General features: G+C 44.2%; 4 protein-coding genes across 5 annotated transcripts in view; 2 read left to right on the forward strand and 2 right to left on the reverse strand.

The window, feature by feature from the left end:
* guca1d (guanylate cyclase activator 1d) overlaps positions 1-4492 on the forward strand; it is a 16998-nt gene extending 12506 nt beyond the window's left edge. The window contains exons 3-4 of the mRNA XM_056284284.1: positions 2262-2349; positions 4365-4492. Of these exons, the coding sequence (XP_056140259.1) occupies positions 2262-2349; positions 4365-4492 (216 nt within the window). The remainder of the gene's footprint in view (positions 1-2261; positions 2350-4364) is intronic.
* A 5766-nt stretch (positions 4493-10258) lies between these two features.
* On the reverse strand, positions 10259-29745 carry alg8 (ALG8 alpha-1,3-glucosyltransferase). Its single transcript, XM_056284918.1, has 13 exons — positions 29657-29745; positions 29227-29305; positions 28388-28581; positions 27943-28052; positions 27323-27390; positions 26836-26962; positions 26223-26326; positions 25617-25737; positions 25266-25405; positions 20830-20969; positions 19124-19221; positions 13516-13588; positions 10259-12725 (listed from the first exon to the last, which is right to left on the reverse strand). Exons 1-13 carry the CDS (start codon positions 29743-29745, stop codon positions 12503-12505), a joined length of 1566 nt encoding a protein of 521 aa, XP_056140893.1. The 3' UTR covers positions 10259-12502.
* Positions 29746-34799: 5054 nt separating this feature from the next.
* On the forward strand, positions 34800-45271 carry ccdc90b (coiled-coil domain containing 90B). Of its 2 annotated transcripts, none has more exons than XM_056284733.1 (9): positions 34800-35244; positions 35690-35809; positions 35952-36055; positions 36185-36334; positions 36817-36858; positions 40056-40127; positions 42308-42361; positions 42769-42883; positions 43886-45271. In XM_056284733.1, the coding sequence occupies exons 1-9, from the start codon at positions 35157-35159 to the stop codon at positions 43939-43941; spliced, it is 801 nt and encodes a 266-aa protein (XP_056140708.1). In that variant the 5' UTR covers positions 34800-35156; the 3' UTR covers positions 43942-45271. The 2 variants fall into 2 exon arrangements, with proteins under 2 accessions (XP_056140708.1, XP_056140710.1); XM_056284735.1 differs by having other exon boundaries at positions 36185-36286.
* An 8-nt stretch (positions 45272-45279) lies between these two features.
* Positions 45280-81071, reverse strand: pcf11 (PCF11 cleavage and polyadenylation factor subunit). The gene is made up of 17 exons (XM_056284731.1): positions 80709-81071; positions 78376-78501; positions 77782-77964; positions 77173-77367; positions 74571-75583; positions 71085-71259; positions 70484-70913; positions 69731-69880; positions 67873-69233; positions 63989-64055; positions 62654-62788; positions 58441-58555; positions 54319-54502; positions 53634-53780; positions 48532-48624; positions 46694-46729; positions 45280-46282 (listed from the first exon to the last, which is right to left on the reverse strand). The coding sequence occupies exons 1-17, from the start codon at positions 80949-80951 to the stop codon at positions 46073-46075; spliced, it is 4863 nt and encodes a 1620-aa protein (XP_056140706.1). The 5' UTR covers positions 80952-81071; the 3' UTR covers positions 45280-46072.
* Between the last annotated feature and the right edge of the window lie 34842 nt (positions 81072-115913).

Raw genomic sequence — 115913 nt, forward strand, 5'->3', positions numbered from 1 at the left:
TTGTGGCTGCAGTAGCATCTGCCTGACCGCAGCGGCTGAAACAGTCCGTCATTGAGGTGATGAGGATCCATAATGATCCTTTCAGCCCTGGTCCTGCACCGCCTGGTGTATAATAAGTCCTGCAGGAGGTGGGGGGTGAATGCGGACCCAGTGGTACGCTCAGTCTATCATATCACTCTCTGCAGGGATTTTTGATCTTGGGAGGTTTAGTTCCCCTACCAGGTGGTGAGGCACCCTGCCAGGATGCTCTCAATGGCACCAGAACATTTCTAACCCAGTTAGAAATAATACCAACAATGTAAAAGATTAATCATCTCTTTGACGTTATATGGATTTTATTTCATTTTATCATTCAAACTCAAAAGAAAGTGTTTTGATCAAACATCTTTGCAATGCTGATTCAACCCTGTGAAATTCACGGCTAGAATAGCTTTGATACCTTCCTTAGACTGACCATTAGAAAAATCAGAAGTAGACCTGAAATTAGAGCCACTGTAATCCTGTAGACCAGCTCATCCAATAAGCGGACGAGAATGACCATGCAATGACCCAACTGGTGGGATGACTTTGACATTGATGACCTCATTCTCAAAACTGCTGAGGAATGACGTCTTCATTAGATTTGTTCAGATTCAGACAACTTTATTTATCCCAGAAGGTCAATTCTTTGATAAAAATTGATTTAGATCCATTTTATCAAAGGGCTCAGGTTAGTAAGTTATGCCTACATATAATATTGAAACTGTCTCTTTTCTTTTTAAGTATTGTCAAGTTAAGATAAACTTTACCTTTCTCTGAGGGGAGATTGGGTCATTGCAGTAGCAAAGCATGAAAAATGTAGGTTGGAGAACAAAGAAAAACATTCAAAGGCAATGCATGCATGAGAGTAGATATAGACACGTTAAGATAAAACTGAATATAGAGGACTGAGTGTCCAATATATGGATTGTCCAAGATTAAGGGTGCCATGCTACAAGTGATAATATTAAGAAAAGTCCAGTCTGGTGAAGTCTGGATAGATCCTTTAATCCTTGGAGAGAAACCATTGTAAAAAGCATTGATACGGAGGTGTCTACTGGCTCAGAGCAAGATTACCTTAAACAGATCCAAGTCAGTGAGCAATATATACAATTTTGAATGAAATCATTTATATTAACATGATGACGACACACAAGACCCCATACATATATATTATGGATAAACTCTAAAACTGCGGCTTGATGCTTGTATCAGTTGAACGTGGCCACCACCGCAGGATTCTCTATCTCTATCTCAGATTTATAATACTACCCAGGTCTCTATGACTGTTTGCTGTAAAGGCACACAACAACTTCTTGATGCACTTAGTGAAGCAGCCACGACTCGGCTAAAAGACAGGATACAATGAGCCACCATAACAGAGAGGCAACTCTTTCCTAAAACTTTCCTGGATTCATGGGAACTTCAGCCATCAGTTCTTCCTTGGTCTTTCAGACACTTGTGGCACAAACTCTGATTTTATTCAGTGTCAGCAACAACAGTAAGAGGAGGGAGGGGTCCCACATATATACTTACACAGACACCAGCCATACCAACATGTACCCTGGCTCTGTAAAATGACAGAAGGTAAACCGGTGTGGGCTTGGCTAGTACTTGGATAGGAGACCTCCTGGGAAAACTGAGTTGCTGCTGGAATTGGTACTGGTGGGCCAGTAGGGGGCATTCTTCCCCCTGGTCCTAATAAGAAATTTAAAAATAACAACAATAATAATAATCCCGATGCCCCAGTGCAGTGATGGGGACACTGTGCTGTAGGAGATGCCGTCCTAAACCGAGGTCCTGACTCACTGTGGCCATTAAAGATCCCATGGCACTTACCATAAAGAGTAGGGGGTTCCCCAGTGTCCTGGCAAAATTCCCAACCTGGCTCTCTCCATCTGACCACCAAATCATCTCCCCATGTAATTGAGTCAATGATTCCTCCCTCTCCACCTCAAGCTGATGTGTGGTGAGCGTTCTGGCACAAAATGGCTGCAGTGCATCACCCAGGTGGGTGCTACACATTGGTGGTGGTTGAAGTGAGTTTCCCCCCTTCAATTTGAAGCACTTTGGGTGTCTGGTTAAAGTGCTATATAAATGTAATCTATTATTATTATTATTATTATTATTATTATTACTACTACTACGGTGCAAATGCCCTTCCCCTGTGTAACAGATTATTTGTTAGCATTGATTGGTATGTTACACCTGAAACTACATCATCTTTGTCTATATCTTCCTAGGCCATCCAGGATATTACACGGAACCGTGATATCGATCCAGAGGAGATCGTTGCGCTCATATTTGAGAGAATTGACGTGAAAGGAGAGGGTAAGGGACACACTGTCTTTTTTGTTTCCATTGTAATGAATCCTACTGGGCTATCATTAACGCTGGTCAATGGCATCAAGACAGCAAATGCTACTAATTAACACTGCTACTGATTTACAACAAATATAACACAAAGATTCAAATATGTTGATATGACTGATTATAGTCACAGCTGTATTTCAAAAGCACTTTTCCTCAGTGATTCCATTTAGATATACATAACATTTATTCATTTGGCTGACGCTTTTATCCAAAGGGATTTACAAGAGAGTCTGCAATTGGTAGATTTGGTCATTTGAGTGTTAGCAACTGGCATCATAGAGCGCCCCACAGTAAATACATCACAGCCAAGAGTGCGTGAAGGGCTGGGTGCATTAGTGTGAGTGCACCTTAGATCACCAATTGGAGAATGTGAGAATCAAAGTACAATACAGATTTACATTGCCAGACATCAGTATAACAGGCAAATTAACATCATAAGCACATAAAACATTAAGTACAGGTAGGAGGGCACAATAGCTGGAACTGTTAATGAAGATGTTTAAGTAAGAACACAACATTAATTGATGCCAATAGCGGTGTTTGATGATTCACATTAACTGCAAAAGCCACCAGAGACCATTTAAGAATTAAGGTTGACTGCTGGGATAGGCTCCACCATCCCCACAACCCTGAGAGCAGGATAAGCAGTTCGGTTAATGGATGGATGGATGGATGGTTGGTAGGTAGGTACATATAAGGCAACATAGCAAGGCACAGTTGTGCAAAAGAGAGAGAAGGGAAAGGAATGTCATACACAGTGATGGCTTGTGGTGATATTGGGTGGGTGGGCTACCCATCTATAGTTCACACTGCAGCAACAGCAATATAACATCTGAGATACCAAGTTATAGCAACAACACTATATATCTTGTTATAGCAAGTGCTTCACAACAACAAATACAACAAATAAATGTTTCAAATCCACAAGTTATAGCAACAACACTATATATCTTGTTATAGCAAGTGCTTCACAACAACAAATACAACAAATAAATGTTTCAAATCCACAATCCCTTGTTGGGTCCAAGCTGGGTCTCCCACAAAAAGCAAGCATTGGAAACAAAACAGTGAATCCTTAGCTACGCTTGCCGTTAGCCAGTCCTTTAGTTGAAACCAAGTAACACAAAACTTACGATTTTGTCGTTTGTTCTTTTATGTTATTTGAACATCGTTTGGATGATGTGTCCCCAGTCTCTTCACTTCCAATTTTTCCTCCAAAGACATTGAAGAAAATGGATGAGAAAGTAAATAATCCATCGCGTTCATGCTAACGCCCGCGGCCTCCATTGCCACAGTCGCTCACTTTTCTCCCCTCCCACTCTCACACAAGTAGCCCTTCACTGCATTTACTGTCTGTGCTGTCATTGGTCAAAAGTCAGTGCCTTGTGGGCTGATTGAATTTAGCCCAAATGATCAGCAAATCAAGGGGGCGTGCCAAGACACCTGTCACTCATGTAACACGAAGATGAATGAAAGCTGATGCAAGTGTGTTTGGGCTGTAAATAAAATTAACACATTTAGATCAATCAATCAACAAATCAAGTTGCATCTTATATAGCACTTTTCCAGCTGCAACAACCATTAGATGCATTTTTGTGTTTTTGTTATGACTATTTAGTGCTGTTGCTGCTCTTAGGTTACACCAAAAATAATCTGTTCTAAGGTTTTTTAGCAATAATTTTCTCATCTTTATTGTAAAAGACAGGGAGGGCTTAGCCCTGTTAGCCCATTTATACCAGCCATACCTGGACACCACCTGCTTTTGTCTTCTTGTAAATTGACAGTAACTTCACAATATTTCATAGGTGCACACAAATAGCAAGTCCAATGAACTTGAGTTCCACCTGCACTACCAAGAAGTTAGATTGTGTCATCGGCAGGCTACGACAGGATAGGTGTCTTAATTGAACTCGGGCCTTTTAAGTTCCATTCTTGATTCTGATCCCTTTGGCTTTTAACCTTTCATCCTTAAGGTGAGATGACCCTGGAGGAGTTTATCGAGGGCGCCAAGGACCACGAAGACGTCATGGAGATGCTGAAGAACTTGATGGACCTGACACCTGTTTTGGTCATCATTGTGGAGGGAAGACGGGCGAGCTAAGAGCCTAAAGCCTATAGAGCCTCTTGTGCCAGGGGACAGAACAAAAAACTCACACTAGACTTCCCCCTGATCCTCCCCTCCAACTAAACAAAAGACTTGCATGTGCTGCTAAGAAGATATAAGAAAAAATATCCCCTGAGGAAACCTGATTTGTCCCATATAATGTGGCAGGGTCTGACAGAGGAAAATCTTGCTGTTACAGGTTCTTTGACAAGGTGGATGGGAAGATTCAGGTTTGAAAGTGAGCATCAAACTTTATTCCATGCTTTGATTTTGGACCCTTCCTATCTGGCACCTTCTAATGTCCAACCACGCAAAGATGGACTGTAATCCCTCCTCTGTCTTCCAACATTTCCAACACACATTGGATGAAAAGAAACCATCAAGAGAAAGTCATTTCTTATGAAGATATGAAAGTAATTATATCACTATCACTTTCACTGTCTATATAGTAAGAGTCATCATTTTGAAAAGATATCTATGGACCATCAGGGCACCTGACAGTCCCAGCTTATTTGCTAACATTAATACTAGACACCTCTAAATGTCTGTCCTTTATTCATATTCTTGAACTGTATATTCTTTCCATCAGCTGAGAATAGAATCAGCTAAACACACAACAGGCTAACAAAATCACAAAATATATCCGATTTACCATTGATCTGAAAGCCCTTTGTTTGCATGGAATTGTATGAGCACAATTCACCAGGCCCAGATTTGACATTATGGACTAAACACAGAAAACATTTAAATCTGGCTCTCTGCCAGTTGAAATTGGATATTTTTTTTCTTCTTTGCATAAAAAAAGATGGCGTACAACCTTAAAACCTGCGCTCATGAACACTGGGTTTGTGTTCAATGGGTCTCTAAATGAAACAAGAGGTGTCTTAGAGGGCAACATGACTACTCCAGAAGCCTCTGCTGACTACAAGGAACAATTTTATCAACTAAATGAAACAAATATGTTGCTTGTTTGCACTTCCAAATATTCTAACAGCATACTACCTATCACTTTTTGGAATAAACTATATGTATTTTGTATATTAGGTTGCTACTTTGGGAGCAAGGTAGGCCCGTAGTGACAACTGTAGTCATACTAGCCTTCCGTGCAAAGCAACTAAGCTGTCTCACAGCCGCTGATCCTCCTAAGGCTCTAAAAGGTTCAAGGGACTGAGCTGTAATTGATCAGATTTGCAGCATCACTACAGCAACATGAAGGCTTTTTTAGGAAAGGCTCAGCCCAGCCCCCCAATCCGCTGTCCTGAGGACAGCGACAGAAAGTAAAGACACTGCTACTTCAGTTACATTTCACTCAAGGTGCAGTAAGAGCATTTGTCTTGAAAATAATTTACAGATTACTTGAGGTACATGACCACCTCATGATAAAAGTAATCGAGTCAGGACTTGGTTTAACTACTTCGAGAGAAATACAGTAGAGTTAGTTACTTTCTGTTTCGTGTTTCAGCACAGATCAGAGCAGCACAATGGCAGGTCGTTATATAACCTTGCCACAATACCAAATCCTCAAACAGGATCTGGCCATTTTGGCAGGCCACCAGTCCTACGAGGAGAGACAGAGGTGTTGTCAGAACGGTCCAACCCCTGTTCTCCCATACATAGAGATCTGAACGGGATACACCAAATGACTGGCAGAGTTCAGGTTTTTATGGAGCTTCTAATTTTAGTGGCTCTATTAAAACTAATCTACAACCACGGTTGGTGATGGTCAATTTTTGGTTTTGGCTCCACAGAACCCATTCAACTAAGAAATCGTGTGAATTTTTATCTTTAAATAGCTCTAAAATAAAGATGGAAAAGTAGGTTACATGAATTACAATGAAACTTTTGAAATGGCCTTAAATTACACACCATCCTTTAAAAAGTACCCACATTTCTTTAAAAACAAAAAAAAGTAATTTTGCAAAGTTTAGGGTCTTTTTTGTTTTGTTTTGTTTTGTTTTGTTTTGCATTTTCCACTTTTTATGTGACAGTGATAGTAGAGAGAGACAGGAAAGGCAGGAGAGAGAGCGGGGATGACGTGCAGCAGAGGGCCTGGGCTGGATTCAGACCCAGGCTGTTGTGGTAAGGACTCGGCCTTGATATGTGATACACGCTCTACCAGGTGAGCCACCAGGGGGCCCCCAGGGTCATATTTTTAAAACAGTGGATCCTCTCACTTTGGAACCAAATCATTGCTAACAACTTCTGTAATGAATATCTCAATAACCAGACCTCAGGCATGACTCCAGTCAAGTAGAGCAAAATTATTTAATGACAATGAATACTAAATTTGGATGTTGTCACTTAGCAGACTCTTATATCTGAAGCGACTTACAAAAGTCAGCAATTAGCAAGCTACAGGCTTTAGTATTACAGTCAATATATTTAAATCATTATATTTTGCAGTGTTTGTAGAATCTTACACTGACAACAAAATTCAACAGTCAGTGAGATATAGTGTGTATCAGTACAGAGGTGAATATTAATTCCAGCAGATGTACCCAGGTCACTCTAAATAGAGATGAGAGTTTACAAAGGAGAAAGGTACTTGCCTACAAAGACAAACATAACTTCTTTCATCCATCCACAGGTGTGGATGAAGATACTCTTCAACCATATCAACTTCATACCATCATGTGCTTCAATATCACCCCCACTGATGTTTATTACATAAGGTGGAATAAATTGATCCCCATGGAGTGACGTTAATATTACCGGATAATCTAATTCCTTAGAAAGAAGAAAAAAAACTTTCTGCCCTACCCTTACTTCTTTTCGCTGTTTGGTTGCGATCCTAGTGCTCACGAAATTACTTTCTTTCCCCTTGACATTTCAGCTACACAACTTAAGAAAGTTCACTAACATACCTCAAACTGTCTCTGATAATTAATTGTATAGCCCCCTTAATGAGGGAACTTGACATTTATGTTACTGTCCCTCATTTGCTTTTGTCAGGCACTATTCACATAATGGAGGAAAGAATGATGTCATGTTTACTATCTTAATAAAAAAAAAAACTTCTTAGTATCTCAGTTCTAAAGATCACTACATTATTTTACCCAAATGTACAAAGGTCACTACAGCAAGGAATCAAAAATGATTCTCAACAGCAGACAGAACTGTCCAGAACTATGCAAAAAAGACGTCCGACACGGTAAATGCAAAATCTAAGACATATCGAGTCTTGTCTGACACTGATGTCAGTGAGGGTGGTCAATGCAAACAGTATAATTTTTGAAATTTTGTTTGTTTTGTTTTTTTAATTTTGAGATACTTTATTGAGCTGCATGGTAGCAGAGTGGTTAGCACAGTCACCTAACAGCAAGAAGGTCCTGGGTTCGAACTCCAGGGTTGTCCAGCCTTGGGGGTCATCCCAGGTTGTTCTGTGTGGAGTTTGCATGTTCTCCCCGTGTCCGCGTCGGTTTCCTCCGGGTGCTCCATTTTCCTCCCGGTGCTCCAAATTCCTCCCACAGTTGAAAGACATGTAGATCAGGTGAATTGGCCATACTAAATTGTCCCTAGGTGTGAGTGTGTTGGCCCTGTGATAGTCTGGCAGCCTGTCCAGGGTGTCTCCCCACCTGCCGCCCAATGACTGCTAGGATAGGCTATAGCATCCAGCGATCCCAATTGGGATAAGCAGCTTGGATAATGGACGGATGGATACTTTATTGATCCCTGTAGGGAAATTCCTCTCTGCATTTAACCCATCCTAGCTGTGTAGCTAGGAGCAGTGGGCAGCCGCTGTGCAGCGCCCGGGGACCAACTCCAGTTTGTCTTGCCATGCCTCAGTCAGGGGCACAGACAGGAGTACTAACCCTAACATGCATGTCTTTTTTGATGGTGGTGAAAAACCAGAGCACCCAGAGAAAACCCACCGCAGACATGGGGAGAACATGCAAACTCCACACAGGGGACGACCTGTGATGACCACCAAGGTTGGACAACCCCGGTGTTCGAACCCAGGACCTTCTTGCTGTGAGGCAACAGCGCTAACCACTGGGCCACCATGCCACCCAAATAATAATAATTATAATCACAATATTAATAGTAATATTTCCCACACCTCACCATAGTTTTTGTTTCCCATGAGCTATGAGCTTACACATTAGTTTGCTGCTGGCGGTGCATGTTGCCTTCAGTGATGAATGCTAACCATTAATGTTTTCTGGTCATCTAAAGCACCATTGAAGAAAAAAATGTTCACACTGACAGGTAAAAAAAAAATGACATGGGGGAAATCAAATTCTGCATCTTGAGTGACCCTTTGATTTATCTGATTCATATCACATCAGGATGATAAACTTGACCTGGATGTCAAGTGGTACTCAAAGAAATTTGATTCCTAGAGTTAATAAAAATGTATAAAAAGGAGCTCAGAGATCAGAGAACACTTGAAAATCTGTGTTTTTTATTAATGCAAAATAAAGGTTTATTTGGGGGGTTTTTTACCATGCTAAAAAAAAAAGATTCAAGAACCCAAGATTTATAAGCAAGCATAGATGTTTAAAATGTATGTTGACCTCTTTGGAACAATTTTTTCAGCATTTCTAAAGAACGTGAATTTTGGAGATATGAGGCTGACATTCAACAAAAACCATAACCAAGAAGTAAGGACTTTAAGAAACAATACCACAAAACAGTGCCCATCTATCTCTGGTGCAGTTCTTTTTCAAAGTATGAAATGTTGACTAAAGACAACCAATATGACTGCTGTCACTTATCCTGTAGGGATACAATGTAAATGGGATCTTTGGAATGATTCAGGTGTTTTAAATCTTTTTGTTTTTATACGGGGAAAGTTGGCAAGTATTGTTTAAGATCAATAAAACTGAATGTATGGAGATATGCTTATAAGTATAGCGTATGTTGAATGCTAAGTGATTTACTAGAAATGAAGAGATAAACCACTGCTAAACTACAATGCAAATTAGTTTTGTCTCTGCTGTTTCATCTTCAAGTTAGGACCAATTTTGACTACTCCTATTGTGCAATACAGCGCTCCTTGGACAGAAGACAAATGTGAAAGTGTATCCTGTAAAGCTTGAGGATGATTTATCTAGCCTACCCTTTGTGTTGCCTTATCAATAAAATTTTTAACAATCAGTCTTCTTTCAGCCTTTATTCACCCAAACGATGTTCTGTACTGTGACTGAGAGACTTGAGTTGCTGGCTGTACAAGAAGCTTCCTTGTACAATGAAAATCTTAAAAGTTTTCCAAATAGTGATATTATTCAATTTTTTTATTTTATTTTATTACTTTATTGATCCCCATGGGAAAAGTCTTCCACTGCATTTAACCCATCCCAGCTGTGTAGCTAGGAGCAGTAGGCAGCCACCGTGCAGCGCCCGGGGACCAACTCCAGTTCGTCTTGCCATGCCTCAGTCAGGGGCTCAGACAGGAGTACTAACCCTAACATGCATGTCTTTTTGATGGTGGGGGAAACCGGAGCACCTGGAGAAAACCCACACAGACACAGGGAGAACATGCAAACTCCACACGGAAAGGACCTGGGTTAAGATCAGTAATACCAACTATAAATAATAATGATAATTAACAATACCTCTAATAACAGTAAAAGTATATGCATGCTACCTGTGGTGCAATCTGGGTTGTATGATATTTTTTGTTGAAGATGTTGGTGGGTTTCCTTTGGTTTTGAGTTGAGTATTTATTGCAGGTTGAATCCCACTATAGATTTTTTTTTTTGGGGACACTCAAGGATAGAAGTATCTAAAGCACAAACTCCTTGAACTTGGTTATAATTATTGTTTTATTTCAAAAGATAGAAAATACAGTGTAAATGTCAACCATCATAGTCCTGAATTGTACTTTGGTCCATTTTTTGTTTTGTTTTGTTTTTTTCATGTAAAACATCATCTTTTATCATTACCTTTTATCTCCATATGGAATTCATATCTGTACTTCAGATACTCTAAATAGTAAATTACCTGAAAGGGACACTATATGACTTATCATTTCTCATGTGGAGGGTTTGGGGTTTGGGCTTTATGGGGCAAAAAAGCAAATAAAAATTCAACCAAGTACTACTTGAATACAAAATCAAAGCATGTAATGTGTCACTATCAAAAGTCACTTGTCGGGGCATCCGGGTAGTGTAGCGGTCTATTCCGTTGCCTACCAACATGGGGGATCGCCAGTTCGAATTCCTGTGTTATCTCCGGCTTGGTCAGGCGTCCTTACAGACACAATTGACCGTGTCTGCGGGTGGGAAGCTGGATGTGGGTGTGTGTCCTGGTCACTGCACTAGCGCCTCCTCTGGTCGGTCGGGACGCCTGTTCGAGGGGGGGGGGGGGGACTGGGGTGAATAGCGTGACCCTCACACGCGCTATGTCCCCCTGGCGAAACTCCTCACTGTCAGGTGAAAAGAAGTGGCTAGCGACTCCACATGTACTGGAGAAGACAGGTGGTAGTCTGCAGCCCTCCCCAGATTGGCAGTGGGGTGAAGCAGCAACCGGGATGGCTCGGAAGAGTGGGGTAATAGGCCGGAAACAATTGGGGAGAGAAAGGGGGGGGGAAATCCTCCCCCCAAAAAAAGAGTCACTTGTTGCGCCCATCCTTTGCTTATAAAATAATTTCCTTTCTGAGAAAAGAGCCATCTGCAGTTAAGTGTTTTTACACTATTATTACTTTGAAATCAAATCAGAAACGGAAATACATTATAATATATTGTGAGATGTACAACTGTAAGATGCAACTTCACCAATTTGTCCAAGAAAGTATTTTGGATGCTGTAAGTATTCTAGCATAAAGTGTAACAGGTAATTTGAGCTCCATAAAGAGATCAAAGACTCGTTTCAGATGTGCTGATCAATCACTATACAGAAACATCTACCCATAAGTTGTCCATAATAAAATGTGTTGCTATGGCTAAACATGTCATGAACCTGGAAGCTCATTGGCTGATCTTTCTAGTTTTCTCCTGATTTTTGTCACATATATTTGCAAATTAAAACAAGACTTTTTTTTAGACAGTATACATACTTTGGTAAGGATTGCATTAACCAATGAGAGGACATAATTTCTGTTTAACAGAAGTCTATCTATGAAAAAAAAGAAAAACAAAATCAACAAATGGTCAACTTGATTTGGGGTCTTTTTTACCTACCTCCTTTCCTAACTTTTCTCATTTGCAGTTTGATTTGTGACCCAAAACATACTTTTTTTGTAAGAAGTTTCTTGTTGTTCCTTTGTGTCAGTCCAAATACTAATACCATTAATTATCAGCTCCCCTTTCCAATGATGACTAACATACAGAAGTGCTGGCATTACACTAAGCAACAGATGGGATTCTGCTTGCCTCTGCCTTCTGATCAAACGAAGGTGGAGCAAAACGGTTGTTATATCCTGTATATGTCTTGAGATTGATGTTATTTGAAATTGACATTTTGTTCTGCCATAATAAGTAGCCAAAGGGTGGACAGTTGTTCGCTGAAAAAAAAAAATATCACATTGCCCACTGAGGCAAATTTGTAATTTGTGACAATGGGCTATACAAATAAAACTGACTTGACTTGACATCGCTCAGTAAGGAACCAAAGGGGTCAGTGTAGTTTAGTGGTAGACTGCCTTGCAATTTCACATCAAATTTGTTCTTTGTTCACAACTGTAGATGAGCAGGATGATCTCAAGGTGAGTGAAGTCATTCTCTATCCAGAAACCCTGGGTTTCGATCCCCATTACCCCCATAAATGTCAAAGTCGAAGTGTGCCTGAGGTTACTGACCCAGGCACTCATAAGCAGACCCCGCATCCCAATTAGAATCCAAAAAGAGAAGAGGACTAACGTTTTGGGGATCCAACTCAAGATTTTATCCAAAATGACTTTCGGTGGGAGAGCAAGTACCAGTCTAGTGTCTTGCTCAAGAACACTAGAGCAGGGGCACGTGGGTGTTCAGTGACTGACTGATTATTTCAGAGGTCTAACCTGTGTTGACATGGTTAGCAGTCGTTCTCTCTGGGCAACTAGATGGAGATATGCTGCTGTCTCTCTCAGAGCTGCTTTACTTTGGTCGGCATCAGCAAAGAGATGCACAGACGGATGAAGGAATAGGAGATACCCAGCGCACAGTATACTGATGTGGCCAGCAGGGGGAGGAAGGGAAGGGTCTGCTGCCATGGCGATAGGGGGTAGACAATCTCACAGAGGATCTCTATGACAACCAGGCCACAGAGGTACACAGCTTCCAGGGGGCAGAGAAGGGGAACCTGTCCACTGTGGGGCAGAAATGGAGTGAAGATTTTATTCATAGCCAGGATGGAAAGCACATTTCTATACATGGACACAGTTTATCTCACTATTTTACCTTAAAGTAAAAGTATTTTTTAATGTATTGTTTTATTCTCAATGTATTCATGCCCAATTTTACTTTATCTTTGGTAACTGACGTTTCTCACACAAAGGGATTAGTAAAATTCACCTTATCTCAAGTAATTAAGTTGTGTTATGAGATGAAAATCAAATTGTAAATACTATAATCATTTTCATTAACATATAAAAAGACAATGATCAGACTAAAATTTTAATTTTGAGGGCATCTATTGTTGCAATGTACAGATGCTTAATTACTTGCTCACCTTATCTCAAGTAATTAAGTTGTGTTATGAGATGAAAATCAAATTGTAAATACTATAATCATTTTCATTAACATATAAAAAGACAATGATCAGACTAAAATTTTAATTTTGAGGGCATCTATTGTTGCAATGTACAGATGCTTTGAGGCCTGGAATTAAACCAGCTACTTCATTCACATCAAAGTGAAATAAGTCCAAGTTGAGGAATTTTTCTTTAACAACCCCCATCAAAAAAGTGTTAACATTTGAAAAATGTTTGCATACAGTTCATATGTGTTGTGATTGTGTTGGCCTCAACTGGTCTTGCAGGCAAGCCAAGATTTTTGTGAACCTTTCAATGTTCATATCACTTCAGTCTGATGAATGGCCTCATCTGGGACTGTTAATAGATTGAAAATGATTGTGCTGATCAGTGAGGGTTTTCCTACCTGAACAGTTTCCTCAGAGCGGTGAAAGAGTAAATGGTAAACAAAAGCATCAGGAGGACTTTGATGGGTAGCTCTGGAAGAAACAAGACAACCAGGGGTTATATGTTACGGTTACATTTTAAGCATCTGCATAATTCTCTCAACCAGAGCATGTTACAGTGAGCAGAATGAGCTTCACATCCTAAAATCCCAGACATTATACGAAACAAGACAGTATGGAGGTCAAGGGTCAGAGCTCCAGCTCTCAGTAAATGGTACAAAAAATTCCACGTCATCAGTAAATAAATATAAGCTAGTAAAGGTATGCCTTTTTTTTAAGTAGGGATTTGATGTTTTTATTTTCTTTTAAAAGACAGGACATACTCCTACAATTGCGACACATTTTTATTTGTAAAGGACGTGGCTACGGAAACATTACTGGGTTATCTGTAACTGTGTTTTTCTAATTTTAAAACAAGATACCAAAAATTCTGTGCAGCAAGTTCTTTGAAGCTGTTATTTCTGCCAAGTAGTTCATTTTAAAAATGTGTTAAAAGTGCTGACCAAAGTGCTGAAAAAAAAACTTAATGGAGTGAAAAAAGACAAACATCTATGAATAAAATTTACAAAAATTAGTACTAAGCAAACAGGCAGGTAAATGAGACTCAAAGACTAAAATGTAAACCTGAATTTGTAGGCAATTCCACAGTGGAGGCAGTTCTAATAGTAAGAGGGAGGCTCCTCCATTGACTCAATGGTTACCAGTTTAGCAGCCCCTTCAAATGAAAGTCATGAGTTCAACTCAACTACAAAGACACCAGCTGTCTGTCCTGCTGATGTTACCTTGAGCAAAGCAGTGAATTCCATGCCTACATACATGAGTTTCTTTTATGTGTCTTCCTCCCCATAGCTAAACAGGGCATGTGGGTGAAGCAGAGCAAGGAGTAAAATGTCTTGCTCTGCTTGCATGCTCAATAATCCAAGTCAGAAAATCAAAGAAAGTTGAATCACTTCACCTGAACACAACGTTTATTGAGAGAAACATTTCTTCACTCATCTAAGTGACATCTTCAGTCTAAACTGACTGCAGGTATCCTCACCCTTATAAACAAAACAGTTGCATAACGACAGAAAACAACAATCAGCTAGTCCATTAACTAGTCAAGTCAAGTAGGTTTTTATTTGTCCCAGAGGGGCAATTGTTGTGTAGCAGGAGACTAACTATAGTTACAATGGCCACGTGTATTATTCACAGAGGATTTGTGAATGTTTACAATCACAACACTGTAAGATGGCGACAGATGTACTCTTATGCCCCCCCCTTCTTATGTGAAGAGTGAATGACCATCCCTGAACGTGGGGGGCTCTGTTGCAGATGCGGCAGGCAGGATTGCAACTATTCCCCAATCCTCTGTGAATAGTACACATGGCCATTGTAACTCGTTAATGGTCACGCCTATTTGCATATGAAAATGATCATTGGTTTCGGTTGTTATACAACTGTATTGTTTATAAGGGTGGGGATTACTGCTGTCAGTTGAGACTGAAGAGGTCACTTAGATGAGTGATGAAAAGTTTCTCTCAATAAACGTTGTGTCCAAACGAACTGATTCAACTTTCTTTGAGCAAGGCGCAGTTCTGATTTCATTAAAGCAATGAGTGCCATTTTAGAAGAGTGGGAAGTTACCGCTCCAGTCTCTTCCAATTCACTCTAGTTCCACTCAGCCCAGAATGCCCTGCTGCTCATAACTACTGGTCGGTCAAATTTCAAACAGAGAAAGATGACATTTGAACTATTTTACTAGAGTCATCGACAAAACTTACAAATGTAAAACAAAAATTAAGAAAATAATTGATGAGTAGGAGTCAGTTGTTAGCAGCAAGGATTCCTTATGGAGTTATAAATGCCACATTACCAGGAAACATGCTGATGTTCTACAAAAACATTTTAAGATCTGTGCAGCAAATAGCCTACAGTTTATATTGAGACAATTTCACATGGAAAACAGACTATGGGCTACAAATGAAACTTAACTGTTTCAGTTATAGCACCTCACCCAGAAAAGGGAAACCGGGGCCCCCTCCTGGAGCAAGACCTGGGAGGAGCGCTCACCGGCAAGCGTCTGGTGGCTGGGCCTTGGCCCATGGGGCCCGGTCGGGCCCAGCCTTAAAAAACAACACGGAGCCACCACCCCGTGGACCCACTACATACAGGGATGAGCATTTGGGTAGGGTGCAATGCAGGCCAGGCAGCAGGCAAAGGCAGGAACTGGGCTGTGCCAACTTCCAGCATCGCAGATTGATCCTCAGGACGTGGAATGTCACCTCTCTGGCAGGGAAGGAGTTTGAGCTGGTGCGGGAGGTGGAGTGGTACCAACTAGATATAGTTAGGCTCACCTCCACATCCACATGGGCTCTGGTACCAAACTCTTGGAGAGCGGCTGGACTCATTACTTTTTCGGAGTTGGCCAAGGTGACAGGTGCCGGGCAGGTGTGGGGATACTCACAAGTCCCCGGTTAAGCACCGCCATGTTGGAGTTCTCCCCGGGGGAATGAGAGGGTCACCTCTATACGACTGTGAGTCGCTGGAAGGAAAGCTCTGACTGTTGTGTGTGCTTATGCACCAAATAGCAGTTTGGAGTATCCCGCCTTCTTGGAGTCTCTGGGTGGTGTCCTGGATAGGGCTCCGCCTCAGGACTCTATAATTCTGCTGGGGGACTTCAACACTCACGTGGGCAACGATGGAGAAACCTGGAGGGGCGTGACTGGGACGGCCTCCCCGATCTGAACCTGAGCGATGCCTTGTTATTGGACTTCTGTGCGAGTCATGGATTGGCCATAACAAATACCATGTTCGAACATAAGGTAGCTCATAAGTGAACTTGGTACCAGAACAACTTGGGCCAAAGATCGATGATAGACTTTGTGGTCGTATTATCAGATCTGCGGCCGTATGTTTTAGGCACTTGGGTGAAAAGAGGAGCAGAGCTGTCAACTGATCACCACCTGGTGGTGAGTTGGCTCAGATGGCAGGGAAGGATGCCGGACAGACCTGACAAACCTAAACGTGTAGTGAGGGTGAACTGGGAATGTCTGACAGAGGCCCCTGTTCATGAGGTCTTCAACTCCAAGCTCCGGAAGAAGTTCTCATGTATCCCGAGGGAGGCTGGGGACATGGAGTCTGAATGAGCCATGTTCAAAGCCTCTATTGCAGATGCGGCAGGCAGGAGCTGTAGTCATTAGGTCACTGGTGCCTGTCGAGGTGGCAACCCAAAAACCCACTGGTGGACACCTGTGCTGAGTGAAGCCATCAGGGTGAAGAAGGAGGCCTTTTGGACTTGGTTGGCCTAGGGGTCTCCTGAAGCAGCAGACAGGTACCGGCGAGCCAGAAGGGTTGCCGCGTTGGTGGTCGCGGAAGCAAAAACTCGGATGTGGGAGGAGTTCAGCAAGGCTATGGAGGAGGACTTTCAGTTGGCTTCAAGGAAGTTCTGGCAAACCATCCGGTGACTCAGGGAGGGGAAGTAGGGCTTGATTCAGGCTGTGTTCAGCCGGGGAGGGGAACTGTTGACCCAGGCCTGGGGATGTTGTCGAGCGGTGGAAAGAACACATTGAGGAGCTCCTGAACCTGGCTAAATCGTCCTCAGTGGAGGAGGAAGAGTCTGAAGACTCAGGGGAAGCCCCACCCATATCCCTGGCAGAGGTCACTGAGGTAGTTAAAAAGCTCCTTGGTGGCAAGGCGCCGGGTGTGGATGAGATTCGCCTTGAGATGCTGAAGGCTCTGGACATTGTTGGGCTGTCTTGGTTGACACGCCTCTTCAGTGTCGCGTGGAGGTCGGGGACAGTACCTATGGAGTGGCAGATTGGGGTGGTGGTTCCCATATTTAAAAAGGGGGACCGGAGGGTATACTCCAATTACCGGGGCATCACATTGCTCAGCCTCCCTGGGAAAGTCTACTCTAGAGTGCTGGAAAGGAGGCTCCGACCAATTGTCTAACCTCGGATCCAGGAGGAACAATAGGGATTCCATCCTGGCCCTGGAACAACCAACCAACTCTTTACCCTTGCATACATGCTGAGGGGGGCATGGGAGTTTGACCAGCCAGTCTACATGTTTTTTGTGGACTTGGAGAAGGCTTATGACCGTGTAGCCTGGGGCACCCTGTGGGGGGGTACTGCGGGAGTATGGGGTACCGGGGCAGTTGCTAGAAGCCATCCGGCCCTTGTATAACCAAAGTGAGAGCTGTGTCCGCATTCTTGGCACAAAGTCAAACACATTTTCAGTGGGTGTCGGACTCCGCCAAGGTTGTCCCTTGTCTTCGATTCTGTTTGTGATATTCATGGGCAGGATCCCAAGGTGCAGTCAAGGTGAGGAGTGTGTCCGTTTTGGGAATCTCAGAATTGCATCTCTGCTCTTCGCAGATGATGTGGTTTTGTTGGTTTCATCAGAATGCAACCTCCACCACACACTGGGGCGGTTTGCAGCTGACTGTGAAATGGCTGGGATGAGAGTCAGCACCTCCAAGTCTGAAGCCATGGTTCTCTACTGGAAAATGGTGGATTGCTCCCTCCAGGTTGGGGATGAGTTGTTGTCCCAAGTGAAGGAGTTCAAGTTACTCGGGGTCTTGTTCCCGAGTGAGGGTAGGATGGAGCGGGAGATTGACAGGCGGCTTGGTGAAGCATCAGCAGTAATGCGGACATTGTACTGGACCATTGTGGTGAAGAGGGAGCTGAGCCGGAAGGCAAAGCTCTCAATTTACCAGTCAAACTTCATTCCAACCCTCACCTATAGTCATGAGCTTTGAGTAGCGACTGAAATGGTGAGATCGCAGATACAAGCGGCTGAAATGAGTTTCCTCCGTAGAGTTTCTGGGATCAGCCTTAAAAATAGGGTGAGGAGCTCAGACATCCACAGGGAGCTCGGAGTAGAGCCGCTGCTCCTTCGTATCAAAAGGAGCCAGCTGAGGTGGTTCGGGCATCTGATTAGAATGCCTCCTGGGCGGCTTCCTTTGGAGTTTTACCAGGCACATCCAACTGGGGGGAGACCCCGGGGTAGACCCAGAACTCACTGGAGGGACTACATGTCCAATCTGGCCTGGGAACACCTTGGGATCCCCCAGGAGGAGCTGGAGGGTGTTTTTGGGGAGAGAGACGTCTGGAGTACCCTATTTAGCTTGCTGCCACCGTAACCCTACCTCGGGGAAGTGGCTGAAGATGACTGAATGAATGAATGTTTCAGTTATTCTCTTTTAACGTGAATATCACAACAATGTTTCTGCAACTGAATACATTTATATGTTAATTCTTATCAATACCTCACCTTGCTTAAGTCGGCTTTGAATCTGCAAATAGAACCTTGTCCATACCGCTTATAAAATAGCCTATGTCACTGACAAATACCATTAGAAATAAAACATTATTATTGCTTTATCTACATCAGTGTTGCTGATGTTAAGACTAGTTACAATTTTGTCCAGAACCTGAGCGGAAACTGGGAAGTCGGCGAACTTTTTTTTCCACCAAGCACAGCAGTACTGGGGTGGGGCAGGGATGAGCAGAATTGAGCATCTGAGTAAAGGGCCTGCACCATCTCCTGTTGAGTTTTGTGCTGTTCAGTTGCTAAGGGTCCTACCTGCTGGGGTGAAGAGAAGTGGAAATAGGGAGTAATGCCCCGTAGTGGCCAGCACCAAGAAGATCCCTGCATCGTCTCTGCTTTCAACTGCCAGTATGCTACAGTGAGACGAGACAGTTTTTAAAAAAGCTGAAAAATCACAGAAATCACTTCGCATTAGCATGAGAAAGAATCCATCCATGACATTTGCCTGACATGACAAAAGCCCAACTTTTGTCAGGAAGAGAAAGTTCACATTTTCACGTTTTTATTCCAGAATAAATAAATAAATGAAATAGGATAACAAAGCTGCTTTTACAGTCAATTTCTCCTTCTATGCAATAGGATGCGGGGGTTTTTAGGAGTTTTTCACATATAACTCTTTAAAAAGTCCAGTTGGGAGTCCACAATGTAGTTATTGTCCTACATCCATGTCATTCCACACTGTCCAGTACCAGGCACACATTTTGGTTAAAGTCTGACCAAAAACAAGGAAATAAATACATGAGCCCAATGCATTATGGGTTACCAGCAGACAGTTTTGCTGGTTTTCAGCTTGCTCACTAACTACAGAGAACAAATTTGGTACAAAAATAAAGATCATTTGTTTGTCATTGGGTTTAAAGGGCAAAGTGAAAACAAATCAATAGCAATGTTCCATTTTGCCTCGTCGCTCGGTTTTGACCTTCGAGTTCACAGCTCTCAAAAGCAATTGAAACATCCCGCTCCGAAGCCACAGTGCATTGCACCATGTCATCATTTCCTTCACGTGGTTTAATGAAATTGCTTTTAAACCAATAATGGTCCCCACTACGGCCAAATTGGAAGCGGACCAAGACAGGATTTTTGGACTAGTTTGGTGTGCACCAGAGTTCACATGAAGCATTCCATCCATTCCATTATCCAAGCCACTTATAAGAATTTGGGTCACAGGATGCTGGAGCCTATCCCAGCAGTCATTGGGTGGCAGGCGGGGAGACACCCTGGACAGGCCGCCAGTCCATCACAGGGCTGACACATTCACACCTTGGGACAATTTAGTACAGCCGATTCACCTGACCTACATGTCTTTGGACTGTGGGAGGAAACTGGAAAACCTGGAGGAAACCTACGCAGACACAGGGAGAACATGCAGAGGACAACCTGGGATGACCCCCCAAGGTTGGACAACCCCAGGGTTTGAGCCCAGGATCTTTGTACTGAGGTACCCACGCTAACCACTGCACCACCACGCAAAAGTATTTACAGCAGTCAAAAAAATTCTATACTAAACAAAAAGCTCATGAAGTCCAAACTCAACAATCTAGGTGTGCAAGCAACATTAATCAAATCTGCTTTCCTAACTTTGCGTTTCGACCGTAATTACTTTATTTGATCACATTATCATCTTTTTCCTTTCAATTAATGCTGTTTATTAATGCCTTTAGTCTTATTATTTTGGTTGAATGTAAACTGCTGCTTTAACTCTTTAAGAGAAGTTTGAGTCTGTTTACCTGTTTAAGAGTTTAAAACTGTTTACTGCACAACTGAAATCATTTCTTGTTTTTACTGTTGTGATTGAAACTATATAAAACTACATCTATGTCAAATGTAACAGCTAAATCAACGACTTCTTGTGCCACAGGTAGTGGCATGGCTATCACTACCATCACTGTGAGGAGGGGATGAAGAAAAGACAGATAGGATGAAGAGAAAAGGAATAACATGGATGTACATTAGTGACTGACCTGAGTGGCAGGATTGCTATGAGAATGGCTTTCTCATGAACATGCCAGCCGAACATGAAGGAGCCCAGTGCACAGACAACCAGGCAGCGCAGAAAGACCCTGGCTTCACGGGGCCTATGCCAGATGCTCCACACTGCTGGCTGGAGTTAAACACAGGTGGCAGAGTCATTTTTGTGTTTGTGTGTGTGTGTGTGTGTGTGTGTGTGTGTGTGTGTGTGTGTGTGTGTGTGTGTGTGTGTGTGTTCTTCTTTCACTTTCTCAGTACACTCTCCTCACTTGTCAGCACATTTCCACTTCTATCCTTGATCACCCTTACCTGCTGCACATCCTTCCCAGCTCGGTCCCTCTGTCTAGCCAACCAGTGCAAGTCATTTTCTCCTTCCTTAGTGCCGTACAATAATAAAACAAAATAATTTCTATTCTATTGTTATATATTTAATGTCTCTACTGAAATGGCCTGTGTGAACAATTAAAAAAATATTATAAATATGCATACTATTATAACTATTTACTTACTTACTTATTTATTAATTGAACCCTTTGGGCTTATAATCATTAATAATTAGGGATCGTAACATTTCGAGCTTCAAATTTATTTGTCATATATGAAAAATGTGTGTGTGTGTGTGTGTGTGTGTGTGTGTGTGTGTGTGTGTGTGTGTGTGTGTGTGCGCACGCATGTGTGTGTGTTGGGGGAGATAAGAAATATTAGAAAGGTTAAAAAAACACGTCTTTTTTTAGTTATGAAATGAATTTGTTAAATTCTTTTCAAAAGAGAAGGCTAAAACAAATCAAACAATACTGATGAGGGCAAATAGTAAACACAGAACTTTTGAAAAATTACATTTAGAAACTACAAGAGGCTTTTCATAAAAATGTATGGTACCTTAAACCCATTATTAAAAAAATGTCTAAAATTAAAATAGGTACATTGCACATACAGTATGTGGTGAACAAATTTATATTATCAACTATCAAATCCAAGTTTATGAATGTTTGTTTTTAAAGAGTACATTTTTTCCCCCTTTCTTTCTCCCCAATTGTATCCGGCCAATTACCCCACTCTTCCAAGCCGTCCCAGTCGCTGCTCCACCCCCTCTGCCGATCCGGGGAGGGCTACAGACTACCACATGCCTCCTCCAATACATGTGAAGTCGCCAGCCGCTTCTTTTCACCTGACAGTGAGGAGTTTCACCAGGGGGACGTAGCGCGCAGGAGTATTATGCTATTCCCCCCAGTTCATCCTCCCCTCGAACAGGCGCCCCGACCAACCAGAGGAGGCACTAGTGTAGCAACCAGGACACATACCCACAGCCAGCTCCCCACTTGCAGACAAGGCCAATTGTGTCTGTAGGGACGCCCCACCAAGCCGGAGGAAATATGGGGATTTGAACCAGCGATCCCCATGTTGGCAGGCAACAGAATAGACCACTAAGCAACCTGGATGCCCCAAAGAGTACATTTTTAATAAAATGTATTCATTAGAGGTAGGCTGTTCCAGAGTCTAGGTCTCCTAATTATAAAAGCCTGATAGTTTTTTATTTTAAATCTACATTACTATTCAATTAAATCGTGTTGGCTCAGACTGGGATGTCATGGTGGCATGAGCCAGGTTCCACCTGTTCTACTCAGAACATTTCAAGTTACCTCACAATATTTAACAATTATTTACTCAACCACTTCCACATCACCAAAAGTGTCTATCTGGGTTAGTCTGTGTGTTGCAAGTGTTAGAAAGCCTATATACTTGTGTTACAAGTTTGCCTGCCCACTGCCTTATAGGTTTAGCTTGCTTCATTATAATAGCAATTTACTCTGTCCCGTCTAAGTGAACTCACCAGAGCTGTTATTTACAGACTTAACACACCGGCTGCCGTATTATGATCCTGTGATGTGAAGTCTAGTTCAGTTTTCGTATGTGTGGTTGATGTTAAGACGGCAATATTTTCCTCTCCTGTTTTCGCTATCCACCTATACAACCTCTGTTTATTGCTGTGCGTAAATGCTCAAAGGCCACAGCCTAAATTAAAGCAGCATAACTGGGAAAGTCCATCTCCATGTTCTCTAATCAGGACACACATCTGTACCTTGAGCCAACTCTAAACACCTGATTCCCTGGTGACCCCATCTCCTTTTTAGCAAGTTTAAGCTATGTTTTTCTGTGCCACAAATCTTTAGTAATTTATTTGTTTAAATAGTTCTTATATATTAAATTGGTGTGACTAGTTTGGCGTAATGCCATCTTTGGTACTTTCTACATGAATGTAACCTCCATAAATTTAGCTGCCCTACTAATTAAGTTATTGTACACTCTAGCATATTCCCCCAGCCCCCCAGTAGAGGGCGCTAGCAGTGTATAGTAAGGGACAGACTAAGCTACGTCCAGAATGTCCCAGATTGCTTACAGAGCGAGACTGATTCTAGAATGCTACTGAGGCAATTAAATTCACCTAAATTCTATAATTGAAGTCTACAAACGTAGCCACTAAAGTTCAGGTTTTTTTGGGGGGGGGGTTAGTATTAATGAGGGTTTTGTTGAGGATTGCCTTTGAGGATTTTGTGTTCTTTTACCTGGATTCTCCGGTGAGTGTTAACAGTAGCTAGCTATGCTGCATTAGCCATTAGCCAATTTAGCTCAGCCGAGTCAGCTGCCTTTGATCTAACTTAGCCACTCTAGTATTTTCGTTGTTGTCTTGTTGTTCAAATAATAACGAGAGTCTAAGATAGTTCATTATAAAAAAAACAATCAAAGGATTGTTAGACATACAGCCTGCTATTTCATTGAAAGGGGTATTTAAAGTGATGAATGTATTGATTCTGCTACCTACACAGACCTAAGTGATTATGTCTCGTAGCCCATATGCGGTTTCAGTAGCTTAATTTTCTTTTCTTTTCTTTTTGTTGTTGATTTGTTTCCTAATTCTATGTTATAGGAATGTGAGAGATACGGTATAGAGTCAAATTCCAACTCTGATGCTTTTGAGTAGTAGACATTTAGCTACTGATTTCCCCTGCCGTATGCAGGTTGGGTTTTTTTCTTCTATGCATGATTCTGACAGAGAGCAACGTGGACAGCACGTGGAGGAAGAAATCCGCCGTCATTCCAGCCAATGCACTTTGCCACTTCTTCAGTGATGAAAATGTTAAACACAGGCAAAGATAAACACAGGTGGACAGTCAGATAAGATTTTTCTGGGAGATCTCCAAATTCAAAATTGTACTACCCAGGTAGAATTTTCTGCATTTTTTGGGGACTTTCAACAAAAGAGCTGTAATTTTCATTTTCATTTAAAGAGACATTACAAACAAAAACAAGAGGGTTTAATACTGAACTGAAAAAAACTGAGTTTATTATTTCTCTATTCTATATTGAATTGCACTTGTGACATTTTTCCATTTTGTTGTAAAATACAAGCCGGTTTATTCATTTTCTAAAATATCTGTGTCCATGGTGTTTTTTTCCTTCAACACCTCCTTTGTCGAACCCAGATTAGATCAGTGGGTCATATATTTTGTTAATTGGCCAAGGTGCTCTATATTCACACTCCTATAGTCTTACATGAATTTAATCTTAACTACAGCCTGTGCAGTTGTGATTATTTGTATAGACGCAATGCTCTCTTGTTTTACAAATAAAGACTGCCACTTGGTGCAGTTTGACAAACTAAATCAATCACAAACTAACATGTCAATGATGTCATTTTGGTATGTTAAAGATAGAACAAGTAGGATTTGTCGGTTGCGCTTTGTAAACACAACATTAAAAGTTGGCCCTTCCTCCCCAGCTCAACGACACCAGAAGGACACACCCCCTGACCGCAGTTGCCAAAACACATCCCAGTGTACAGGCCAACTTTGTGTCACTCTTCATTCCCATCCTCTCCTTCAGTGCTCACCAGCAGGTGAAAGCCAACCCCAGATTCACTCGTTTTGGAACACGCTTTGTCCGCTTGGCGTTTTGCCTCATTATATTTGCATCTTTTCGGCACTGTGTCCCCCATTGTCATAGCTTCCTCTTGAATGCTTGCTTATGATCTCGATATGGCACCTGGTTTCTACATTTTTATAGAGCCCCGCTGACCAAAGGTTAATGTCCACAAACGTCCCGTACACAGCAAACTAAGAAAATACAGGCAGAGGACAGGGTCTCTGCAGATACAGACACCACCACACACATCTAGTAGGTCATAAGGGATGACTCAGAGAGATTTTTGTATGAGTCTATACATTGATTTTTAGGAAAATCCTACTCGTTCTATCTTTAAGCAAAATACTTTATAACCAAGAGTCTCCTGACTTACAGTATTAACAAAAAAAAGAAGAATTTCTCCCAGGACTGTGATGAAAAACTCAAAAACAGAGACTAAACCAAAGAATCAAACATTCCGAAAGAAAGCAAAAAAGAAAAGCAGAGCAGTTTCTCTGTACTGTCTCACCAGGATGGTGAGCAGTGTGCAGACGAGTGTGATTGATGGTGAGATGGAGGGGAGGACAGCATGCTGGAACTCCTGTACCAGCCCCCCAGTCATGGACGCCTTGGGAAGCTTGGCCACGTCCAGCAGCTTCAGACGAACACCTGAGGATTGTACATGTACAAGTATATCCATGATCAGCAATAGATAGTATAGAAGAATATTTAGGCTTAATATTAGTTGTGAGAGACAAAAGATTGTGGACATCATCCACAGTGCACATGATTGAAATATTTGCAGGTTTAAACCCAAAAATATATGCTACAGGTAGTCTTGATGAGTGTGACTTCAGATTAAATATAAACGGAGCCTCACCGATCACTGACAGGGCCTTGTCCACGATGTTGTAGAGGGCCCAGAAGTTTGGGGCCCAGTAGGCGTGGCACAGGCCCCTCTTAAAGGGGAAGAGCCTGGACAGAACCTGTGCCAGCTGACCCTGGAACAAGACCACAAACACAGTCCATTCATAAACACAATACAGGATATTCATCTTGGAGAGTTTTTATAGACAATATTTACAAACCACAGCTTATTCTTTCAACAGGATAGAAAAACAGAGTTGGTTTTGGAAGCTAAAAGATCTTAAAATTACTCAAAACTTAAAAAGTAACCCATTAAATGGTTTAACTTCCCAACAAAGTAGGTTGTCAGTGGTGGATATGGCATTTTGGAATGAAATCTCTTCAAATGAGAGTCAATGAAGTTTCTTTAAAAACAATCAAACAAATATACAGTAACACACAAACAGTCACCAGCTCCAGCCTCAAATCCCATAATGTGTTATGTTCAGTATGCCATCTGGTGCTATGTAAAGTGATTGGTGATCAACTTGTTTTATTCAAAAGTATCTTTTAAAGAAAAAAAAGTGTTACATAATTTCTGACAGTAACAATAAAAAAGAGGAGCAGTGGAAAATCATACCATAGCAATGAACGGGCCAAAGGACACAGCACACACAGCAATAACAATGATTCCAAGAGCGATGAGGTGGACAGGACTAAAACTCCTCCACCTCACAGATCCATCTGAAAAAACACAAAAACTTTTGTATGACTATTTGATTTCTTTAAGCAGCTTTAAAATACAATTTCCAGTATTTGTAGTAGTAGATTGTTACTCCATTCAGCTATCACTGAAGCAGTCAATGCATGTTGAGTGTGTGTGTGCATGTGTATGTATATGTGTGCGTTAGCAGCATGTACCGTAGTTGATCTATGCCTTGTGAATATCAAAAATATCAAACTGATGGCTACCAGACCGCATTTTGTTTATTTGTGTCTGTGCACAGATGTGCATTCTGTACACAGGGCAGTACTTGTGCTGTCTATGTAAAGCGAAACTGGGTAAAAGTGACAGCATGTAATCAAACTTTACTTGAGTGTCACACTCATTTCAAGTCACATCGGACAGTATCATGACCTAAATCCCAACAACATTAACGGCAAAGTATCTTTGAGTGTAAGTGTGTGTGTTTGCTTTATCTATGTGTGTTTGTGTAGCTTCTAGTTTGCCCCTGTCACACGTGTTTACCCACTACCATTGTCCTGAGTGAAACAGTAACTCCTTAGGAGGTATATGCCATATGCAGGAGCAATGTACAGGTAGATGTGCTTCAGGTTCAGCAAAATGGCAAATAGCAGCGCCCCCTCCAGGTGCCTGGACTGGATAATACAAACACAAGGCTGTACTGTAAACTGAACTGTAAACATTTTTACTCACCAATACTAACATAAGTGTACAGCTAATAGAGGATGTTGTCTTTGTCTGCTGATCATGTCAAGTAAGCACTAATAACTGGAGTATTGCAATTAGAACCATGAATAAGTAGGCCATAACGGGGAAAAAATAATTTGAAATTTTATATTTAATAAATATTTAATATTCATATTCATATCATAAGTGAGGGCACATACACAGAAAAATTGAAAACATAATTTCACACATGGTCATATATAAAGGAGGTTTTTTGGCATTCTTGCTACCCTTGGTAGAGGGTGGCAGAGTGGTATGTTGGCACTTACCTGTAAAAGTCTTGCCAGTGACAGGAGGAGAATGCCAAACAAAAATCCATTGTACTGGAAATGAATATCTAGGACAAACTATCAAGGTTCTGACAATTTATAATGAGATTGAGAAAAAACAAAACTTTTTTCTCTGACCTACACAGGGAGTCAGTTTAAAAAACAAAAACAAAACAGGACTCTGCTGAATACTATTTCCATGTTTTGTTTATGTCTATTTAAAGCAGGGTTTCTCAAACTGTTTAGGTCACAAGCTAAGCCTTGCCGGAGAATTCAAGCTTACCTTCAAGCATATTATTGCATCTGTCCTGTAGATATGAAAAGGAAAATTGTTGCAACCTCACTTATGTTCAAAGCCATGGTCAGTGATGACATTTTGATGATTTGTTGCATTTTTAATAAAGTCAAAGTTCAGAAACAAAAAAAAGAGCATAATGCAAAGTCAGATTCTTGCCCTGAATGACATGATATACAGTGGTTAAAGATACAGGGTATCGTGACCTGGCAGTTTAAGATAAAGACCTGCATGACTCAGTGGCTACAGACACAAGGAAACATGACTTGGTGATAAGAAATATAGAGGATAGTAGGGCTCAGCAATTACAACAGATAAAGGATACGATCAACAATGAGGAGACCAAAGTTCCACAGAAGCAGCACAGCCAAAATGAAAGATGGCCGTCTCAGCAGGTCCTTGGAGCCTTTGTTGTCTCCTACACTCCTGCAGCACCTGGTATTGGAAAAAGCCAAAAAGTAGATCCTAACACAGGCTCGATGAGTGAGTGACTATTTTAAATCATACTTAAGGAAACATTGATTCTCTCTCCCTCTGAATTTACCAGCTAATGTTTATGTTTGGTATATTTTGTGTTGATTTTTCTTATAGCTAGTGTTCAACCATTTGCTAGTCTTTTTAGCCCCCCCTCCCAGTTTTTAATTACAGAAATGAACATTTGAAACTGTTAAGCACTTTTGCATGTAACAGTTCAGAAGACATATAATACCAGCAATCAAATACTAAAGGGAGAGCTGATTCTGCCATCTTGAACCTAAATCTGAACTCACTCTCTAACAGCGTAGATAAACACCAAGTCAGTGAAGATGACTGACAGCCTCTGGAAGAGAATGGTAGCGGAGCTGGCATAGTTTAGGTTTTCCACAACCAGCATGTCCTGGTCAAAGTACCAGGCCACATGGGACAAGCTGTACTCGAACCAGGCAAACAGCGGAGGGTAGTCCAGGGTCCACTCTGATGTGTTCTACATGGAAACAAAGCAAAAACAACAGAAAAATATGACCCGTGGTCTTTCCAATCGGTTTCCTCCATTTCTGCCCTGACCTAACAATCATAAATCACATGTAGGGGGGTAGGGTAAATATTCACTCTTCCTTATACCAAACAGTCTGCTTCATTTGCGCTGAGTGCTTATCAACATTAAACATAAATCCTTTGACCCTTAACAACAGACCAACAGAATTAGGTCTCTAGGTCAGTCAAATGAGTGCAGCCTTATCTGACAATTTGGTGGATCCAATTGTGGGGTATGGGGATACCTTGGCACCCTTTCACGGCACCCTACAACAGACATGAGAAATAACTTGATTTCGCTTAGCTGCTTTAAGTTTAAAAATGAGAATTAAGATAATAGGTCTAACTGCCCTTTCAAATAACAGACAGGAAATATATGATCAGGTTAAGCCCATAAGGCAAAGCTTCACAGAAGTTTCTCTGGGGAACTTGTTTAACTAAATGGGGGGGGGGTGCTTTACATTTAACGTCAACTCCTTCACTATCCACAGATAAGTGTCTTCCCTTGTGTATGTCATTTGGGTTCTGCAAACTGACAAAAGACTTGAAAACTACTGATCCGTAAACAATTTTTCCACAGAATTTCTCTACAGACCTCATGGTACCATCTGGACAAGGGAAGGCTATGGGTGATGGCGAGCCAGTTCCTGTGCACCTCGAAGTCTGTGGAATGACTGGGAGAGAAAAACGATGTTGCAGGGGGGATCATTGTTAACCATGTAGCTTAAACTATTATTATCTTTTTGACGTTACGAGGGCATATAGTCAAACGTACAGTAATGACATTTAGAGCATCTAAAGATATTTTTCAGGTCTGACGTGGTAAAGAGTTTCCGAAGGGAAAGAGAGACTGTCCTCCTGATTTAGAAAGTACTACTTAAATGATAACGGTGATGCAGAGACTTGGTTAGCTGGTGAGCTAATAGCTGCACCAATTGATTTAAACGCTTCGTCTGTCCTTTTTTTTTAATCCTTGAGATTTGCCATGTTATTAAGCTACAAAACTACGATACAATTTCACTCACTATGCGTTAATGAGAAGGCATTTCAGAAATGAAACGCCGAGTGCTACAACAGGAAACCAGCTCCAACTGTCCACAGAGGGCGCCGCCATGACAGCTACGTCATCGACTTTGTCAACAAACATTTTCTTCCTCGTCAGCTTTTTCTTCTTCTTCGTCTTCTTCTACCAAACCAGAAGGGCTCTCTGGATTAGTGTCTAATTACCCCTCAGTTTCCCAACATATGTAACCAAAGACTTGGATAAAATGCTTTGTGTCACTTAGATGAGTGATGAAACGTTTCTCCCACCAAAGGTTGTGTCCAGATGAACTGATTCAACTTTCCGAGATCCATTATCTCAAAAAATAAATTATTAAAGGTGGTAGAGAAAGGGTAGTCTTGAGGTCTTGGATTTTAATATCTTGAATAATACTTTTAAGATTAAGTGGACTATAACATTTTTAAAGAATCCCAACAGCATCTGGGATGCTTTTCCTGCATATTTATTTAAATCTACTAGTGGCATTGATCGTCTTTTTTATTTTTTTTTATTTGGTTTTATTTGGTTAAAATGCGATTTTTCTGTTAACAAAATCCCAGTCAAATTCGCTAACTCTCATAGGCAAACTGATGGCCTGGACATTAGTATATGAACACAATTTCAGTTACACAGATATTTTATCTGGAATTTCCATTTCCATGCCATCGGAGTGTGTGTGTGTGTGTGTGTGTGTGTGTGTGTGTGTGTGTGTGTGTGTGTGTGTGTGTGTGTGTGTGTGTGTGTGTGTGTGTGTGTGTTTGTGTGTGTGTGAATTAATTGTAAAGCGCTTTGAGTGGCTGTTGCAGCTAGAACAGCGCTATAAAAATGCAAGTTGATTGATTGGTTGATTGATTGAATAACAAGGACATTTTATAAAAATCAGTTTTATCGCAATGGAGTTTTGTTAGCTGTTCAATTTATAAACAAAATGGTGTGTTACTGTCATAAACAGAATTTCTTCAAAAATTTAAGTAAGTAAATGGTATTATTTTTGAGGCAGTTCCCACAGGTTGTAATCTTACAGAAATTAACAATATTAGCTCTAAGCACTTTTTTTAATTGGGGATACTGATATTTGGAATAAACCGTGCAGTAACAGACACATTAGAAATGCTTTGAATTGTGTTACAGCTACTACTACTACTACTACTACTTTCGGCTGCTCCCGTTAGGGGTCGCCACAGCGGATCATCCGTTTCCATCTCTTCCTGTCCCCTGCATCTTCCTCTGTCACACCAGCCACCTGCATGTCCTCTCTCACCACAACCATAAACCTCCTCTTTGGCCTTCCTCTTTTCCTCTTCCCTGGCAGCTCCATATTCAGCATCCTTCTCCCAATATACCCAGCATCTCTCCTCCACACATGTCCAAGCCATCTCAATCTTGCCTTTCTTGCTTTGTCTCCAGACCATCCAACTTGAGCTGTCCCTCTAATATAATCATTCCTAATCCTGTCCTTCTTCATCACTCCCAGTGAAAATCTTAGCATCTTCAACTCTGCCACCTCCAGCTCTGCCTTCTGTCTTTTTGTCAGTGCCACTGTCTCCAAACCATATAACATAGCTGGTCTCACAAGCATCTTGTAAACCTTCCCTTTAACTCTTGCTGGTACCCTTCTGTCACAAATCACTCCTGACACTCTTCTCCACCCACTCCACCCTGCCTGCACTCTCTTCTTCACCTCTCCCCATTACTTTGAACAGTTGGCCCCAAGTATTTAAAATCATCCACCTTTGTCACCTCTACTCCTTGCATCCTCACCATTCTTCTGTCCTCCCTCTCGTCTACGCATAGGTATTCCGTCTTGCTCCTACTGATTGTCCTTCCTCTTCTCTCCAGTGCATACCTCCACCTCTCCAGGCTCTCCTCAACCTGCACCCTACTCTCGCTACAGATCACAAATGTCATCTGCGAACATCATAGTCCACGGAGACTCCTGCCTGATCTCGCCCGTCAACCTGTCCATCACCATTGCAAACAAGAAAGGGCTCAGAGCCGATCCTTGATGTAATCCCACCTCCACCTTGAACCCATCTGTCATTCCACCCACACACCTCACCACTGTCACACTTCCCTCATACATATCCTGCACCACTCCTACATACTTCTCTGCAACTCCGGACTTCCTCATACAATACCACACCACCTCTCTCGGCACCCTGTCATATACCTTCTCTAAATTAACAAAAAAAAAACAATGTAACTCCTTCTGGCCTTCTCTATACTTCTCAATCAACATTCTCAAAGCAAACATCACATCTGTGGTGCTCTTTCGTGGCATGAAACCATACTGCTGCTCGCTAATCGTCACCTCTCCTCTTAACCTAGCTTCTATTACTCTTTCCCAAATCTTCATGCTGTGGCTGATCAACTTTATACCTCTGTAGTTGCTACAGTTCTGCACATCACCCTTGTTCTTGAAAATTGGTACTGGTATCCTTCTTCTCCACTCCTCAGGCATCCTCTCAATTTCCAAGATTGTGTTAAACAATCTAGTTAAAAACCCCACTGCCATCTCTCCTAAATATCTCCATGCCTTCACAGGTATGTCATCAGGACCAACTGCCTTTCCACTCTTCATCCTCTTCATAGTTGCCCTCACTTCCTCCTTGCTAATCCACTGCACTTCCTGATTCACTACCCCTACATCATCCAACTTTCTCTCTCTCTCTCTCTCTCTCTCGCTCTCTCTCTCTCTCTCTCTCTCTCTCTCTCTCTCTCTCTCTCTCTCTCTCTCTCTCTCTCTCTCTCTCTCTCTCTCTCTCTCTCTCTCTCTCTCTCTCTCTCTCATTTTCTTCATTCATCAGCCCCGCAAAGTTCTTCTTTCACTTTCTCAGTACACTCTCCTCCCTTGTCAGCACATTTCCACTTCTATCCTTGATCACCCTTACCTGCTGCACATCCTTCCCAGCTCGGTCCCTCTGTCTAGCCAACCGGTGCAAGTCATTTTCTTAGTGCCGTACAATAATAAAACAAAATAATTTCTATTCTATTGTTATATATTTAATGTCTCTACTGAAATGGCCTGTGTGAACAATTAAAAAAATATTATAAATATGCATACTATTATAACTATTTACTTACTTACTTATTTATTAATTGAACCCTTTGGGCTTATAATCATTAATAATTAGGGATCGTAACATTTCGAGCTTCAAATTTATTTGTCATATATGAAAAATGTGTGTGTGTGTGTGTGTGTGTGTGTGTGTGTGTGTGTGTGTGTGTGTGTGTGTGTGTGTGTGTGTGTGTGTGTGTGTGTCAGCCCTGTGATGGACTGGCGGCCTGATGGATTTATTTAAAAATCTGTGAAAGAATCAAAGCAGAAATCTGTCAAACATTCATTCAGAATTTCATTTATTAAACAACAAAATCATGGGTTCAGATTTACAAATTCTGACTATTCCAAATAGAAAGACGTAACGTAACGCAGCGTAACGCAACGTAACGCAACGTAACGCAGCGCAACGTAACGCAACGCAACGCAACGTAACATAAAATATAACCTTTTGTCCCGCTTCCCAGAGGAGTAAAAAAAGTGAACAATGGACACAAATGGAAGCTAGATAAATCCAGGACTGTTGGGATTTTGAGAAACCAGGCACTCTCAAACTTTTTTCATGTCAAGGACCTCCAAAATAGATGCACAATAGACCACAGAGCTGTGTTTTCAGAGGAATTTGTCTGAAAGAATCCCCTCTAAAACGATACAGTCCCTGGAAGTTAGTGTAATAAAAATAAAATTAATCTGTCATTCCGCTAGGAGCCCTCTGCAGCCCACTCAGGGACTACTGGTGGTCTTTGGATCGGGAACCATTTTCCAAGCAACTCGATAACCACATTACAAAGTCGATAAAACGAGGCGTGTCACAAGAACAAAACATACCACAGACACATAGATACCAAATTAATACCGGCGTTTTGAAAATGATAGTAATTCCAGCGTTTTTACTCGATGTTGTTATTCTCATATAACCAGAGTTGTCTGAATGCTGAAACAACACTTGAAGTTTCAGCCATACTTACGAGATTGCAAACCAAAATCGGAGCGCATAATCACACAATTGCAATTGTTGTTACAGCGTGACATTTCATACAGTTCCTCTAATTCATCCATCCATCCACTATCCGAGCCGGTTCTCCTGCTCTCAGGGTCGCGGGGATGCTGGAGCCTACCCCAGCAGTCATAGGGCAGCAGGCAGGGAGACACCCTGGACAGGCCGTCAGGCCATCACACCCCCCCCCCCCACACACACACACACACACACACCTAGGGACAATTTAGTATGGCCGATTCACCTGACCTACATATCTTTGGACTGTGGGAGGAAACCGGAGCACCCGGAGGAAACCCACACAGACACGGGGAGAACATGCAAACTCCACTAATTCGAAATGACAGTTTTTGGGCTGCTTTGCTTTCTACTTGAAGGCTACAGGCCAATATTTAATTTGTAACTGTTATTCTAACGCAGCATATACAGCCTATGCAGGTGGCCGGCGTGACGGAGGAAGATGCAGAGGACAGGAAGAGATGGAAACAGACGATCCGCTGTGGCGCCCCCTAACGGAAGCAGCCGAAAGTAGTAGTAGTAGATTCTAATGCAGCCTATGCTTAAATAACACACACGGTTTCTGTTCAGTGGTTAATGCTTATATAAAAAAGTTTCTAAGTAAAGGAATGTGTCCTGAATGAGATTTCTGGTTTTGCCATGGTATCAAATCAGGTACGGGGAGTAGTGGGACTTCATTGGTAATTCTAGTGTGGTGACATCATTAGTATACTGTAAGTGTCATATAATATACTGATGACTTATTTTGAGAAACTTTCTATTGCGTTTCTGGTTTAGCTGTGAGATTCGCTGATTTTGGGTGTGTGAGATGTGATGAATTCTGATCCGTATAAAGAGTCTAACCGTGTAAACGAGTGACGTTTTGCACTTCTTGTCACACACCACACCACCACACACCACTCCCCAGCACTGGCGTACATGGGCGTTTTCGGTCCAAAATGGCGGCAGCGCTACTACAGCGCCATCTATCGGCGGTTGTCAAAAAAAATCACCGTCTCTGCTTACTCTGGCTCGGCTCAGCAAGAAGAGCTGGTGTTCTGACGACTTATGCTGCCTTGTCGAAAAATGCTAGCGTAGCGCGAATCCATAGCAAAGTCTAACCCTAACCCCGCCACCACGCGCACACCCGCTAAGTAGCACATCTCGACAGGTAACACATATCGACACAACACTGGCCCGTCCGACTCGCTCGCTACCGACACATCACTAGTGGTGGGAACGGCCGTCTGAACCCGTCAAGCGATCTCCGCCCGTCAGACGATATCCGGTGTCCCAGACGTCCTCCCCTGGATCCCTGTCCTCTATGCAACGCAGTAGAAACTACCAGGGAATACTATTTGGCGGGTGGTGCCTCGTAAAACGTTGTTTACAAAACTTCACTGTAACTTAACTGGCGTTGCACTCTGGACGATGGCCAAAATGATTACACGGCTGGGGTCTCTAACGCGGTACTGTCGATGCCCGTCATTCATGTACCGGGGACTCACAAGTCGGAGGGGTAAGCCGTGTGAAATGATGTCCGTTTTATTGTCCAACAAGTAAATGCCAGTGTGAATTTGAGCCGGTGTTTTTCCTACCCGTCGGGTGTTCGTACTAAATGTTATTGAGGAAGGGCTGGTAAGGTTAGAGTTAGGCTTTAGGTGGCGGGTGCTCTCGGTCCACCCCTGTGTAGGTGGGGCGTAATTAATTACTTACTACCTACTAGGTTACTCTGGACTAGCCACTGCAAGTTACAAATGAGTTACGAGATTAGTTGGTATTAAATACGAGACTAATTATAAATATCTACTAAATCATAATGGTTTTAGTTTAAAAACAATTGTTTACCTGCTAACTTTGTAGTAGTTTAAATTTCAGTAAGTTAATTTGAATTAACGTGTGTGTGTGTGTGTGTGTGTGTGTGTGTGTGTGTGTGTGTGTGTGTGTGTGTGTGTGAGTGACAGATTTTCATGTTGGCTCACTTATGGCGACTTACAACCTTAGAAAAGTGGAATTAACGCCGCTGGAGCAGCGCAAACTGACGTTTGACTCCCACGCCGTCGTCACTGCGCTGGAGAACAGCGGTCAGACAGTAAACTCTGCCTCTCGCCTCCATGAGAACAATCACATCATTTGTCACAAACACCTGTTGAAGCTGACAAATGAGTGTTGTAACACTTTGTCGTCATACAAACACTTTTAACGAGAAAGTGCTCCTTTTTTCAGGTTTTGACAAACGTCAAGCAGAGATCATAGTTTCGGCACTTGTGACGTTGTCAACAGCGAACATGGACATTGTGTATAAGGATATGGTGACGTCATCACATCAGGTTGGACACTGCACATGTACTGATTGTACTATTTAGGACTATTCCCTTCTTTTTTCCTCCTGCCCCTCTCCTTTCTCCCATTTTCTCCACAGCTCTTATCTCCTCTCCTACTTCATTTATGTTCTCCAGGAGATTGCTCTGCAGCAGATCATGTCTCACTTAGACTCCATTCGGAAAGACATGGTGATCTTAGAGAAGAGTGAGTTTGCCAACCTCCGCTCCGAGAATGTGGTACATAAGTTCTCTACACTCCCCTCTTTTACACTGTCCTCCTTCCAGGTAACCTTTTCAACCCTGAGCCACCAGGTTTGCCAGCTGCATGTTAAACAAGCCTTCTTCTGGATCCTGAGATTATTGTATTCTTATCTTCACTAAAATTGTAGTATATAATTATTGTCAGTAAATGTCTTAATCCATGCTCAATACCCGCAGTCAGCTGAGACTGAAGACGTCACTTAGATGAGTGATGAAATGTTTCTCTCTCAATAAATGTGTCCAGATGAACTGATTCAACCATTGTCAGTAAAATGATACAATCTATCTCTGAGCTCACCTCGGCAGATCAAACTTACAGCGAGCTAGGAATGATTGCTAAGTCAGGAGTGTGCTGTCTCAACACTTATAGCACATGGACTTACAAGTGATCAATGTGCTTGCACTATTAGCTAGATAAAATACAATAGCAATCTAATGCTCTCTAATGAACTGAATTTTGTCCTCTCTACTTTTACTATTAATTCTGTTACTTACTGTTCCTACAGAAAATGAAAAGAGAAATGGATCAACTTAAAAACAGACTGATGGTGAGAACTCCCATCTCATCTCATCTCTTCTTTTCTATTTTTTACTTCTGTTTAGTTCTTTTCTCATTTGATCTGGCCTGGTCTATCCTACTTAATTCTATTCTATTACATTTCGGGTTTTTTTCTTCCTGTTCTTAAGTCTTTCATGATACTTTCTATCACTTGCACATTTAAGACAATAACTATTCCACAACTATACAAATCATGAATGCTTTCGTACTTCCTCATTTTAATGGTTATTTGTAGGGTAGGACTTCTCTATGCAAATGTATGACATCTACCAGCAGCCAAATGTGGAAGAATGTAAGTTGCTGTGACTGGCAAATAGATATCGCGAGCAGTTAAGTTATCTGTTTACTGACAGATATTTGGCAGTGGGGAAGGTGCTGACGTGTCACCAGTAGTGATTCCATTTTAATGCAGAGTGCTCAAACACCCAGAAATTGCTACATATCACCATAAGATGAACTAAGTTAAATACAAAGATGATCTTCAAAACACTGTACTCATAAAGAAACCATCTGACTTGCCTTAATAGAGGCACAACACATGAACACCATTGAGTAACATCACCTAAAATACCAGGACCCTAAACAGGGCCTTGCAGTGCACGGCAGAAGAGTCCCCTTGGCACAACTAGTATCAAATATACGTGTGATTTGGTACTGCCAAGCTTTTTGGATTAAAAAATGGCCATTAAATTACAGCTATTTTCTATGACTGAAAGTTCCTAGATATTTTGTGTATGCTCCCAAAATCTAGTTTAGGAGCATTGCTTACTCTAGAACACGGAACAGCTCCAATACAATGGCAACAACTATACAATGGCAACAATGGAAAGACAAGCTTTGTCTGCATGCTGTCCATACTTGGTTTCTTGGCGCTAAATCAGATTTTCCAACATGGGACTTTGTGGTGGAATGGTAGCACGTCTGACTCCCTATCAGACAGCTGTGTGTTCGAATCGTATCAGGGTCACAATTCTTCTGTGAATAACTATTTATAACTCACTCTCATGTGAGAGGTGGTTTCCCTGTGGATACAAGGTATTCAAATTTAAGCACATATGAGGATTTGTAGGGTTTGTCAGTAAATAATGAATGAAAGTAATGAATGAAATAATGTTGCTGCAACAAAACCACTGATCTCAGTCCCTGTACATGAAATCTACATAACCAATTAAGCTTTATGTGATAGATTCCTCACTGGTAAGGTTGCAGTATGATGTCTTCAGGCAAAGCCTTCTAGCCAAATAGAGTTTGGGTTAAAGACCATAACTGATGGACCCTTTACCATCCTGCCTCTCTAATCCTTGTAATGTCCTGTCTGATATGATATGAAGGCAAAATCAGTCCCATCCTTAAAATCAGTTCCTGATTTTTTTTTTTTAGAGACAGGCATCACCATGATTTGTTTGCAACTATAACTTTCTCTAGTTGCCTTTGCTTGGTAGTTATGCCCACGGGTACTCAAGTTCCTCCCATAGTCCAAAGACCAGCATATAATATAGGTGTATGCATGGGTAAATTGGAGACTGAATGTACTGTCAGTGACTGTCTACATTGGCCATGTGATGGTCTGTCCAGGCCTAGGGTGTCTCCCCGCCTTCTGTCTAATGCCAAGGCTCCAGGCCCCTGTGACCCTGGATTGGAGTAAGATAGTGTAGATGAGGAATGAATGAATAACAAGAAGAAGAAAAAAGGCTTTACTGGCATTGAATAGAATATGATGAAATTGAGAATGCTGCTCCTGATTGGTGCAGCATTCTCAGTCAGCATTAAGACAAAAGAATAGCACAAGACAACTCCAGGCAACAGTCAAACTCAAAACATTTGGGGACACAAGAGTGGACCTGCAACTGAATGAGCAGAAGGGAAACAGAAATGCACAATGGAAAAAGTGAGACAAAGCAGGGAGATTATTGAGAAAGTTAATTCATTGTGTCATTTTCCTGGGGAAACAGGAGTTAGCATTTCGCGGTCATGATGAGGGCAAGGACTCAACTAATAAAGGTCATTATCTGGAGCTTCTTTCATTTTTGGCTGAGCATGACAAGGACTTGCATCACCACCTGTCTACCAACAGTGTGTTCACTGGCACCTCAGGAAAAATACAGAACGATTTGATTAGTGATGTTGGTGATGTACTGGGGGAAGCAATTAAAGAGGAGATAATGGCCTCCATTGCCAAAGGACATTCTGATGGATTTAAAAGCCAAAGGAGTGCTCTATGACCATGTGATAAACCGTTTCATCCAGAAAGAAATGAGAATGGATTTTGTCTTTAAATAGACAACACTGGTGAGTCAAATGTATTTTTTTGTACAGCTAGTTGATTTGCTTAATGTTTGATTGTTTTTATGCCCAGCGGCCCGGCTGGGAAGTGTTTGTTGAGTTTCTTGATAGCCTATTTATATGCCCAGCGGGATTACGTCCAGTAAGGCTGTGCGTTACACCATGTCGCCACACCATGTCGCTGTTGTGAAAGTGAAAATTGTCAAATAACTTGATGATGGTGATGATTGCGATAACCACTTTTGCGACTAAAACATTGTAGCATGGCGATATGACGGCTGTCTTTGGGTAATTATGAGGACGTGACGTCTCACCGAAGGCCTAGGTCTGAAATGCACGGTCCGCTACTTATGTTTCATTTGTTTTTTCACTGTGTCCATTCCTTTTTCTTTTTTGGATTGCTATGCAAGACTTTACAAATGGAAAAATGGGTACTAATGTACGGATTAATGTATTTGATGTGATGTTATAGTGTGTGTTTTATGGGATGGACAGCAACATTACCTATATAATTCAGCTTTTGATTATTCTTGGTAAATTCCACATCCACAAATCTAAATGATCTGACTCCAAACCCTCATCGATTTGTTGTTGAACTCAAGCAGTATGGCACCTTAACTGAAAATTTGAAAATAAAAAAAAAAGCTATAAAGACTTTCAATATTTTAAATAAAGCACATTTTATTTGAACTCTGAAAGGGCTTACAACGAATGGACTTTGAACTCCCCTGCTCTGTACAAAGTTGCTTTTTTTCCTGTATGACAATTGTAGACCTCTTTGTTGTAAATAAAAGGTTTTTTTTGGGGGGGGGTTAAGTTTAACCTCCCTGTCTGTGAGTTGTGCGTTTGGGTTCTCATCTGCCAGTTTCCCTGGGAAACGTTACAAACTAATACTGTTTTCAGGAGGAAAGTCAGAAGATCAGAGCAGAGACCAAACTGGACATCAACCTGGAAAGAAGCAGGATCTCAGACATGGTGAGTACACTAGTGTGTAAACATGTTTGTGTGTGTTCTTATTTTATTTTTATCTAACTGTGGGTGCTTATGTTTGTGTGTGTATTTTCTATTTTTTTATGGTCTCTGAAGTGTATATGTATTATGTTGTGTGCGCATTTTTCAATTTCTTGTCTTTGTAGTTTTGTGTCTTTCAGGTTTTTGTCTTGAGGTATCTGTGAACGTTTAGTGATTGTATTATGTCTTTGCAAGTCTCGATATGATTTTGTGTTGTGTTTTTGTCATTGATAGTGTGTCTTTATATATTTGTGTGTTTTCTGGCACCTTGCAGCACTGAATACTTATCATATCCAAGACCTCGTGTCAAATGTAATTAGTGTAAATGCACAATTAGATCGCCAGCTCTATCAATTGTAGTTTCAAGTAAAGAAGAACAGTTTCAGTGAACTGACCACTCTTGAAAGAAGATACAAACCCCAATTCCAATGAAGTTGGGACGCTGTGTAAAACATAAATAAAAACAGAATACAGTGATTTGCAAATCCTTTTCGACCTATATTCAATTGAATACACTACAAAGACAAGATATTTAATGTTCAAACTGATAAACTTTGTTTTTTTGCAAATATTCACTCATTTTGAATTTGACGCCTGCAACACGTTCCAAAGAAGCTGGGACAGGGGCCTGTTCACCACTGTGTTACATCACCTTTCCTTTTAACAACACACAATAAACATTTGGGAACTGAGGACACTAATTGTTGAAGCTTTGTAGGTGGAATTCTTTCCCATACCTGCCTGATGTACGACTTCAGTTGCTCAACAGTCCGGGGTCTCTGTTGTCGTATTTTGTGCTTCATAATGCGCCACACATATCCTTTACAGAATGATGTCGGTTTTTAATGCACTGCCGCCAGGGGGATCAACGGTCATGGGCATTCAATGTTGGTTTTCCGCCTTGCCGCTACGTGCAGAGATTTCTCCGGATTCTCTGAATCTTGTGATGATATTATGGACTGTAGATGATGAAATCCCTAAATTCCTTGCAATTGTACGTTGAGAAACGTTGTTCTTAGTTGGACTATTTGCTCATGCAGTTGTTCACAAAGTGGTGAACCTCACCCCATCCTTGCTTGTGACTGACTGAGCCTTTCGAGGATGCTCCTTTTATACCCAATCATGACACTCACCTGTTTCCAGTTAACCTGTTCACCTGTGGAACGTTCCAAACAGGTGTTTTTTGAGCATTCCTCAACTTTCCCAGTCTTTTGTTGCCCCTGTCCCAGCTTCTTTGGAACGTGTTGCAGGCATCAAATTCAAAATGAGTGAATATTTGCAAAAAAAAATAAAGTTTATCAGTTTGAACATTAAATATCTTGTCTTTGTAGTGTATTCAATTGAATATAGGTCGGAAAGGATTTGCAAATCATTGTATTCTGTTTTTATTCACATTTTACACAACGTCCCAACTTCATTGGAATTGGGGTTTGTACATTTGGATAAAGTGTGTTGTCTGTGAAAGAATGGAGGAGAGCTGATAGCATGCTGCTTGTAAGAGACTTTTAGCTAGGAATGGCTCTGATTGTTTTGGACCACAGTAGGATCAAGTGATTATTTTTCCACACTGGGGTCACCCAAGTTAGCCTAAATATTGGATGGAAGTATATCTGATTGGAGCGGTAAGTTGAAGAGTCCAGTTCCAAAGACTAGGGAGATATTGTACATAATGGAGGCCTCAGGACTACTGGTTGTGTGACTAAAGATGAAGTAGGAGCAGACAATTGATTGATTGAAAAATTATTACTGATGGCTGCCACTTTTTCCTCAAAGTAGAGTGCAAAGCCATTTGAGATGAGGGAGGAGGGGGCAAGTGAAGGAAAGGTGGAGAACAGCTTGCAAAGGCTGGAGGCATTGGATCCCTTCTTACTAAGGATAAGGATATTGTGAGCAAGGTTCCTCATTTAGAGCAAGAAGAGTGACCCATAGGGCTTCAGATCATTGTCTTTGCACTTGTGCCATGTTCTCTTAGCTACCGAAACTTGGCCTCTGCCCTCCCTCAGAGCATACTTCAGCCATGGGCAGATAGGGGTTTTTTAGCTGGTTTAGTAGTGAGCAGAAAGATTTTTTTTCTCCAAGTGAAAATTTTTCTCAAGACTTTTTCTTTTTTAATAAAATCTCCAACCTCTGATTTTCTCCTTAAGTTTACAGAACAGGAGAGGAAGCTTATGGAGACCACCACAGAGTTCCACGGGAAGGTAAATTTATCTGATCTCATTTCAAATAACTTCGTAAAGCTTAATTTTATAGAGTTATTGTATAATGATGTCATTATTTAGCTATTGTCAGGATATCTTATCTCAAGACAAGTAAACAAGATCTAATAATGGCAGTCTTGCATAACCAGTCTGTGTAGAAATAGGTCATTAGGGATGTCTCCATCAAACTTTTTTTTTTCTGTGTATTCATGTTATTACACCTTTCACTGCTGCTGTCAGATGAAAACATTTATCAGTCAGCTTTCCAGGAATTTAAAATGATCAATGAGCCAGACACTTTGTAAAATTATACAACAGTCTTATTATTCCTAACACCACAGCTTAATGCTGGTGTGACGGAATCTGAAGATAACTGTATTTCTCCAACTGGAACTTTAAATCCTCAGAAAGCAGACATTGACCATGACAACATGGAAACCACTAAGAAGATCGACTTGGAGGTGGCTTCACTGAAGACCCTCCTGGAGTCCCTCAAACTGGAGACCGTACGTTACCTCGCAGGTAATCCATGTCACTGTGTTTTTCTGAATGCGTGTAAAGGTTGGGCATGTGCACGTCTGTCCTGTCTTGAGTCTAGAAGCATATGAGGTTAAAGATGAGCTGAAATGGCTTATTTGAAAGCATGGTCTTCTGCACTTTGACAAACATCAGAAAAGGGACACAAAAAAAACCAAAACGACATTTGGGGGCATCCGGGTGACGTATTGGTCTATTCCGTTGCCTACCAACACGGGGCTCGCCGGTTCGAATCTCAGTGTTACCACCAGCTTGGACGGGCACCCCTACAGACACAATTGGCCGTGTCTATGGGTGGGAAGCCGGATGTGGGTATGTGTCCTGGTCGCTGCACTAGCGCCTCCTCTCCTCAGTTGGGGTGCCTATTAAGGGGGAGGGGGAACTGGGGGAACTAGCGTGATCCTCCCACATGCTATGTCCCCCTGGTGAAACTCCTCACTGTCAGGTGAAAAGAAGCGGCTGGCAACTCCACATGTATTGGAGGAAGCATGTGGTAGTCTGCAGCCCTCCCCGGATCAGCAGATGGGGTGGAGCAGTGATAGGGACAGCTCGGAAGAGTGGGGTAATTGGCCGGATACAATTGGGCAGAAAATCCAAAAAAGAATTTTAAATTATTATTTTTTAAAATAAAACATTTGGGGGGCATCTAAATAACTTTTTTAAAAAAACTCCATGCTTCCTCAAAATGCATAAAAACCAACCAACTTGATCTCAACCAAGAGAATTTTTTGGGGAAAGTGAACAGGGTTTTCGAGGGAAGCAACCAAAGATCAAGGATGCCGGTGATGAAAGAAACACCAGAACATTTACTAACACACTTGGTAGATATAAGCTACCTGAAAAGTTTTTGTGTGAAACATACGTTGTACTTGTGTGAGTTGTGTGTATGTGTTCCTTGATTTTAAACAGACAAGACGGGTGAAGGGGAAAAAAATGTACTATGGTTACAGTAGATAAAAAAGTGCTTGGTTCTTCTCTCCTTCCCAGCGTCTGTGTTTGCCTGCCTGACCATTGCCTTGGGTTTGTACCGTGTCTGGAGGTGAAGGACTTGTCCCAAGATCTTTGACAGAAACAAGAGATCCACCATAATCACTGATGAGAATTTCGCCTTCATTTTTGCCTGTTTTTATCAGAATCTGTACCAGCTGTAATTGAATGTTCTCTGGCCTATTGGTCAGGCTTAAGTTGAAGTATACATTTGACTGGTATTTTACCTCAATCTTTATTTCAATTAATGCAGTGTATTTAAAATTCCTAGTGGGATTATTTTAAAGCAAATTATGGTTTTAGGCTCAAGGCAGATGCAATCTATGTGGGGTGTGCTGCATTGCAGTAAACTGAATAATCTTAAGGAGCATTAATCCTCTGTTTGCAGTTTAGAGAGGTTTTTTTCCCCCTCCCCCTAATTGTACCCGGCCAATTACCCGACTCTTCCGAGACGTCCCGGTCGCTGTTCTACCCCCTCTGCCAATCCAGGGAGGGCTGCAGACTACCACATGCCTCCTCCAATACATATGGAGTCGCCAGCTGCTTTTCGCCTGAGGAGTTTCAACAAGGGGGCGTAGTGCGTGGGAGGATCTCGCTATTCCCCCCAACCCCCCTCCCCCTCAGGCGCCCCGACTGACCAGAGGAGGCGCTAGTGCAGCGACCAGGACACACACCCACATCCGGCTTCCCACCCGCAGGCACGGCCAATTGTGTCTGTAGGGACCCCCGACCAAGCCGGTGGTTACACGGGGATTTGGACAGGCGATCTCCATGTTGGTAGGCAACGGAATAGACCGCTACACTACCTGGACGCCCTGTACTCTTATTCTGACCAGAGAACTTTCTCATTCTAGTAACCTTTTTTCAGGATTGTAATTTGCACTCATGCTGTCTGTTTGTATGATAAAGACCACTGAAGCTGCTCTAAAGGTTTACAAGAGTCAGTAAAATAGTTCCTGCCATGGAAATGTTGAATGACGGTAATGTGTTCACTTTTTCACTTTTAAACATAAGAGTTTATAGTTGTAGGTTAAGGGTCTAAGATGAGCCAAGTTGTTGGAAGTCAAACATTTAGCTTTGCAACCTTCATTAGAATGAAAGCAAATTCATTGGGATGCAGTGGCCTTTTCACACACACACACACACACACAAAGAACACTTAGGGATGTTACAGACGATTTAAAGTTATAAATGGATAAAGAAACCTTAAATACTCTTTGCCTGTCCGTTTCAACACCGAGAAACCCTCGGCTTTAACTAAGCTTTCTAGTGCAGCGGATGTTTGGGGTCTTGTGCAGATATGTTGATGCCCCTATACAGGACTGTCTTAACAGTAGGCCACCCTGCTGATGCCAAATAAACAAACATAAAAATAAAAGACAAGAAACAAACCATTTAAATCCAGTGAACTTTTATTTCAAATTCAAAGCCTAATTAACATTTTAAACTGGAATTATCAAGGGAGTTGGGAAGTAGGTTCAGAAGTTATTAGGACACCACACCAATCACTGTTCACACAAACAAAAATTTTCAGATGTTTTTATTGAGAACTGGATCAAGACCGCCATGAAAAATGGTCGTTTTCTGGAGTCTGCAAAAAAAGATATCCTAAAATATTTTCCCTCAAATCATAGTAAAAATAAGAAAGCAAGACCACAGATTAAAATGTTATGTTTTCAGTTTACCTTAGGAAAAGTTGGGCTTAATTCTTACCTTTTTGTTAACGAAGCCAAAAATAAAACCCCTTAACTTTCCAATTCAAGTCAAACATAGGAATAAATTCATTTTACTTGGGAAATCAAAATTAAGTTATATATAAAATAGAGGGGAAATACTTTGCAATTATTTTACAACTCCATAGGCATGGCCCTTAGGTATTGAATATTTACAAAGATTACCAAAAATACTTAATTTATAAATTAAATCTTTTATATACAACTTACTCCTTGACAACATCTTTTATGCAAAGAACGGCTTCAGTTCAGTTAATTTACCAAGAGTGATACCTGAAATTGACAGGCAGAATTTAAATACAAAAATGTATTCAGATAATGGTATTCTGAGGACCCTGCCTCAGTTTATAAAAAATAATTTCTCCTTTAAAAAAAAAAGGTGAAGGCTGAAAACAGCCAGACCAAAAGGAGAGGAAAGAGCAGCAACACAGTTGGGTTTAATTTTTTTTTTTTTTTAGGAAATTGCACTGGTGTGTGAGCCTTCACTCAAATCTACATCCTCCTTCACATTCTGAGCCTCTTTGCCTTCAGGCTCCACTTCTTGTTTGACAGCGACACAAGGTGTCACCTCTTCCTCCTTATCCTCTTGCTTTATGAAGGTGCTGAGTGGGTGCTCAGTCAGCACCTTGTTGGGAGATGGTGTGATGTCCAGAAATGATGAGGTCTAGAAAAAACACCCACATGGGACAAAGGCCATTACTTTAGGTTTTATCAAACATACAAACTGCCAATTTATTTCACCATCACAATATATTCATGGTCACTTAATTATCTTGACTATGTACTATTTTGGAGTGTACTGCTGAAAGCAACCTTGCTCCCAACTGGAAACCAGGCAAACAAGTATTCATAAACCCAACTGGAGTTTTGGAATACTTGTTTGCCTGGTGTGTGATGTGCCACCTTTGTCTAATCTTTAGAAACTGTATTACATAGCCTATTATTCAAACAAGAGAAACTGGCTCAGCCACTGTGTAAATGTAACATTTATGTATTAGTTGTGTAGCTGGTTTTAATGTCCCACATCTTGTTTTGCCTATGGTACACACCAGACAGCACTGCTCAAGTTACTTACGTTTTTATAATCTTCAAAACACGAGGGATGATACGTCTGTGGAAAAGGGGACAAAGATTTACATTAATTCCGGCTCATTTTAAGTCACATTTGATGAATAGAGTTTCTGAGTCTTTTTATTTTTAATAGTGGCTGGTATGCATTACCGTCAGCTGCCGGTTTAAAATGAAACATTTCCGACAGTGATTGATCATTAGTATAATAATTGTTAAGTGTGTGATATGCCATCTTTGCCTAATCTTCTAGTGTGTTATGACAACTAAAAATATCTGAAATCTGTCTGTGTGCGGTCTCCCCCCGTTTTTAATATTATTTAGGATTTGAAAATTGCTCTAGTACATTGGTTCTCAACCTGGGGGTCGCATGATAATTTCCTCGGGTCACCAGATGGTTGTGGAGAAAACAAGCATGAAACTCACCAGACCCACAGCACACCTGATAGAAAAAAATAGGTGTACTGTCTCTTTAACTGCTGTGCCCTCACAGTATAAAAGGCACTCAGTATACTTTGACTTCTTTGAGAGAGCAATACAGTACTTAACGTCTGTACATTTAGCAGATAATCATTCTTCATATCAGGATCAATATGGAAAAAAATTGCAGGCATTGGAATTTACAGAAATCGAACATAACCCATTGTCACCTTTAAAAATGCATTAGTTTATTGTCTTATGATACACCTGAAGACATACATCAGCAATAGTCAAGACAAGTCAATAAAAGTGTATGTGCAAATAATAGGGATACATTTTAAGTGTCAGCTTCTCAAGAGGACCTTGGGATCCAGCAGTCATTGGTGGCTATTGTACGTGGAGGAACTGTTATCGAGAAAACCGAAGAACAGCAAGGACAACAGCAGACTAAAAGCAGGTACACTCCAGAAAAACAAGGTTTACTAAACGTTAGTATTTGATATATTTATCAAATATAGTTTATAGGGCGCGCTTGTGCGAATGACCACAATTTGCATCCATGAGTGAATGAAATGAATGAATGAAAGCTACTTTATTTTGTCATTGTAGGTTACAATGAAATTTATTTTCTTCATTCAACCCATCCTAATTGTTTAGGAGCAGTGGGCAGCTGTGGTGCAGCACCCAGGGAACAACTCCACTTCTTTTTCCTATTGCCTTAGTCTGAAGCACAGGCAGGAGTACTAACCCTAACATGCATGTCGTTGATGGTGGGAGGAAACCAGAGCACCCGGAGGAAACCCACACAGACACGGGAGAACATGCAAACTCTACACAGAAAGGACCTAGGATGGCCTGGGGTTCAAACCCAGGCCCTTCTAGTTGTGAGCAACCGTGCTAACCACTGGGCCACTGTGCCATGAATGACCACAATTTGCGATGCATAGCCCACCACAGCAGTTCTGCGGTGCCATGGTAAAAATAACATATTTTAGACTGGGGAATGGTGTGTACATTACATTGTCAGTACCAGTGATATAAATTGCCTTAGAACAGACTTTACTGAGCATGTTTGAGAGTCAGTGTGTGTGCATGAGTTGCTGTTATTTCAATAAATCTAAAAACAATTAAAGCCAAAATCGAATTAATTGTTGTTCTGTCTGTGGGAAAAGCAATGGTCTTCCTGTGTGAGTTTGGTAGCTGTCATGTGTTATATCCCTGAACAGTCTTGGGCAGACAGTTTATGAGCATTTATGAATTGGCTAGTTTATGAATGTGTATGCACTGGAGTGTTGTGATTTCAATTTCCCAGTGCTGTTGGGGGGCGGTGTCGCGAACACCAATCTGATTATTCTGGGGGGGTTGCCACTCAAAGTTTGAGAACCATGCTCTAGTGTGCACCCAGCTCCGCTGGCAAATGCCTACCTTCCCATCAACCCTGATGGCATTCTTCAGGTGCCATTCCTCCTCCTCTTCCTCCCAGTACATCTCAAATGCCTCCTGGCAGATATCGCATGACTGAAAAAGACAGTTGCAAACAAATGGCAGTCAAAAACTTATTTCTCGCTCAAATGTCACCACTCATTTTGGCCTGGTGCAATTCTTACCCCCCCCCTCCCCAAAATCACTTTGAATTCTTTGTTGAGCACTTAACATTGCTTGGAAAGAGATGTAGTACTACTACTGATTAGGTAAGATGTTCTACTCCTAGACTTGGACTGCTTTTATTTGTCATTGCCTCATATGCATGTCTCATACATACAGGGGAACGAGATTACGTTTCACACGGACCACAGTGCCACATAAAAACAAATAACACGCAATAAATATTAAAAACTAAAAGTGCATTAAAAACAAAAATTACTTCACAGACCTAAACATCACAAGCACACCTGACATGGACAGTGAGTAAGAAGGTCAAAAAGTCATTTTGTGGAAGGTCTAAGTGTTCAGGCTGTTGAACCTCACAACCTGACGAATGAAACTGTTGCATAGTCTGGTGGAGGCAGTATGGATGCTCCGGTGCCACCTGCCAGGGGGTAGGAGGGTTAAGTGAATGTGGGAAAGGTGGGTGGGGTCCTTCACGATGCTGAGAGACTTCCGGGTGCACCATGCGTCATAGATGGCCTGGATGGATGGGAGAGCAGTTCCTATGATCTTTCCAGCTGTCCTCACTATCCGCCATATGGATTTGCGGTCGGAAGCCATGCAGTTCTCATGCCAGACAGTGACACAGCTGGTCAGAATGCTCTCTATGGTGCCTCTGTAGAATGTAATGAGGATGGGTGGGGGGAGACTCGCCTTCTTCAGACGCCACAGGAAGTGAAGATGTTGCTGGGTCTTCTTGGAGAGCACAGTGACATGTGAGCACCAAGAGAGGTCCTCTGTGATGTGAACTCCCAGGAACTTAGCACTGCTGATTCTCTCCATGTCCATACCATCGATAGTCAGAGGGGTGTGGTGGGCGCTGGTCTTTCTAAAGTCAATAATAACCTCCTTAGTTTTCCCTATATTTAGGGAGAGGTTGTTGTTTTTCCACCTTGCCACCAGTCCGCTCTGTATGATGATTCATCATTGTTGCCGATGAGACCCTACCACTGTAGTATCATCAGCAAACTTTATGATGAGGTTGGAGATGGATGATGATGTGCAGCCATGAGTCAGCGGGGTGAATGAGAGCGGACTGAGCACACAGCTCTGTGGAACGCCGGTGCTCAGTGTGATGGTCCTGGAGGTGACCTTGCCAATTTGCACTGACTGTGGCCTACCCGTGAGGAAGTCCAGCACCCAGTTGCAGAGGGAGGTGTTGTCACCCAGCTGGCTCAGCTTTCCGATCAGGTGTTGTGATATGATTGTATTAAAAGCTGAGCTCAAGTCAACGAACAACATCCTCACATAGCTGTTCTTTCGGTCCAGGTGGGACAGGGCTGGATGAAGGGCAGAGGTTATGGCATCTTCTGTGGAGCTGTTAGTGTGGTATGCAAACTGGAGAGGGTCCAGAGTGGAGGGGAGGTTGGACTTGATGTGCTTCATGACCAGCCTCTCAAAGCACTTCATGATGATGGGAGTCAGTGCAATGGGGCGGTAGTCATTGTGGTAGGACACAGGGGACTTCTTTGGCACTGGCATGATGGTGGTAGACTTGAAACACATGGGGATGACTGCCTGGGACAGTGAGATGTTGAAGATGTCAGCAAGGACATCTGCCAGCTGCTCAACAAAGTCCCTGATGGCTCAGCCTGGGGTTCTGCCTGGACCCTCTGTACCTGCAGCTTTGTGTGGGTTGACCCTGGAGAGGGTCTTTCTCACATCATATGCAGTCACCTGTAGAACCTGGTCATCCAACAGGGATGTAGTCTTCACCACAGGCACACTGTTCAGTCTCTCATATTGTGCACAGACGTCATTCAGTGCATCTGGGAGGGTGGGGGCACTGCCACAGGTCTGAGGAGGAGGCTTGTAGCCAGTGATGGCCTGGATGGCCTTCCACAAGCGCTGTGCATCTCTGCTATCAATGAAGTGGCTGTTGATTCGCTGTGCATATTGTCTTTTGGCCTCCCTGATGCCACACGACAGGTTGGCCCTTGTTGTCTTGAGGGCTGCCTTATCACTAGATCTGAATACAGCACTCCGGGTCCTCAGCAGTGCCCGGACTTCTGCTGTGACATCGTCTATACACTTATTTGATGTAGGCTGTCACTGTCACTGTGTATTCCTTCAGATCAATGTGCACACCAGAGGAGGCTGTCGCTTTGAAAATGCCCCAGTCAGTGCTCTCAAAGCAGTCCAGAAGGGCTGCAATAGACCCCTGTGGCCAGACCCTGATCTGTCGCTGAACCATTTCAGTTTCAGAAGTGGCCTGTATGCTGAAATTAGCATAACAGAGATGTGGTCTGAGTTTCCAAGGTGGTGGCGGGGGAGTGATCTGTATGCATTCTTCTCGTTAGTTTAAATGAGGTCCAGTTTGTTGTTTTCCCTAGTGGCCAAGTTTATATGCTGATGGAATTTAGGTAACAGTCTTTAGGTTTGCGTGATTGAAATCCCTAGCAATAATGAAAAATCTGCCAGGGTAAGTAGATTGTTGTTTGCTGATGCCATGGTGTAGTTCACGCAGTGCCTTTGAGGCACTGGCGCTCGGGGAAAAGTACACGGCCACAATAACGACAGCGATTTCTCTCGGCAGATAGTATGGCCGGCGCTTGACAATTGTGAACTCCACGGATGAAGAGCAGTGTTTGGAGACCATCACAGCGTTTGCACACCATTCCTTGTTAATGTAAACACACAAGCCACCACCATGGGTTTTACCTGACAAAAATTGTGCTCTGTCAGCTCGGTAGCATACTAGCCCATCTAGCTGTATCCGGAATGTTGCTGTGAAGCCATGTTTCAGTGAAGACAAAAATACAACAGTTCTTAGTTTTATGCTGGGATGTCCGTTGAAGCCGTATGCAGTCCAGAAAGCATACAGAGCAAGTAAAATGGATGGGAGAGCTGGTCTGGAGGGGTTAGCATTTAGCCTAGCATGGATGCCTCTGTGCACGCTGTGCTTCCGGGTCCTCTCGCACCGGTTTCACAAGCGGGTAGCCGCAAGGGGATGTCCTGTAGCGATGGGGCCTGGGTCGCATAGCAAGCCGAGAAAATGCAGATCATCCAAATAAGCTGGTATCTGATCGTGTGTGATCATGTTTCCAATGTCCAAAAGTTCTTTACGGTTGTAATTGTTTCCCAGTAGAGTTGACGTTCTTTCCCACAGTGTCAGATATATTAGACAACAAAAACACAGAATTGTTTGGGTCCAAGTGAGGTCGCTATATCTACACGCGCCGCCATCTGATGAACTAGCACTAGCTGAAAAGTAGATCTGCGTCACATTTAATTTCGGAAGTTTTGGACAACTCAAGCACCCCAAAGACTGACCCCAAGGAGATTAATAATGTATTTACTTCTATTTATTCAACTTCATATACATCTAAATCCCTCAGTGACAACTCTGTCATGGAGAACTTTTTTGCTAGCCAAGAAATTTCTACAAGTACACCTAGCTTTGACAGGGAACTAGCTAAAACCTCTGAGACTTTGCAAAATTATTGATGCCATCAACTCTATGCAAATTGGCAAAGCTCGAAGCCCCAGTGGGTTTCTGATTTAATTTTTCCAAAGGTTTTCCGCCCTGCTAGTGTTTTGAAGTCCTCAGTCATTCATGGGAATCAGATGCTGGGGAGTTGAGAATAGAGTATCACTTTATGCAGATGGCCTGCTACTTTATGTTACAGACCCTGTATCCTCTGTCCCCCATATTATTAAAATTATGCAAATACTCTGTCCTTTTCAGGGTATAAATCAAATCTACAGTTAAGTGAATGTTTCCCAGTCAACCTCCCAGCACTCCTTATTCCACAATCAACCATTTTGTACATTCTGGATTCAAATACTTGGGCATTCATATTGTTCGCTCCCTTTCACTAATCAAGCAGGCAAATTTTCATAGATCTGGACAAGACTAAATTAGATTGGCAGGAGGAATTGGGTGTTGAGCTCCGGGATGACTGGTGGAAGACTGCTCTGTGACATGTAAATTCTTCAACCTTCTGTGCGACACTTGAGTCATTCAATTTAGTTTTACACATGTTTCATATGGCTAATTCCAAACTGGCCACAAAAAAAAAAATTTTTTTAAATTGCAGAGCATTCAGACAGACACGTGATAGATATATTTCCCCAGTCAATCTGGCACATATGTTTTGGCTGTGCCCAAGGTTTAGCCAATTCTAGCAAGCCTTCTTTAAGACAATGTCAGAGGTTGTAGGAATCAAAATTCAACCTTGTACACTTGTAGCAATTTTTGGGGTCCCTGCTGAAAGTGTAATTGTCACTGCAAAGCAGGAAGATATTTTTTCCCCCTCATTACTGGTCTGTCAAAAAATCCTATTGCTCTGGAAATCTGCTACACCCCCCTCCTCGCTTAGCAATGTGACGCTTTACCTTAAGCTTGAAAAAAAATTAAATACACAATTAGGGAGTCTACAGTCAATTCTTCTCTATCTGGCAACCCTTCATAACGTATTTTGACAAGCTTACAAGTTTATCCCCAGACCATGCCACATAATGTATTATCCCCTTATATCCATTACCTCTACCTAGGCACTGAAATCATCATTTTGGTTACCTTCGCCTGAGGACTGTTATAATATATGCTGAGGCTGACATGTAAATCTACCACACACTGTTGTGACCCTTTTTTTTTCTTCTTCCCCTTTTTAAACTTTTAAGGCAGGAGGAGCAGGATAAGCAGTTTGGATAATGGATAGATGGATGGATGGATGGATTGAGAGGTGGGAATGGGAGGTAAAAAAAAAAAAAGAATCATTGTACTTTTATTTTGTATGTATTGCTTTTGTTAGAAGGAAGATGTTTTAAAAAAAAAAAGGTTCCATTCCCTATGTCGCTCAATAGGTGGCGCACGGTAGGAATACTGCCAGGGTTAGGGGTTCCACTCCCATCGTGGTGTGTTGTTGAAGGCTCACCTCTCCAACGACATCTGTGGTGGCTTTGACACTCTGGAACTCCTCCTTGACAACCTCCTGGCTCTTTTGCTCCTCGTTCACCTTTTCAAAGAACTGGCTCTTAGCTCGCTCCTCCAGGTCAGCGATCTCCTCAAACTCTATCCAGTCCTGATGGATGGACAGACATAAACATAGACACAGACAAACAGAAGACAAAGTAGTAGACAAGATTGGGGGGGGGGCAAGGAGAGGCAGAGGTGCATGTTAGATTGATTAATGGCACCAGGTGATACAACCCCAACAGTAAAAGCACTTAAATTCTACTCAAAATGCAGGTGCAATGGGCTCCTGGGTAATATGCATAATGTTTATCTGTCCAAATATTAATGCCACCCAAAAATCAGGAGACTATGTACATATTTGTATGCTACAATTTCTAAACTATTCACCCAAAATGTATGAAAATACCCTCAATTATCGCCAAGGTTAGCAGTTTTATCTTGATAGTCATTGTATCATTCTGAACCCAAAGAGCTGTAATACAGACCCAGAAAAACAAGAAGTTGCTGGCCAAATACTTTTGGACTTCACTGAATTAGATTAAAAAAAAACAAAAAACAACAGGTACTTCAATACAAACGGATCCCCGAAAAAGCCCAGGAGAAAATATAGAAGCAAAATCACTCCTCCAATTCTGATCACTCACCGTCAGAGTATAGTACCAGCGGCGGTGGGTGATCTTCCTGCTGACATCCTTCTCAGATCGGTTCTGCCGATAGTGCCAGTCCAGGTGGTCAGCGTAGATGTCTGTCTGAGAGGAGGTGAACCGCATTCCGCATGAGTAGCACTGGATTCCCGTGTAGAGCTTGGTGACCACGCTCTCATAGCGTCTGCAAAAGGGGGAGTAGACTCATTTATTTAGAGTCCCTTGCACATTGGTTACTGACAAAATGTCACTTTATTAATCAAAACCTATATAAGCGAACCTTCATAAATGGGCAGCCCTTAATTACATTACCAATGAAGGCTAAAACATAAAAGTATAGCATTTTGTTATGTTACAGCCTTATTCCAAAATGGATTAGATTCCTTTTTTTTCTCATCAATCTACACACAACACCCCATAATGACAAAGTCAAAAAAGTTTTGTAGAAATTTTTGCAAATTTATTAAAAATAAAAAACTGAAATATTGCATGTACATAAGTAATCACACCCTTTGCTATGACACTCAAAATTGAGCTCACGTTCATCCTGTTTCCACTGATCATCCTTGAGATGTTTCTACATCTTGATTGGAGTCCACCCGTAGTAAATTCAATTGATTGGACATGATTTGGAAAGGCACACAACTGTCTATATAAGGTCCCACTGTTGACAGTGCATGTCAGAGCAGAAACCAAGCCATGAAGTCAAAGGAATTGTCTGTGGACCTCCGAGACAGGATTGTATCGAGGCACAGATCTGGGGAAGGGTACAAAAAAAATTCTACAGCTTTGATGGTCCCAAAGAGCACAGTGGTCTCCATCATTCATAAATGGAAGAAGTTTGGATCCACCAGGATTCTTCCTAGAGCTGGCCGCCCAGCCAAACTGAGCAATCCGGGGAGAAGGGCCTTGGTCAGGGAGGTGACCAAGAACCCAATGGTCACTCTGACAGAGCTCCAGCGTTCCTCTGTGGAGATGGGAGAACCTTCCAGAAGGACAACCATCTCTGCAGTACTCCACCAATCAGGCCTTTATGGTAGAGTGGCCAGACGGAAGCCTCTGCTCAGTAAAAGGCACATGACAGCCTGCTTGGAGTTTGCCAGAAAGCACCTAAAGGACTCTCAGACCATGAGAAAAAAGATTCTCTGGTCTGATGAAACCAAGACTGAACTCTTTGGCCTGAATGCCAAACGTCACGTCTGGAGAAAACCAGGCACCTCTCATCACCTTGCTAATACCATCCCTACAGTGAAGCATGGTGGTGGCAGCATCATGCTGTGAGGATGTTTTTCAGCAGCAGGAACTGGGAGACTAGTCAGGATCGAGGGAAAGATGAATGGAGCAAAGTACAGAGAGATCCTTGATGAAAACCTGCTCCAGAGCGCTCAGGACCTCAGACTGGGGCGAAGGTTTACCTTTCAACATGACAACGATCCTAAGCACACAGCCAGGACAACGAAGGAGTGGCTTCGGGACAAGTCTGTGAATGTCCTTGAGTGACCCAGCCAGAGCCCAGACTTGAACCCCATTGAACATCTCTGGAAAGACCTGAAAATAGCTTTGTAGCGACGCTCCCCATCTAACCTTACAGAGCTCGAGAGGATCTGCAGAGAAGAATGGGAGAAATACCCCAAATATAGGTGTGCCAAGCTTGTAGCTTCATACCCAAGAAGACTTGAGGCTGTAATCGCTGCCAAGGGTGCCTCAACCAAGTACTGAGTAAAGGGTGTGAATACTTATGTACATGCAATATTTCAGTTTTTTATTTTTTATAAATTTGCAAAAATTTCTACAAAACCTTTTTTCGCTTTGTCATTATGAGGTATTTATTGTATGTAGATTCATGAGGGGAAAAAAAGGAATTTAATCCATTTTGGAATAAGGCTGTAACATAACAAAATGTGGGGAAAGTGAAGGGGTGTGAATACTTTCCGGATGCATTGTATATCCACGAAGAAAACTTTGTAGAGCAATGCCACCATAATCTCGATCAAATTTCCATCTTTTACCTCCCACTACTGTCTCATGTAAGCAGGTGTTTGGCAGACTTTGAAATCTAACTAGACAACAGGTTGTTATACATGCTCAAGATTACAGTCACTGTAACTCAAGACAAGAACAGATGAATGGGTTTAGTAGGAAACTGAAAAATACAGCACAGACTTTTCTGGATCCCCCCATGCAAATGGTTTAGCCCACAGCTTCTTATGGAAAAAGGAAAAAAAGCCTAATTGACCTTTCCCAAAGTCCCTCCCCAGAACAGGTCTTTTCCGATCCTATTTTAGCAACAGTTTCTGTGAGGGAGGCCCGTCAAGCTTTCAACAGACAGCAAAATGTCAAAACGGTGTGCCTATGGGATCTGCAAATCAGAAACTAGGTATCCAAAAAGTTGGGGGAAGGAGGGTGTAATTTTCTTTCCCTTTCCAAAACCCTAAACGCAAGAAGAGCGATGTTGGCAATGGATTAAGCAGTGTGGCAAACCCTATAGCCAGCTTAATCAATCCAAAATCAACAAATATACCTTCTTTTGTTACAAGGTAAGCTTGCTACCAAGTTAGATATCTAGCTATTATCAATAGCTAATATAGCCAACATATTATTACTGTTATTTTTACCCACACAATGATTATTACAATAATCAACAAATTAACGTGTTACTGACAAACGAACGTGACCATGTCTGTGGCCAGAAATACCTAATTTAACGATACCACGCCCACTAACATAACTTTGTTATGGAATACTGCTTGGACTAACCTCGATAAAAGTCGAACTGATCATTCGTGAAAAATATCTTGGAGCCTTGAGCAAGTGTGGCCCTGCAGATTTTCATACAATGATGACAATGGGTTATGAAAAAGATCCCAATAACGGCTGAAACATTCAACTTGCCCTGCATTTCAAGAGCACGATTAGTCCACAATGTTATTTTGGGTGTGTTTGAGAATTAGTTAATGGGGGTTTGTCATTCTTTGATTGCGACTGGTAAGCGTTACCCTCAACTACAGTCATGTCCCCTTTGGTGTTAATTACAATATTCTGAATGTATCCCTCCACCACATACTGTAACCCCTTTTGCCTTGCACGAGATGATACTAAGGATGAATTACTCCAAAATACATCACTTATTTTCTATGGGAATGTGCTGATTTCTTCCTTCATGTTTTGGTGTTTTCTGGCTACTTCCCGGATGGTTCTGAAAAGCTTGAAGGGTATAGCAACAGTAACTAAATGGGGCGGGACTTTGAGAAAGGTAAAAAAAAAAATCGTATCACAGATACCAATATTGCAATTTTCTATTTTTCAAACCCTAAAACAAAAATTTGAACATTAAAAAGAGCCCCAAATCCCTATTCTGCATTTATCTGAAGTGCAAGCAAGTGAGATTTAAATATTGTAGCCAACATTCTAATTTTCTATTATTAACTTGAAATAACAAACTAATTAACGTTACACAGACCCAAGGGCACCCAGACAACAGATGTGTCCAAACCTGCAAAAGTATTGAACTGGTCTCTGCTGCTGGGAGGAGACGAAACTCTTTTCACCCACTACTCCCCCGCTGAACGCTCAGAGTAGAGATTCAACAACAGAACAATACCTCACATTTCTTTTTTCTTTTCTTTTTTTTTGGATTTCCCCTTTTTCTCCTCAATTGTACTTGGCCAATTACCCTACTCTTCCGAGCCGTCCTGGTCGCTGCTCCACCCCCTCTGCTGATCGGGCAAGGGCTGCAGACTACCACATCACATGCCTCCTCCGATACATGTGGAGTCACCAGCTGCTTCTTTTCACCTGGCAGTGAGGAGTTTCACCAGGGGGACGTAGCACGTGGGAGGATCACGCTGTTCCCCCTCCCCCCCGAACAGGCGCCCCAACCGACCAGAGGAGGCACTAGTGCAGCGACCAGGACACATACCCACATCCGGCTTCCCACCCGCAGACACGGCCAATTGTGTCTGTAGGGGCACCCGACCAAGCTGGAGGTAACACAGAGATTCGAACTGCTGATCCCCGTGTTGGTAGGCAACGGAATAGACTGCTTCGCTACCTGGACGCCCATACCTCACATTTCTGCATTGCACAGTCTTCAGCAGAGCACTTAAAGCTCACAATACTCACTGTTTCATGTCATCAATTATGAAGGATGTGAGGTCTGGGATTTCCTCCTCCACTTCCTGCTCCTCCTCTTCCTCCTCCTCCACCATCAACGGCGGGGGAGCTACAGTTAAAGGTTCTGGATCAAAGGCAAGATCATATAATTAATTTCAATAAGAAATCGAAATAAATTTTGAGGGGAAAAAAAAACCAAGAAATTATTTAAATTCGATAACATGCATTATTATTATTATTAATCAGTGCTGACTACTGCCTGGCACTGCTGGCATGTAAGGCCCATTCCAGTGAATAACATGTTTTCCAAACTATAAAGGTGGTCTGGAGTAGAGCCCTGCATGGGACTGTTTTTTTAGTCCCGCTCCCACTGGATTTCTACCCATTACCGCCTGCTCCCGCTAGATTTCTGACCATTACCGCCCGCACTCGCAATGTGCTTGTCCATTCCCACCCGCTCCCGCAAACATTCTGACCATTCAGGCCCGCAGAGTAGAATTCCATTAATTTTGTGTCTTCTCCCGTCCCGCAGGGAAAACACATTATTTTATTGTGTACTATTAATAAAGGGATGCATACCTGTTGGTAATAATGGAGCGAAATTACGTTCTAGTGCAGAATTACATTGATACTGGTGCATAATTACAGCTCTTCCACTGCAATAAGTACACCTATTCTAGGGCAAAATTAAACTGTACTTATTTGACTTATTATTTTAGAACCTATGTTGTTTGTTTGGCAGAGTTGAAGATGCTAAGATTTTCACTGGGAGTGACGAAGAAGGACAGGATTAGGAATGATTATATTAGAGGGACCGCTCAAGTTGGACGGTTTGGAGACAAAGCAAGACAGGCAACATTGAGATGGCTTGGACATGTGTGGAGGGATGCTGGGTATACTGGGAGAAGGATGCTGAATATGGAGCTGCCAGGGAAGAGGAAAAGAGGAAGGCCAAAGAGGAGGTTTATGGATGTGGTGAGGGAAGACATGCAGGTGACTAGTGTGACAGAAGAAGATGCAGAAGACAGGAAGAAATGGAAATGGATGATCCGCTGTGGCGACCGCTAACGGGAGCAGCCAAAAGTAGTAGTAGTAGTAGTTGTTTGTTTGTTTGTTTTGCTGAGGTTTTTTTACATTTCCCTGTGTCTTCTAACACACTGATCAGGAGTAGCGCTCCTCTATTCTGTTCTCCTCCTCTGCATTCATACATGACACATTGATCTATCAAACATATTGCACCATCAAATGTAACTGAAAAACGAATTGACTGCTTTGCAACAAAGTTTTTTATTTAGCTGATAAAAAAATAAAGAAATAAATAAAGAAATATAAATAAGGGCAGCAACTATGTTGGCTCCATGGTCAATGACAAACACAAAACGGCCTACTAGCAGTGAGGCGTCTGTTCCAAACATACGGAGTTTCCTAACCAGCAGATTCCTGATGTTCTCTCCTGTTTTTGGCACACCACCTTCAAAGGGAACCGCAAACAACACCCTTGAAACAAGACTGAAATCGTTTGTGTAATGGATGGTGCTGGATATGAATGACGTTTTTTGGTAATCCTCAGTCCATATATCTGTTGTGACGGCACATCCATATGTTTCGATGATGGGCTTTATCTCCGTTGCCACGGACGCCTGCAGTGCCTGAGCTCTCTGCTCCACACATCTGGATACAGTGGTTGGGTGAGGCAAAACATCTTTTACATCAAATTTGCCATATTTAGCGGCTACATTCACAACGTCTTGAACTTTGTCAACAAAGCCTTTCCCGGCAACGAAGTCGTACGGCCAAATGTCTCTACAGCAAAGTGCAACACATTTCTCGATTATATTTTGTTTAATATGTGCAGGGAGAAGTGCTTTATCTTCGAAAGACAGCTTGCTCTGTCCGGGGAGAACGAAGTAGGTATGTTGCCTTAACCCAGAGGTGCCAGACTTGTGTCAGTTGTACATCAAGTTTTGCACATTTGTCGCAGCTAACAAAGTCCAGCTCTTTTCCATCTTTGTCTGTCACAACTGAGAAATTTTTCCAAATATCAGACTTCCTTGCTTTGTTCTTGTATTGTAATGCCTAACTTTATGAGTTTATTTTCATTTGTTATCTCCATCTTTCTTGCTAGTGCTAGCTTAATCACAGGACCCGCAGTTTATTTTTTGACCACCTGCTCCCGCCTGCAGCAAAGTTAAAACTGCCCGCTCCCGCGAGATTTGCATTGGGTCCCGCGGGATCCCAATCCAGTCCTCTAGTCTGGGGCCTTTGGGGTATACATTGGTGTGATTAAAAAGAGAGAAAAAAAAGAAAGAAATGGGTTTGCAATATTTTCAAAGTTTATACACTTTTTCACCAACAGTTTTCAATGACTTTTCCATGTCTTCTCGATAATTTTTAGCTTATTTCCATGACCAAAATAAATATGTTTAAGAGATGCCACTAAAGAAGACGTCCTTGCTCAGGGGCTGAATTTTGTTGTCACACTGAGGCAAATCCTGCTAGTGGAACTGATCACAGCTATGGAATCAGTAATCCGTAACAACAATATCATGGACCCAGCAGCGGATGAACTGCGGACCAGTTTCAGTTTGCCTCAACAATGCGAGGCCGCTGCCGTCCAACACCAGCAAAGACTAGAGGAATGCACTCAAGACTCACAGTAAGGACAAGAACATCAACATCCTTCCGGCAGACAAAGGCAGATGCACCGTTTTATTAAACCAGAGAGACAATCATCAGAAAGTTATGGCGTTACTTAGCAACATGCATACTTATGAGCCCCTGAAACGAGATCCAGGTAGTGGTTACAAGAAAAGGGTGATAGACTGTCTGAACCTGTTAGAATAGGACAATGCTATTAACAGATTTTTGTACCACAGATTATACCCAGGGGAAGCTATGTGTGCTATGGGTTCCCCAGTTTCACCTTTAATGGCCAACTTGTATATATGGAGGAAGTGGGAAAAGGGGGCTCTGATGTCCTATTCAGGGACACCACCTAGCCATTGGTTCAGATTTGTGGACGACACCTGGGTTAAAATTAAATCTCAGGATGTACCACATTTCACTGATCACATTAACCACAACCACATCAAGTTCGCCAGGGAGGATGTGAAAAATTACAGATTAGCCTTCTTAGACTATGAAACTGCAGTTTGGTGGTGGGGACATTTGATTGTTGATGTTTATCGTAAACAAACACATACAGATCAGTACGTAAGGTTTGAGTTGCATCATCCACTGGAGCACAAACTAGGAGTCATCAGGACGCTGTACCACCAAGCTGACAACGTCCCCACTGATCCAGCGGCCGGGGAAGGGGAGAAATCCCACATTAAACAGGCCCTGGTTAAGTGTGGTTATCCTAACTGGGCATTTGTCAAAGCCAGAAAGACACCCCAACAGTGCACCAGCTGATCAAAGAGAGGAGAAGGACAACAGCTGCCTAAGCATAAACCAGTGGTGATTCTGTATGTGGCGAGAGTGTAGAAACAGTTGAGATGTGTATTTTCCAAACACCAAAACATGCTGCAACATAAATTGGTTCACCCTAAGGATGGGGTCCCCCGGCATAAACAGACCAATATATTGTCTGCTGTTACGTGCCAGGAGGATTGCCGTGACTTGTATATTGGCAAAACCAAACAGACGCTGGGCAAGAGGATGGCCCAACACAGAAGAGCTAACGCATCAGGCCAGGACTCCACAGTCTACACCCATCTACAGGCCAGTCGCCACTCTTTCAAGGATGAGAATGTGTGCATCCTTGATAGGGAGAAACGCTGGTTTGAATCAGGAGTCAAAGAGGCCATCTATGTTAACAGGGAACAACCATCTCTGAACTGAGGGGGAGGTAAGAGTACATCTTTTGCAATCTTACAATGCTGTGATTGCAACTATTCACCAATCATCTGTGAATAGTACACATGGCCATTGTAACTCTAATTAATGGTCACGTCAATTTCTATTTGAAACTATTAGTTTTTGGTTGTTATGCCACTGTGCTATTTTTAACGGTGGGAATACCTGCAGTCAGTTGAGACTGAAAAAGTTAATGAGTGATGAGACGTTTCTTTCAATAAACATTGTGTCCAGATGAACTGATTCAACATTCTGTGACGTGTATGTAGGACACGCAGGCAATGAAAACCAACTTCCACAAAACAGACAGTAAATGACAGCGTTGTCATATTCAGGCTGAAAGCCGTACGGGAGAATGGTTCACCTGTGTCCACTGAGGTGGTGGGTTCTGGCTGGGAGGGTTTGGAGCCAGGAATTATACCAGTGGAAATGAGCTTGGACAGCAGGTCATTTACATCCACCTGGCCAAAGTGGCTCTCTGGAGGGTTGAACTGGGGCGCTACAGGGGGAACACAAACCATACACCACTTAGTAAAAGTATCCATTTCAATGGGACAGTACATGGGGAGTACATTTACATTGAAAATAATAATCTTAAGAAATGACTTTAGCGTACAGAGGGAAAAAACAAGAAAAACAACATCAAAGTGGCAGCAATAGCAATTATTAGCTGCTAAGAAAAATCAAAGATTCATGTATCATATCAGATATTACTGGTACACTGAAGCCCACATGAACTTTTTTGTAATTCCCTCCCTACTTTTGCCCAACACCAGCTGTCTGAATTAATATAGCCATATCTTAAATATTGAGCATTATGCATTTGTTTGAATCGGTGTAGCGTCACACCCCTTATGGCTATAAATTGACAGGAAACCTCTGATTAAGCAATTTAACCACATCTTTGATCTTTTACAACAGTTGTTAATATTAACTGAAATTTCAGGGTTCAGACTCTTGTTCTGGAATACATTTCCATTGATTTTACAAGGACATTTTCCATTACTTTTACTTGGAGATTAATGACAGCTGTTACTCATGGAAGGTCATATTATTCAGTATCAACTATCAGTGGAAGCCTTACTACAACCCCTACAAATGAAAAGACAGACTGACTGACTAACACATACACACAATCAATTCCACAAACAATAGATCAATGAGATTTACTGTAATATCTCCATGTTTAACATTACATTTTTCACTAAGTTTGGAACAAATATGTTGAACTTGGGATATGTGTATCATTACCACCCAGCATCACAAAAACGCCAGATGTCTCTAAATAGAATGTCTAAAGTTTGGCTGGTCATTGAACATACCCCCCCCCCCAAATTGCAAGCACGGATGTGCAATCACAACCGCTAAAAATATGCAATCTCAGCTAAAAAAGCATTAAATTCAACAAAAAGATGTTCAGAAAACTGTACCATCCCTTTGTGCTTACCTGTTCTATCATTCTTAAATACATGTTTCACTTTGTAATACATGTTTTTCAGAGCATTAAGACCTTCATAGCCATAAGACATGGTTGAGAGTTAGTACTGGGGTAACCAGCTTTTTCAGATGGACATGCTATACGTATTGTGTGTATGTGTGTGTGTGTGTGTGAGTGAGTGAGTGAGGGAGGGAGTGAGGGAGTGAAGTAAGTGAGAGAAAGCATAAGAGAATGAGAGCGAAAGAAAAGGCAAGCACTGACCTGGTTGATTGTAAGGCACTGGGTTCTGTGGCAGGAAGGGCTGCGCAAGGTTAGGCATCATGTTGACCTGGAAAATATGCAAAGAAAAAAAAAATCAAAGAGGTGAGGTTAGAAAGGCTAGAAACACAACACGGTTACGAACAAAGATCCCATTTAGACTTGGTATTTTATGTGACTTGTGTGTAGCTTGTATTCTAATGTGACTTTATGCACAGTGCATTTACATCTGTTAAAATGTATTGGTTAGCCAGACAGAAAGAAATCTGAGTGCCCCCTCCTTGCTCTTTAATGCAATTAAAATTAGGTGCTTTTGCATGGGAGTCAAAGGGTGCGAGGCTAGGGGTTCCCAGTAAAAAGTCAGGAGCAAATGAACATTTCTGTAGTGACTTCTATGTAGTTATTTTTCAGAAATATTTCTTTTTGAGTTCAAATTAAGTATTTTTTTGTAAATTCTATTCTGTGTAGCCATTTCTCATATGCAGACACACATTAACCTAAATGTCTTAATGTCTTTATGCGTGCTGAATAATCCAAGTAAGAAAATAAAATAAAATTGAATCAGTTCATCTGGATACAACGTTTATTGACAAGATACGTTTCATCACTCATCTAATGCCCCCCTTTCCACTACATGGTACCGGCTCCTCTCGCCTCAACAATTTCGTTTTCCATTACTGGAAAGTACCAGCATTTTGGTAATTGTTACCACTTTTCTGGTACCACCTTTGTCATAAGGTTCCAAAAAAAACTGGAGCGAGTACCAAATTGAGTCCAGCCGGTACCGAATTACCGAATTGAGTCCAGCCGGTACAATGTAGTGGAAAAGGGGCATAAGTGACCTCCTCAGTCTAAACTGACTGCAGTAATCCCCACCCTTATAAACAACACATGACAACTGAAACATGACGACTGAAACCAACGATCAGTTTCATATGCAAATATGGGCGTGACCAATAACTAGAGTTTCAATGGCCAGAGGATTTGGGAATGTTTGCAATCACAGCATTGTAAGATTGTGAAAGAACATTGGGCAAGCTAAACGGATACTGGCCAGGAGAATGGCACGGCACAGGAGAGCTGGCATGTTGGGCCGGGACTCCGCAGTCTGCACCCATCGGCAGGCCAGTGGCCACTCTTTCAGGGATGAAGATGTGCGCATCCTTGATGGGGAGGAACACTGGTTTGAACGGGGAGTCAAAGAGGCCGTCTATGTGAAGAGGGAACGATCATCCCTGAACCAACGGGGTGACCTAAGAGTACATCTGTCGGATGGGCGGGAGGATGGGTCTTACCATTTTTGATATGCAAGAATGTTTGTTGTTACGCATCTATGACACAGTGTCCTTGTTATGGTTCATTTACTTTAATAAAGATTAACACTAGAACGACCAAGGCCATCATTTTGACAGTTTTGGATTTACAGTTTAATAACGTTGTGAAAGAAAAAAGGATACGGACCTGCCGCTCCCTGAATGCTCCAGAATGGCATATATTTGCATTAAAATGAGTTTTAGATCAATTGCAAAAAAAAAGTTATCATAAGATCTACCTAAAATGACTACGCGTAATTTGTGCGTCATCATGCACATCATGTCACTATTTATGAGGTGTGTTGGTTGCATCATTTCCTTCCCGAAGCTCATTTCTCTGTCCTAGAAACACACTAGCATTCTCCAGTGCAGAGTAATAGTCTAAACTTGATTTCTGATTATTACCAACATGGCTGGGTACAGCCGCTGTTTCAGACGCACCATGACTATCACCAACACGTTGCAGTATTTGCAGGCGTTGGACAGCGGTGATTTTAAATTGTTTGAAAAAAAAATATTAAAAGTTGTTAAAATGTTCATTTTGGTGTCAGTTGTTTCTCAACAGACATACTAACATATGTAATGCATTAATATCTCAATTGGGTATTTATCTTGACAGAATATAGAGTTTAAAAACCGGCAGTCATTTTTACTGCCCATGATCGTTTTAAAAATGTGTTTTCCTTTTTCTTTTTCCAGGTAGTATTTTCACTTTTTCAATTTTGCTATTCAAGTTCAACCATGTCTCTCTGAAGTTTAAATTGATTAAAAATATTAGTATAAATGTTAAAATGTTAATTTTGGTGTCAATCGTTTCCTAACAGACATACTAACATACTATGCAATGCATTAATATCTCAATTGGGTATTTATCTTGAAATGTAAGAAATGGAAACGGACGATCCGCTGTGGCGACCCCTAACAGGAGCAGCCAAAGTAGTAGTAGTAGTAGCAGTAGTAGTAGTGGGTATTTATCTTGACAGAATAGAGTTCAAAAACCAGTACGATGTTCAAAAACCGGCCATGGTTGTTTTAGGAATATGTGTTTTCCTTCTTTCTTTCTTGTTTTTTTCCAGGTAATATTTTCACTTTTTCAATTTTGTTATTCAAGTTCGACCATGTGTCTCTGAAGAGTTTTGTTTAAAAATAGTATTATCTATATCTACTGCTATCACTTTCAGCTGCTCCCATTAGGGGTCGCCACAGTGGATCATCTGTTTCCATCTCTTCCTGTCCTATGCATCTTCCTCTGTCACACCAGCCGCCTGCATGTTCTCTCTCGCCAGTCGCCACATCCATAAACCTCCCTCTTTGGCCTTCATCTTTTCCTCTTCCCTGGCAGCTCCATATTCAGCATCCTTCCCCCAATATACCCAGCATCTCTCCTCCACACATGTCCAAGCCATCTCAATCTTGCCTCTCTTGCTTTGTCTCCAAACTGTCCAACCTGAACTGTCCCTCTAATATACTCATTCCTAATCCTGTCCTTCTTCATCACTCCCAATGAAAATCTTAGCATCTTCAACTCTGTCACCACCAGTGTTAAAACAGTATTATAGTTGTTAAAATGTTAATTTTGGTGTCAGTCGTTTCCTAACAGAAATACTAACATATGCAGCAATGCAATAATATTTCAATTGGGTATTTATCTTTACAGAATATAGAGTTTGAAAACCAGCGGTCATTTTGACCGCCCATGGTCATTTTAGATAAAAGTGAAATCCCGGTCATTCTAGTGTTAAACATGACAATTAACTATAGTCTTTTGTTGTCATTTGATAACTTAATAAATAAATAAAAAATAAATGGTGTAGGGGCAAGTAAAAATTGACTTTGGGCAAGTTGATTTCTGACCCACCTGCCCGATCGGGCAAGTGGAAAAAAAACATCAACCCTAACTCTGTAATAGGGTCCGACACTGGAAATTTGTTGGTGACAACAAAATCACGTCAAAATCGGGCTGAAATCGTGTTGTCTGATCCCCACATTACTCCCCTCTGATCCCATCACTGTGGAAAATCATTGCCAAGCAGGATTATCAAACAGCCACAACTCAACAGCCTGCACTGCACTACTTTTCACTGAACAACATTCAGCGGATTGAGCTATCAGTGTATGCCCTCTGAACCCAAACGTTAGCCTACCTGCACTATATTGGCTCAGTACCTACTGCTATCTTATATCTGTGCTGTGACAGTATATGAGAATACATTTTGTTCAATAGCCCAAGTGTCAATGCCCCCCCCCCCGAAACACACACACACAAGGAATGCCAGCCTTAGAAACAGAAATGACTAATAAAATCAGTGTGCTAGCTGCAGGGTTATAGAAGGGCGGGCCGGCTGGCTGGTTAAAGGAAGGCCCTGGCTGCATGGGGAAGTTGCCTCCTCCCCGTGGCAGGTTCTGCTGTGCATGGAAAGGGAGTTGGCCTCCAGAATACTGCGAGTTCATTGGTTCAGACAATCCCTAATTAGCAAATAGCAGAAAATGTGCGATATCAAATGTGACAATATCACAAGTGCTCAATATGTATGCCTGCCTTATTTCAGTTGACTGAATGAATGGAAGACTTACCGGCTGTTGCATGTTTCCAGCAGGGGGAGCTGCAGGGTTATAGAAGGGCGGGCCGGCTGGCTGGTTAAAGGAAGGCCCTGGCTGCATGGGGAAGTTGCCTCCTCCCCGTGGCAGGTTCTGCTGTGCATGGAAAGGGAGTTGGCCTCCAGAATACTGCGAGTTCATTGGTTCAGAGAATCCCTGGTTGGCCATTGTGAAGTTCTGCTGGGGTGGGCCAGAATTATCGTAGACAGTTGGGCCTAAAGGCCGCATGGGAGGCTGGATGTTATGTGTTGGACCAAACCTTGGGGGGACCTGCTGTCCCTGGGGGCAGTCAAAGCGTGGAGCTATGTTGGGCACATCATACCTTGGACCAGGATGGCCTGGCCCATCAAACCTCATAGGAACAGGACCTTCAAAACGTGCCGGACCCATTTGGTTCAGAGGACCATCAAAGCGTATTGGACCCTGCTGCTGGAAACCCATGGGGCCAGGTCCAGGTACCATGTTGTTGTCAAACCTTCGAGGTTCATCAAAGCACTGCAGCGGGCCCTCAAAGTGCACAGGGCCAGACCCCTTTCCATCAAACCTCACTGATGGTTGCTGACCAATGGGGCCTTCAAACATCCCTGTGCCCTGAGAATGGGGTGCGCCTTCAAACCTCCCCATACCATCCCCACTTCTGATTGGACCATGAGACACAGGTGGGCCATCATAGCGACTGGGCCCATCAAACCGCTCTGGAATATTGTGTAGGGTTGGTCCAGAACCATCAAACCTGCCTGGTCCCTGGTGATGGGGCCCATCATATCGAGACGTGTCTTCATATCGCCCAGATGGACCGCTGTTCTCAAATTGCCCGGGATGGGGTCGGGATGGGCCTATGTGACCGGGTCCATCGTACCTTGAGGGAGGATGGCCTCCTTCGTGAGGTGGCGTGTGGGCTGGGGAGTCACTGTGGTGTCGTACAGACGAGAGTGGGCCTCTTGCCGGGGCTTTTAGGATCGACCTGGCCAGAGCAGGAGGGTGAGAAGGAGGCGGGATGTCCAGAGGCCCGTCGTCAGAGTGCTCGCTGTTAGGGCTCTCGAACCGCGGTACAGGGCTCATTTCCGCTGCGTCTACCTGGTGCAGTGGGGAGAGACGTTCACGCTCATATCCCCCTCCTGGGGAACAGCGGACTGGAGCATCCAGACCCACTGGGCTGGAGCAGTTCCTGTGAATTACCGTGGCCGATGGAGGCTGGCGCTCCTGCCTGCGAGGATCATTGTGCCGCGAGTCAGGGTGAGAGCTGTACCGCCTAGGAGCATCATAACTACTCTTCTGCTCTTCTCGCTCATCATAGCGCTGTCGCTCCGTCAGCGGAGAGTTCCACTCTCTCTCACCTAAATGATTTAAGAGAATAATTGAAATGACACTATTATCTTTTTTCCTCCTGTCTTTGTACTGTGATATTTGAATGTAATGAGGATGAGTTTGAATAGTGTTGGCATTTAATACACATCCAGAGAATTCCTGTAATCCTTAAAACTTTTTTAGCGTTCTAGTGTTGCTTTAATGATATATCCCTACACTAATTTCTTTTTGTTTAGATCATTTTTCTGTTTTATTTTGGTATCTGAAAATATCTGTATGGGAACTTTAGGATAGCAGAATCATTACATTTTGAAAATTTTCACCCTTAATTTTACCCACTCCCCCTTTCTTAGGCCGCTTTATTTGAAGCTCTCTTGTTCTCTTATTTAAATGTAGAGTACACTGTTGGCTTTTATTTTATGATCAAAGCACATTGTAAACATGTAGCAGCAGCAGTATTACTAATGGTAATTTAAGTAGCAGCAGTAGTTCTAAAATTTTTAAAAAAAAAACCTTGCCGACTTACTGGACTCTCTGGGATCAGCTCTTCTCCTGAAGCGGAGACCCGGTAAAGACTTGAGCGTGGGGAACTCCTTGCCATGGTTATACTCCTCAATCATGGGAGTCTGAGGCTGCTGGGCTGACTGTTCCTCACGCTCCTTGCTATGCCTCTCCCCTGGAAGTGGAAACAAGCTTTTACTGGGAATTGTCAGGTACCTCCCAATTTCATATTATGTTTTGGTGGCGATTTGATACATGTTGTTTTTTTGTTTTTTTTTTTCAAATATTACCATTCATAAATTTCAATTTCAAGAGTCAGATATAGAAGCAATTACCGCAACCCTCTTTACAGCATCTGCCAACTGAGGTTCAACCTTGACAATTTAGGGTATATGTTGTGATTTTTAAATTGTCAAGGCTTAATGTTGTCATTTTGCACAGAATCATTTTTTCCCCCCATACTCTTAGGTTTTGTCCACCAGTACCACTTTGTGTGACTCAATGGGAAATGTTTACTGCCCACCAGCCACAGACACTTACTAATGCTATTTACTATGTTTGAAGAAAGAAATCAACCCCAAGTGGCAAGTGGAGAAATTACCATCAAATTACACCAACATATCTGGCAGCTTGCATGTTTTTTTCCACATTGAAGAGAGTTCTAATGATATATTTTGATTCTCTAATCTACCTGCTAGTGAAACAGTTACAGTGCTGGGTGAACTCCGAGATCTATGTGCCACTGTGGCTGGCATCAGTTTGTCCTCTATTCGCTTACCTTGCCTCTCCCTTGGTGGTCGGGTATACTTGTGGGGTGAGGGGTGCTTGGCTCCTTGCGCGCTGCCCAACTTCCCACCTTGTCCTGCCAGATCCCCTTCTTCTTTGGCATCCTCCCCCTCCCACTCTGCCCCGCTGGACCGGTGAGTAACCCGAGTCCTCTTTAGCTTGGACTTGTGTTCGTAGTACAAGAGCTCTGCTTCAGCCATCCCATCATGACTGCGGTTCTGTGGGGATGGAGGGGTGGCCAGAAGGGGTGTCTTCTTGGCAGGAAACTGCTGTTGGCTGCCACTTTCCTCCTCACTGGGGGTCTCCCATGAGTCAGAGCGCTGCTGCTTCTCCTCCTGGTACTGGAAGAGCTGATTGATTTGGTGTGCTACGCCCAAAAAGTCCTCCTGAGAGAGCTCCCCACTCTCCAGTCGCTTATTGGCCTGAAGACAGCGAGGAAAAAGAAGAATGAGGAGAGAGAGTACGAAGGATTAGCAAGGAAGGGGTAAAAAGAGAGACCAATTTTAAAAGATTACGTCAGAAATCATGACACATAAAAGGTAACTGATATACTTGGTTTGCTTCAATACAAAAGTTAAATGATCTGGACCAACCCGCCGGAGCAGGTCCCTCTTGTTTGCAGAATTGAGGACGTCTGGTATCTGCAGATTTGCGTCAGCGCTGAGGCGATGTTTGGGGGTTCGAGGCATCGGAGGCCTCTGTGCATTGTTGTATGGCTTATGTCTCTGAGGACCAGAGTTCCTGTGGGAGTCTTCTGACGGCTTCAAGCTAAGGGCAACGGAAAACCTTGGTTGTTACAAGGCCAATTTAAAAGTTCACGCACCTTATCTGTAATACTCATCTTACAATGAGTGACTAGGTCGAGGGGGGTTGGTGTGTGTATTGGGGGAGAGGGGTAAGCATCGTGCTCTAGGACACTTAGACAGGGGGCAAAGCTGTGAAATCTGTAACCTTTTGGTTCCAAGAAGGTGTGGCACTAAACCCTATATAGGCAATTTGCCACTCAATCCAAGTGGACTTTCAGTTTTGCCAGGCAACTTAATTCAGTTTAAAAAAAATAAATGAACATATTTGTACACTCTTCGTTAGTGACAAGCTGAAATAAATATCTATCAAACAGAAAATATAAACCTTGGAATTTGGTTGCCAGCTAAAGCAATGTCAAGCTCTCTCTCATTGGAACAATTAAAATATTTTACAAACGGTTAACATTTTTACTGGATCACATCATAATGTATAGCCAAGTGTAAAAATTAAGTGGCTGTTGTTAGTTATTAATCCATTCATTCATTCATTTATCTTCAGCCACTTCTCTGGGGTCAGGTCGCGGTGGCAGCAAGCTAAATAGGGTTATGCCCCGTGTGCCCAGTTGGCTATGCCCGGTAAACCTCCAGAGGAAGGCACCCAATGCCCAAACCACCTCAACTGGTTCCTTTTGAAGGAGCAGCAGCTCTACTCTGAGCTCCCTCTGGATGTCCGAGCTCATCACCGTATCTCTAAGGCTGAGCCCTGACACCCTACGGAGGATACTCATTTCAGCCGCTTGTATCCGCAATCTCACCCTTTCGGTCACTACCCAAAGCTCATGACCATAGGTGAGGGTTGGAACGAAGATTGACTGGTAAATTGAGAGCTTTGCCTTCCGGCTCAGCTCCCTCTTCACCACAACGGTCCAGTACAACGTCCGCATTACTGCTGATGCTGCACCAATCCGCCCGTCAATCTCCCGCTCCATCCTACACTCACTCGTGAAAAAGACCCTGAGATACTTGAACTCCTTCACTTGAGGCAACAACTCATCCAACGCGGAGGGAGCAATCCACCATTTTCTGGTAGAGAACCATGGTCTCACACTTGGAGGAGCTAACTCTCATCCCAGCCATTTCACACTCAACTACAAACTGCCCCGATGAAGCCAACAAAACCACATCATCTGCAAAAGAGCAGATGCAATTCTGAGGTTCCCAAAGTGGACACACTCCTTATCTTATCCAAAGTAGTTGAATCAAGTGCAACTGGACTTCTGAGTCTTATCACTAGCCAAATCAGACTAGCTTCGTCTAGTCAGAAAGGCACAAACTCAGGAAGCCTCTTGGATGAGAGGCGAAATGTCTTCACGGATATATACCAAGTCCAGTTGCACTTGATTCAACTACTTTGGATAACCATGACCTGGATGACTGAGAACATTCACAGACACTCCTCATCTTGGCTACGCCTTCAGATCCTGTCTATGAATATATCCATACTCTGTTGTTAGTTAGAACAATAAAAATTAGAAGAGTGCACACTTGAGTGCAAATCCTCACCAGGCTTATCTCCCCTTCTCCAGGGCTCGGATTTGGTGAAAAACCATGAGGAGTATGCAGTCAATTATGGTATAAGGCTACGGTCACACATGAGCAAATGGGCAGGTGAATGCCCATCGCCTGCCAAGTCAAAATTCTTATCTTGTCACGTTGAATGTGGTCAGTGCAAGATGTGATGCCAAGTGCGGTCAACCACACACACACTTCTTTGTTACTGGTTGAGGCTGCGGATTCGCCAGTCAAAGTTCATCAAAGTTGAACTCCATGCAAAGCGAAGATGCTTATTTCCTGTCACTGGAAGAATTTTTTTTTGTCCCTTCACTTTGAATAGGAGGCGAATATTCGCCAATGTTAATTTCTCACATGTGATCGTACCCTGAACTGGTTTTTCAAAAGGGTTTAAATCATCGCAATCACAAACTCCTTGATCATATAGTCACATATTTATATCATAGAGTCAAGTTAAAAAGAAAAATCTACCTAAGATTTACAAGTCTGTGGATTTGCAGCCTCCTAGGCGGACCCTTGCATGAATGCGAGCAATTTGCTAACTTGTGAAATACAATAGACTTCTCCTTTACTTTCAAGACTCATACCCGAATAGATGTTTAGTAAACCGTAGCTTTAAGTCACGCATGCTCATGGTTGACTTAAGATTGGGAAGCAACAGAGAGCAGCGCTGGTCGAGCGAGCTAGTGAATGAAGAGAGGGAGCATCGGTAGCAAGAACAAAGGTTTTTCAAAGGTTTTGAATCACCGCAACCACTAGAGGTTCTTAATCATACAGTCGTAACTGTGCAAAAAAATGTCAGGCTGATAGGCCCAGTAGTATGCGAGATTAGCCGCAGAGATAGATACACACACAAACCCATCTGCTCACGCACACGACCAAATGCAATATCCCCTCCCACGCTACTGGTGGAGATATCAAAAGGGATGGAATGCAAAACAGTAAAAGTAGTTAGAAGCATCTAATACAAATTAATGCCACACACACAAACACATTTGTTTTTACACTGGTGCATATACAAATGCAGATTACTGCTACAGACAGAGTCCTGTGAAGCGGTCCTATACTGAGGTCTGACTTCACATAGAGCTTCAATGTGCTTTCTTTTGAACATTAATCTGTGCAGGCTATCTTCTGTCTATTAATGCTGTATTTTCTTTTTTTTTGGGGGGGGGGGGATTTCCCCCCCTTTTTATCCCAAATTGTACTTGGACAAATACCCCACTCTTCCAAGCCATCCCAGTCACTGCTCCACCCGCTCTGCAGATCTAAGGAGGGCTGCAAACTACCACATGCCCCCTCCGATACATGTGGAGTGGCCAGCTGCTTCTTTTCACCTGACAGTGAGGAGTTTCACCAAGGGGAAGTAGCGCGTGGGAGGAACACGCTATTCCCCCCAGTTCCCCCTCTCCCCCGAACAGGCACCCCGACCGACCAGAGGCAGCGCTAGTGCAGAGCCCAGGACACATGCCCACAGCCAGCTTCCCCCCTGCAGACACGGCCAATTGTGTCTGTAGGGACGCCTGACCAAACGGAGGTAACACGGGGATTCGAACCGGAGATCCCCATGTTGGTAGGCAACGGAATAGACCGCCACGCCACCCGGACGTCCACAGTGCTGTATTTTCATGGGGCTGCCTTCTCAGCTATAGGCCAAAAATTTTTATTCTCGTGTATTCTTCTTTCAGCTCAAATAACTTACTTAGTAAATGAATAGTGGAATTTTGACATTTATAAATATATTTAAAAAAAAAACCTCACTGTTTGTTCTCTTCCCAGCCACTCCTCCAGCGATGTGGAGCATCTTTTGTCTCTCTGAGCTCAGCATGAGTACGGGGGGAGTGCGAGTCCCTGGATTCAGAACGTCTCTCCTCCAAAGGCCTTTTGGTCCTCTTAGGGTCTGGCTGGCTCTTTTTGAGTACCACCCTCTCTTCTCTGCCAGGCTTGCCATGCTGTGGCTCATCCACGTGGGCTAGTCTTCCTTTACTGGTCTTGTGGGAAGGAGAAGGTGAGGAGGAGCTGCTCCTTGCTCTGCCCTTGGACGACCTCCTTTCCTTTCTCTTTGGAGAAGAGGTGCTAGAGGGTGAGCGGGACCTGGAGCGTGTGCGTTTTCTTGCATTGGTGCGCGCATTGCCGCCACGCCTATACTCTGCCCTATCAGCAGACTCCGAGTGGTCGTGTCGGCTCACAGAACCATTCACCAACTTCCCATCTTTGGCTAACTTCTGGGAGTCAACCGACCTCATGTTCTCTTCTTTCTCTTTCTTGTCGCTACATCTTTTCTTCTCTTTCTGTTCCTGATCTTTGGCCTCCCCTGCCTTGTCTTGCATTCGTTTCCGCAGCCTGGGATCCTTTTTGATGGCCATTGCAGTTTTGGGGGTCTCAGGCTCTGACTGCTTGATCTTACTCTGAGTAGCTTTGGGAGGCATGGGAGACAAAGACTTGGACTGCAGCTTCTCTTCTGTCGGCTCCTTCTTAGGAATCCTGGTCTTGTCCGACTTGCTGGACTTTTCTGGCAGTCGTTTGTCCAGCGTGTGAGTTGGTCCTGTGGTCCCCTGGCTGTCTTTTTTCCCGGGCAGCTCTTTTGGTAACGGGGCTACTGCAGGCCCAGCGCGATTTAAGCGAGGGTCGCGGGTGGACGGCTTGGAATCAGCCTGAGGAGGGATCCAGGGTCTGATGACAGGTCCGGACTGGCTGGCCACCTTTGGCACTACAGCAGGAGCAGCTGGGGCACTCGCTGGGGCTACTGGAGGTGTTAACACAAACCCCCCTGCCTGAAGAAACGGGGAAAATATTAATGCTCAAGTTTTACTGTAGAAAGGGATATTTGGTGACCTTTGAGTTACTAAATTGGCATTTAAGGATTTGTCAAAATTGAGTTATTCACGCAACCTTATTGTCTGACAATTTATTAATATTTTTAAGGTATTGGAAAACAGAAAACCTATGACGTTCCTCCTTTTTGCTATAGTGCATCACTGTTAAGTAAAGAATGGAGATGGTATCAACAATGAATCAAATTGGGTGTAACTGGAATCTGACATGAAACCTCAAAACTGATGATTTTATTAATGAAATGGTGAATGACATTACTGATATGTGTTAAATTCAAGCTTGGTGCTTAATATCTGCAATGAGAGGCCACATTCCGGGCTCTGACACTGATAGTGATGGGCCTGGCACATCCAGACAGATAGATAAGCACAAATTAGGGAGCAGAGTAGAAAAGGCTAAAACAACACCAAAAAAGAAAAGACCACCAGAAAGACAGACAATAACAAAGAGGGCAGCAGGAGAGAGAAAGAAAGGAGAGAGAAAGCAGTAGCTGCAAATGGTAGTGAAACTGCCCGAGGCAGCAGAAAGTGGTAGACACCAACAAAGACATCAACAGACATTTCTTTGATTTCCAGTCATGTTCCAAGCTGTGTCCGTACAAACAGGTTCCAAAATTTCTGGAAAGACCTAGGGTATTGTTTAATTAGCTTCCATAATCACCTCAGTACACAATATCACATGCATAACCCCCAGTTAAGGTGGACATTAGCAGACGAAGTGTACACACCAAACCTCTATAGCACTTTTAGAACATGAGTGTAGAATTAGTCAACTAGCCAGTGTTGGATGACTTCAAGGAATTGGATTAAAGCATGTTATGAGAAGAGATTAAATCTTTAATGTTAGTGTAATTTTTGCCTGAAGTGACCAAACATCTGAATGTGTTGAATATAATCTCTTTGCTGCACCATATTGTCCGTTTCTAAATATCATATACCAGAACTCCATTCCCTACTTACAATATTAATTTTGTGTATTACAACACCAAGAGCAAAAAAAAGAAAAGAAAATCTATTCATTTTTTTGGTTTTAGCTGATGAGACTTTTAATTCCAAGTGACAATGAGTGCTAAGGTGAAACAAATAGAAACTTCTAATACATATCTAAAAAAAATCTCAATGTTAAACAAGGATTTTGATATTGTATATTCATTATACATTTAGGGCGTTTGTTTGACCTATAACAGAACAGCCCAACATATCAGTTTAGCTATCAACAATGTGAAATCTTTACTCAATATATTGAAACCACTCTAAACAAAGATAGAACCTTATAATTCAGGGTCACTTTTTCTAAAATAGCAAGAGCACCAAAAGCTTTTTTATGCCATTTAGAAAGAACACCCCTCGTTTACAACACAGGGAGGAGACATATTAAACCTTTAAAATTGAATGAGCTTTTGTAAAAAATCTGATATAAGTTTGAGGTGTAAATTGCTCTCGTCAACCAAGGTCCCTTCAGGAAAGGTATTAAAAACCCAAGAGCCAGGAAGAGCTTTGAATGAGGCAAAGGAGCTTTTTCCTCCTACCAGCTGTGCCTTGGTTTGTTCCAGCTCCAGCTCAATCTTCTTTTGCTGGAGCTCCAGAAGCTGTTTCTGCTTTGCCAGCAGCTGCTGTCTGATAAGCTGCTCCTGGGTAAAGCCTCCCTCACTGGTGGCAGGTACAGGCTGGGCGGGAGGGGCTGCCGGCTGAGGAGTACTGGCCTTTGGAGAGGGCTCATCAGACTGGGGGGAAAAAAGTTTGTGGGAACAAAAAAAAAGTTAAGATGGCCATGAGGCAGGGGGTGAGAAAGCAATGTAGTGGGAGCAATTATAGTGCAGCTCAGGTTTTCTTGGTGAGCAACAAATTAAAAACAAACATCCAAAGAATTTAAGACTAGCCCTGAATACAAAATGTACCATCAAAATTGTTTCCCCCTGTTCTTCAAGGAACTTTCTTTTCATCTCTTTAAAAGGTCTGTTGACTAAATTCCCTTAAACGTCATAGTTTTCTTATCTGCCAAAATTGTTTTGTACAATTATCAAAATGTCAGTTAAGCGTCCAAGCTGTCAAAACAGCCAGTGGGCAAAGTTCTGAGAGATGTTAGTAAGATCACAACATCAAACATTTCTTAAAATACAATGTTAAAATATACGCACCTGTTTTAAAAACTTTGGGTTCACATGAATGCTGGCATTCACAGTAGGAGGCAATGGCTTGATGGGCCAGGCTGGGTCCAGCGAGTTTACCCGCACGTCCAGAGAATAGAGTTTCTTCAGCGGGAAAACATCATCCCATGTGGAACGCAACTTGAACAGACTCTTTCTAATGTTTTCATCCACCTACAAAGAAAGGACACTGCTTGGTCCACAGCTACATGCATGATCCCACAGCATAGCTAAATTATGAGAAACGCTTACATTTTACGCTACGTTCTACAGAGAACTAGCTATAAGTGGGATAGCGGTCAGTCTACAGCATATCTCTTAATGGGGAAATGTTAGGTCCTATAAAATACGATAAAAAAATTTAAATTAAAGTTAAAAATATTCAATACATCTACTATGACTCAACAACCTTGTACTTTTAGCAAAATGTGTGATGGATTTAAATGAGAATACAAGAGCCTCAATGTAAAACCAGGCCACACTTAAGAGGTAAAATCATAGAATGCTTGGCTTGGGGCTTTATCTCTAAAATAAAAAAGCTTAATTCAAAGCATTAAATCGCAGCAAAAAGTAAACAGTTTGTACCTTTTCAAAGACACATATAAATGAAGCGACTAGGTTTTTAGCAAACACTTCAAGGTACTCTCCTCCAACATTCTTCACTATGGAATCCACTAAGTACAAAACTGGAAGCTTCTCAGAAGATGGAGCCTGGAGCAATAGAAAACTCAACAAGTTTAGAAAACAACAGGGGTTAAAACATTTCATAACCAAGAACATCAGACATAAGTGATAGAAATAGCAAAGGGAACTTGTAGGCATGTATTACACAGCCTGTCACCTCCCTCCCAACCAAAAATTAAAAAAGAAAAGGTCTGTAAAGTGAGAAAATCATGTGATGCTCCATGTCCAAACAGGAAGTTTACATTCAGAATGTGAAAAAGATTCATGTTTTCCCCATGAAAAGTGAGAAAATCATGTGATGATCAAAGTCCAACAAATTAACTTTCAGAGAATGTTAAGATGCATGTTTTCCCCATGAAAAAAGTGCATTCCCTGTTTGGGGGGAAAAGGCTCCCTGAATCAAATCATCTTCTTGCACAGTGAGGTGCTAGGGAGGAACTTGATTCTTAACAAGGGAAAGTCCATTAAAATTATCTTCTTTGGAAATAAATGGAAGATGGAAGTGGTGGATCCAAAAAAGCATGCCCATCTTAAAAAAAAAAATCACACCTCTATTTGATGTGTTGAGGATCCAAAAATCGCTAAGGGTTGGTCTCCAGTCCTTGGAAAGCTTTTTTATTTACCTCCAAAGAGGGTTTTTGTTTTGTTTTTGTTTTGTTTTAAACACAAACCACTCTTTGTACTTTACCCTTTGAGATGACCAGTCAGTGAGTCACACTGTTTCACTCCCCTTAACACCGTTTCACCCCACTTAATACTCATTCCAAACATTTTGAAAATGATACCAATATAGTTATTTTTCTGCCTTAATAAAAAAGGTTAACCCATTTGAGATGAGGCACAGTGGGATTGTCAGCATTGTAAGTAAGCTGCAATCTGCAATTTAACTCATATACTAAAAGGCTGGAATTAAGCCTAATATTACTCTCTACAATCAAAATTCAGCATTTGTTACAACAGGTTACTCTTAATGTATTTGTACAGCTCAAAGCAACCTAACCACACAAGACCAACCAAATCCTGGCTTCTAATGAGTGATGACTGATCAGTTTGCATTACACCATTCAGGACATAGAACCAGAGTCGTACCAATAAATTACACTGGGAAATAAAAAATGACAAAAAGCACATTTCACATTTTTTATTACAAACATTTAAACCATTCATTGACATTTCATAAATTCAAATTTCACTCGTGAGTTATGGCAGAAAAAAAGTTGTCTAGCCAAGTCAGCCTGAAACCGAGAAGGATAATTCCGCCAGTAATTAAAATGAAAAAAATAATAATTTATTATTTGACGCATACTGCAATTCACTGTATGCAAGAGTGATTCTGAAGTGGCCTTATTTCTCGTGCTAATAGCAACTTTCTATGACAATCATTAACAATAGATTGGAAGGGTAACGAAGGTAGAAAACAACGATATTAAGTACGCTATCAACAAACACCACGTATTTTAACTATCATAAAGAGAGGGGTCAATGCTAAGAATACAAAGACGGACAGCTTTAAAGTTCCTAGAAGTTTTTGATTGGAGTTGTGTAAATCTAGAGGTTTAGATTCAAATTAAAATCTACAGGGAAATCCGTAAAGATATGCCGTGTGAATTTTTTTTAAAAAAAGCGAACTTTAACCCAGAACTGGAATCCAAACAGTTATCTACCGATCTAACAGAGAATTGCTTTTTCTTTTTTCGTAGTTATTACAGGAAACCAGACGCGTCAAGTCAACCTTCTCCACTGTTAGCAATGGAGCAACTACAGGATTTATTTCTTGAGTGGCGTCTACGGATTAAGATTTCGTTTCTAGATCTGGGAAGTTGAGCAAGGCTTTAAATCAACGTTGAACTCGTGCTGGATCGTAAAATGTAGGCCATTATTCAATTCAAGGGAGGAGTCTCTCCAACTACCGTGACCAAACCTTGTGTCAAAACTAACTTCACAGCAATGCGAGCCAATTTCATTACTAATAGCTATTTGAACCAATTTATCTTATTTGAAACAAACCCCCAAACCTATGCAATATGTATAATGTCTTAAAGGACACAACAAGGAATGGAATTTAAAATCGTGCAACTGAATTTGGTTACTAACTACAGCTAGCTAACATTAACCACAACGAGAATGACATGTCGTTTAACGTTAGCCGCCATTTTTATTAGTTATCGTACTCTTTTCCATCGACTATTCGACATTAAACATTTGAAATTGAAAATTCTATATTTTATAAAAACCTTGTTGATTTGTGCTTCAATTATTGCGACGATATCCTTGGCGAAATGCAGGTTTTCCTCTGCCAGAATGGTCAGCATGTTGATGTGTGGCTTGCTGTTGAAAATCAGATCTTCCAGCGAGGACTGATACTCTCGGCAGGCATCTTCTCTGGCCGCGTCGTCGTCCATTTTTGAGCTGGGAGAGCTGCCAGAATCTAGACCTTTCTTCTTGGATCGATAACCATTGATTACGGAAGAGTCCATGGAAACATTGAACCAAATTGTTTTGTCGCAACACTATTAGTAATACTTTAAATTGCTCTTGTCCGGTCGCCGCTGTTCTCTCCTTGTTCTTTTCGGGTTGGGAGAAAATGGCGACTACAAAATTGCACGCCTCTTACGTCACACACAAAAAAAATTCCAACTAACGTCAGTCTTCTCCCATTGGCTCGTTCCGGGCCCCGTTGAGCGGTAGACTCTATTTCCATTGGTTTAAAATATAACCAGTAAATAAATCAGCCAATCGCAGTCAATGTATTGCGTAATATGACTAAGTACGTTACTTCGTGAAGACTGGGACAAGGACCACTGCCATTATCGCTTACCAAGACTTTTCATTCCCAATATCACCCGGGTCTCAGAAACTGTCTCTCGACATGAAAAGTCATGAAAGGTGTATTTAAAAATGTCAAAAGTTGAACTCACAGTGATTATAAATGTCCTCATGTTAATGTTGCTGTAGCCTGTACAGAAAACTTGATAGCTTGCCAAATGTTTGACCAAAGTCAGTCCACACATTTTCTGTGGCCCATCAGAATAGTGTAATTTTTTCGATTTCACCTCCCAACCTGTAATGTTGATAAATTTTAAAACTTAACGTTGCTTTATATTTGACAATTGTTGACTAATTTGCGTGGTATGACACAATTTGAGGCTCTTGAACGCTTGACTAGATTGTTTATCTATACCGTTTGATCTTCTTTACTAATTCATCATCCAAGCTAAACGTTTTTGGAAAATAACACTGAAGGGACAGAATGTGGGGATTTCATGTACTGCGCCAGTAAAAAAATGAATACCTCTGTGAAACCTTCATATCCAACTACAATATCATGAAGGCTATCGTCCAAGGTTATCCTAGATATAAAAATGCATAATTTTTCACTAACTTATGCAGCAGATAAATACAAATTAGCGAGCAGAAAATTGTATTGCTGGTCGACATAATTAAGCCAGTTTAAACATTAATTTCCACTGCCTCTTCTATAGTGGAAAAAATATTCTGGGAAATAACACCACAAAAGATTTCTAAAACGCACCAGACATCACCCCCATCTCACATCCATTCATCTCTGCAAGTTTATAATAACAACATTAATGGAATTCACAATATCCCGAGTAATCTCATCCTTGGGCAAATTTTGGGATATTGTGCTTTCATTACTGATATATTTCAGTATTGTATTCTTTCCGAACTCTTAGATCCCCCCCCCCCCAAGGATTGGCGCTAATACTTTTACTGCCAGCCCACAACCACGTAGCTGACAATGCAGAGAATAAACACAGTGGCCGTCGTGCTGCCATGTATGGGCCCCATGCAAGCCACCTAGATATTATTAGACACCAGTTAAAGGAAACCATACTGCTAAGTGGGAGGAGCAATATCTGATCTGAACATGTGCTGCTTCTGCTGCTAGCAACCTTCTTGTCTTAAATTGCCATGACGACTCCACCAATCTAGCAGATCAAAGGCAAGTCCATGCAAATATGCCAATGTAACCTCATGCAGTGACGTGCGGTGAGATCAGTGGCTGGGTAGGCAGCACTGACAAATCCAAATTACACCCTTTTGTGCTCTCTAACGTTTTATAACAATCTGATCATTTTTTATTCTTCAAACTGCCACAGAATTCTAGAATATTGTGGCCCTAAAATTCCAAATGAAAACCTAAACAAAAATGTTCTCAAGGTATAGATGAAGTACTTTTTTCTTGTTTTATAAAGTTTTTGATAGCTGTGAAATGACTAACACCATTGCCTTTCCTTAGAGCCCCCCAACCATTGTGGATTTAATTGCGGTCACTATAAACAGCAGGTATGAGATACTATTTGTAAATGTCTTGATGCATGCTCAATAATTCAGGAAATAATATTGTAACGTGTATTGATAAGTAGACACGTTGGCCGCTGGCCGACGGGTCTGACCCTTTAGTCGAGCGATTAGCGATATCTCCTGCTGTGCGGGTGACACGGGTTCACGTCTCGGCCGCGGCAGTTCCTGTGGTTGGCCCCCGAATTCGCTACAATATCAACTGAGGTTGAATCAGTTCATCTGAATACAATGTTTCATCACTTAACTAAGTGAAATCTGACTGCAGGTATCCCCACCCTTATAAACAATACAATACAATACAATACAATACAGTTGCATAACGACCGAAACCACCGACCACTTCCATATGCAAAAATGGGTGTGACTATAGTAGTGTATGTAGATACACGACACGTTTTGGCGACGAGGATGGGATTTTCCTCTTTATTTTTATATGCAACGGGTTGCTCTCGTCTTGACCGGTAATTTTTGAACGACGCTAGCAGCTTAGCAGCTAACGTATGCGATGGCACTGTATAGTAGGACTGCAGTTCGACGAAACGGCAGAAACCCTCGACATTTATGAAGAAAGGCTTATGCAATTCTTGCCTGCTAACAAAATTGAGCAAGATAGGAGAAGAGCCGTATTTTTGTCCGTGGTTGGACTGAAGAATTTTGCCTTGCTAAAGGACTTGATATCACCGAAAAAGTTCAGTGAAGTTGCTTTTGCAACCTTGCCACAGACGTTGCAGGATTTTTACACGCCAAAGAAGAAAGTATTGACGGAAAGATTTGCTTTTAGAAGCCGTCGACAACAGTCTGGAGAGCCTTTTGCTGATTACATTGCTAGCTTGAAAGGATTAGCTTCTACATGCAATTTTGGCGCGAGCCTCGAGGACACTCACTAAAACAGAAGTCAACTATTCTCAGATAGAGAAAGAAGCACTTAGTATCATCTTTGGGGTGACCAAGTTTAATGACTACCTGTATGGACGAAAGTTTACTCTGCTTACAGACCACAAACCACTCCCAAAGATACTAGGGCCCAAGACTGGAGTGCCTACATTGGCAGCAGCTAGGCTGCAGAGGTGATCATTAATACGTTACAAGCCATCCTTACAACATGCAAATGCGGATGCATTATCGCGATTACCACTACAGGCTCAAGAGGCAGACTCAGATTATAGTTCTGTGTTTAGGGTCTCATTCTTGGACAAAGTGCCAGCGTCCTCACAAGAGATTGCAAAACAGACAAAGACTGATGAGTAGTGAAGCACTTCACATTGAATTGTTGGCTAAAGCATTTGAATGAAGATGAGTTAAGGCCATACTTCATAAGAAACACTGAACTGACTGTTGAATCTGACTGTGTGATGTGGGGTTTCTGGGTAATCATACCAGAGGTGTTAAGACCACAGATGTTACATGAATTGCATGAAAATCACCAGGGAATGGTAAAGATGAAGGCATTAGCCCGTAGTCACTTTTGGTGGCCAAACCTTGATTCTGACTTAGAGTCACTGGTAAACAGTTGCCAGACATGCCAGTTAAACAGACACCAACCTGCCACAGCTCCTGTTCACAATTGGAGCTGGCCTAACCATCCTTGGCAGAGGATACTGTGACAGACTCCAAGGACTGATCACCCTATGGTGTCTCTCAGAACCATAATACACATAGATTATGCTCAGAAGGGAAAGTTCAACTTCCTAGTGGTCACTTATAGCTATTCACGTTGGCCAGAAGTAGCTTTGATGAGTAGCACTACATCTGAAAAGACCATAGAGGTTTTGAGGGGATACTTTGCCACTTGGGGTCTTCCAGACGAACTTGTGTCTGATAATGGACCACAATTTGTATCTGCTGAGCTTGAAACATTCTTGAAAAACAATGGGTGAAACACATTAAGAGTTCTCCTTACCACCCAGCTTCTAACAGGGCTGCAGAGCGTTTGGTGCAGAACCTGAAAACAGCTCTTGAAAAGGGAAAGAGTAGCAATATGACATTGCAGCACTGGATACACAATTCCCTATTCTGTTATAGGAGTACACCACAGTCTACTACAGGCAAAACACCTGCAGAATTGTTTCGCAGATGTCAATTCAAGACCAGGTTGTCTCTCACCAAACCTAATTTCACAGAGTCCATGCAACAGAGACAGGACAGTCAACAGTCCAAGCAAGCAGATAAGTTGGCACAAGTCAGACACTTCCTACCAAAACAGAAGGTGTTGGTTCGAAACCACGGGGGAGGGGAAGGTGTTAAATGGGTGCCTGAGTGCATTGTAAAGGCACTTGGTCCTGTCACATATCTTGTGAAAGTGTATGGAAAGGTGTACAAGAGACATGTCAATCAAATGATCAATACTGAGATTGAGAACTGTAATGTGTCAGATGAATCTGACAATGATCTGAGGGTTGTTCCAAATGTATCACATGCATGTGTAGCAGTGCCTGTAAACGTTCTAGAATCCACTGAGAGGGTTGTGCAGCAAGGATCCAATGAGACTGCTCCCACCTCAGTTGCAGAGGGCGTCCAGAGGCCGCAGCGGCATGTGAAGCCGCCTGATAGATTAAATCCGTGAGAACCCAGTTGTTGTTATAACAATGTAATGTTGAAAAGACGTAAAAAAAATAAAAAAATGAAATGTTGTTGTACTGTAAATGTACTGGGTTCAGATTTCAGGGGAGGAGTGTGGCGTATGTAGATACACGACAACTATTAACTAGAGTTTCAATGCCAATGTGTACTATTTACAGAGGATTATACAATGCTCCTTCACGCCTCAGGGCACATACGCTTCCGATGGCCTTACGGTCTTCCCCATCCCACTTCTGAGACCAATGTAGCGAATTCGGGGGGCAGTCTGGGAGACCGTCGCCACAGCCGGGACGCGAGTCTCCCACTCCGCGAGCTACAACGTTAACCAGTCGACTAAAGGGTCCGCCCCTTCAGTCCAGGACCAACGCGTCTACTTATACATGCCCGTTACACCACCCCCCTCCTTCATGCCTCTGGGCACATACACTTCAGATGGTCTTACGGTTTCACCATCCCACTTCTGACACCAATGTAGCGAATTTGGGGAGCAACCACAGGAACTGTCGCGGCCGAGACGCGAGCCCGTATCGCCCGCACCGCGGGAGACATCGCTAACCGCTAGACTAAAGGGTCGGACCCGTCAGCAACGGCCAACGTGTCTACTTATCCATGCACGTTACAGGTGTGAAACGCTAATGCTAGCCAACACAAACTAGCGCGGATTCTTCACCACCCAGGTGTACCGTACTCGCGTCAATTTGTTACGTTCACCATGTGACATTACTGGCGTTACTGGGCAACCTTAACGTAACGTCAGTATTGTAGCGTTGCAGCTTGGCTAGCTAGGCAGATAGAGGAAGAATGGCGAAGAGACGATGTTGCAGTTTGATAGCTCAACGGTGCAGAGGAAGAACAAGAAAGCCGATAGGACCCCTGAGATTCAACCCTCCGTATGGGTTCATTCCCTTCCTTCTTTTTAAATGGACATGTGGTGGACACGTATTGGGGACAGAATTCAACCCAGGAACTAAGGGTTAAGTCATGGTTGCCCTGGCAGGTTAACGCAGGGTTAAGTTATGGTTGTCCAGCCAGTTTTCTGATTATTCTTGCCACCTCCGCTCAGTCGAGCTGTGGTTTGGTTGCTCTCTGATTTACCGTGGATTAAAGAAAGTTGCCTACACGGCTAAAGTGTGAACCTACGGTCTTCTCCGTTCCTTCGGCTCTACACTGGTGACCCCGACGTCGGTTTTCGGATAAGTTTTCTGAAACCACACACATTATGGCTACGAACGCCGTTGCAATTAAACTGCCGGAGTTTTGGGAGTCTTCCGCGGCTACATGGTTCGCGCAGGCTGAGGCACAGTTCGCGCTCAGAGACATAACAGCAGACGAGACCAGGTACTACTACGTATTGGCAGCGCTGGGGTGCGCTACGGCTTCCAGGATAAGCGGTTTCATCAACAACCCACCGGCCGATGGTAAATACGCCGCACTTAAACATCTCCTCCTTGAAACTTTTGAACTGTCAACAACGGAGAGAGCACGTCGCCTCTTCGCAATTCAGGGCTTGGGAGATGGCAAACCATCGGAGCTAATGAGCAGGATGTTAAACCTACTGGGTCAAGAAAAGCCATGTTTCCTGTTTATGGAGCTGTTTCTGCGCAACATGCCGCCCCACGTCCAGACTGCGCTCGCTAACTCCACCATCACTGATCCCCGTGAGCTGGCAAAGGAGGCTGACCGATTCTTCGTCGCTACACAACGTTCCTCCCATGCCGGGGTGCTGGCTCCTACCTTCACTGGCCCCCCGCCGACATCGCGGGCGTGGCCCGACGGTGGCGCCACAGCATCAGACCGCTACAAGCCCTCTGGACTCTGTATGTACCACGCTCGATTTGGTGTGAAAGCTAAACGGTGCCGTTCCCCCTGCAACTACAGGCCGACGGGAAACGAGAGGGCCAACACTCAGTAGTGGCCATGAGTGTTGGCGATACGAGCAGGCTACTCTTCATCCTCGACACCATCTCCGGTCGGCGATTTCTTTGTGACACGGGCGCACAGAGAAGCGTGCTCCCTGCTACTGACGTCGACATCATGGGCGGGGAGCGGGGCCCCCAGTTGGCGACGGCTGACGGCAGCCCTATCCACACCTACGGCGTGCGGTCTGTAGAACTGTGTTTTGGTGGACAACGTTTCACGTGGGAGTTCGTCATGGCCAATGTAACGCTTCCCCTCCTCGGAGCTGATTTTTTGTGCGCTTACGGTTTGCTAGTGGACATTCAGAACAGCCGTCTGGTCGATGCCTTAACCTTCTCCTCCTTCGCATGTACGCGGAGGGAAGCGGCCTATGCAGGTCTAGCCAACTCTCTCTCAGAGGCAGACAAGTTCACCCGCCTCCTCGCTGAGTTCCCTGACCTCACCCAGCCTACCTTCTCTGCACCCACCGCTAAGCATGGGGTGGAGCATCACATTGCTACGAAGGGGCCCCCGGTCTACGCCAGAGCCAGGCGTCTCGACCCCGCCAAACTCGCCATTGCCAAGTCTGAGTTCGAGCACCTGGAACGCATGGGGATCATCCGCCGCTCTGACAGCCCGTGGGCGTCCCCACTCCACATCGTCGCTAAGCCTGATGGAGGTTGGCGCCCATGCGGGGACTACCGCCGACTAAATGACGCCACCACGCCCGACCGCTATCCTGTCCCGCATATCCAGGACTTTTCTGCAAACCTGTCTGGCAAATGCGTCTTCTCAAAAGTCGACCTGGTCCGTGGTTATCATCAAGTTCCCGTGCACCCCTCAGACATCCCCAAGACAGCGGTGACTACCCCATTCGGCCTATTTGAATTCCTACGAATGCCATTTGGACTCAAAAACGCGGCCCAGTCCTTTCAGCGGCTGATGGATTCAGTGCTCCGTGGCCTTCCTTTCCTCTTCGTCTATTTGGACGACATACTCATCGCCAGCGCCTCCAAGGAAGAACACCTGTCCCATCTTCATGCCCTCTTCACACGCCTCAGCCAGCATGGGCTGATCGTCAACCCGGCGAAGTGCCGGTTCGGGCTGACAGCCATTGATTTCCTCGGGCATCGCATCACTGGGGACGGGGCAGTCCCCCTGCCCTCAAAGGTGGAAGCGGTGGCGGCCTTTCCGCGCCCCCAAACAGCTCGTGCGCTCAGGGAGTTCATCGGGATGGTGACATTCTACCACCGCTTCATTCCCCGAGCCGCCTTTATCATCCGGCCACTGTACGAGGCGCTGAAAGGCATGTCCCCCAACCAGGCGGTCGACTGGACAGCAGAGCGGGACCGTGCGTTCACCGAGACTAAAGCTGCGCTCTCCCAGGCTACCCTGCTAGCGCATCCTTCACCTACAGCGCCTATTTCCATAACCACGGATGCATCGGACTATGCTGTTGGTGCGGTTCACGAACAGTGGGTGGGGGGGGCTTGGCAGCCTTTGGCCTTTTTCAGTCGCCAGCTTACACCCCGAGAGCGCAAGTATAGTACTTTTGACAGGGAACTCCTCGGTCTCTGGCTCGCTGTCCGGCATTTCCGTTTCCTGCTAGAGGGCCGCGAGTTTACTGCGTACGTGGACCACAAGCCCCTCACGTTTGCCATGTCCAAGACGGCCGAGCCATGGTCCGCTCGCCAGCAGCGACAACTCTCCTACATTTCGGAATTCACTACCGACATCCAGCACGTCGCTGGTAAGTCTAACCAGGTAGCTGACTGCCTCTCTAGGGCAGTGATTGGAGCGGTCCACCTAGGCCTTGACTATGCACAGATGGCCGTTGACCAGGCCACGGACCCGAGCATCCTCCGTCTCCGGGCCTCCGACACGGGGCTCCGCCTGCAGGACGTTCCTTTCAGCGACACAGGTGCCACCCTCCTGTGTGACGTCTCCACAGGACAGCCCAGGCCCATCGTCCCGCACAGCTGGAGACGCCCCGTATTTGAAGCTGTGCACGGCCTCTCTCATCCAGGCGGTAAGCCATCCGTGCGCCTGACCTCTGCTAAGTTTGTGTGGGAGGGACTTAAGAGAGACGTGAAAGCGTGGGCCGACTCGTGTGTTGCCTGTCAGCGGGCTAAGATACACCGCCACATTAAGGCGCCCCTGGAACGCTTCGCAGTGCCGGAGAGACGATTTGACCATGTCCACGTCGACCTGGTTGGTCCCCTACCCCCCTCCCATGGGTTCACCTACCTCTTCACTGTGGTGGACAGGACTACGCGCTGGCCTGAAGCTGTTCCCCTGGCATCCACGACGTCTGCTGATGTGGCCCGGGCTTTTATTGGGTCGTGGGTCTCACGTTTCGGTACGCCTTCCGACCTTTCATCTGACCGCGGGCCACAGTTTACCTCAGAGCTATGGAGTGCTGTGGGTGAGGCTCTGGGCGTCAAGCTTCATCGCACTACCGCCTACCACCCTCAGGCGAACGGCCTATGTGAGCGCTTCCACCGGTCCATGAAGGCTGCGCTTCGGGCTACTCTCAAGGACTGCAACTGGGTCGACAAGCTCCCATGGGTCATGCTGGGCCTGCGGACCGCCCCGAAGGAAGACCTACAAGCCTCCTCTGCGGAGCTGGTGTACGGCACGCCGCTGCGAGTCCCAGGCGATTTCATGCCCAATGCAACGCGTCCCTGGTCAGCTGTGGACCAACGAGCCTCCTTGCTGGACGGGGTCAGAGCTTTCACACCCGTCCCTACCGCCCAACACGGCGCGCCGGTGTCCCAGGTGCCCCCAGGTCTGCAGTCAGCGGACTACGTGTTCATCCGTCACGACGCACACCGGCCCCCTCTGCAACCCCCTTATGACGGCCCCTTCCGCGTCCTGGAACGGGGAACTAAGCACCTGGTGGTGGATTTTGGGGGCACGGCCGAGCATGTTTCAGTGGACCGAGTTAAACCCGCACACCTGGACTTGACGCAGCCGTTGGAGTTAGCCCAACCTCCTCGTCGCGGTCGTCCCCCGGCTCCGCCTCCTCCCCCCGTGGAGGCCCGAGCTGCCTCTTCTGCTCCTCAGGCCGACCTCCACAGGCCCGCGTCAATGCCTCCCAGAGACACTCCGGCCCCTGTTATCCGGAGCCGCCGCGGACGGCCTGTTGTCCCCCCGCGCCTGCCTGACTTCGATTACTAGGGCGAATTCTGGGGGGGCTCATGTGGTGGACACGTATTGGGGACAGAATTCAACCCAGGAACTAAGGGTTAAGTCATGGTTGCCCTGGCAGGTTAACGCAGGGTTAAGTTATGGTTGTCCAGCCAGTTTTCTGATTATTCTTGCCACCTCCGCTCAGTCGAGCTGTGGTTTGGTTGCTCTCTGATTTACCGTGGATTAAAGAAAGTTGCCTACACGGCTAAAGTGTGAACCTACGGTCTTCTCCGTTCCTTCGGCTCTACAGACAGAAATGGACGATGGACGATGGACGATGTTGCAGTTTGATAGCTCAACGGTGCAGAGGAAGAACAAGAAAGCCGATAGGACCCCTGAGATTCAACCCTCCGTATGGGTTCATTCCCTTCCTTCTTTTTAAACGGACAGAAATGCGTCGATGACATTGGTCATTTCCTTCCATTTCCGTGCTGATCAAGCTTCTCACAAAGAAAACTAATGAATTCATCGCATTATTCTACCGATTCTATTAAAGGTGGAGTCAGTAAAAGGGAGTATAGCAGTTTTTAGTTTTTGAGAGAGACAGTATTAGTGCATGGAATCCCAAGTATTTGCCCCCCCCCACCCACATACACACACACACACACACACACTGTGGTGACCCACGTCTATATAACTAGCGACGTTCACCTAAGAGGACAGTGTGCCTTTAAGGGAAGAGGTGAGGGGTCAGATAATGCACTTCCGCTTCCGGTACACAGTGTAACAATAGGAACTATTGTTAGGAACCATTGTTTAGTTCCTTGTTTACACAGGGGTCGTTTAGGTTGTTGCACCTGGAATAACGGACCGAGCGTGATGCATAACCTTACGTGCCGAAGTTATTATTAAAGTTTATAGCCCCGTGGGGTTGAAACGAGTTGTAACGTCTCATTAGTAGAAGGTAACAACACACTTTAACATGGTGGCAGCGGCGGACGACTCGGTTTGAAGTTTGGTGCGGAAAAGTTTCTAGGAGCGGGAGAGCGGTTAGTGTTCCTAAGCAACGTTCAGTATATGTTAGCATTAGCTGCTAGCGTGAGACTGCCGTGTGACATGGATGGGCTTAAACCACCGCAAACGTTATGTCTGGACTCAAGCAACCTTTCGAGGACATGGAAGACCTGGAGGGACGAGTTTGCTCTGTATGTGGATTTAGCCATGGCTGACGCCGATGACAAACAGAAGGTGAAACTGTTCAGCTATCTTGTCGGGGAGAGCGGCAGGGAACTTATGGACACGTTACTGGGCGACACACCGAAGGATGCATGGACGTTAGATGACGTTATCGAGAAGTTTGATGATCACTGCGACCCCAGCGTTAACGAGACTGTGGAACGTTATCGTTTTTTTTACAAAAAAACCAGGGCACCAGTGAAAATATAGACCATTATGTCATGGAACTGAGAGTGTTGGCAAGAACATGCAACTTTGGGACAGTGAGAGACTCGCTCATTCGGGATCGGATTGTGTGTGGAGGTAACAACACAATCGTAAGAGAAAGACTGCTCCGAGAGAAAAACTTGACACGGGACACATGTTTGCAGCTGTGCAGAGCCGCTGAGCTCTCAAAGGACAATGTGAAAACCATCTCGGGATCGATGGTGGAAGAGGTACATGCAGTGCAAGGAGCACAGTATCGGAAACAGACGAGCAACACTGTGGAGTGCAGATATTGTGGAAAAACGCATGAGAAAAGTAAACAAAAGTGCCCAGCGTTTGGGAAGAAGTGCACAAAGTGTGGAAGAGAGAACCACTTTGCAGCAAAATGCAGAGTAAAACCGGAACTAAGGAAAAAGAAATATGTGAGTAAAATAACAACTGAATCTGAGAGTGATGAATATGAAGATATTATCACCTGTGTAAAAGAAACTGAGAAAATGAAGAAAACTCAGCTTCTCTATGCTGGCATGCTTCTAGGCAAGGACATGATCAAATTCCAAATAGACTGTGGTGCCAGTTGCAATATCATCCCAATTAACCTGCTGAATCCAGATGCCAAATTAGAACACACGAAGAGTGTACTAGTAATGTACAATAAAACCAAATTAAAACCACTGGGAAAATGTAAAGGGAAAATAAGAAACCCGAGAAACAACAAGCTATATCGCTTAGAGTTCCAGGTGGTGAATGCAGCTGGTACAGTGCCTCTGCTGGGTAGGAGAGCCAGTGAGGCCATGAAATTGATAAAAGTGCAATATGAAAACATCATGACAATAGACAGTATTGTCACAACAGAAACAACAACAGGACAGTGGATAATGGGACAAATTAAAGATGAGTATGCTGATGTGTTCATTGGCGATGGCTGCCTCGAGGGAAAATACAAAATAGAGGTGGACAGCACAGTGAAACCAGTACAGCTGCCAAAGAGGCGGGTCCCAGTCGCCATGATGAAACCACTGAAGGACGAGCTACAGGACCTACAGCAAAGAGGGATCATAACACCTGTGGAATGCAGTACAGATTGGATCAGTGCAATGGTGGTGGTACAGAAACCAAGTGGGAAACCAAGAGTGTGTATCGATCTCAAGCCTTTGAACAAAGCTCTAAAGCGCAGTCACTTCCCACTGCCAACCATTGAGGACATTTTACCGGACTTGTCAAAAGCAAAAGTGTTCATAGTGTGTGATGTCAAGAGTGGATTCTGGCATGTGCAGCTGGAGGAGGAGTCCAGCTATTTAACAACATTTGCCACTCCATTCGGACGTTACAGGTGGCTGAGGATGCCAATGGGGATAAGTCCGGCCCCAGAAATCTTTCAGAGAAAGCTCACACAAGCGCTGGACGGTGTACTGGGCTTGTACATTATAGCTGACGATGTACTGATCACAGGCCAAGGGGAAACACAGGAGGAAGCTGAGCGTGACCATGATGGAAAACTGAGACTGCTTCTTGAAAGATGCAGACAAAAGAACATCAAGCTGAACAAAGACAAATTCAAGCTGAGACAAAAGGAGACCACATACATTGGACACCGCCTGACGGCTGATGGACTTAGGGCGGATCCAGAGAAAGTGCTTGCCGTTGAGAAGATGCCGGCACCGACTGATGTGAAAGGAGTGCAAAGGCTGCTAGGTATGGTAAATTATCTAGCCAAGTTTTGTCCCCACCTCTCAGACCAGTGCATAGTGTTGAGAGATTTGACACACAAAAACAGGGAGTGGAACTGGACAGCACAGCATGAGGAGGCTTTCCTCAAATTGAAAGAGACTATAGCAAAGGTCCCAGTACTGAAATATTACAACCCAGATGAGGAACTCACAGTGCAGTGTGACGCTTCAGACACAGGTTTAGGCGCAGTGCTCATGCAGATGGGTAAGCCAATAGCATTTGCAAGCAGAGCACTCACTCAAACAGAGCGTGGGTATGCACAAATAGAAAAGGAGTTCTTAGCAATGGTTTTTAGCATGGAAAGATTTCACCAGTACACATACGGCCGAAAAGTGACGGTGCAAAGTGATCACAAGCCGTTGGAAACAATAGTGAGAAAACCTCTACTAAGTGCACCCAAAAGGCTGCAGGGAATGATGCTGCGCATACAAAAGTATGATCTAGATGTAGTATATGTGCCAGGTAGAGACATGCTGCTAGCAGACACTCTGAGCAGAGCTTATCTTCCTGAGAGTGCACCGGATGCAGAACTAGAGACTGTCAACATGGCACAACACTTACCTATCGCAGCAGACAGGCTACATGATATACGATCTGCCACAAAAGAGGATGAAACACTGCAGCTTCTCATCAAAATGATGCAGCAAGGATGGCCTGACGATAAGTCAAAAACACCAAGGGAAATCAAGCCCTACTTCTCATTCCAAGAGAAGTTAAGCCACCAAGATGGAATAGTGTTCAGGAGTGAGCGCGCTGTCATCCCTGATGCATTGAGGAAAGACATCACTTGCCGCCTACACGCATCACATCTGGGTGTGGAAGGATGCCTACGGAGGGCTAGGGAGTGTGTCTATTGGCAGGGCATGAACGACCAAATAAAATCATATATAGCAAAGTGTGACATCTGCAGATCAATGGACATTAAACAACAAAAAGAAACACTAATGTCACATGATGTGCCAAGCAGGCCCTGGGCAAAGGTGGGCACGGATCTGTTCATGTTTGAAAACAAAGACTACCTCATAATTGTTGATTTTTTCTCAAATTTTTGGGAAATAGATTACCTGGCAGATACCAAGTCAACCACAGTGATACGGAAGCTGAAAGCTCATTTTGCCCCCCAAGATATCCCAGATATTGTAATCTCGGACAATGGCCCACAGTATTCGTCACAAGAATTCCAGAAGTTCAGTCGACTGTGGGGATTTCAACATAAAACCTCATCACCAGGTTACCCGCAAAGCAACGGCAAAGCTGAGTCAGCTGTTAAGACAGCAAAAAGACTCTTGCTCAAAGCCAAGGCTGCTGGACGGGATCCTTATCTTGCCCTTCTGGACCACCGCAACACACCATCACAGGGTACTGATACCACACCAGCACAGCGGCTGCTCAGTCGCCGTACCATAACACTACTGCCAACCAAGGCAAGCCTGTTACAGCCGAAAGTTGTGCAGGTGAAACAGGATTTACAAAATAACCAACAACGGCAGAGGGCTTACTACGACAGGTCGGCTAAAGACTTGGACACGCTTGCCCCAGGTGAATGTGTGAGAGTTCAGCCTCTCGCACCCCACACTGGCTGGAGAGTGGGCAAGGTGCTGAGGCCGGTCGATAGGAGATCCTATGAGGTCCAGCTGCACACGGGTGGTGTCATCAGGAGAAATCGCAGACACCTCAGGCATGCACCAGGGGCAATCTTCACTGACACTATGGACATGGAGATCAGCAGCCCCAGTCAGCCAGAGAGTGTTGAACCCAGACATTCAGAGAGTGTTCCTTCTCGCAGTGTCTTAGCAGGAAACAAAACCAAGGACACTGGTGACAGGGCCAACCCTGTTACCACCAGATCAGGCCGCTCTGTTGTGCAGCCGCAGCGATACAAAGACTTTGTGACCTCACATAGATGAATGGATCTGTAGCACTAATGGACTTTGGGGGGGGCATGAATGAAAAAGAAAAAAAAGTGAATCACAAATGTTGTGCAAATGTATTAAAGGTTCTAAAAAAAAAAGAAGAAACTGAAAAGAGAAAGGATGTAACAATAGGAACTAGTGTTAGGAACCATTGTTTAGTTCCTTGTTTACACAGGGGTCGTTTAGGTTGTTGCACCTGGAATAACGGACCGAGCGTGATGCATAACCTTACGTGCCGAAGTTATTATTAAAGTTTATAGCCCCGTGGGGTTGAAACGAGTTGTAACGTCTCATTAGTAGAAGGTAACAACACACTTTAACACACAGTAGAGTGTCGTTGTCGAACGTATGACATGCAAAGTTGGAGCTAGTAAACTACCTCGACTACGTCTACTCTCACGTCTCCTGTCTCGTTGTTTTCTAACTCCACATTGGTGACCCCGACGTGATCGAACTACTAATACGAGTATGTCTGACAACGACGACGCCGGTGCTAACAACATGGCTATTGCTAACGCTAGCATTTACACCGCTACTGTGAAGCTACCCGACTTTTGGCAGCATAATCCACGGCCGTGGTTTCAACATGTGGAAGCCCAGTTCCAGCCGAGAGGGATAACGCAGGATGCAACGCAGTACTTCCATGTAGTGGCGGCGTTAGACGCATCAACAACGGCGCGAGCAATGACACTGTTGGAAGCTCCGCCAGCTGCTGGCAAGTAATAGTCCTGAAACTATTTGAACTGTCGGAGCTGGAGAAGGCAGACCGTTTACTGTCCCCGAATGGCCTCGGCGACGGCAAACCGTCTGAGTTAATGGAAAAAAATGCTGTCTGTGCTGGGATCGGCTGATCCGGCCTTTCTTTTCACACACATTTTTCTGAGGCAGCTCCCCGCACCTGTACGCACAGCACTGGCCAGTTCTCCTCTCGCCGCCTCCAAGGACTACCGTTCTCTGGCTGCTGAAGCAGACAGGGTTTTCCTGGCCAACCGGCAACAGTTTGTGCATGCCCTGCTACCCCACCAGACCGCCCCACCACCACCTGTGTACGACTATGGACACCGCGGCTGCGGTGACAGCCTGCCGCCAACCTGACGACGGGCTCTGTTATTACCATGCCAGTTTTGGGGCAAAAGAAAAATGGTGTCGCAAACCCTGCAGTTACAGGGTTCAGGGAAGCGCCAAGGCCGGCGCTCGTTAACGGCTATGGGCGCCGGCCGTGACTGCAAGCTGTTGTTCATCAGAGACTCCTTGTTGGGCCGGCGGCTGCTGGTTGACTCTGGCGCTCAACGCAGCATACTACCAGCACAAGCTGTGGACACGATGACCGACAGTCACGGCCCCCAGATGGACGCCGCCAACGGCACGTTCATTCGGACGTACGGTATCAGACATGTGGACGTGTGTTTTGGCGGCCGACGTTTCGGCTGGGACTTTGTGATGGCTGCTGTATCCACCCCGCTCCTAGGTGCGGATTTCCTCTGTGCTTTCAACCTGCTGGTGGATGTTAAAAACTGTCGCGTGATTGATGCCGTCTCTTTTGCGTCATACCCCTGCACGCTTGGGGGCGCTGGAGCGCTGTGCCTCGCTAACACACTCTCCACCGGGGATCCATACCAACGCCTGCTCGCAAATTTCCCCGAGCTCACCACACCCACCTTCTCCTCGGCGGTGGCCAAGCACGGCGTGGAACATCATATCACCACAGTGGGCCCCCCAGTTTACGCCCGGGCCCGACGCCTCGACTCGGCCAAGCTCGCAATAGCCAGGGAGGAGTTTTCGACTATGGAGCGCCTCGGCATTGTCCGCCGTTCTGACAGCCCGTGGGCTTCCCCTCTTCACATGGTTACTAAGGCCAACGGGGGTTGGCGCCCGTGCGGGGACTACCGTCGCCTAAACACTGCCACGACCCCCGACCAGTACCCCATACCGCACATACAAGATTTCTCTACCCACCTGGCGGGCGCTGCCATCTATTCCAAAATCGACTTAGTGCGGGGGTATCACCAAGTGCCGGTCCACCCACTGGATGTCCCAAAAACGGCTGTCATCACACCCTTTGGGCTCTTTGAGTTTTTACGTATGCCTTTCGGCCTTAAAGGGGCGGCGCAGACGTTTCAGCGCCTTATGGATTCTGTGCTCCGCGACATGCCATTTTTGTTTGTGTACTTAGACGACATCCTCGTGGCCAGCGCGTCGGCGGAGGAACACATGACGCACCTCAGACAGCTGTTTGACAGGCTCAGCGAACACGGCCTCATCATCAACCCAGCTAAGTGTCAGTTTGGGGAGTCGTCCATCACCTTCCTCGGGCACCACATCACTCCACAGGGGGCCGTTCCCCTCCCTGCCAGGGTTGAGGCTGTCACCATGTTCCCCCGCCCCGGCACTGTACAGTCGCTGCAGGAATTCCTGGGCATGGTGAACTTTTATAACCGTTTCCTGTCCCGTGCCGCCCACATCATGCGTCCCCTGTATGAGGCCCTGCGGGGTAAGAAGTCTAAGGACGAGCTGGACTGGTCTTCGGGGATGGACGAGGCTTTTGTGGCCGCCAAGACCGCGCTGGCCAACGCTGCGCTGCTAGCTCACCCGTCGCCTGCCGCCCCCATAGCCCTTACAACGGATGCCTCCGACTACGCCGTGGGGGCCGTGTGTGAGCAGTGGGTGGGGGGGGGGGGCTGGCAGCCGTTGGCGTTCTTCAGTAAACAACTCCGTGAGAGCGAGCGCAAATACAGCACCTTTGATAGGGAACTACTGGGTCTCTTCCTCGCAACCAGACACTTTAGGTTCCTATTGGAGGGCCGACAGTTCACCGCTTTCGTGGACCACAAACCGCTGACGTTCTGTATGACCAAAACCTCAGAACCGTGGTCTGGGCGTCAGCAGCGCCATCTCGCGGCGGTTTCCGAGTTTACCACGGACATACAACACGTGTCGGGCAAGGATAACTTCGTCGCCGACTGCCTTTCACGGGCGGTTGTTAACGCCGTTCACTTGGGACTCGACTACGCCGCTATGGCAGCGGACCAAGCCAAGGACGCGACCGTTCAAGACTACCGGTCGACCCCTACGGCGCTACGGCTGGAGGACGTGACGTTCGACGCGGCCAACACCACCCTCCTCTGTGACATCTCCACCGGTCAACCGCGCCCCCTGGTGCCTACTTCCTGGCGGCGCCGAGTTTTCGACACCGTCCACGGCCTTTCCCACCCGGGAGTGAAGGCCTCGACCAAGCTGGTGAGCGTCAAGTTTGTTTGGCCTGGCCTCCGTAAGGATGTTAGAGCCTGGGCCGGCTCGTGTGTGGCGTGCCAACGCGCCAAGGTGCACCGCCATACCAAGGCCCCTTTGGCGCCGTTTGTGGTTCCAGAGAGGCGGTTTGACCACGTCAATGTTGACCTGGTGGGTCCCCTGCCCCCCTCCCGTGGTTATACGTTCCTCCTCACTATTGTGGACAGGGCCACCAGGTGGCCAGAGGCTATTCCCTTGTCCTCCACGACGGCAGCAGAGGTAGCACGGGCGTTCATCGGCGGCTGGGTGGCCCGTTTCGGCACGCCGGGTGACATCACGAGCGACCGGGGCTCCCAGTTTACCTCGGAGCTCTGGACGGCGGTCGCTGAGCACCTGGGGATGAAGATCCACCGCACTACGGCGTACAACCCGCAGAGCAACGGACTTTGTTAGCGGTTCCATCGGGACATGAAAGCCGCTCTGCGGGCAAGCCTCACTGGCTGCGACTGGATGGACCGGCTCCCATGGGTCATGCTCGGCCTGCGTTCGGCCCCGAAGGAAGACCTCCAGACCTCCGCTGAGCTGGTGTATGGCCAGCCCCTGCGAGTTCCGGGGGAGTTTCTTCCGGATGCTACGGCTCCCTGGTCGGCCGCCTCTCACCTCAGTGCGTCCCGGAGCACTGCCGGTGCCTTCGCTCCCGTTCCGATGTCTCAACACTGCCTCCCCCGGTCCTACGTCCCCAAGGATCTGCCATCGGCGAGGTACGTCTTCATTAGGCACGACAGCCATCGGTCCCCGCTGCAGCCCCCATACGACGGGCCCTTCCGCGTCCTGGAGGCGGGGGATAAGAACTTTGTGGTGGACATGGGGGGCAGGCCGGAGCGGGTCGCTATAGACCGTCTCAAGCCCGCTCACTTGGACATTGGGGAGCCAATGCAATTGGCCCTACCCCCGCGGCGGGGACGCCCTCCTAGGTCGGCCCCGGCACCTGCCTCTGTTCCTGCTTCGGCCCCGCCTATGGCCCGGGTTTCGGCCCCATCTGTTTCCCCTCCTGTGAAGCGCGGCCGTTATGGCCGCAGGGTCCGCCCCCCGACTCGTCACTTGTTTTCCCCGTGACTTGGCACTATGTCATTGACTGTTCTGTTGTAGAGTCTATTTTTATGTTCATGACTTGCGCTTTTGCTGTTTTGCATTGTTTTGTGTAGGTGAATTCTGGGGGGGCCTGTGTGGTGACCCACATCTATATGACTAGAGACATTCACCTAAGAGGACAGTGTACCTTTAAGGGAAGAGGTGAGGGGTCAGATAATGCACTTCCCCTTCCGGTACACAGTAGAGTGTCGTTGTCGAACGTATGACATGCAAAGTTGGAGCTAGTAAACTACCTCGACTACGTCTACTCTCACGTCTCCTGTCTCGTTGTTTTCTAACTCCACAACACGCACATTTGGGAGTCTTTTGAAACCCTGGGATCCCCACTAGAATCTAAATTAAATTCTGTGTGTTTGAATAAAACAGCATGCATTTGACAAGCCTACTGATGGGACTAACCGAGTTGAAGAGGTTTTAATACCAAACTGTTGTGTATTTACATGTGTGTGCTTATACCACCACCTATAGAAATCTTTATGTACAGAACATTTTGAGATAACAGCCCAACTGTAACGTTTGTGGGTAGATCAGAGACTCGGATGCAGAGAAAGACTCAGGGACACAAGGTTACAAAAGGCAAAGTCTTTACTGGAAAGCCAGGTAGTTGTACACAGGTGATCAGTCCAAATCAAACTAACATATCCAGGCAGGGAGAAGGCAAAAAATCCAAACACCAGAGAAAATGCAAAGTCAGACACCATGGAGACCAGCAGTAGGAAAATATGCTGGAAAGCAATGAACACATGAGGATGAACAAAGACAATCTGGCAGGGGAACAGGGACACCAAGGGAGTATATACACGAGGTGGGCTGATAGCAAAACAAGGGCGAGTCATTGGAAACAGGTGTGGATGATCAATGGAGAGGGAGACACACGAGGGCAGGCACTGAAATGACAAGACAGGTGAGTACTTCAAAATAAAACAGGAAACACAACAGGCAATGATTAACGGTATGTTACACCAACAGTGTTCCTTGTCCATCCATATGTGCATATTGTCACAACCCGGCTCGTAGGCTGCGACAAAGATGGGAGACCAGATGAGTTTGCAATTTTGCCCAAGCACATTTATTTACGAAACGACTAAGAGCAACGAAATAACGTGGTAGTCCGCATTCAGCTCATGAGCAAAAAGGGACGAGCCTCCGCCCCTCACCAAGATTGACAAGCCTCCGCCCCAGGATCCTGCAAGACAAAGAAGAACACAAAATCACAGGCGCCCCTAATGGGGCGGAGGGAGTAAAAACGGGATTCCCACCGGAAAAACCGGCAGACCACAACTACTTCAAAATCAAAATAGTGAACAGGAATAACTTTATAGCTTAACTGCTCTTAACCATATACATGTTCTGTACAGACTGGTTCTTAAAGAGTCTCCCCCAGCCAACCAACTACACCCTGCAACCCAGCAACTCCGGCGCCTGGAGAAGCATTTAAGAATGACAAAGAGAGATAGAAGGCCAGCGTGGTTACACATTAAACAGTACAGTACAGCTTAAGCGCAGGGTGCTCCTGACAAAGCAAAGTAAAGTGAATCCGTCAAAGGAGCTAACACAGTCGAAAAGTTTTTACAAAAGCTGTGGTAGTAACCCAGAAAACACTGGAGTTCCTTCTTGGTTGCTGGCACTGGATACTGCTCAACTGCAGTCACTTTTGCCTGTACCGTACCAGACGCACGGTCCCCTGCCCGACTACCTTACCAAGGTGGGTGACGGTGGCCTTAGCAAACTCACACTCTGCCAAGTTAACCGTCAGGCGTGCATCACCCAGACGATCGAACAGCTTTCTATCAGACTTATCAACCAGCAAACAAGGTGACGCCCAGCTAGAAAACGAAGGTTCTGCTATACCGTTCTCAAGCGTATATTTTATCTCTGTCCATCAGTTTTCGTTTGTCCTCTGACACCCGGTAAAAACACAGTAAGCACAGTAAGCAAATATGTGCTACCAGACTTCGAGCGAGGTAAAGGACCCACACAGTCAATTAGCAGGTGCTAAAATGGCTGCCAGACTGCCGGGATAGGACACAGAGGAGCTGGCTTTATGTTCTGGTTTGGCTTCCCAGTCAACTGACATGTATGACATGTTCTAATATACCTGGACCCATTCACACGAGGCCAGAAAAAATACCGCAGAATATAGTCATAGGTCTTACGGATATCGCCCACGTTGTACACATGTCAGGGAAACACTGTGCACTCTCATCTGGCTTCCCTGTAACAGATGGTAAAGACGTTACTCGGGGGGCGGGGCGGAGCATCGGCTTACACACAGTTAACAGCCAGGTCATTCCCCAAAATGATGTCCACGCCCTCAATTTGCAGTGCAGGACGGACGCCCATGGCAACCTCACCTTGGAAACCACAGGTAAGCACCAGCCTATGCACTGGAACAGGCAACACAGTTAACTCCATCCCCCGAATCAAAACACAATCTCCCGTATCGGTGCCTCGGGAAAAAGGCAACGCAGAGCTCACGATGTATGGATCAAAAGCCCCAGTATCTCTCAGAATTTTTACCGGCACGGTGACGTCACTCCCCACTAGTGACACACAGCCGTCAGACACGAACGCAGAGAAATCTGACTCCTCCAACTTACAACTTGCCTCAGCTCTCACCTGGTGACAAGGAGAAATTACAAGACCGGTATGTTGCACTGAAACAGCACACACAGCAGACTTCCCCGGCGCTCCACTATTCCCAAATCTAGAACAGTCAGCTTTCTAATGTCCCCTGCCTCTGCAATAATTGCAAATTTTAGTTGTGACAACATATATCCTTTCCGTGTAGCCCGCTCTGGCCCACTCAGGCAAGGACTAGTTCTTTCTTCCCACTTACCTGCTACACGAAATCTGCTGCCATCGTCACGAGCATGATGCTCACGATCACCCCTGTGCGTCAGCCTGCGGCGAACCGTCAGGGCCTTCTAGGCCTTCGGTGAAGGCCTAAGACTCCACAGAAAGTCGAAAACGCTTTCATAAATATAATACAATCTTCTAATCAATCTGTTAATATCGCATTACATTTCGATTTCGACTACAAATATGAATTCGGGAGGCTCTGCTTACAGTCTCTCAGCCAAAAAAAAAAAATCATCCAATCAGCTTTTTCCCTCTGTTGTAACCATGTGAGAAGACTCCTCCTGCCAGCGCCTTTGGCATCTCGAGTGAAGGTCTCCGCTTTCTAAATAGGTTAGGTGTTAATATTGGATTGATAGATTACTCAACCAATCAGATTTTGATGTTTAGTGCATGGGCATATTCTTTTATACTTGCACAGCGTCATAGGGCCTTCGCTGCATACATCTTACGTGACCGATTGGTCAGCCAATCAGCAGCAGCGCCTAGGTCGCGGTAGTTGGCGGCTAATGTTAGCTAGCGTTTGTGTTTTTGATTTAGTTAGCTAAGCTAGCTAGCCATGAATGAGAATAATGCCTCAAGGAGATGTCGTGAATGATGTGGTGGCCGTTTTATTAGTCACACCATTTTCAAGACGATCATTTGGGGAAATGCAAAGGATTGTGGAGATGGGCACACCAACCCCACAGTTATCAGCTCGCCAACCCCACTGTAACAATATATTGTAGCAAATTCGGGGGGCAACCGCAGGAACTGCCGCGGCCGAGACGCGAACCCGTATCGCCCGCACCGCAGAAGACATCGCTAACCGCTCGACTAAAGGGTCAGACCTGTCAGCCAGCGGCCAACGTGTCTACTTATCCATGCACGTTACAATATGTTATTTCTCAGTGGAACCTTTGAGGTTAATGTTTGTTCCTAGCAGGAAGCTTGAGTGTGGGTCACCGGGGTTGTTGTTATGTGCTTGGCGCGAGCCGCGCTGTATTCTTGATGATTGCAGTAAAGAAGTTAACTTTGCATTCGGTCTCTGTCATATTTATAGAAACAAACATATTGAAACATGGTGGTAGCGGTATGAACCTGGAAGCCATGGTTGGAAGATGTTTGGAAGTGCAACGTTCGCCTTTGGGAAAACGAAGTTAGCAAGTTCAACCACATGCTAGTTAGGACAAGCTAATTACTCCCCGCCAGTCGGAGAAGTTACAGAGCCAGAGCGTGCGAGTAACTAACGTCACAATAGCAACCATGGAGAGCGCTTTGAAACCTCCGAGAAAGATTGACTTTGAGGAAGGTAATCTAGCCCTTACCTGGAAAAGATGGAGGGAGGAATTCACGTTATATATGGATCTTACAATGGAGGAAAAGGAAGAGACTGCTAAAGTGAAATTGCTGTACTATTTGATCGGGGGAAAAACAGAGAGAGATATGTGAAACACTTGGGGTTGGTAGTACAAGAGACAACCTTTTTGTGGAAGAAGTACTCACGGCATTAACTGCATTTTGTGACCCTAAGAAAAATGAAACAATGGAGAGAGATATAACTTTTTCACATGTAGTCAGGGACAGGATGAGAGTTTTGATAAATATCTCACTGAGTTAAGAACCCTGGCTGTTACATGAAACTTTGGAAATATCAAATACTGTCTTATCAGGGATAGGATAGTGTGTAGGACATGGGACTCTTGTCTGAGGGAACATTTACTCAGCGAGACAGATCTGACTTTGGACAAATGTATGCAGATTGGAAGAGCGGCAGAGCTCTCCAGACAAAGAGCCAAGGCCATAGAGGCTCAGAATGCACAAGCAGTCCACGCAGTGTCACAAAAAGACAGAGCAAGAGGGACAGACCCCAGTGAGGAGGTGAACACTATCCAATGCAAATACTGTGGGGGGAGACATGAGAGGAAAAAGAGAAATGCCCTGCATATATGAAAACATGCAAGGGCTGTGGGAAAAGCAATCACTTTGCCACAGTCTGCAAAAGCATGGGGTCGGCTAAGAAAAACAGGGTCCTGTCAATGGAACATGCTGCAGAAGAGCCAGAAAGTCAGAGACTGTTAATATGGTTCAGAAGACAACCATAGAATCTGGTACTGCGCTGTATGCAACCATGCTGGTGAACAGAAAACCAATCAGGTTTCAGCTGGACTGTGGTGCGAGTTGCAACGTCATCCCTGTAAGCCTCACACAGGGCAGGCACCTAGAGATATGCAGCCGGGTGTTGGTGATGTACAGTAAGAGCACCCTCACACCACGCAGGAAGTGCACACTGACAGTGACTAATCCATGCAACAAGAAGTAATACAGGGTGGAGTTCATTGTGGTTGACAAAGACATACACAGACCCATCCTAGGCAGTAGAGCTATCCAAGCAATGAAGTTGATCACAGTACAACACCATAACATACTGGCAGTTGAGATGTCAGGGGTTTGGTCAGAGCAGCAGATAAAAAAGAAATACGCCGATGTTTTCCATGGAGATGGGGTCCTGCCAGGCAAGCGGAAGCTGGAGGTGGACGAGCATGTAGAGCCAGTACAGCTACTGAAGAGAAGGGTTCCAGTGGCACTATACAACCCACTAAAAGAGGAGCTCACAAGTCTACAGCAGAGAGGGATCATATGTCCAGTTGAAAGAAGCATAGACTGGATCAGTAGCCTACTGGTAGTGTGCAAGCCATCTGGGAAATTGAGAGTATGCATAGACCCAAAGCCACAAAAGAAAGCACTCAAGAGGAGCCACTACCCACTGCCCACAATGGACGACGTGCTGCCAGACCTGAACAGGGCAGGTGTGTTCTCTGTGGTTGATGTCAAGAATGGGTCTTGGCAGGTTGAACTGGATGAGGAATCCAGCTACCTTACAACCCTCTCAACGCCTATGGGGCGCTACAGGTGGCTACGCATGCCAATGAGGATCAGCCCAGCACCAGAGATCTTCCAGAGGAAACTGAACCAAGCGATGGACGGTCTCCCTGGGGTCGAGATCGTTGCAGATGATATCCTACTTGTGGGAGAGGGAGAGAACGACAAAGAGGCTATACAAGACCATGACATGAAACTGAGATGGCTACTGGAAAGATGCAGGGACCTCAATGTGAAGCTGAACCCAGATAACTGCAGCTCAGACTTAAAGAGGTGTCCTACATAGGCCGCATACTGTCGTCAGATGGGTTGAAGGTGGACCCAGGGAAGGTAGCAGCCATCAAAGAGATGCCTCACCCTACAGATGTGAAAGGGGTACCACGTTTTCTCGGCATGGTTAACTACCTAGCAACGTTTTGTGACCATGCATCCAACCTCTGTGAACCACTGCGAGAGCTGACACACAAAAATATGTTATGGGAATGGACAGACAGACACTCAAAGGCATTCAAAAAAAAATCAAGGGGACAATCTCACAGACTGCAATACTGAAATACTACAACCCAGTGGAGCAGCTTGTGTTGCAGTGTGATGCCTCAGAGAGTGGGCTAGGAGCCGCCTTAATGCAGCTGGGACAACTGATCTCATATGCCAGCAGGGCCCTTACCGAGACAGAAAAAGGCTATGCTCAGATCGAAAAGGAGCTACTGGCGGTGCTTTCTGGGTTGGAGAGATTTCATCAGTTCACCTATGGGAGGCCTATAGAGGTGCAGTCCGACCATAAGCCACTCGAGAGCATAATGACCGTTACATCATGTCGCCACACGATGTCGCTGTTGTGAAAGTGAAAAGTGTCAAATAACGATGATTGTGATGATAACCACTTTTGCAACTAAAACATTGTAGCATGGCGATATGATGGCTGTCTTTGGGTAATTATGAGGAGGTGACGTCTCACCGAAGGCCTAGGTCTGAAATGCACGGTCCGCTACTGGCGTCAGCACATACTCATCCGCCAGCTTAGCTGCTTCCGCAGCATTCTGCACCTTATGTTCGTTGATATATACGGCAATGTGCCTCGGAACAGAAATTTTGAACTGCTCCAGAACGACCAAATCACACAAAGCATCATAAGTATCAGCTTTCAAAGCTGCACACCATCGACTAAAATGGGTAACCAGCTCCCTTGCGAACTCAACATGCGTCTGCTTCCCAGACTTCTCCCATGTCCGAAACCTCTGGCGGTATACCTCAGTCACCAACTTGTAAGCCCTCAACACTACAGCCTTGACTGTTGCATAAACTTTACTCTCAGCCACAGTGAGAGCAGTATAAGCCTCCTGCGCCTTACCCGTTAACACGCACTGCAAAAGCGGTGCATGGTAAGAGTCTGACCACTCTCTACTCTCGACTACACGCTCAACAAGGGAGAAAAAAATATCTGGACCCCCTTCGCAAAACTGAGGAACCAACAGCAGATTACTGGCAACATCAAAAGAACCAGAGGTACTGTTAGATCTACCAGGAGCAGGAAAAGAGGCATGGCCCGCACCAGTAACAGATGCACTCGAACTTAACCTCCGCTCCTCCACATCAAGTCTTTTCATTTCCACTGCAGCCTCCCCCGTCAACTGCTCGACAGCCAGTTTTTCCCCTCTCAGTTTGAACACGCTGTCTCTCAGTTTGTAACAGCAGCAGCTCTTTCCTCTGCTCGAAAGTTAAACCAGCCTCACCAGGGCCAGGCGCAGGGAAAGTTTCCAGCTCAGGACCAACAGCATACAACTTGGGTGTAACGACTCCTAGTTCAGTCAAGTTAGCTTTAATAATAGCTTTAATGTTCTCCTTCCTTCTCTTACTACCGCCTTCCAATTTAAAATGCTCGGCGATTTTCAACAACTGCTGCCGCGAACGGTGTTACAAAAACTCCGACGGAGCTCTCAAAAAATCCTCCACACTAGCCATGACTTAAACACAATTTACCTGCCCAAACCACGCCAAAACTGCTGATGCAACAAAAACGGGTTACAAATCCTACCCGTAGCACACTGAGCTCACACAGCCCCAACGCACAACCCAAAAATATCACCGCAGCACCCATCCAGAGTCTAAGCTCCCCCCTAGTCTTCAGGTGCTACTTGTGGTGGGTACTTACACACTTAAACCCCCAAACCCGGTGAAGCAACCATAAAATGGCGACCCACCTGCAGCTTTGGACGTGTCCCCGAGACAACTGCTCCAGCCACGTTCTCACCAAACTACACCCCCCCAAACGAATTCCAAAGGGAACCTGCTCTTAAACCTAACCATGAACAGAACAACCGCAATTTTACTTTGGTGTCCCCAAGACCGACAGAACCCAACGCCGCAAAAACACCAGTATAACCAGCGTGGCGACACACACACACACACACACACACACACACACACTCCTCAGAACAAATCAGCGGCTCATTACCAAGTATAGCTGCTTACATTAACTCAAAACAACAAATAACCACTTACCACCCTCGTCAATGTCTCCCAACAACAGACTGCGCAACTCATTCTCCAAAATGAGGCGCCCAGCTTACTACGCTACAGCTGACCTGACATCACGCCAATACGGGATAAACAAAGGATGAGCCCCCATATGTCACAACCCGGTTCGTAGGCTGCGACAAAGATGGGAGACCAGGCGAATTGCAATTTTGCCCAAGCACATTTGTTTACAAAACGACAAAGCAACGAAATAATGTGGTAGTCTGCACTCAGCTCCTGAGCAAAAAGAGATGAGCCTCCACCCCTCACCAGGATGCTGCAAGACAAAGAACACAAAACCACAGGCGCCCCTAGTGGGGCAGAGGGGTTGTCACAATATACAGAAATGCAATAACCTTCAAACATGACAACACTGATGTTCAAAGACAGACAAGCTAAACGACTCTGCTCTGATAAGGTAAAATTCCTTTATGTGTGTGTGATAGCGTTAAAGAAAGGACCTAGGGTGTTTCCAGAAACCGGGTTGTAGTGAAAACTCTGATTTTGTTAACCCTGCGAAGAGGGACTATGGATTTTCCATTCCAGAAAGAGAGGTAATGATCTTAGACCAGAGCCAGCCTTACAGGGCTCTGAATCCACCAACAACTGACAGCAGTATTGTATGCATGGGTCTATGGAGCGGGCAGCAAGCATGATTTCTTTATTTTTAGTTTGTTTAACCCTTATTTAATCAGGAAGATCTCATTGAGACAAAGCATCTCATTCCCAAGAGAGTCCTGGCCAAGACAGCAGCAGCACACAGAACACATAGATATGATGCTCAGTGTGTTGTCATTGAAACGTACACTTGTGGGCAGTCTATTCAATGTATTGCCTCTAATGTAAAATGATTCCACTGACTACAATAACAAAAGCATCCTCATCCCATATTTCTAAAGTATAAGCTCTAGACCTAGGGAAAAGTACCAATGACATAAATTACTAAATTATTTCTGGGGTGTGACTGGGGTATAATGGCACATAAGAATGTTTCGTTCGGGGTGTCCGGGGAGCATAGTGGTCTATTCTGTTGCCTACCAACACAGGGATCCCGGTTCGAATCCCCGTGTTGCCCGGGGCGTCCCTACAGACACAACTGGCTGTGTCTGTGGGTGGGAAGCCGGATGTGGGTATGCGCCGTGGTTGCTACACTAGTGCCTCCTCTGGCTGGTTGTGGCACCTTTTTGGGGCGGGCGGGCGGGGGGGGGGTTGCGTGATCCTCCCATGCACTGGTGAAACTCCTCACTGTCAGGTGAAAAGAAGCGGCTGGCGACTCCACATGTGTCGAAGGAGGCATGTGGCAGTCTGCGGCCCTCCCCAGATAGGCAGAGGGGGTGGAGCAGTGACCGGGACGGCTCAGAAGAGTGGAGTAATTGCCCAGATGCAAATGGGGAGAAAAAGGGGGAAAAAGTGTTTCATTATTATGACCCACCCAACAGATCAGGAATCAATACTATATACAATATCCAGTGGCGCCCCCAGAAATTTTTCATAGGGGTGGCCAAATGGGGCCACTGAAAATCTTGGGGTGGCACACCAAAACCAAAAGCCATGACTGAATTTCGGGAATTCTATGATGCTGTTGTAGTATACTGTATAGCCTAGTGGAAAACTGTCAATATGAGAGTTAAGAAAAATATACATTATTGATTTAAATGAACAGCACCTAATGCAAAATATTAGATAGAAGCATATTATGCATAATCAGAAGCATATTCTGCATATGCGACTCGTGGCTGGGGGGGCCAGCGGGGGGGCCAGGGATAGTATCAGGGTGGCTGTGGCCACCCCTGGCCCCCCCTTGGCGGCGCCACTGACAATATCATCCATAGTACAATACTATTAATATGCATAACATTCACTAATCTTAGCTATTTAGTGGTGAGTTAGTATGGCTTTTGGTGTTGGGCTGTGAATGCAGTTCTATCAATCTGTGTTGGTTAGTAAGAGTTTAGTAAATTCCTACTTTTTGTGTGAGTTACTGGGCTGTGGATACATTTCATATTCTATTATGGTAACATGCATATTTTCAGAATATACATACAGTGTCACTCAAACCCTCTTGCAGCTGAGCTGGATCAATGTGTTAAATAGATTTATTTGGCAAAAAAGTGACAATGTTCTCGTCTATTAACATTCAAGTAACATAAGGATGGTGGTACCCTTAAATCTTCACATATAGTGTCATAACCATATTCACAACCATATCCGATCTGGGGAGGGCTGCAGACTACCACATGCCTCCTCCGATACATGTGGGGTTGCCAGCCGCTTTTTTTCCACTTGACAACGAGGAGTTTTGCCAGGGGAACGTAGGGCATGGGAGGGTCACGCTATCCCCCCCCCCCCGAACAGGCGCCCCGACCGGCCAGAGGAGGCGCTAGTGCAGGGGCCAGGACGCATACCCACATCCAGTTTCCCACCCGCAGACACGTCCAATTGAGTCTGTAGGGACCCCCGACCAAGCTGGAGGTAACATGGGGATTCGAACCGGTGATCCCCGTGTTGGAAGGCAACGGAATAGACCGCCGTGCTACCCAGACACCACTAATGGATTTTTTTTAAGTTCAAAGTGAATATCTAGGTGACAAATCAAACAGGTAAAACTTTACAGTTTCTGATTCACAAGCTCTCCATCTACTCAGAAGAAAAGTAAAGCATAGGACACTGGTCAAACTACTCAAGTTCTTTTAAGTAATTTGTTAGTCGTGTGCCAAACTGTGCATTCTGGTTATTAGTATGTTATACCATTTTAGTGAAACAGTACAACATACATCATTGATAATATAGGTTTATTTTTTCACTGTTGATACAGTCAGTAGTTAATATGTCGGATGTGATCATATTTATCATTTTATGGAGACCAAGCCCTGAAATACAAAGGCAGGTGCAGAGGCACGACATCAGCTTGCAATTTCTTTATAAACATGTACTGCTTAGGGGATGCAATTTTTTCAATTCTTTTTATTAGCTGGAATTTAAATAACCTCACAAACCTGATTCCATAAAGATACATTGGAATAAATAAAATATGAGATGAGGATGAGCCTGAACATCAAGAAAATACTATGCAAAGAAAGAAATATGAATCGTACCTTTGGTTGTGCACACTTTTTCCTGAGATGAAGCTTCCTCGATCATTGCCACGGACAGTGAACATAAAACAGGCAAAGCCATGTTCTCCACTCCCTGGTCAGCTCTTACCCTGAAATAAGTAATTATGGTGGAATTAATGGAACAATTGATTTTTATTTTTTTATTATGGCTCTGTAACCTCTTAGATCTAATATTGCCCTCAAGAAGTATTGTCAATGTTAATAAATATGATGAAAAATATAAATCTTTGTGTTAAATTGTTTATAAGTAAACAAAAATTAAAGCAAAAAAAACAAACAAACTTTGATTCTCTTGGGAAGGATATGCACGGCCATCCAAACTTTGGAATAGGGTGGGATATTTAATGGTGCCTGTGGCTGGTTAATTTGCAGCCCTAACTGATATACAATAGACATGCTCCACTAAATGACCAGAACACATAATTTCTGCACTTTGCCCCCCCCCCTTTTTTTTTTACCGGTGTTCCTAAAATCCAACATACTAGAAGGAAGACAGCCTATCAAGATGTATGACCAGTCTAACACAGAAGTTGACTCAGAGGTTTTTGAAGAAATTGCAAAGGAGTCACCTGGAACCTTCAGGGTCACTCAATGCAATGAAGAACTTGGTAATCATTCAGACTCTTAACAAATTAGTTTATTATTAAGCTGAAAGGTTGGGTTAGTATGAGACCATTTAAAATACTAAAGATTTTATACACATGGATTGAACATGTGGTTTTGTACGTTTTTGCTTCTTTTTTTTTAATCTTCATAAATATAACAGCTCTGTGATATGTTTCTATTTTGTACAAATTTCGTAATGCACAGGTGCCTCTCAATCATCGTCACCCTCTGTAAGAGCTGATGACACCTTCATTCTGAACTCATCCGAGTGTGACCCTCATGAAGAAGCAGCCACTGGTGAAGGAAGCCAACCTAAAAGGCCATGCCGAATAAACTGAGGCAAAAGCGGTAGTAGAAATTACTGTTAAGTCTAACCCAAATGTTGTTTCAGATGGTGGGGAGTGTTCTTGAGCTAATTATTTTTCAATTTTATTTTTTACTTATGATTTTAAAATGACTGAAAGCACATTTTTATTCCACATAAAGCTGATTGGAAAAAATCCTAACATCTAAACTTAGTATGTAAGAGTATGGAAAAACCAAAACTCTGACAGATGCCACCAGAAGACAGATGACTAACATACTGGCTGCCGAGACGACAGAAACACAACGTTGTTCTTCTGTTGTTCTACGGGTCAACAATGACCCGTAACAGTGTTCAACAGCAGAGAAAACCCCCTAAATGATCTTTTTTCAACCTGAAATTTGATTAAACTATTTCCCCTATTTAAAGGCACAACAATTACATGCAATTAATGTAAAGCGTTACTGTAAATTTCCACCAAAGATGCATCACGACTTTCTTCTGCACGCTGGTGGTCCACTGTGTACAGCTAGAGCATTTTTATATTTTTCACCCCTGCCCCTCAAACAGGCCGAGTCCTCCACTGTTGCTAGTTGATCCTGGGGTAATCTATCTGGTGGTGATGGGGTATTTCCTGGCTGTGGTAGGTCACTGTCCAGTCGACTATCAGACTGTACCCCCGACAGAGAAACCTCTCCAATGATGGTTCCAATGCGCTGATGATGGCTCCATCCATGTCTGTTGTTTGGACAGTTTTTTAGCCCCCTCCCGTCGCTGTAACAGTATACCTGGCAAGAGACAGTCGTTTTTTGGCATCCATTTTCAGATCAAACCACTTTTTTCCCCTCTTCAATTTCACTTAAGAGTTATTTCTACTGTGCATACGTTAAAAGCACTGGTGATCTCTTGCCATACTTTGTACTTTTCTCGACTGGTGACCCCACTGTTCACACTTGAACACAATTTTTTTCCCTAACAAAACTTCATTAAGTAAAATTTCTATTTCTGCAGGGTTTTTTTTGTTTATCTCATTAACGTGTCAAATTGCGGTGGCTTGTTGGTTTGCTGCCCTTATATGAGCTTATTGGGGCGTTTCCTTATGCTAATTGCAAAATGCCTGGCACGCGCATCCAATGTAAGATCCTACGCAATCATCAACATACTAAGGTGGGTAAGAACAAAATTAGCCGGTGCGCACGAATCCCACGTAGGATTTTCTTATTTTCCTCTTATTGGTTTGTGCAAGAACAAATAGAAAAAGAAAACATTCACACGTGCATGAGGCCAAATGTTCAGGAATGGTTTGAGGGACATGAAGTGTTCAAGGTGTTGCCCTGGCCCCCCAAATTCTCCAGATCTCTATCCAATTGAGCATCTGGGGGATGTGCTGGACCGACAAGTCTGATCCACAGCGGTCCCACCTCGCAAATTACAGGACTTCAAGGATCTGCTGCTAAGGTTTTGGTGCCAGATACCACAGGACACCCTCAGGGGTCTTGTAGAGTCCACGCCTTGGCGGGCCAGTGCTGTTTTGGCGGCACACGGAGGACCAACAACATATTAGAAAGGCAGTCATGATGTTTTGGCTCATCAGTGTACACTGACATCTTAACTGCCAACGATGAATACAGATTGATCCTGTTCATTTTACTCTGGACTTGCACGATTACAGGACATGTGACCCTTGTTTTCTTTAGTGGTGAGGAAATTTTCTCACTACTATTCAGTTTAAATTCCCTAGCTACCCAATTTCTGATCGTGTGTATTTGTGCACCTGGGAGTGCCAGACAATTCATCTGGAATTACAGTTCTGCACATCACCCGTGTTCTTGAAAATCGGTACATGTATGCTTCTTCTCCACTGCTCAGGCATCCTCTCACTTTCCAAGATTGTGTTAAACAATCTCGTTAAAATCTCTCCTAAACATCTCCATGCCTCCACAGGTATGTCATCTGGACCAACCACCTTTCCACTCTTCATTGCTGCCCTCACTTCCTGATTCACTATTCCCACATCATCCAACCTTCTCGCTCTCATTTTCTTCATTCACCAACCCCTCAAAGTACTCCTTACGCCTTCTCAATACTCTCCTCGCTTGTCAGCACATTTCCATCTCTAGCCTTCATCGCCCTAACCTGTAGCACATCCTTTCCAGCTCAGCCCTTCTGTCTGGCCAAGTCCTTTTCTCCTTCCTTAGTGTCCAACCTCTCATACAATTCATCATGTGCCTTTTCCTTTGCCACCTCTCTTCGCTTTGTGTCGCATCTCCTTGTACTCCTGTCTACTTTCTTCATCTATCCCACTTCTTCTTTTCCAACCTCCTCTGTATACTTTCCTGTACTTCCTCATGCCACCACTAAGTCTCCTCATCTTCCTTCCTCTACCCAGATGACAGAAAAAGTACCTTCCTAGCTGTCTCCTTTAATATATCTGCAGTAGTTGCCCAGTCATCTGGCAACTCTTCGCAATCACCCAGTGCCTGTCTTAACTCCTCCCAACAGTCTTCCTTCTTCAACTTTCACCATTTGATCCTTGGCTCTGCCTTCACTTGCTTCCTCTTCTTGATCACAGTCATCCAACAGTTCACCCTTCGATGCTGCCTAGCTACGTTCTCCTATCACCAGCTTGAAGTCTCCAATCCTTCAGATCGCACCTCCTGCACAAGATATAGTCAAACTCTGTGCATTTTCCTCCACTCTTATACATCACCATGTGTTCCTCCCTCTCTTGAAATATGTATTCACCACAGCCATTTCCATCCTTTTCACAAAATCCACCACCATCTGTTCCTTCTACACTCCTCTCCTTGGCACCATACCTGCCCATCACCTCATCACCTCTGTTCCCTTCATCAAGATGCCCACTGAAGTCCACTCCAATCACAACTCTCTCTTCCTTGGGTACAACTCTCCACCACTTCATTCAACTCACTCCAGAATTATTCTCTTCCATCTCACACCCAATTTGTGGGGCATATGCGCTGATAACATCATCAAACCTTTGATTTCCAGCTTCATACTCATCACTCTGTCTAACACACTCTTCACCTCCAACACACTCTTGACATACTCTTCCTTCAGAATTACCCCTACTCAATTTCTCCTCCTACCATGGTAGAAAAGTTTGAATCCAACTCCGGTGCTCCTGGCCTTACTCCCCTTCCACATTGTCTCTTGCACACACAGTATATTTGCCTTCCTTCTCTCCATATCAGCCAGCTCTCTCCCTTTACCAGTCATAGTACCTAAATTCAAAGTTCTGACTCTCAACTCCACACTCCTACCCTTCCTCCCCTCCCACTGCCTCTGGACATGTCTTCCCCCTCTCCTTCACCCAACAGTAGCGTAGTTTCTACCAACACCCTGCTGGCCAGCAGTACAGGTGGCAGTCATTGGTAACCCAGGCCCCTTAACCAATCCGGTACGGAAATCTGATTTATGATCTGCATATTTGATTTGGCAAAGATTTTACGCCAGATGCCCTTCCTGACGCAACCCATCCCATTTATCCAGGCTTGGGACCGGCGCTAAGAATGCACTGGCTTGTGCATCCTCATAGGTTGGGTGAGGATGCAGACTAAAATGATCAAAATAATGTGAAATAGCAAAAAAATCAAGTCTACAACAGGTACAAAGTAGCTTCAGGCATCAGATTTTAGTATCAAGAGAGAATCGCTGATACTGCTATCCTGTCATAGCCAGGTACCAGTATCTGTACATCTCTATCAATGTATGCACATTTATTGTGCTAAACATTTGGGTAGAGAGAAAAGA

This window comes from Lampris incognitus, chromosome 8 (assembly GCF_029633865.1).
Source record: "Lampris incognitus isolate fLamInc1 chromosome 8, fLamInc1.hap2, whole genome shotgun sequence".
NCBI classification, from domain to species: domain Eukaryota; kingdom Metazoa; phylum Chordata; class Actinopteri; order Lampriformes; family Lampridae; genus Lampris; species Lampris incognitus.

Excerpts from the sequence above, each read along its gene's own strand:
- alg8 (XM_056284918.1), bottom strand. The coding sequence starts at position 29,745 with ATGGCGGCGCCCTCTGTGGACAGTTGGAGCTGGTTTCCTGTTGTAGCA. Across the intron at positions 29,306-29,656 it reads TGCCTTCTCATTAACGCATA|TCATTCCACAGACTTCGAGG; the intron begins GTGAGTGAAATT and ends TTTCTCTCCCAG. Across the intron at positions 26,327-26,835 it reads TTTCACTCAGGACAATGGTA|ATGGATCTGTGAGGTGGAGG; the intron begins GTGGGTAAACAC and ends GTGTTTTTTCAG.
- ccdc90b (XM_056284733.1), top strand. The coding sequence starts at position 35,157 with ATGGCCAAAATGATTACACGGCTGGGGTCTCTAACGCGGTACTGTCGA. Across the intron at positions 35,810-35,951 it reads CACTGCGCTGGAGAACAGCG|GTTTTGACAAACGTCAAGCA; the intron begins GTCAGACAGTAA and ends TCCTTTTTTCAG. Across the intron at positions 42,362-42,768 it reads CCACAGAGTTCCACGGGAAG|AAAGCAGACATTGACCATGA; the intron begins GTAAATTTATCT and ends TTAAATCCTCAG.
- pcf11 (XM_056284731.1), bottom strand. The coding sequence starts at position 80,951 with ATGGACTCTTCCGTAATCAATGGTTATCGATCCAAGAAGAAAGGTCTA. Across the intron at positions 64,056-67,872 it reads CTGGAAACATGCAACAGCCG|GTCAACATGATGCCTAACCT; the intron begins GTAAGTCTTCCA and ends CATATTTTCCAG. Across the intron at positions 48,625-53,633 it reads CCACAGATGTCGTTGGAGAG|TCATGCGATATCTGCCAGGA; the intron begins GTGAGCCTTCAA and ends TGTCTTTTTCAG.